This window comes from Grampus griseus (assembly GCF_964374135.1).
Source record: "Grampus griseus genome assembly, chromosome: 3".
Lineage (NCBI taxonomy): Eukaryota > Metazoa > Chordata > Mammalia > Artiodactyla > Delphinidae > Grampus > Grampus griseus.
Genome location: NC_139019.1, coordinates 63260405 through 63402126, shown reverse-complemented (window position 1 = coordinate 63402126; position 141722 = coordinate 63260405). Strand labels below are relative to the sequence as shown.

Genomic DNA, 141722 nt, shown 5'->3' with positions numbered 1-141722 from the left:
TTAGAGGAAAACATAGGCAGAACACTCTATAACTTAAATCACAGCAAGATCCTTTTTGACCCACCTCCTAGAGAAATGGAAATAAAACCAAAAATAAACAAATGGTATGTAATGAAACTTAAAATCTTTTGCACAGCAAAGGAAACCATAAACAAAACGAAAAGACAACTCTCAGAATCAGAGAAAATATTTGCAAACGAAGCAACTGACAAAGGATTAATCTCCAAAATATACAAGCAGCCTATGCAGCTCAATATCAAAAAAACAAACAACCCAATCCAAAAATGGGCAGAAGACCTAAATAGACATTTCTCCAAAGAAGATATACAGATTGCCAACAAACACATGAAAGGATGCTCAACATCACTAATCATTAGAGAAATGCAAATCAAAACTACAGTGAGGTATCACCTCACACCAGTCAGAATGGCCATCATCAAAAAATCTACAAACAGGGCTTCCCTGGTGGCACAGTGGTTGAGAGTCCGCCTGAGAGATGCAGGGGACGCAGGCTCGTGTCCCGGTCCGGGACGATCCCACATGCCGCGGAGCGGCTGGGCCTGTGAGCCATGGCCGCTGAGCCTGTGCGTCCGGAGCCTGTGCTCCGCAATGGGAGAGGCCACAGCAGTGAGAGGCCCGCGAACCGCAAAAAAAAAAAAAAAAAAAAAAATCTACAAACAATAAATGCTGGAGAGGGTGTGGAGAAAAGGGAACCCTCTTGCACTGTTGGTGGGAATGTAAATTGATACAGCCACTGTGGAGAACTGTACAGAGGTTTCTTAAAAATCTAAAAATAGAACTACCATATGACCCAGCAATCTCACTGCTGGGTATATTATACCCTGAGAAAACCATAATTCAAAAAGAGACATGTACCACAATGTTCACTGCAGCACTATTTACAATAGCCAGGACACAGAAGCAACCTAAGTGTCCATCGACAAATGAATGGATAAAGAAGATGTGGCACATATATACAATGGAATATTAGCCGTAAAAATAAACGAAATTGAACTATTTGTAGTGAGATGGATGGACCTAGAGTCTGTCATACAGAGTGAGGTAAATCAAAAAGAGAAAAACAAATACTGTATGCTAACACATATATATGAAATCTGAGGAAAAAAAAAGGTTCTGATGAACCTAGGGACAGGACAGGAATAAATATGCAGACGTAGAGAATGGACTTGAAAACATGGAGAGGGGTAAGCGTAAGCTGGGACGAAGTGAGAGTGTAGCACTGGCATATATACACTACCAAATGTAAGATAGCTAGTGGGAAGCAGCTGCATAGCACAGGGAGATCATCTCGGTGCTTTGTGACCACCTAGAGGAGTGGGATAGGGAGGGTGGGAGGGAGGCGCAAGAAGGAGGAGATATGGGGATATATGTATACATATAGCTGATTCACTTTGTTATACAGCAGAAACTAACACACCATTGTAAAGCAATTATACTCCAACAAAGATGTTAAAAGAAAAACAAAAAACAATTCTTGGAAGTCTATCAGTTAGAAAGAAATACAATTTCCTGAACTGGCTTTCTCTCCTAATTACCTCTGTAATTGCCCTTTCCTATTATTTTGTACCCTTGTAATACTATATCCTCTTAACTGGTGTGTCTACCTTTTGTGTCTGCCTTCCCTTGTCTTTATTCCACATAGCAAATAAAAAATTATATTTGTGAAGCACACACAAAAAAATTGCATGGTAGTAATGCCTGAGAAAGCAGTTTTATTTTAATTACCAATTTTCAAGCCTGAATGAGACAAATTCTGTCCTTTGAAGTGATCTATTATTTCTTTTTTTTTTTTTTTTTGGCGGGGGGAGCATATAACTAGTATCTGCCCAACATGTAAGGCAAATACCTCAAACTGAAGGAATAATTCTCCCTAATGGCCAGATAGTGTCACCGACTGGTGACAAGTCCAATTGCAGTGAAATTCTACTAGGCATTTCAACATCATGACCAAAAGAAGGGACCAAAGTTCCAGAAGTGCAGCTGGATTCATGAGAGTTTTAGAAAGCTGACAAGTTCCCACAGGGCTGAAAAAAAAGTGTTTAAACACTTAGGCTCCTTGTCCACACATGTTTGGGACAAGAGGAAAAATTCAGGTATTACCCTGGCTCTGAGCCTACCCTGTTTTAGCCAACCCTGCATTCCAGCAGCAACTGAACACCTACTCAACTTTTCTCTTTGGCAATTCCCTGACCTTGTGACCTGATTCTGTGACTTCCCTGGCCTCGTAACCAAACACACACTTTTAGATCTCAGTTCTGCAAACTGGATACCTTTCTTTGCCTCTCCCTTCCCCACCCGCCCCATCTTTCCTCCAGGAGTGGTATCTGATTATAACCCCTGCTCTTTCACGGAGTGGCTATACAATTTGGGTAAATCATCTAGCCAGCCTGAATCTCAGTTTTCTTATTTGCAAAATGAGCGGTTTGGATGAGAGTTTCAAAGATCCTTTTGAATTCTAAAATACCACTGCCTTTCTGTCAGGCTCTTGGAGACTGTGGCCTGTCCCTGATTAGTCGTTTGTCTGTTAAAAGGGTGAGTAGCAATTAAATGCACTGAACAAACGTTAGAATGCAACATGTTTTGTAAAATACATGCTTTCCTGTCAGTTGGACCCTAAAAGTAACTGTAGTTTTTAAAATGAATTCTTCCTGATCTAGAATTGGACCAGGTACAGAATAATACCCTGTATCTTACTCTCACATAGAGTGTATATCAGCCAGTGTTTCTCCAAATAATAAAACCAACACAGGCTAACTTATACAGAAAAGAAATTTATTTGAAAGATACCTGATATTTCAAAGAATTTCATGAAGACTGGAGAATCAGCCCTGGAAACAGCAGCTCAGGGGTGTATGGCACAGTCAAGATTCCACCAGAGGTTCCGTAAGTGTAGGGTTCTGGCCCCGGCATCTCTGCCCTGGACGCTTGTCACCATCCACTGAAGTCTCAAGTCCATCCAGCCACTCTGAGTGACCTCTAGCTGTCTCTAGCCTTGTTATCACTCCCTGAAGACTCAGTCTCAGCAAAGAGCCTCTGATTGGCTGAACCTTGCTCAAATGTCCACACACAGGTCTAAGGAGTCCAAAGGGGAATTATCTGCTCGGGTCCATGTTCCAGAGTGGGAAGTCAGATCCTGGCCTCCACTCATCTTGGATTTGCCAAAATAGAAAAGGTGTTTGGATGCTGGACGATGCAAAATGACACATAGTTTTCTCACTTATGATTATAAACTTAACACATCTTGAAGGCAGATCTAAGAGGTTAATCATGTTATCGAGAGGTTTACATCGGATCAATTATTCCAGCATTACTTCATCTCTTCATTGATTTACATGAATCAGTAGTTGGTCCAGTAAATGAAAACATATTCATCAGTATGCTGACTACTTTATTGAACTGGCTTTTCATATTTAGATGTCATGTCATCTGCATGACAAAATGAGTATTTGGAATGAATAATGAATCATCGGAAGAAAAAACACATCTTCCTTCTGAACACAGGTTGTCACTGAGTTTTAAAGTAAAAATAATACTATTTGGTATTTCGTTCTGGTCTAAAGTTCTTCACAGAGCTGATGTTAGTTTCCTTACGTCGTTGCACTGTCCTGGTTTTATAGATCAGTTGGGATTTCTGAGGTATCTGGAGTTTAGGTGACAGATGTCAGAAGAGACACTAGAGCTAAGTTTCTCAGCCTCTTCTAGAACAAATCCTCTAAGCCTAAGAAACAGTTCTTCCACCCTGAGAACAGAAGGCAGGAAGGTTCCCACCGGATTGCTGCCGTTAAGTGGGACCCCTCCCAAGGCCAATGTAATAGAAGAGAGTTTTGTCAACAAGCTTAAGGACTGAGACAGTCTTCCAGAATATGCAGTAAGCTCAGAGAACTTGTCTGAGGAACTGCAGGGGTATCAGTGAGTAAGAGGCCTTTGGTTTTTCTTATGTTTTTAAGATATTCAGGGGACAACCAAAGAAAACCTCCCTAAAGAGAAGCGGCTAGCAACCCAGAGTCCTTTATCCTGGCACACAAAGTGCCTCCCTGCACTGGTCCACCCTTTGTTCTGGTACAAAGAATATATTCATCATGAAATAGATATGGATGAATGTAACAGAGATCCTCCAATGACAATGGCTTAAATCGATGAGAAGTTCGTTTCTCTCCATGTAAAAGCCCCTCTACTCTTCACTGATATACCTACTTGTCCTTCAGGTCTCACTGGAAATGTTACCTCATTTGAGAAGCCTTCCCTGATGCTACCTAGACAAGTTAAAGTATTTTTTTAAATAAATTTATTTATTTATTCATTTATTTATGTTTGGCCGTGTTGGGTCTTCATTGCTGCACACGGGCTTTCTTTAGTTGCGGTGAGCCGGGGCTGCTCTTTGTTGCAGTGCGTGGGCTTCAGTAGTTGTGGCTCGCGGGCTCTAGAGCACAGGCTCATTAGTTGTGGCGCACGGGCTTCATTGCTCCGTGGTATGTGGGATCCTCTTGGACCAGGGCTCGAACCCGTGTCCCCTGCATTGGCAGGTGGATTCTTAACCACTGTGCCACCAGGGAAGCCCCTCCTCTCTGTCTTGAGATCAGAATTAAATAGATAGTAAATGAATTCTAGTATAACCACAATTTTTAAGAGAGCTGGAGTGGTTCCATCAGTAAACCAAAGTGTTCAACTTATTTCTGGAAGGCAGAAAGTAGATGGAGGGATTTCAGATCAAGATGCTTATCAAACACATGCATCAACTTTTACTTGTTCCTAAAAGCCCACCAAAACACATATTGTTAATGGTATAAAACCATGAGGACAGCATGTTTCATATTCCAGATCATCCCACTTTATCACCCACAAAGTAGGATGTGTTTAATTGGGTTTGCACACCTTGGGTCAGTCCTGCCTCTCAGCTCCCGTCACCTTGCGTCTCAGTGAATCTCACACAGTAGGGAGTGGAGCAGCGCCAAGGACAACAGGAAGAGCTACAAGTCTCATTCTGTTCTTGGTTCCATTCCTGAGGCTCCTCGAGTAAATCAGATGGCCTCTTGGAGCCCTGCTGGTCTCATAGGTAAAGCAGAGATAATAACATCTGTCCTGTTTCTTTCAAGGTGTGTTTGCTGGACTAAAATGAGACCAGAAGTAGGTAGACACAATATGTCCTCATCCTCAAGCCCTGACCGTTAAAGTCATCTTCCTTCAACGTTCAAGTTACGATGCAGGCAGGGCACGCCTGCCTAGATTAACAGGCTCTTCCATCCCACCTCATCCTCACCTCACCTCACCTATGTGGGAAGTCAGTCCCCACAGTTCCACCATCAGCCCCGAAACAGGTCAGTCCCCAGGGCCTGGAGGATGGATAGGGACATGACATGGGCTGGGGGTACTGTCCACTGAGAGGACCTTGCCCACAGTGCAAAATCTGATCTGTTCTCCATTGTTTTCTTGTTGTTCCCAATTCCCACAAAGGAGAGTCTGCCTTCCCGAATGTTTCACTCAGCGAGGTGCCCAGGCCCAAACTGACCTGCTCTCTCATTCCCTATATGAAAGCCTCTTGCCTCAGATGCGTTGGTGGTGCCAGGATTGTGATGTTCCAGCATCAGCCTCCCTCTCCTGCCTATGAGCCCTGTCACAGCACCCAAGTCAACAGCACTAATCCTCCAGGTGAACTGTATCCCAGGGCTTCATTGTCCTTTTTGTCCCCAGTCCAGCCTCTCTCCATCCATCCAACATGTTCCAATACCCCGATGACAGGTGTAGTAGGCTGAATAATGCCCTCCCCAAAGAGGTTCACATTCTAATCCCTGGAATCTATGGATATGTTACAAAAGGAACTTTGCAAGATGTGATTAAACTAAGGATCTTGACATAGGAGATTATTCTGGATTATCTGAGTGGGCCCAGTATAATCACAAAGGTCCTTATGAGAGTGAAGCAAGAGGATAGAAGGCAGCAGAGAGACACAAAGACATGTGACAACAGAAGCAGAGTTGAGAGAGAGAGACCCTGAGATATGAAGGGAATAAGGGGCTACCAGCCAAGGAATGGAGGCAGCCTCTAGAAACTGCAAAAGGCAATGAAATGGATTATCCTTCAGAACCTCCAGAAGGAACTCAGCCCTACCAACACTTTTAGTCATGTAAAACCCAGTTTAGATATGACCTCCAGAACTGTAAGAGAATAAACTTGTGTTGTTTTAAGCTAAGGTTGTGGTAATTTGTTACAAGCAGCAATAAGAAACTAATTAAATAGGAGTGAAAATTAGATCATTTACTTTGAAAAACTGTTTGGCGATATCTGCAGAAGCTGAACATGTGCCTGCTTCATGACTCACAATTCCACTCCTAGGTACGTACCCAACAGAAATGTGTGTACATGTTCACCAAAGACATCTGCTATAATGTTCCTAGCAGCATTATTTGTAACGTCCCAAACCTGAGAATTACCCCAATGCATATCAGTAATAAAATGAGTAAATCCAGGTACATTCACACAGTGGAATACTATACAGCGAAAAGAATGAACAAGCGAAATCCATAGACAGCACGCACCTCTTCAACATAATGTTGAGTGAAAGAAGCCAGAAACAGAGTATATTCTGTATGATTCAATTGCTATAAAGTGCAAATACAAGCCAAAGTAATCTAGGCTAGTTGAAGCCACTACTCTGCCCCCTGGAAGGAAGAAATATGAGACAGTCTTCTGGAGAGCTGGTAATATTCTGTCTCTTGATCTTAACGATGCTTCAGTTTGAGCAAAATCGTTGAAATTGTGAAATGTGCACCTATTAAACATCTACTACACATTATTAAAAACTTTCTTAATGGGGGAAAGGAGACGGGTGCCTTCATGCAAATTTGCCCAATCCCCTCCTGTGAATCTCCGACCTTCCCAAACAAACAGATGTGGGCAATGGTCAACCCAGACCTAATATTCCAGCTCTGTAGAGACCAACTCTGGGTTAAAATGACCTGTGAACTTGCTTAACATATACTTACTAAAGGGCCAAATTTAGCAGATTATTTTCCTAAGTAAAGGAAGCCTGCTTAGAGATAAGTGTACTTTCCCCCTTTGAGAAGTCAAAACTACAAATTATTTTAAATTGACATCATCTGAACAACAACAACAAAAGGTCATAGTCTTTTCTCCACCAGATGATCCCTTATAAATGAGTTAAAATCATTGCTGCTTCTTAATTTCATCTCTCTTTAATTCCACAGTAGAGTTTAATACATAAAATATACGTTGTGGAATTTTAATATGTATTAATGCTTTAATAATAGTATAATAAAGTTATAAACTCATCAAAACAAAAGAAGAACGGCTGCTCCCACGAATGCCTCAACCTGAAGTGAGGCTCTGGCTTTACCAAAAGAGGGTACAGGGACGGGGAGGGGGAAGAGAGACCGTAGGGGACAGACACACGGACCAGCCGGGTGGATATGAACTGCGGGGGAGGGATGCAAATGTAGACGGGCTGGGGGACCAAGGGCCGTTATAGAGGGGTGGCCGACGCCCTGCTGTAGGAAAGACGCTGCCGCCCTTGCTCTGGGCCAAGTCGCTCAGGCCAAAGCGCGGTGGCCTGTGGCGTGTGGGAATGGGGGGAGGGCGAATACTCGTGGGGACAGAAGGCGGGGCTTCAGAGGCCACACTTTGGCCCCCGGGGCCGCCGCCCACACCTGCAGCACAGCCGCGAACCGGCGCGTCACTCCCAACGGAAACGCCGTGAAGCCCGGGCGCCTGGCGAGGTGCGCGCCTCCTGGCCCCCGCTAGGACGCTTCGCCGCTCGGGCTCAGACGCCCGCATCTCTCCGCCGAGTGGGGGTTGGGGATAGGGCGGCACCTACCGGGATCTGCGACTCGAGCCGCCGAGGAGCCGCCGAAGACCACATCCCCGCCCGGACGGCGCCCCGGGGCCACAGGCACGGAGGGTCCAAGCGAAACCGGGGAGGCGGGAGGCGCACCGCCGACTCGACAGCGCGTCCCAGGTCAGTGTGAGGCCCTGGCTGTGCGAGCCCTACTTAGGGAAACTTTGGTTTGCGTGTTGGCTGCTGAGAGGAGGGCGCAGCCCGTGCCCAGCGGCCTCCGTGCGCCCCGCCCGGTAAGCTCAGGCCCTGGGAGCCGGCACCTCCCGCGCACCCTGACTCTGCAGAGACCTGGCGCCCACTGAAGGCCTTCGGGGTGCAGGGCCCTGTCCAGAGACTCTGCCCCACCATTCCGGGCGCGCTCCACGGAACCCATTCTCGCGCCTCCCGCAATCCCCGCCGGTTCTTGGCTCGGGCTTTGCGGTGGCGCGGTCTTGGACCCCGCCGGCATGCGGGTTTCGCTTTCTCCTCGGCCTTGCAGCGCTGGGGACGTGATGAGGGTAGCCGGCGGCCGCGGGATGTCTGAGAGGATCCGGGGCAGGGGCCTCGCGGGCGCGGGTCCGCGCCGCAGCGCGCGCGCTCGGCCGCAAGAGCGCGCGGGTCGGAGGGGCGGACTTGGACGTGTCTCCGCAGGTGTCTCCGGCCGCCTGGCGGCGGCAGGTGCAACCTGAGCGCGGGGGGCGGGCCAGAGGGGGCTACGGAGCCGTTTGCAGCCACTGTCTCCACAAATGCGAGCCACACAGGTGCGGGCAGCCGGGTCCCCGGAGCTGTTGGGGGCGCAGAGCTTTGGCACCAGGACCTCAGTACTCTTGTCGGAGAACTGGGTTCCAGAGGCGCGCCTGCCCCAGCATGGGGGCAATGGCTGCTCCCATCGGGCGTGCTATTTCCCAAAGGAGGGCCGTGTCCTCCGGGCGGGAGGTGTGGGGACCGCTCCGCAGCGGTTCTGGGCAGAACCCCTTCTCGTGGATGGCGATCGCCTCAGCCCTCCAGCTGTGCCTTGGCTCCGAGACGAGGCGACGAAACGCGCACCCCGCCCCCATCGGTGTCCCGATGTTGTCGCCCCAGTCACCTTCCTTTGCCCTTCTCCGACAGCGCCTCGGGCTCGCTCCCTCCCCGCTCTCAGGAAAAGCTGAGCCAGCGAGGACTGTGAAGACGCTGCCAGAATCCTCAGCAGGCTAGAAATCCCATCACCTTGGTTCCCTGAGACTTGGAGGTATAGGTTGGCGTGTCTTTATGTGTGTGCGCTGGGAAGGGGGTGTGTGTCTCAGAGACATGTGGGAGTGCAGCTCCCCCAGGGCCCAGCCCCAGGGCCCTGGGGGACAGCTAAAGTAACTAGAAGTAACCAGCCCTTTTGTGTACGTGTGGGAAAGACAGCAAACCTCACCAGCTACTCCTCCCTCTTGGGCAGTTTCTAAATATTTCTTTCAAGCTGGTGCCAGAGAACACTTTTCCTGGCAAGTCACTATGTTTCCCGGGACAGTCTCAGCTGCATCTTTTGTTCTGGCTCTGACCCTTTCCTTGCATGGGGAGAAGACATCTATTTTGCTTGTGGCGGGCAGGCTTGCCTCGTTCCAGGTGCAGCTGGCCTCCGCATCCTGGCCTGGGCTGCCCACTACAACTCTGGACTTTTCTCAGACCTGTCTGGGAAGGGTAGGACAGCAGACCTCCAGTACCTGACCTGTTCTAACTCAAGACTGTACTCTTCTCTGAGCCTGTGGGCTCCCTTTGCCCCTCTCTAGGCGTGGCAGGCATCTCTGCCCTTCACTCGCGTGCGGGAGAGTTGAGCATCAGGTGGCCTGGAGGTGATGACAGAGACAGCTTGGTGGGAGCCTGAGGCAGGGATTGATAGCTAATAGGTGGTGGGACTGGGATGAAGAATGAAGAGTTTGTCACAGATTCTTTCCGAGCGTGCACGGGAAGCACCCCCTATTGGGAGTGGAGCCTGGAATCTTATTAACAAACTCACCATGTGATCTTATGCCCACAGAAGGTGGAGAACCTGTTGGTATAGGCACATTAGCCCCCATTCTCAGACCCCATCAGCCCAGAGCATTCACGTTTAGTGATAATATGTTTAGAACCTGACATTGTTGAATTCCTAGCTGGCAAATATATTAGGATCTTCTAAAATCCTCACAGTCATCTTCAGTAAAGTAGGTATTATCCCCACTTTAAGAATGAGGAAACAGAAGCTCAAAGGAACAGCTTCTCAAGAGCTGGTAACTTGGGAGGAGACAGAGCCCCAGGCTTTGATACACAGTCTGCTGCCTCCTCTGGTCCCCTTGTGGGCAGCACAAAGACAGGGCATCCTGGGGCAAAGGTGAGGGGCTGAACTTTGAACTTGAAACCCATTTGTTGATTTCCACCCCCTTGCTGCCCTGCCCCACCATGGCCAGATAAGTAACTTTTTGGGAGGGAGCATACATCCTATCTGGAGGTGGAGTAAGAGGCTCAGAGGAAAATAAAATTTCTTTCTGAATGACAGGAATACTGGGGGTGGCTTGGGGAGAAAAAGTCACGGGAAACACCAAGCCTATCATCTCCAAGATAGCTTTGAAAGCACCTCGGGCCACGTGGCACTGCCATGTTAGAGACCACACAAATTAGGTACTCAAAACAGAACCCTACTTTGTAAGAAGCAAGGAGACATAAGAGAAGGGACACAGGAACATCTAGTTAAGTCCTGGCAAGCAGGTGAGTAAGAGAAAGGGTACCTTTCCCTCCTCAGCCACCTCATCTGCACAGAATGGGGCAGACCAGGTGAGTGCTGCAGCCTTTCCAGCCGCAGCAGTCCTTGCAGGGTAGACTGCTTCCTGCACACACACACACACACACACACACACACACACACACACACACACACACACACACACACACACACACACACACACCCCACTGGATTGCCGTGCACAGAATCCACTCCAGACACTTTGCAGAGTCATAATCAGTGAAATATGATTAACTGCACAAACACTGTGGGGATGTCTTTCTTAACAAGGAATTAAAAAACTAGACTCCAAATGGGAGAGATGTGTGGAACAAATTATAGGTATTTATGTAGCTCTGAATAGCTTTGATTTCCTTTAGTAGGAACTGACAGCTGGCTGACAGAAAACTCATCCAGGGAGAGAAAAGACATGTGAAGTATGAAATTTTGAATAATGTTTTCAGGTAACTTTCTATTTCCATGTGGAGTGGGTGTCTGGAGGGGTGAATGTAGTTATGGCTTGAATTGCTTCATTTATCGACAGATATTTTTAATAGGGCTCATAATTCTAAGATCCAGTGCTTTTTACTCCTTTTTCCTGCCTTCCAGTCCCGTGGTAGCTGGGAATTTCACCAGTCAGCCTGTAGACTCACTTTCTCTTGTTTTCAGCACACGGCTTCCAAGGTTGGAGCCTACCTGATCAATCTGTTCAGAGAATGAATCTTTGTTTTCTTGCCTAAGAGAGTGGTTGTCTACTTGGGGTGAGGTAAAGTTCTGGGGGTCCGGTTGTTCTATCCAACCATCCTGTCATGTTCAGCCCCGTGCCTCATTGCCACTTTCAGTGTCATTTGGAACCTCCATGTCCTAAGCTTCCGGAGTCCTGTGGGTAAGCTGGCTTCCTTCTCGTGGGGGCCACCTCCCGGGGGCTTTATGTTGTAGCCTCTGCTATGCTAAGGCAGTTTACCACGCCACCACCCGCCTCTGTCTCCACAGCTTGTTTGAAATTGATCATCTGATATCTCTCTTCCAGTTTTCTATGTTCTTCAGAATAGATATCTTTTTAAAAAAATAACTAAACTGTAATTTTAGTGGGGCCTTGGGAGATGGAGAGAGGCACTAAAAGAGTAGAGCAATATGCCATGATGAATTACAAGCAAAGTTAAAGACATTCTAATTTTAAAATCAAAAGCAATTTATCCAGCTGTTTAATAATTAACATCTTATAATAATGAAGAAATTATTGTATTTGGAAATTATAAGGAAAATGCACTTAAAGGATATATTTTTCCATAGTTCACTTATTAGGTTCCATTTATATTTACAAACCATTATTTACAGATTCTAAAAAAACAACATTTTAAATATTTTATGTTATTTAAATAGTCTGTGGATTAGAGACATGATAAAAATAAAAGATGGCTAAATTCTGAGATAAAAATGTTAAAAAGAAGGGCTTCCCTGGTGGCGCAGTGGCTGAGAGTCCGCCTGCCGATGCTGGGGACACGGGTTCGTGCTCCGGTCTGGGAAGATCCCACATGCCGCGGAGCGGCTGGGCCTGTGAGCCATGGCTGCTGGGCCTGCGCGTCCGGAGCCTGTGCTCCGCAGCGGGAGAGGCCACAACAGTGAGAGGCCCGCGTACCGCAAAAATAAAAAAAAATTTAAAAAGAAGAACACCGTGAGTATGAAGGCACAACAGGAAAGTCTTTTTCTAGATGTTGTCTGATTTCATTACCAGCCCCCAGGGGACGAACGTTTCATGATTGTCTTCCACAGATGGGGAACTCAAGACTCGGAGAGGCTGAGAGATTTGACCAGGCATACAGCTAGTAATTAGGAGAGTCAGGATGGAAATCTGGGTCTACCTGACTTTCAAACTTTCTCCAATTGAACTGCTCTCTGTTTGGAAGGTGTAACGGAAGTGGGGAATCATTTATAAGCTAGATTATAAAAGTCTGACTGAATGTTAATACAGTATTAGCACTAGGTGCCCAGTAAGGATGTTTCACAGGAGGACACAGAAGGCGGGCACATTTCTGAACTAGGATCATTGTAGGCTAGAGAGGTGGTTTTCATCCCAGGTGGGGCTCACCTCTATGAAGAGTAAATAAATCAACTTCAATATGGGCATTTTTGACGTGCGAATGGATGAGGTGAGATAAGAGAATGGACTGAAAGAGGGTGAAGGCATGAAGACAAGGGGATTATTCCAATAAAGTACTGATTACAAAATGAGACACCAGGAAACCTAACATGTATACACATGGAAGATAAAGTACCTGATAACTTTTTTTTCTGAAAAATTTAATGCTTAAACAATTCAAAATTGCTCTATTAAATGTGAACAGTTTAAAAAGTGAGCCATCCAGTGGGCCTTAGAAGTCTTTATAATGAGCAAAGCGTAAGCCTTTGTTGTTTGTGCTTGACAGCCCTGCAGTACTAAGGGGCGAGGTCTGCCAAAGGCCTCATGGTAGATATATTCGCTAGTTGCCACTGGCTAGTGGTGTCACTGCCCAGCTTCCCTGAGGCCCTGGAGACCATAGCACCCTCCCTTTCCACAGGACCAGGGCGGGGCCACTGCCCCCCTCAGGCATCGCAGCCAGCCCCCCTTTTTCTCCCAGAACCTCCCGATGCCGAGTGTGGGAGGGAAAGTTATGGCAGGAAGTGGCTGGGTTTAGCACTGTGGAGAAAGATCTTTACGTGAGGATAAGTGAAAAGGTTTGAATGTCTTTCCAAAAGATTCTTTTAAGACTTTTTTTAAAACAACATTGGCCCGCATACTAGAAGCTATATGAAAGTTTAATATTGAAATCTGGTATCTGGCAACTGGTTCTCATTTGAGTATCTGTTTATCAAATGCTACTTTTGGTCAAAGCTGCTTTTACATGATTGATACTGTTATCTCTTCTTGAATGGCAGTTCTATATTTTATATTATGTTCCAGTTCATTTCTATAAGTCTCTTTGCTTTATTAAACCTATTTGTATATGAAAAATGCTAAAAGAAGGTTTCTTTTGTGATCACTGTCTCATGTGAGCTCTTTGCAGATGTTTCGCATTCAGAATAAACCTCAGTTGGGACCCAATCTGTCAACCAACCCTAAATTCCTAGGTTGCTGAGTTGCAGGTATGTCTGGCTCTGGAATAGCTTTTTTAGAGTGTTGCACGGGGGACAAAAATCATATATTTCATGTGTTAACTTTTATTATATTTATGGATGTATATATCTAGTGGTTGTTCTTTGCTTAACATCATGAATGAAACTAAAGTGGAAACGAATAAGAATATTCTTTTGAATATTGCTTATCAGGAGCTGACTAGCTGAAATTCCTTGAAAGTCTAGGCGTAAATACTATTGATAACACCACAAAAAGTGATTTATGTTGTGAAAACTAAGACTTACTATGGCTCTTTATAAATTTTAATTATGAAACATTCTTACATAAATGCTATGTTCTTTTTTGTGTACATGTCCCATTTTACAAAAGAGAATAGTAATATCATACAAGCGAGTACATGAAATATATACTGTTTGAAGAATAATAATAAAACGGACACCTATATACACACCTGAAACAGAACAGAACATTACCTGAACCTTAAAAGCCTCTGTGTGTCCCTCCCAAATTGCATTGTTCTCCTTAACCCTCACCAAGAGGTAACTTAGTCTTGACTATTGTGTAAATCGTTCCTTTGCTTTTTTGTTTTCTGAGTTTCCCACTTGCATGTGATCCTTAAGTAAATTAATTGTTTATTTTTGGAAAACTGGGTAGAAAGCACAAAATTAGATGAATAAAGGAAGATCAATATTAACAATATATGGCAAAAGTTCTCAGGAGAACATAAGTTGAACAGTCTCTGGATCTGAGTACAGCTCAGCATTCCTGAGCATTTACAAGAGCCACTCTGGGCAAGGTCATGAGTGAGTCCTGGGAAACATGGGGCTTACCACGATAGGGCTTCTGGCGGGCTGCAGTGTAGAGCAGATAGTGGATATGCAAAAGCAATGGGTTTTGAGTCTCTCTCCTCCTAAGCTCACCATGACTTATCCCCAGATCTCAGAGCAGGTCAAAGTAGAACATTTGAGTAGGGCTGAAACGAGTGCCAGTGGCTGCCCCAGAAAGCAGGGTATGGAGGGGAGAGCAGAGATGTGGTCAGGACAAAGCAAGTCATTTAAAGAACTGAGATCAGGCTTACCTGGGCATTTGGTCCTCAGTTAACAAGATGGTAAAATGGCAGTATGATCTCAGAGAGGATGTCTGTGCACATCCATTATCCTGGCATCTCCTCTCACCATCTTCTTGGGGATTTTCCGTGCCTTTCCTCTATGATGATCTCCAGATCTCGTTTCTTCTTTCTTGTTCCACCATTTCATCTTGATAGAATATATTCTTCAGTAGATTCTTGAGAGTGTATCCCAATTCTTGACTGATGGTTTGGCTAGCTAGAGAATTCTAAGCTGGGAATCATTTTTCCTTCAGATTTTAAAAAATATTCCTCCGTTGCCTAAATCTTCTCTGTTCTCAGTGTTCTGGAAATACAACCATGTGCCATGGTCAGGGTCTGTCTTCATCCATTGTGCTATGGTCTCTTTGGGCCCTTTCAATTTGGGAACTCATGTCCCTCATGTCTAAAAAATTTTCTTGATCTTATTCATCATTTCCTTTCCTGCTCACCCCTTTCTCTACCCCCACTATTGTCTCTTGTAAGAACTTCTATTAGTTGGATCTTGGATTTCCTGATCTAGTCCCCTAATTTTCTTGTTTTTTTCTCTCTATCCTTTTTGCTTGACTGTGTTAGAGATTTTTATCAATGTTATTATTCAACCCTTCTATTGAGTTTTGCAATTTGTATCATGTTTTTATCTTTTGAGAGATTTTTATGATCTCTGAATATTCTTTTTAATAGACTCTTATCCCTGTTTCATGGTTACAACATCTTCTTATCCCTTTGAGGATAATGAGTTTTTGAAGGTTTCATTTTTTGGACTAATATCTGTCTTCTCCAAGTTGATTTTTCTATTCTGCTCTCTGTCTTTAATGTAAGAGGCTTTTTTGTTTTCATGCTCATGATTAAAGGGCTTGGATTAAAAACCTAATGTGAAGCTTTTTCACGAGTGACCTTTTTTTTAAATTTTGTTTATTTTTGGCTGTGTTGGGTCTTCATTTCTGTGCGAGGGCTTTCTCTAGTTGCAGCAAGTGGGGGCCACTCTTCATCGCGGTGCATGGGCCTCTTACTGTCGCGGCCTCTCTTGTTGCGGAGCACAGGCTCCAGACGCGCAGGCTCAGTAGTTGTGGCTCACGGGCCTAGTTGTTCCGCAGCATGTGGGATCTTCCAGACCAGGGCTTGAACCCGTGTCCCCTGCATTGGCAGGCAGACTCTCAACCACTGCACCACCAGGGAAGCCCCATGAGTGACCTTTAAGCCACACTGTGCGATGATCTGGGTGGCATGTTGGGGAATCTCTGTGATCAGTACTCTTAAGTATTTTCTCCTTGGTAGGTCATATTCTTGAGAGACGAGTATAGCAGTTTTCTTCTAAAGGATAAAATATGGCTGCCATCATTCTTGGAGCTGAGTTGGGGTAGAAGGCTGTGAGTCCCTTCACTCAGTGGTCAGTAAACATGCCATCACTTATTCTCCTATTTTCCTGTCCTCAAACATGCCTAGTGTCTCTCAGTCCAGAGACTCTCTGTTTCGCCATTTCTGGAGAATAAACCACTGGACATCTTTTGAGGTGGGAGAGGGGCAGTCTTGTATCTCCTAGTGGCTTGGAGTGGAGGAGCACTTCTCAAACTTCAATGTGCATGCAAATCACCTGGGGATCTAGTTGAACTGTAGGCTCTGACTCAGTACATCTGGGATGGAGCCTGAGATTTTGCATATTTAACAAGTTTCAGGTAATGCTGCTTCTGCTGGTCCAAGGTAGGACCACGGCACTTCCGCAGCAAGACGTAGAGATCCAACTGCCTCTCTAACAGCTTTTCTCCTAGCCCTCCTTATTTAGCTGTACTCTCCACCCCCTAGTTATAGAGCCTCCTACTGCCCCCTCTTTCGAGGATTCTGTAGTGTACACGGGCTTAGTGCTCAACTCTGCCGCCAATGACTCGAGGCACAGCCTTTTCAGGTTGGCTCAGTCAGTTACCACTGGCCCATCTGCTTTCCGGCTTCCAAAATGTTGTTTGTCATCTTCTCTCCTTTTCCTGCTATCTTTGTGAGTTTATGTTTAAAAAAAAAAAATCTTTACTTTTAGGGGGTTTTAGGAAGGGACAAAATTAGATGTACGTGTTCTGCCACATCACCGTCAGTATAATCATCTGCTAAAATATTTTCCTGAAGTTTGGTTGTAGTATGGTGTAGAGCCTGGTTTATGATAAATAACTGTGCTATTTTAAGCCTCTAGGTCTTTGCACAAGGAGTGTTCGCTACTTTTCCTTTCCTCCTTTTTCTGCCTGCCAAACTCTTTCGCAGTCTTCAAGGTTTAGCTCAAATGGCTGGCCTCTGTGAAGCCCTTCCGTCCTCAAACCATTAAAGTCTGTGTGTAAAGTCATAACCAGCTGCTTATACAGTAACTCTTCCAAACAACTATGTAACCTCTTCAGGGCTAAGGCCTATACCTTTGTAGCTCAGTGCCCAGCACATACTAGGAGCTTATAGCTGTTTAACAATTGAATTACTTTCTATGTGCATGTCTGTCTTTCCCTTTTTTCTTCACTTTCTTTCTGCTCTCTTTATCTCTTCTTTCCTTTAAGAAGTCATTGTATTTATTATCTATTCCAGCGGTTCCCAACCTTTTTGGCACCAGGGACCAGTTTCATGGAAGACAATTTTTCCACGGACCCTGGTAGTTGGGGAACGGTTTCAGCATGATTCAAGCGCATTACATTTATTGTGCACTTTATTTCTATTATTATTACATTGTAATATATAATGAAATAATTATACAACTCACCATAATGCAGAATCACTGGGAGCCCTGAGCTTGTTTTCCTGCAACTACATGGTCCCATCCGGGGGGATGGGAGACAGTGACACCCGAGGTGTGTTGCTTATGTCCAGTCTACTCGGTCATCTCGTTTTGGTTGCTGTCACTGCAGAAAACCCTGCTTCACAAAGATAGGATGTTGGAAATGGAAGCAGGCTTTTCAGTGCTTTTGTGGCAATCTCAGGATATTCCTCCTTGACTTTAATCCAGAACGTATGGAGATTTGAAGTTGTTTCAAACATACTTTTAAGGCCACCGTCATTTGCGATCTCAAGCAGTAGATCCTCTTGTAGCTTGGACAAAGTCGATTCACCTGGCTTATTGACAAATGGGTCGTGGATCCATTCCTTCCCAGTTTGGGGGTCTTTTGTGGTTGGGAAGTAATGCTCAAACTCTTTTGAAAGCTGAGATAAGTGATCATGCACCAGCTGGGAGAAAGAAGGTCCTGGCTCAGTCTCTTTCAAAATCTCTGCTAATGTTTGAAACATGTCAAAAATCCTAATGTTCGCGTGTCACCCCCATAATTCCAGTTTGGCTTTGAATGTAGCTACTTTATCTGCCGACTTGAACACAGTTGTCGTTCTCCCCTGAAGTGACAGAATGAGTTCGTTGAGCGGGTTGAATACGTCACACAAGTAAGCAAGTTTTTTTTTTTTTAATAAATTTATTTATTTTATTTATTTTTTGGCCGTGTTGGGTCTTTGTTGCTGTGCGCGGGCTTTCTCTAGTCGCAGCGAGCGGGGGCTACTCTTCATTGCGGTGTGCGGGCTTCTCATCATGGTGGCTTCTCTTTGTTTTGGAGCACGGGCTCTAGGCACGCTGGCTTCAGTAGTTGTGGCACGCGGGCTCAATAGTCGTGGCTCATGGGCTCTAGAGCGCAGGTTCAGTAGTTGTGGCACACAGGCTTAGTTGCTCTGCAGCATGTGGGATCTTCCTGGACCAGGGCTCGAACCTGTGTCCCCTGCACTGGAAGGCAGATTCCCAACCACTGTGCCACTAGGGAAGCCCAAGTAACCAAGTTTTGCGACCCGTTCTGTGTCATTGAAATGTGCTGCCAGTGGTAACTGTTTTTCTAAAAGAAATCTCTGGAGCGGCTCTCAGAACTCAAAAACTCTGTCCAGTGATCTACCTTTAGATCTCACTTCTGTGTATAAGAAAAGACTTGTGTACTCTGCGTCCATCTCCTCATAGAGCTGTGCGAACAGACATGAGTTAAGGGCATGTACTTTAATGTGGTTGATAATTTTAATCACATCCTGTGAAATGTTGTTAAGTTCAGGTGACATTTTTCGGCTAGCCAGCATTTCTCTAGGGATGACACAGTGCATAGACTCACATTCAGAAGCAACCTCTTTGACCTGAGTAGTGAAACCAGAAAGCCGTCCAGTCATGGCAGCCGCTCTGTCTGTACATATGCCAACACAAAATGACCAATTCAGTTTTCCTGATATGCAATCATTCAAAGAGTTGAATAGTTCTGCAGCTGTGGTGTTGGTTGGCAAAAAAAAGTGCACATAACATATCATGCACATCCTCCTGAAAATATATCACACAAAAACAAGCATTGTTGCCTTGTTGTCAACATCAGTAGACTTGTCAACCTGGATTGCATACTACAGTGACTCATTAAGCCTAACAATTGTGCCTCAGTATCCTCTGCTATTTCATCAATTCATCTAGTTATGGTGCTGGCCGAAAGAGGAACACATGCCACCTTTTGAACTGCAGCCTCTCCTAAAAGTTCATGACAAATGTCCTTAGCAGCAGGCAGGATCAACTCTTCACCAATAGTAAAGGGCTTCTTAGCTTTAGCAATGCTGTTAACCACTAAGAATGATGCTTTCAGTGCAGACAAATTTGAAGAAGTGGTGGCCTTCAATAATTGCTTCTGTTTTTCGTGTTCACGTTTTTTCTTTTGAAAAAGTCCAAAGGCTTGTCTTTTAATGCAGGGTGCTTGGTCTCCATGTGGCGAAGCAGTTTTGAAGGTTTCATGGCTTCCTTGGATAGCCAGTCGCCACATATTATACAGAGAGGGCTTGAAGAATGTGAATCACCTGTTGCAGTGAACCTGTAATTTAAGTAGGACTCTTGGTATTTTCTTTTAAATGCAGCTTTCTTTTTGCTGGCAGTCTTAAGAGTCTTCTGCTGTCTCATCATTGTGTCTTTTCCCCTCTTCAAAGAAGCTCTCCAGCAACGTTTGTTTTTTACTCAATTTGGCTAGGATTAGCTTGCGGGCTTACCAAAACTGAGTGAGACAAGTGTGCGGTGCAGGAAAGAGGTGCAGACGGAAGTGGTAAATAAAATAATGGGTGGGCCACACATGGACTAAAATAAGTATCAGATTCTGACTTAAAGCCTGCCACCAGATGCAGCTGTACAATTGAAGTACATCAACTCACTTGCCACTATAAAGCCTGCCACCAGATGCAGCCTAATTGTCACTTGCCACTCACTGATGGGGTTTTGATATGAGTCTGCAAGCAACTGATTTATTATGGTCTCTGTGCAGTCAAACCTCTCTGTTAATGATAATCTGTATTTGCAGCCGCTCCCCAGTGCCAGCATCACTGCCTCAGTTCCACCTCAGATCATCAGGCATTAGATTCTCACAAGGAGCATGCAACCTAGATCCCTCGCATGCACAGTTCAGAGTAGGGTTCACACTCCTATGAGAATCTAAAGCCGCCGCTCATCTGACGGGAGGCGGAGCTCAGGCGGTAATGTGAGCGATGGGGAGCTGCAGTAAACAGATGAAGCTTCGTTTGCTTGCCTGCCGCGCACCTCCTGCTGTGCGACCTGCTTCCTAACAGGCCACAGCACAGACTGGTACTGGTCCGTGGCCCGGGGATTGGGGATCCCTTATCTATTCTACTATACAATAGAAATCCGTGTCCCATATTCTTATTTAAAAGTAAATGAGTAGAGTAAATAATACTTCTTGATTTCTCAAAGCTACACAATTCAATGAAATAGATCTAAATGTTATACAAACTTTTATTTGATTTTTCTCCCCAGCTCTAAGGACTGTTACAAGACTAACATTTCCTTGGCTCTCGATAAAGACATAATTCTTATCACCTAATGAAATTATCTGTTGAATAAGTTTAAATCTAAATTTTTATTTATGTATTTATTTATTTATTGGCCATGCCGCATGACTTGTGGGATATTAGTTCCCCGACCAGGGATTGAACCCAGGCCCTCAGCAGTGAGAGCACAGAACCCTAACCATTGGACTGCCAGGGAAATCCTGAATCTAAATTATTTAAATAAATTAAACATAAATAATTTTCAGTTTTAATGATAATAAAATGTTTTTAAAGTCTGTATGTCTTCACTTGTTTCTAGCCTAGAAAACTTTTTTGGAACAACTGTCAAAATTTAACTCAATAGTATGTTGCTAACCCCATAACCTAGTCAGTAGACAATTTAAGTAATGGAATCAAGAAAACTGCATAATCTCATGCTCACCATTCCTATCTCAGTGTGAATTCCAGACATTATATCAGTTATTTTAACATCTTGTAGTCCAAATATTTTTCATCCTTTAAAAGAAACATTGAAATGCCCCTCAAATTGAAAATTTAGATCTTAATTGCATTATTTAACTGAAAAGCATGTTTAAGTAATTAATACTAAGAAGTTTTTTGTATTAAGCTATCATAAACATGCTCTATTTTAGTTGATTCAGTTGCAGTTATACAGAATTTTGGCTTTTTTGCTTAAATTTGCATTTTAATATTATTTAAAAAATATGTTTCACAGGTGGAAACTAAGTGGATTATTGTTTAATTGATGTGGGATTTAGAGAAGTACTAGGCTAGTGTTATGTCATAAATATTCAATGAAGATTTTGGGAAAGTAAATTTTAGTTCAAGCTTCCCTAAAGGTTGTTACTCTTCTAAATTTTTCAAATTTTTCTCTGTATTAATAACACAATCTTATTTATGTCTTCTTTATACATATTTCAGACATTAATTGTGCATAACAACATGAATATAAATTGGGACATTGATTCAGGCTAATCTTTTGTTCTTCATCTTCTTTGCTAACCAGGTATTGATTCTGACTTTTGAAGATGGATGAAGGTATAGAAATTTCTAGTGATGGAAATTCCCTGATCAAAGCGGTCCATCAGAGCCGGCTTCGCCTTACAAGACTCTTGCTGGAAGGCGGCGCCTACATTAATGAGAGCAATGACAGAGGGGAAACACCTTTAATGATTGCTTGTAAGACCAAACATGTTGATCACCAGAGCGTCAGTAAAGCCAAAATGGTTAAATACCTATTAGAAAACAATGCTGATCCCAACATACAGGACAAATCCGGGAAAACTGCTTTGATGCATGCTTGCTTAGAAAAAGCTGGTCCTGAAGTTGTTTCTTTGCTCCTAGAGAGTGGGGCTGACCTCAGCTTGCAAGACCACTCTAGTTACTCGGCCCTTGTTTATGCTGTGAATTCAGAAGACAGAGAGACCCTGAAAGTCCTACTTAGTGCTTGCAAGGCAAAAGGGAAAGAGGTCATTATCATAATGACAGCAAAATCGCCCTGTGGCAGGCACACGACCAAACAGTACTTAAATATGCCTCCTGTGGATATGGATGAGTGTTATTCCCCAGCCACCTGTGCCACTCCTTCAGCAATAGACTTAAAAACAGCCTCATTGCCACTATCACACTCTTCTGAAACTGAAATGACACTTTTTGCCTTTAAAGATCTGGAACCCACAGGAAGCAGGGATGATATGGGGGACCCAAGCTCCCCCTTGAGGAAGCCTTGCGTGGCCCCTAACGGGCCGAAGCTACCTCAGGCTCCACACTGGATCAAGAGTGCCCCCTCATTAAAGCACCAGAACAGAGTGGCCTCCTTACAAGAGGAGCTCCAGGATATTACTCCAGAGGAAGAATTATCCTACAAAACCACTGGGCTGGCACTTTCCAAGCGATTCGTCACTAGGCACCAAAGTATTGATATAAAAGACACTGCACATTTGTTAAGAGCCTTTGACCAGGTCAGCTCAAGAAAGATGTCATCTGAGGAAATAAATTATCAGTCATTGTTTTCAGAAGGAAATCAGCAATGCGTTGGCATCCCAGTTGACCGGGACCCAGACTCTAACCAGACAATATTTACTTCCACCTTAAGAAGTATAGTTCAAAAAAGAAACTCAGGAGCAAATCACTATAGCTCTGATTCCCAGCTCTCAGCTGGTCTCATCCCTGCAACTTTAGATGATGGCAAAACACTTATAGGAAAGAAAAAGATCCTCTCACCATCTTCTTCTTTGTTGTCAGGATCCAAAGAATTGCTGGAGAATATCCCACCAGGTCCCCTGAGCAGGAGAAATCATGCCCTTTTAGAAAGGCGTGGCTCGGGAGCTTTCCCTTTAGATCACAGCATTACACAAACCAGACCAGGATTTCTGCCACCCTTAAATGTGAATCCTCACCCTCCCATCTCAGATATCAATGTCAGCAACAAGATTTCCAGCCTTCTTTCTTGTGGTCAAAAAATGCTTATGCCAACAGTTCCTATTTTCCCCAAAGAATTCAAAAGTAAAAAAATGTTGTTAAGGAGACAATCATTGCAAACAGAACAAATTAAGCAATTAGTAAATTTTTAAGAGACGGCTAGAAAATACATTTTGTTCACATGTCTATACCACAGAAATATGGAACTAGAGAAGAAAATTCAAACGTTCATCCTTTTAAATCTTTTAAGTGGTTAGTCCATAATAGTTAGGGGTATCAAAATGTACTGTGTATCATCATATTAGGCACTGTGGATATACAAATAATAGATAGCTTTTGCTAAGGGAATTCTCTCAAACAAAATTAAAACTATTTTTTTCAAAACCTTCAATATTTAACAACCTTCATGTGGTCCAAGTTTTTAATTTAAACAAAAATAAGCAAAGAAAGAAGGTCACATATGTTGGTGATAACTTAAAAAATTTCAGATTTGCCAAATATTTTATTAGGAAACATTGTGTTCAAATCAATTTTTAAAAAGCATTTCATGATTGTAATTTTCCATGATGCCAACAGCATAAAAGAAAACATAAACAGCTATAAAGTGTTCTATGATCAATAAGCCTAAGCTACAAAGAAAGAATGAACTAATTCTTGAAAAATGTTGACTGCAGGTAGGTGACAATCTAATTAACATTTTAAAAGGTCAACCATTATAGTAGATGAGGCAGCTATATGTGTTGTCAGCTTAATAAGTGTCAAAAATGGCAGATCCGAGTTTTATAAGCTAGTAATAATGTGTCAAGTGTTTCTGTGCTGTTTTTTGCTTTTCTTTGTTTTTTAATGTTATTTATGGAATTCTTCCTTCTCCATATCCTTTAATTCCTGTTATTGTTTTTTGAAGCTTATTCATAGGTTCCCAATAACAAGATAATACAAAATTTAAAAAGCATTTCTCATTTTCTTATTATCAAAGTGTTCTTGTCTTTTTAAAGACAACCAAAAAAAAAAGTTTGGGATTTATCATAAATAGAAACTAAATGCTTGCTTTGGTTGTAAAAATGAAAAACTGATTATTAGATTATCTTAGGTTAGCTAAAATTAAGAAAGCCAGTAGAAATTTAATTACAAAATGTATTAAATATTCGGTCAATATTAAACAATCTCTTTTTTTCTGATATATAATTATTAGACATTTATATATTAGAATAATTAGGATAATTTCCTTGTGTGACAGTCCAATCATCTAGTATTTAGGACCTGTGAATAACTTCTAACAAAGTAAATGAATACCATGCTAGAACCGTAAAATATTATAAAATGACTATATTATCTATATGATTTCAAAGCATAGTGTTTATAGAGAGACCTTATTTCAATCTAGCAGTTTTACAACAAAGAATAAATCAAACCATACAAAACCTGAGTGTATTAATTTGAGATCCTAGCAACTGGCATGATGCTTTTCTTCACAATTTGATATAAGCAAGTTGTTATGTACATAGTAATTATTTAATTTCTTGTGGCTTTTATTTGAAAAAGTAACTGTAAGTTTTCCATTTAATGTTTTGAAAAACATTAATATTAATTGCACTAGAAGTATTTTTTGATTCAGAACTTAGAATTGTACCTGATGTTTATAGGTAACCTTAACCCTTTTCGCAAGTTTTAATATTGAGAAAAGTTCTTGGCTTTACATTTTAAGGGTACAGTTTGGAAGAATATGTAGCTAGATTAGTTCATAAACAAAATGGTATCATTAAAGATTTAAATGCCATTTGGGGTATCAGTGATTTTTACTTACCTCAAATACTAATGATAAATATTTCAACATAATCTGAAGAGAAATTGTGCCACGTATATTACTTTGAGTAAATAGAAAACTAAGAAAGAATAACATTTGTTGCTATTCTCATCCCAACATGAAAAGAATATTTAATAGGATTAAAACTTTGTTGGCCATATTTGGAAGAATTTTTAGTCTTGTGTCAATCCTAGGAACATTTTAGGGGCTGTGGTTGTTTGAGCTTAGTTGTAAAGTCATCCTGTGGGACTCAATTGAGATTAGACAGCTGACTTTAAGTACTGAAAGGACTGATGACTGACTTAGTCTGAATCCTCCAGATTAAGAAAAACTAGAACCAGAAATTTGAAGTTACAGAAATATTTCAACTCTTTTACCTACTAGAGCTGTCCATCTATGGAAAAGTCTATCCTAGGAAGATAAGAACTACTTTTGGAAATAGGCTGAGGATAGATGTTGATCAGAGATTTAACCAAAGAGATTCTTTTTATTAAAGAATCTTTAAAGTCTTTTCAATTTTGAAGGTTGTTTGAGACAGGCTTTACTTATTAACAATTCTAGATTCATTGGGACAAGTTGAAAACTCATGATTGAAATTACATTTTTAAAAACATCTTTATTGGAGTGTCATTGCTTTACAATGTTGTGTTAGTTTCTGCTGTATAACAAAGTGAATCAGCTATACATACACATATATCCCCAAATCCCCCCCCTTGCACCTCCCTCCCACTATTCCGATCCCACCCCTCTAGGCGGTCACAAAGCACGGAGCTGATCTCCCTGTAATATGCAGCTGCTTCCCACTAGCTATCTGTTTTACATTTGGTAGTGTGTATATGTCAATGCTACTCTCTCACTTTGTCCCAGCTTACCCTTCTCCCTCCCTGTGTCCTCAAGTCCATTTTCTACGTCTGCATCTTTATTCGTATCCTGTCCCTAGGTTCATCAGAGCCAATTGTTTACTTTAGATTCCATATATATGTTAGCATACGGTATTTGTTTTTCTCTTTCTGACTTAACTTCACTCTATATGACAGACTCTAGGTCCATCCACCTCACTACAAATAGTTCAATTTCATTTCTTTTTATGGCTGAGTAATATTCCATTGTATATATGTGCCACATGTTCTTTATCCATTCATCAGTGGACACTTAGGTTGCTTCCATGTCCTGGCTATTGTAAATAGTGCTGCAGTGAACATTGTGGTACATGTCTCTTTTTGAATTATGGTTTTCTCAGGGTATATGCCCAGCAGTGGGATTGCTAGGTCATACGGTAGTTCTATTTTTCGATTTTTAAGGAACTTGCATACCGTTCTCCATAGTGGCTATATCAATTTACATTCCCACCAACAGTGCAAGAGGTTTCCCTTTTCTCCACACCCTCTCCAACATTTATTGTTTGCAGATTTTTTGATAATGGCCATTCTGACCGGTGTGAGATGATATCTCATTGTAGTTTTGATTTGCATTTCTCTAATGATTAGTGATGTTGAGCATCCTTTCATGTGTTTGTTGACGATCTGTATATCTTCTTTGGAGAAACGTCTATTCAGGTCTTCTGCCCATTTTTGGATTGGGTTGTTTTTTTGATATTGAGCTGCATGAGATGCTTGTATATTTTGGATATTAAACCTTTGTCTGTTGCTTCATTTGCAAATATTTTCTCCCATTCTGAGGGTTGTTTTTTTGTCTTGTTTATGGTTTCCTTTGCTGTGCAAAAGCTTTTAAGTTTCATTAGGTCCCATTTGTTTATTTTTGGTTTTATTTCCATCTTTCTAGGAGGTCAACAAGGATGTTGCTGTGATTTATGTCATAGAGTGTTCTGCCTATGTTTTCCTCTAAGAGTTTTATAGTGTCTGGCCTTACATTTAGGTCTTTAATCCAGTTTGAGTTTATTTTTGTGTATGGTGTTAGGGAGTGTTCTAATTTCATTCTTTTACATGTCACTGTCCAGTTTTCCCAGCACCACTTATTGAAAAGGCTGTATTTTCTCCATTGTATATTCTTGCCTCCTTTATCAAAGATAAGGTGACCATATGCGCGTCGGTTTATCTCTGGGCTTTCTATCCTGTTCCATTGATCTATATTTCTGTTTTTGTGCCAGCACCATACTGTATTGATTACTGTAGCTTTGTAGTATAGTCTGAAGTCCAGGAGCCTGATTCCTCCAGCTCCATTTTTCATTCTCAATATTGCTTTGGCTATTTGGGGTCTTTTGTGTTGCCATACAAATTGTGAAATTTTTTGTTCTAGTTCTGTGAAAAATGTCCTTGGTAGTTCAATAGGGATTGCACCAAATCTGTAGATTGTCTTGGGTAGTAGAGTCATTTTCACAACGTTGATTTTTCCAATCCAAGAACATGGTATATCTCTCCATCTGTTTGTATCATCATTAATTTCTTTAATCAGTGTCTTACAGGTCTTTTGTCTCCTTAGGTGGGTTTATTCCTAGGTATTTTATTCTTTTTGTTGCAGTGGTAAATGGGAGTGTTTCCTTAATTTCGCGTTCAGATTTTTCATCATTAGTGTATAGGAATGCAAGAGATTTCTGTACATTAATTTTGTATCCTGCTACTTTACCAGATTCATTGATTAGCTCTAGTAGTTTTCTGGTAGCATGGTTAGGATTCTGTATGTATAGTATCATGTCATCTGCAAACAGTGACAGTTTTACTTCTTCTTTTCTGATTTGGATTCCTTTTATTTCTTTTTCTTCTCTGATTGCTGTGGCTAAAAATTCCAAAACTATGTTGAATAATAGTGGTGAGAGTGGGCAGCCTTGTCTTGTTCCTGAGCTTATAGGAAATGGTTTCAGTTTTTCACCATTGAGAACAATGTTGGCTGTGGGTTTGTCATGTATGGCCTTTATTATTTTGAGGTAAGTTCCCTCAATGCCTACTTTCTGGAGGGTTTTTATTATAAACGGGTGTTGAATTTTGTCAAAAGCTTTTTCTGCACATATTGAGATTATCATATGGTTTTTATCCTTCAATTTGTTAATATGGTGTATCACATTGGAAATTACATTTTTGAATTTCAATCATCCACATGACTTCTTAGCTTTATTTTCACAATTATTAAGTGTTAGTTTTAGTGGCACAAATTTAAATTTTGATTGTCAGGCAACACATTTCAAAATGGATCTTCTCCATTTCCAAAAAAAAAAAAAAAAATTGCTATATTATCCCTGCAGCTGTGGGTCCTATAAATATGAAGAATCTGACATCCAAGGGAAGAACAGTTCCACCAAGGGATTCTATCACTGTCTTCTGAAATGGAAACTGTGATAACCATCTAGTCATCCCAGGCTCCTTCATAAGAGAAAAAGGGGTCATTACGTTCGTTGAAATAATTCTCAGTACCACAAATAGGAGCTAGAAGGAATATGGGTGGAATTTGAGCAATTCACTGGGGACTCCCTTGTATTATCATAGCCAGTGGTAAATATAGGTTATCACAATCCCACACAGGCAGAAGCATCAATGCCTCAGAATTCTCAAGAATGAAGAGATGGGGGTACACCACCAGGTACATTCTTGACATTTCTGCCCAAAGCTGTTGGAAGGGGCAGCCTAAGGTGTCATATGACCCCACTGGTTCCCTTCCTCCCCAACAGTAAAGTGGACCAAGGATGGACAAGTGACTGAAAGGAACAAACTGGGATGAACCAATGGGGCTTTCTCTCAGTAATCTAAATTTGTTCTGTGGAGCACTGAAGTCCATGACCTCCCACTGCTGAGGACCCTGTCTCAGTTCTTGCCTAGGACAGTGGTCTTAGTTCTTAGCCTTCCTGCAGTCTAGATGTTCAGCTTTTCCCTAAATTTTCTGGATATGTCTCCTTATGGTAACTTCCTCCCTAGCCTCAGTTATTGGAGTTAATTTGAGTAGGATTCTATTATTGCATCTGAAATGTCTCTGACCAAGACAGTACCTAAAGCAGTATCAATTGGATCAAAATGGAAAATATGGTCCAGAAATAAGATAATCATTATAAGAACAAGGACTGCATGGCTCACACAATGAAAGTTCCAACACATAGGGCAGCTTTGGCACCTAAGGATTCAGCTTTGAAGAGTATCAGGAGACAGTATCTTCATCAGTGACCATAGCATGTCACATAGGCTCTTTAGAACAACGCCTGGCATATAGTATGCACTCCAAATTTTTGTTGCTTCTTATCATCATAAATATGATAAAGAATTTTGAAAAACTAGAAAACTTTGATAAATTGGTGAGACAATGGTTATAATTATTCTCTTTCCCCTACAAAGTTACAAATAGGTCATTTATTTAATACATCCCTTTTAACTCAAAAACAACTTAAATATACTTTTGTACTGTTTGAATTTTTAAAAACCACCTGCATATATATTTTTTCAATTTAAAGACTAATAGAGAATTCCCTGGCAGCCCAGTGGTTAGGATGCTGAGCTTTCACTGCTGAGGGCCTGGGTTCGACCCCTGGTCAGGGAACTAAGATCCCACAAGCCGTGCAGTGCATCCAAGATGAAAAAATGTAAAAAAAAAAAAAAAGACTAATAAAACTTTTTCAACAACGGAATACATAGAGATGCAGAATATATTTAAATGTACTACACACATTTTATAGCTTAAACAATACTAGAATGATTAAAGCAGAAATGGCATTAACCTTTTATCCATATATGCTGAACACCTAAAACATTTTGAGACATTCACACTTTTTGGTCTTAGAACTCCTTACAGTCTTTGGGACTCCCTGGTGGTACAGTGGTTAAGACTCTGCGCTCCCAGTACAGGGGGCTCAAGTTCGATCTCTGGTAAGGGAACTAAAGATCCTGCATGCTGCAACTAAAGATCCCGCACGCTGCAATGAAGATCCCTGCAACAAAGATCCCGCGTGTGGCAACTAAGACCCGGCACAGCCAAAAAAAAAAAAAAAAGTCCTAACAGTCTTAAAAATCAGGACCTCAAGGGTTTTTGTTGTTGTTTTTTGCTTTTTTTAAAAATCTAGGTTATGGGTATCAATGTTTACTACATTAAAATTTAAAACTGAGAAATTTTTTAAATATTGTCTTAAAGTGACAAACCCATTACATGTTAGCATAAGTATTTTATGAAAAATAACTACATTTTCCAAAATATATTTAATGAGAAGAGTGGCAGTGTTTTGTTTTTGCAAATCTCTTTAATGTTTGGCTTAATAGAAAACAGCTGGATTCTCTTCTGTGTTTCTGCTTCAATCTGTTGTAATGTTCAGTTGAAGCATATGAAGAAAATATGGCTTCACACAGATATGCAGTTGAAAAAGGAAGAAATAATTTAATAGGTTTTTCAGATAATTGTAGATAGTCTTCCTTGATACTATACTCAAACTTGGTAAGTGGTAGTTTCTTAGAAGGTTAGTTGTAATGTAGAATCTGAAACCACACCAAGGAACTTCCATTTTCTGTTACACTAAATTTCACTGCCCTGTCTCACACTTTGAATGGATTCCTTACCCAAGCAAGACCTTATAATATTGTGCATGACTCATTTGGAAAATATTGATTCCTTGAGTTATGCAGACCTTCCAAGTGTTGACACATTTCACTATATACCATAAAAAATAGTATTCATTAATGTCACCACTGATATCAAAGTCTTTTAAGTATAGGGAATTGTCAAGCTCACAATGATGGGTTCAAGTTTAGTCAAATTCTAATTTTTCATGTAAAAACTCAGGTTTCATCATTGGCAGCAGATACTGTCACTTGTTTTCCTTCAAGCGACAAGTTTGCTTTGTTCATTTCTGAGAAAATATCTGCCAAATACCCAAGACTAAGTCACTGGTCTGTCAGTTGTTCTTTCAAGTATAAATATTTTCTCCATGAAAAAAAGGCTAGTTCAGTTTGCAACAAGGACTTTTCTTTAATACAACCACTGAACTTCAGTATACAGCAGAATTGTACTATGCTTAACTCACATTCTGTCACATGAAATATTAAAAAGATGTGTACTCTGGGTCAAGATTTACTAAAATTAATAATTTTTGCTGGATCATTGATATTCCTATGTCTTTTTTGTTTTGTTTCTAGTGTGTGGGGCAGTGAAGAATATGATTGATAGCTGATGCCATGAATTTGATTCATTCTAAGGCATCCACAATTTAACCTAACATTCTTTTTTCCATCATCACTGAAAATGTCAACACAGTGAAACAGGCAATTTCACAAGTGGCTTTGACCTCATCCATCTTCTGAAAGCATCTCAGGGGAACTGAGGGGTTTGTGGGCCACACTATAAGAACAACTGGCCTAAGAGAATTATTGAGGTTTTGTGTCATCCATCCTCCATCATTTGTTAAAGGCCTATTCTGACCAGGTATCATAAAAAAATGAGTAATTTCTTCCCCCCAAAACAGCACAGTTGAGGGCAAAATACAAACACGTAAAATAATTATAATCTAGCGGAGGATGTATATCAGGAGAAAGCCCTGGGGAAGTCTTGAAAGACTCTTTATAGTAACCTTGCCTTAGGGGCAGAGCTCAACAGGCTCTGTGAAGAGGTCATGCCCTTCAACTTTAATTCAGAATTTTTTGATTAGCTCTTGAATTCACAAAGTGGCAACAGACTCTCACAGCAAATATTTCAATTGAATTTTCTGAATTCTTACTACATTATGTGACCCCAAGAAAGGGATAAAGAAGAAAGGGACAATGACCAGCCTTCATGAAGACTCTTTAGCAACAACCAAACCTGGAACAACTCAGCTGCCAGATTTAGTCAGACTGGTCCCTTTCACAAGCAGAAGCATAGAAACAAAAGAGCCTCCCTAGAGGACAGGAGGTTGGGTGAGCCCCTTTCAAGGCCTGCCTGTTTTCTGTCTACTCTGATGGTTAGACTCGGGGAGTGGGGGTGGGGGTGGGTAGCCTTCATTGTTTAAAATTATGACATAATTAAAAATATGTAGTAAAGTAGCAATTACGGGGGAGGGGGGCTGTAGTTCTTTAAGAAACTGATAGAATTAAAGAGCATCCTTTCTGAAGTCAGAGTGGGAGGTGAGTTCAGAGGCAGGAAGATGGGGTTTTCATTTTTCTTCCCAAATTGGTATAAAGTAGCAATGTCAACAAATCACTGAGAAATATCGCTACACCTGGCCTCTGTTCTATCCTGTTTGGGTCAGTAGCACCACCTGACGCTCTGTTACCCAAGCCCAAAATATGTATATTAGACTCGTTCTTCTCCCCCATACTTCCCATTCAACTAGTTTACAAACTCTTACAAGCTCTTCCTTCTTAACCTTTCCTCTATTTCTTGAGCCTTCCCATCCCCTTTTGTTACCACCTTAATTCAGGGCGTCATCTCCTTTCACTTCAAGAATTCTAAGGCTCCTTCTCATGCCACTGGAATCACCTTTGTAACACTCAAAACTCGTAACGCTTCCCTGCTTAAAATGGTGGGATGATTCCCACAGCCTGAAAGAAAAGGAACAAACTCCTTAGCTTGGAAAGTGAATCTGGTCCCTGCCTAAATGTTCAGCTTCGAAATACAGTGCCTCCGGAAACTTTTTTGAACAAGTGAGATCAGGCTCTTTCCCACTTAAGAGTTCCTGTGCTCACGTGCCTCTGTCTGAAAGGCCCTTCGCTCTCTCTACCTGGTGAATCTTACTTAACACAACCTAAGTATTCTCTCCCAATTAGAAAATACTGCTGTCTCTCACCACAACCTGGTATATAGTTCCATCACAGGAGTTACAGCAAATATCCAACTTACTGTTAACAAGTCTCTCTCCCCCTACTAGATGGTAAGATCCTTGAGGTAGGAATCATTTCTGAATTATTTGCACAACCTCAGCTTATCAGACATTAATTAGATGTCCCCTTCCCTCCCCCCCAGAGTTCCTATTAAGCCCTGAAGTCCTGTTACATGTCTCCCTCATGAAAGACACAAGTGACTGGACAAATTAAGGTCCCTGGACCAAAGGATGGCAGTCCAAAGGTACGAAGGAGAGAGAGGAGCAATCACAGTGAAGAGTAAGAGTGACACTCATGGGGGACACTGGAACAAAGACCCTGAGTTCCTGCTGCTGGGGTGCCAAGAGCTGCTGGATCCCGCCCCTCTTCTTCCAAGAGCTGGTTATCAGCTCTTCTTGGTTTCACTAATTCATTATACTCCCATTTTCTAGATTAAAAAGTACTTCAGCGCTACTATTCTCATCTCTCTTTTTAACACACTATTTTCCTTGCATTGATTCATGAATTTATGATTGTAAGAAGATAGTAAGCTCATATTAGGAAGGCTCCCATCTTAAATTTCAAGATGAGGAATAGAGCATTTTTCTATATAGTCACTAGGTATTTAGGTTTTTTTTAATTTTATTTATTTGGTTGTTAGGTCTCCGTTGCTGTGCGCGGGCTCCCTCTAGCTGCGGCGAGCGGGGGCTACTCCTCGCTGTGGTGCGTGGGCCTCCCATTGCCGAGCACGGGCTCCAGGCACACAGGCTTCAGTAGCTGTGGCGCACGGGTTTCAGTAGTTGTGGCTCGCGGCCTCTAGAGCACAGGCTTAGTAGTTGAAGCCCAGTTTTTTTTTTTAATTACAAGGAAAAATCCAAGACCCTAGCTCCAACAAACAAGCAAATAAACAACCTGTTCTGAATAACTTGCAACAGTTTTCAACTGGATAAATGCGTATGTTAGCAATCACATCACTCTTACAGGGCCATAAGCTACTGCACCTTTAAAAGTTCTGATTTTTTGAAAAATTGGATGTTGTACAAAAGTATCTTCTAGGACTAGGATTGCTCTGCGGGCTTGGGAGACAGCATTTGGATGTTGTGGGATTTTAACAGCAATAGATTAGACCTAAGAACCTGGAGAGAAAAAAATAGGTGGTACTAAAACATTTACTTATTTTCTGTCTGTGAACTTCTTCCCAAGTATTTAATAATATCTTACAATTTTATATGTCAATTGTATCTCAATAAAACTGAAATTTAAAAAAGGAAAGAAATAATTGCCTACTCCAAGTCATGAAAACATTCTCCTTTATTCTCTTCTAAATGCTTTATAGTTTTAGAGCTTTCACTTTTAGGCCTAAGATTCAACTCTAATTATTTTTTGTATATGGTGTGAAGCAGGGATCAATGTTTTCCTTTTTCCATAGGGACCAAAATCCATTAAAATTTTACTTTTGGGGACTTCCCTGGTGGTCCAGTGGTTAAGAATCCGCCTTCCAATGCAGGGGACATGGGTTCGATCCCTGGTCAGGGAACTAAGATCCCACGTACCACGGGACAACTAAGCCCGTGCACTGCAACTACTGAGCCCACGTGCCACAACTAGAGAGCCTGTTTGCCACAACTACTGAGCCTGTGTTCTCTGGAGCCTGCACGCCACAACTAAAGAAGCTTGCGTGCTGCAACAAAGAGCCCACGCACCGTAACGAAAGATCCTGCGTGCTGCAATGAAGATTCTGCGTGCCGTAACTAAGACCCGACGCAGACAAATAAATATTTTTTTAAAAATTTACTTTCAACAGAATACATTTTATAATTCTTATGTAATTTTTATTCCTGAGAACACTTTAAAATATAGCTTTAAATCTTAATCTAAATGACACTTAGTTGATAAATTTCTCAATATAAAGGCATTTTGCCTTAAGACTAATACTTTAAAAAATATTATTAAGGATAAAGTAGTAAAGTTAATCTTCTGGACAAATGAATTTGATTTCAAACTTAATTAAAATGCAATTCATTTATAAATTCAGCTCTTTGTAAAAGCAAAGCATGGTCATTTTAGAACATTTATAATGTAAACATTACTTTTTACTATAATTTTAAGAGTTATTTGTTGCAATTATTAACATTTTATAATTATGAAATTGCATCTTTTGCTGTTGGCAAACAATCATAGAAAGTGAAGTTTTAGGTGTTGACAAATAGCACCACATTCAGTTGTAGCTAAAATTTAAAGTGGAAATATCATTTTCTTGAAGTATTTATATGTATACAATATTCATGTTATATGTCTTACTGCTATCTATCTACAATGGATATGATCACATGATACGTCTAAAAGAAGGGAACTATCTGTTGAGCACTTGCTATGTGATGAGCATTGAGCTACAAGCTTCCACTGCATGAATCTCGCTTAACCTTCACAACAACCCTACAAGAGAAGCTTCATCCTCTGCGCCCCTCCCCCATTTTATAGATGAAAAAATCAAGACTCAATGAGGTTAAATATTTCCCCAAATCTATGGCTATTAAGGGACAGAGGTGGTGCTGTAAGGGAAGTCTATCTGAATTCAAAACCCAAGCTCCTTTCTCTACATTGCACTACTTTATTCACTGGGAGAAAATGGTTGATAAAAGATAAATTACATATCTTAGGACATTCATTGGTAAATTACCTTTCAATAAATCAAAGAAGCAACATATTTTTCTGAATATCTTGCTCAGGACTACGCCAGGCACTGTAAATACAATTAAGAATGCTCTCTTACCATAAAGCACTTTATAATCTAGCTGAGGAGACATAACTACTACGTATGACACAACTAGTGAAAAATATTAGTTGAAATTAACTGTTAAAGTAAGATCTGGAGACTACAGATGGTGTAGCTGTTTTTGAAATGAAGGACTGTGTTGAGGACACTGAATTAACTTTTAGAATGGGACCACGTTAGGAAGGGTCTTGCAAGAATAAAATTCAATAAAGTTGAATTTAAGAATTCCCTAGAGATTTTTTTTTTTTTTTTTTTTTTTTTTTTGCGGTACGCGGGCCTCTCACTGTTGTGGCCTCTCCCGTTGCAAAGCACAGGCTCCGGACGCGCAGGCTCAGCGGCCATGGCTCACGGGCCCAGCCGCTCCGCGGCATGTGGGATCTTCCCGAACCGGGACACGAACCCGTGTCCCCTGCATCGGCAGGCAGATTCTCAACCACTGCGCCACCAGGGAAGCCCTCCCCTAGAGATTTTTGATTTGACATAAAGAAAGAGGTGTTTTTTAAAAGTTTTTTTTTTTTCAGCAGAAATATTCAGGGTATCTTTGAGTAGAGTATGAGGAATGAAGTAATGAGGAACCAGTTTTTGAAATTCTAGTAGTAGAACAAGGGCCTGAACCAAGGTGATGTTGGTGAGAAACTTGAAGATCAAATGATATATTACCAGGATTAAAATTCTGCTCTCCAATAGTATTTTGCTCACTCTAGATATTATGATCAAAACAAAGAATACAAAAAACATATACGGCTGTCGGCATACTCCCCCAAATATGGAAGGTCTAGATACATCTAATTTTAATCTGTATTGTTTTTGGTAAAGAGACTTGATCTTGTTATAAGAAAGCTGCTCATCCCTGTGAAAGTTAAAAACATTTTTAAAGCCCTCTTACTATTCTGTAGTCTCTGAATAACTAGTTCTCCAGGAAAAAGGAAAGAGGATGGCATATTTTTATGAAATCTCTATAATGCTAGTGCCAACAAAATGTGATTTAATAGCTGTATGACATGTGGATTCTTTCAATTATCTTCAGTATACCAAAATTTTTTTATAAAGAGTTTTAAAGATTCATTTTCCTAAAGTATTGTTATACTAGCCCAATGCAATCTCTTCTTTCCAAATCTTTTAGGTAAGTACAGTATTATAAGGACATAAGCCTAACAGAGTAAGCACTCAGTAAATGTTTTTTGACTCGATAAACTGGAACATAAATCAATCATCATAATTTATATGGTAACCAATTCAGACCAAAGCAAAGAAGGATTATGAAACCAAAACATGAAATAATTTAGCAGAATTTTCATCTTAGAGATTAATTTTGATTCCAATGGCTTGTTTAAATTCATGGTTTTGTGGTTCCAAGATGTCATAGAAAACTCTTTTTTTGTCAAAATGGCCTCTAATAAAAAGTAAATCTTCAGTGGAATAGCTATCGTTTTTTCCAGTCCAAACAGTCAGGCTGTACCTGCATTAAAATAAAACAGAATTATATAGTTAAAAGAGAAAGACAAGAAACAGTGATGAAGAATTCCAATAACCCTAAAAACAGTTACTCTCATTTGTCTCTAACCCAAATTCACACAGAAGAAAAAATTAATTAGCACTGGTGGAACTATATTTTCCTGTTTCATTCCTTCATCAACATCAAAGGGACTAGAGAGAATAAAATTCACACTGCTGTTGCCTAAATTAGGTCCCGCTGTATCTGAATTAATGTTAAATGGCTTTAGAAACCCAGACTGGTAGCACTGGAAATGGGCCCAATTTTGGACAAAAGAACTGAGGAGATTGTGTTGCTGATCAAGGCATCTGTTCCCTACACAAAAACCACAGCTCTAACCTGGTTTCTTCAGTAGCCAGGCCACAGTCGAAAGCACGACTGGAAGGGACAGTGAAGAGACACAAATGTCACTGACGTTCCCAACATTCATATTCACTTATAAGTGGCCCCGCTATCCCTTCCGGGGGTTTTCTGTATGAGATACAAGAATGCCAAGAGATGTCACTACGAATGCCAAACAGAATAAACCTAGATGTATTTCTGGAGTTAAAAAACAATAATAATATATGAAGATTTATTATGGATATAAGAATATGCTCAGAATTGTAATGTTAATTAAATCGTATATTTTCATTTCTCCTGTGACATTACTATTACATTACTCTTAGTAGAGTTTAGAGAAATGCGAAGCTGTTAAGTATTTTCATATTTATTTTCCTCATAAACTTGTCAGAATCCAGGGAAAATCTCCAAAGCAGTTCTTCTGCTAATGATAAGAAACAGTCTAAACAATGTATATATGTTATACTGACACATTACTGTCCTTAAGGATGATGACACCATTCTGGAAATGTAACAAAGGAAAATACTTTGGATTTTGTTCCATAGTAGTATTATGTGACAAACCAAAAAGACTTTTAAACTACAGTAGGGAACACAGAAAAAAAAAATGAGAATTACTTTAAAAACTTATATTTTTGCTAAAATGGCATTTTTATTACTTTATTGAGCACCATGGTATCAAACGTTATAAAAAGACAGATACGAATTTAGGTTAAAAGAAGTTATTCATTTTATTTCCAGTGTTATTTTGCCTCTTTTAATCCTCCCGCTACTGTATTTAAACTAAAAGTAGGAAAAATAAAATTGACTAAGGGTATTTTAAATGCATTCATTCAAATCAATTCTCAGGTTTCACTTTTAAAGCTCTTTTCATTGTGATGTAACATGTATAGGAAAAGATGCATAAAACATAAATGTTTTAACAAATTATTATAAAATGAACTCCAGTGTAACAAAACACAAATCAAGAAAAAACACTGCCAGCACCTCAGGAGACGCCTGTATATCACTGCCCCATCACAACCTCGCCTTTCCCCCAGAGTCCTCACAACCTTGTCTTTTGGGTTGCCATCTTCTTGCTTTATTTACCACCTGTATATCCATCCTAGACAATACAGTTTAACTTTTGCCTGTTAATGAATTTCATATAAATGGAATCATACAGGATATAATTTTTTTGGTCTTGCTTCTTTTGCTGAATATTGTTTGTGACATTTATCCAACTTAAAACAGGTAGCTAGTGTATGCATTTTCTTTGGGAAACAGTTTAGCAGTATCTACTAAAGCTGAAAGTATGAATACCCTATGACCTAGAAATTCTATTTCTAGAAATTCCTTTCTGATATAGCCTTTATAAATGCAGGCACATTTGCACCAGGATGTGTGTGTGTGTGTGTTCACATTTATATATATGAATGTTCACAGCAGCAATCTTTGCAATAGCCAAAACCATGAAATAATCCAAATGTCATTCAATAATAGAATAAACTCTGAATGATGTTGAATGTTTTGCCTGTGTTCTCTTCTAGGAGATTTATGGTGTTACGTTTTATATTTAAGCCTTTAAGCCATTTTGAGTTTATTTTTGTATATGGTGTGAGGGTGTATTCTAACTTCATTGGTTGCATGTGGCTGTCCAACTTTCCCAACACCGCTTGCTGAAGAGACTGTATTTTCCCTATTGTATATTCTTGCTTCCTTTGTCGAGGATTAACTGACTGTAGGTATGTGGGTTTATTTCTGGGCTCTCTATTCTGTCCCATTGATCTGTATGTCTGTTTTTGTGCTAATACCACACTATTTTGACTACTGTAGCTTTGTAGTATTGTCTGAAGCCTGGGAGTGTTATGCCTCCTGCTTTGTTCTTTTTTCTCAGGATTGCTTTGGCAATTCTGGGTCTTTTAATTGTTCTAGTTCTGTGAAAAATGCCATGGGTAATTTGATAGGAATTAAATCTGTAGATTGCTTTGGGTAGTATAGCCATTTTAATAATGTTAATCCTTCTAATCCAAGAGCATGGGATATCTTTCCATTTCTTTGAATCATCTTCAATTTCCTTTATTAATGGTAAACAACAAAGCTTTAATGTAATATATTACTAGAGAAATTTTCATAACATTGGGGATGGGAAAGAATTCTTAAACAAGACACAAAAATCACTAGCCATGAAGGATATGCTCGAGTAATTTGAACACATTAAAATTCAGAAATTCCTTCCATCAAAAGACACCATGAAGAACATGAACAGGTTAGGCACAGAGTTGTGGAAGATTTTTGTAAATCAAAAGGGCTCTAGTACAGAATTTATAATGAACTTACCTATGAAATAGAAACAGACTCACTGATATAGAGAACAGACTTGGCAGTTGCTAAGGGGGAGGGAGCCTGGAAGAGGGATGGATTGGGAGTTTGGGATTAGCAGATGCAAACTATTATATACACAATGGATAAACAACAAGGTCCTACTGTATAGCACAGGGAACTATATTCAATCTCCTGTGATAAACCATAATGGAAAAGAATATGAAAAAGAATGTATATACGTGTATATATATATATATATATATGTATAAATGAATCACTTTGCTGTACAGTAGAAATGAACACATTGTAAATCAACTAAACTTCAATAAAATTTTTTTTAAAAGCTTTGTTGTTTACCTTTCATATTTAATAAAAGACTCTGAAAGAGATGAAGTTAAGAGAAACCCAAAATTAGGGACAGAGTTCCAAAACAAATCAACAATAACAAAAACAGGACCCCCTCCCCAAAACAACAACAACAACAACAACAAACTAGACAGAGAAGTAGAAGAATCCACTTAGTGCAATGCCATGGAGCCAAAGGACAAGGGAGTTTCAAACTGAAAAGGGAGACCAGCAGTACTCAAATGTTGCAGAGGTTAAGAATTTGGCTTGAACAAAGTATGATCTTCAAATGAGAAATTTCAGGAGAGTAACTGACTACACAGAAGTGGAAGGTGAGGAAACTGAGGCAGTAAGTAATGAAAGAAATGGGATGGCAGGATCATCCTATTTGAACATGGCAGCCTAAAGTCAGCACTGCCTCCTTTTTCTCCTAGAATCACCTTAAAGTAACAAAAAGAACAAAAGAATGGAAATAGAAACCCCATCTTCAATGAGAGCTGAAAGTGCAAATTACAAAACAGGTGAGAAAGTTTCTAACAGCAACAGAAATTAAGGCCACATGTTAAGGAGGTGGAGAGAGTTTGCTCATGTATGCAGATTACAGAGAAGGCCTATAAGAGACTCTTCTGGATGAGAGGCATATCCCACCAAAACACTTGGCACAGTGGGAATGGTGTCCTTGAACTACGAGTGGGAGCTTTCCTGGATTAGATTTGGTCTCAAAAAGCAGTGGAGACAAAGAAATAGAACAGGAAAGCCATAGTTGTAGGAATCAGACTGTTCCTGTGAAAACCCAAAAGTTTAAATTTAAGAGACACGTGAAAGATCTTACCTAGAGACACAACAACGGCTTATCTCCATTGACTGGGGAGAAGTTAAAGGCTAAACAAGTCACACGTAAGACTCTCTGGGTCATAAAGAGCATAGTCCTGATCCCTCTCCACTATGAACTTTAGGCAAGTAGCTGGTCTAAAAAACACCTCACTTTCTTTAAAGCAGATAATCAAAATAAATTTGGCAGAGATTTTATACAAGAGAGTACAAGAAAATACATGAAAAAACACATGGCAGATGGAGAAATAAAAACCTCGTCATTAGAAAAAACTATCAGATAGCTGAAACAGATATAAAACTACTTAAAAAAAAGAAAGCCACAAAACAGATGAAAGCCATAACCCACACATTTTTAAAATGATGCAGTTGCCTTTTTGAAGAGCACAAAGCAGATATACAAATTCATGGAAGAAGTTTCAAGACAACAGAAAAGAGATGATAAAATATTAATTGGCAGATCTTAGGAAAGAAGTGGAAAATTAATACTATTACAGAAATATGGTGAAATCTGAAGGTATACTAGACTAGAGAGAACAGACATTGTTGAAAATATTGTAAGGGTCAGAGAAGACAAATTATAAAATACAGTAAAATAAAATGCAAACAAATAAAAAGGAAAGAAAGACTGAAGAGAAAACAATAGATACCAAAGACAGGCAAAGGAGATCTACATATTCATAACTGGAGTTTCTGAAAGAGAAAACATAGTGGTACAAAGGCAACAGAACAAGTATTTAAAAATACAATTCAGAGAAATATTACAGAAAAGAAGAGCATTTAAATCTATATATTGAAAAAAACTCCATATTGCTGAAAAAACTGGTATAGAATGGTCCATACTGAGACATATTCTAGTAAAATTACTAGGCCTCAAAGATAAAGAACACTTTCTACATTCAGTTTCCCCCATTTCCCCCCTCCAAAATCAAGTCGCTTATAAGGGCAAACAAATAATCAGGCTGGCTTCACACTTTGCCACATCAACACTCACATTAGAAAGCAGAAGAGGGGCTTCCCTGGTGGCGCAGTGGTTAAGAATCTGCCTGCCAATTCAGGGGACACGGGTTCAAGCCCTGGTCCGGGAAGATCCCACATGCCATGGAGCAACTAAGCCTGTGTGCCACAACTACTGAGCCTGAGCTCTAGAGCCTGCGAGCCACAACTACTGAGCCCACGTGCCACAACTACTGAAGCCTGCTGCCTAGAGCCCATGCTCTGCAACAAGACAAGCCACTGCAATGAGAAGCCCGTGCACTGCAATGAACAGTAGCCCCCACTCGCCACAACTAGAGAAAGCCTGCACACAGCAATGAAGACCCAATGCAGCCAAAAATAAATAAATAAATAAAAAGAAAGCAGAAGAGCAGGCTTCCTTGGTGGTGCAGTGGTTAAGAATCCACCTGCCAATGCAGGGGACATGGGTTTGAACCCTGGTCTGGGAAGATCCCACATGCTGTGGAGCAACTAAGCCAGTGTGCCACAACTACTGAGTCTGCACTCTAGAGTCCGCGAGCCACAACTACTGAGCTCGTGTGCCACAACTACTGAGCCTGCGTGCCACAACTACTGAAGCCTGCACACCTAGAGCCCGTGCTTCACAACAAGAGAAACCACCGCAATGAGAAGCCCAAGCACCGCAACGAAGAGTAGCCCCCGCTCACTGCAACTAGAGAAAGCCCACACACAGCCACGAAGACCCAATGTAGCCAAAAAAATAAATAAATTTATATTAAAAAAAAAAAGAAAGGAGAAGGGCAATGCCCTCAAAATTCAAAAGGCGTTGTGAGCCAAGAATTTTACAGCCAGCCAATCTATCATTCAATATGAAGTACAAAGCTGGACATTAAGAGAGTACAGTCAACTCAAATTAGGTGAGAGGGGGGTGAAGAAATACACTAATTTTATTATTGCTCATGGAAGTTAACGGGCACTTGTAAAGAAGTAAATTAAGCATATTTTATAAAGTAGCAGTAAGAAATTACCAATAGGAAAAAAAAACTAACTTACCAAATATTCAGAATTAAAAATACAAAAGAAAGAAAATAGCTACAGTGAAATGCTTTTTAAAGCTACAGAAATAGCAAATATGCTAGTTGTTCTTTTAAATGACAGAAACAAGACCAAACATATCTGTGTTATAAATAAATGTAAATAAGTTAAACTCTTCTTTTTAAAAGAAAGACTGTTAGATTAGATTAATGAGAGCTAGGTATCTAGGCATCTGATAAGGAATTTAACAACATGGAAAGAAAGAAGGCTAGATAGAACCCTCAGGGGTTGGGTTGAAATTGGAAATATCAGTATGAACTCATGGGTTGGTTAAACACACACACACACACACACACACACACACAGAAATGTTTATGTATGTAAGTCTATATAGGTGTGTTTTTATATACATACATATATACATACACAGACCATAACTACACATATACATACACATATATTTTCCAGCTCTGTCCATTAAGAAGTCCTGGAAGCACTGACACCCTAGGAGCAATGATTATACTAAAATCCCAGATTTTGCTTTCTAAATACCACCTGCTGCTATAATCAAGCAGGGATCCTTGAAGAAGTGACTGATTTGAGAACTGGGACAAGTACGTGATGAGCTTGCCAAGAATGCAAGACCTGAGGTCTGTCATGAGGAAATATTGAACTGATCGAGACTGTGGACATTTTTCATAATAAAAGGCCTGTAGTCTTGAAGACTGTCATGTGTACGAGAGGAAGGGAAAAACTGAGGAACAAACTATTTTGAAGGAGACTGATGCAAACTAAATGCAATGCATGTTCCTGGAGAGTTTCTTGGACCACAAGAAAATAAGAAGGATTGCTGGAATGGTTGATAATTTTGAATGAGGTCTGCAGACTGCATGGCAGTGTTGCCTCAATGCTGATTTCCTGGTTGGAAGGTTGCATACTAGTAATACAAGAGTGCATCTTTGTGTGGGGAAGTGTACACTGCAGTACTTAAGGATATGAGGCATCATGATAGAAAAAAAAACATAGAAAAAAAGAGAGAAAGAGAGGTGGGGGGAGAGAGAGGGATGGAGGGAGAGAGAATGGTTAAACAATTTGGGAATCTGGGTAAAGGAGATGTAGTAGTTTTATGCAGCTTCTCTGTATGTTTAAAATTATTTTTTTAATGACAATAAATCAGCCTTAAAACAGTCAATGAAAAATAAAACTTTATAAATTTATTTTTCAAAGAAAAGATAAAGCAAAGTTATTCAAGCCAAACAAAAGGACAATGTGAATTTAGGTAAAAAATATCATTAAACAAGACCAAGAAGGAGAACTTTTAATAATAAGGTATAATTCTTCATGAAGATAATAAAACCTATATGAATATGCCCCAAATAACATATCATGAGCATTTAATAAGCAAAAATTATAAAGACAGAAGAGGAAGTAGACAAAAACACTTTAATAGTTGGAGACTTTAACTCTCTTAGTCCATAAGAGAGCAAGTAGCCAAAAAATTAAAGATGCCAAATATTTGCACACATGCAAAATGGCACACTCATAAGGTTATTCATTATAGCATTGTTTGTAATACCAAAGATTAAAAACATCCTTTATGTACATCAATAGGGAGGCTGGTTAGATAAATTATAGTCCATACATAAATACAGTGCACCTAGAAAAGGAAAATGAGGAACCTTGAAAAAAGCTCCAAGATGTATTGCTAAGTTAAAAAAAAAAAAAGCAAAGAACAGAACATAAGCAAGGTATATAATATGATACCTTTTGTTTTAAAAAGGAGGGGAAAATAAGAATCTATACTTGTATTCACTTTTTTTTTAACATCTTTATTGGAGTATAATTGCTTTACAATGGTATGTTAGTTTCAGCTTCACAACAAAATGAATCAGTTATATATATACATATATTCCCATATCTCTTCCCGCTTGCGTCTCCCTCCCTCCCACCCTCCCTATCCCACCCCTCCAGGCGGTCACAAAGCACGGAGCTGATCTCCCTGTGCTATGCGGCTGCTTCCCACTAGCTATCTACCTTACGTTTGGTAGTGTATATATGTCCATGCCTCTTTATCGCTTTGTCACCGTTTACCCTTCCCCCTCCCCATAGCCTCAAGTCCATTCTCTAGTAAGTCTGTGTCTTTATTCCTGTTTCACCCCTAGGTTTTTCATGTCATTTTTTTTTTTAAATTCCATATATATGTGTTAGCATATGGTATTTGTCTTTCTCTTTCTGACTTACTTCACTCTGTATGACAGACTCTAGGTCTATCCACCTCATTACAAATAGCTCAATTTCGTCTCTTTTTATGGCTGAGTAATATTCCATTGTATATATGTGCCACATCTTCTTTATCCATTCATCCGATGATGGACACTTAGGTTGTTTCCATCTCTGGGCTATTGTAAATAGAGCTGCAATGAACATTTTGGTACATGACTCTTTTTGAATTATGGTTTTCTCAGGGTATATGCCCAGTAGTGGGATTGCTGGGTCATATGGTAGTTCTATTTGTAGCTTTTTAAGGAACCTCCATACTGTTCTCCACAGTGGCTGTATCAATTTACATTCCCACCAACAGTGTAAGAGGGTTCCCTTTTCTCCACACCCTCTCCAGCATTTATTGTTTCTAGATTTTTTGATGATGGACATTCTGACTGGTGTGAGATGATATCTCATTGTAGTTTTGATTTGCATTTCTCTAATGATTAGTGATGTTGAGCATTCTTTCATGTGTTTGTTGGCACTCTGTATATCTTCTTTGGAGAAATGTCTATTTAGGTCTTCTGCCCATTTTTGGATTGGGTTGTTTGTTTTTTTGTTATTAAGCTGCATGAGCTGCTTATAAATTTTGGAGATTAATCCTTTGTCAGTTGCTTCATTTGCAAATATTTTCTCCCATTCTGAGGGTCGTCTTTTGGTCTTCTTTATGGTTTCCTTTGCTGCGCAAAAGCTTTTAAGTTTCATTAGGTCCCATTTGTTTACTTTTGTTTTTATTTCCATTTCTCTAGGAGGTGGGTCAAAAAGGACCTTGCTGTGATTTATGTCATAGAGTGTTCTGCCTATGTTTTCCTCTAAGAGTTTGATAGTTTCTGGCCTTACATTTAGGTCTTTAATCCATTTTGAGCTTATTTTTGTGTATGGTGTTAGGGAGTGATCTAATCTCATACTTTTACATGTAGCTGTCCAGTTTTCCCAGCACCACTTATTGAAGAGGCTGTCCTTTCTCCACTGTACATTTCTGCCTCCTTTGTCAAAGATAAGGTGACCATATGTGCGTGGGTTTATCTCTGGGCTTTCTATCCTGTGTATTCACTTTTATATGCATAAAGAAACTACTAATGTGGTTGAACAAGAAACTGACAACTGTGCTTAGTAATGCTGGGCAGGACTGGGTGAATGGGAGAAAGGCTTTTCACAGTATAATTCTGTTCATTGGTTTTTAAACCTTGTGATTATATTATTTATTCAAAGAATTACATTAAAAATATTTTTAAAAGCAAAGAGTAAGACATGAAAGACTTAAATAACGTAACTAATAATGTATGTTATTAACCTGTCACAGTAGTTTTATTCTAATATACAGTCTCCTTTCTGTCTTTTAGCCATCCCCTAAATTCTAACTAGGCCAAAGACTGTACAGAATAATAGCTACATGTCCCAGCTTCCCCTGCAGCTAGGTATAGGCATACGACTAAGTTAAAGCCAATGAGTGTGTCCAGTGCCCTTGAAGAACAGGGACAGGCCCTGAGCCTCTCTTTCCCTCAATTCTACCAACTGAAACTCAGACATGGCAGTAATCAATCTGACCATATAGATGAGGTCAATATCCTAAGGAAAACAAGTACCAAGACAGAAAGATTTTGGGTCCCCGACACTGTGAAGGCATCAAATCTGCCCTGGCCTATTTATGCTTTTCCAGTTATATGAGACAGAAACAAACTTAAGTTTATGCTATTGTTAATTTAGGTTTCTGTTATAACAGCCAAACTATATCCTCATAAAATACATGAACTCATACAAATACCCATATATCAAACCATTAATAAAACCTTAATAAAGTCTACGAAGTAGAAATAATATAGACATTATCCGATTACTATACAATAAACATAGAAAACTATTAACCAATCCAAAATAAAATAATTCTACTATCTCAGTGCCTAAAAAATTTTCTCTTAAAACAACTTTTGAGACAAAGGAGAACAAAACCACAATTGCAGAATATTTATAAATTAACAGTGATGAAAACCTACACATAAGAAACAATAAGATACAGCTACAGCAGTGGTCAGAGAAAAAAGTATAGTCTTAAATATTTATGTTAATAAATATATTAATAAATATTAAAAATGAAAATAAGCATCTAACTCAAGAAATTAGAAGAAACTACACGAAAAGAATTTTAAAAGATAAAAAGCAGAAATTAGTAAATCATAAACCAGAAAAATACATAATCCAAGAGTTCATTTTCAAAAAAAAGAGAAATACATCATTTTCTAGTTTAATCAAGACACAAGGGAGAAAACTCTGATAAACAAAATAAGGAAATTATTTTAGAGACACAGAAGAAACCAAAAGAAAACTATTTTAATCATTTGTGTGTAAATAAATCTTAAAACTTGGGTGAGATAAACAATTTTTTAGGAAAATACAATATATCAAAATTGGCTACCATACAGAAAATCAACCATTTACCATGTAAGAAATAGAAAAGACTGTATAAGTTAAGCTTTCCCCAAAGCACCAGGTTTAAATGGTTTCAATGTTGAGTTTATGAAAACTCAGGTACAGGCCTCATTTGAATGTTACTTTTAACACCCCCAAAAATGTAAAAAGAAAGAAAGGTCCCTAGTTTTTTAATGAAATATCCATGATATTGATACCTAAAACTGAGAAAGAAATTGAAATATCCATGATATTGATACCTAAAACAGACCAATCTCACTTTCAAATGCTGAAATCCTAACTAAAATGTTAGCAATAAAATTCAGCAGTACATTAAAAGAATGATAAATTCTGATCAAGTGGGGTTTATTCTGTAAATGTGTGGATGGTTCAATATATAAGATATTAATAAAATTTATTTTATTAATAGATAAAGGGAGAAAATAGTTATTTTCATAGAAACTGAAAAAAGCATTTAGTAAAAACTCAATACCGACAGGAATGTGGATACTTCTTTAATGTTTGAGTATATGCTTCCTTACTCTCTACAATATAGTGAATTATCAAACAGGGTCTTTTTCTGGATGATTTGTGATCATTCTTTATTTGTTAGAATTCTTTACAACTATTTGACATATGTGTTGAGGATGGTTTTACCAGAACCTATTTTTATGTATTCAAATGTATCAAACTTTCCTTTTATAGCTTCTGGGTTTTGTGCCTTACTAAGAAGGGTCTTCTCCATTCTGAAACTATATAAAAAAAGAATCATCACTTGTGGTTTTTTTATGCATTTAATGTTTGTTGTTCAAGTCTTTAATTCATCTGGAATTTATTTTGGAGGAAGGATTAAGGAAAGATGTTAACTTTGTTTTTCCTACAATGTTGGCCTGTTGTCCCAACACAAGTTATTGAACTTTTGCTCCAATGATCTGAAATACCAGATTTTTCCTGTTCTAAGTTCCATGATAGAGTTGGGTTTACTTCTGGACATTCCCTGCTGTTCTACTGACTAGTCTACTGAAAAGACAGTATCAAAACTATTTCAATATCTGTAGCTTTATAATATTTAACATATGGTCCAACCAATTTTTATTACATATTAAAATAAGAAAATTTTGGGAATTCCCTGGAGGTCCAGTGGTAAGGGCTTGGTGCTTTCACTGCTGAGGGTCCAGGTTCAATTCCTGGTCAGGGAACTAAGATCCCACAAGCCACGTGGCCAAAAAAAAAATTAAAAAAAATAATAAATAAATAAAATTTTTATATGGGAAAGACTTCTGGAATTATGACAGAATTCAAAGGGAAATTATTTTACCCACTTATAACTTTTTGTGAATGTATAACATAATGAAAAAAATGACAAACATTTACTGAGCACCTACTATGTGCAAAAGCTTTTGTGAGGAACAGAGGTGAAAGACATGATGTTGCGGTTCACCAAGGATCGTCATTCCAGTGAGGAAGTCCGAGCACTTACAGAATCAGTGTTCATTCTCTGTCTCTTTCTCTCACACACGTTGTCTTTACATAATCAGTTTTCATCTTCTTTCTGTCTCTCATACACACTCACATGCACACACTATATTGTAAAACTTACACGTACCTGTTTGATTGCTTTAACAGCCAAAGTAACTGAGAACAAGACTGCCTGACTAATGCTGCTCTGACAGGAAATGTTACAAGCTGATTTAGTTCATTACATATATATTCCATCTCTTTCACCATTATCCAACTGTAACCTGAAATGAAAAGAAAGATATTTAACCTTTCTAACCAAAGTCCTACAAGTCAATTAAGTAAAAAACTCAATTACATATGAATAGGTAAATTCATAGGTAATTCATAAACATTTCCATTTGGATTCAGAGAAATTAAAATACCACTTAATGCAAGAAAAAATTTTGAGTGGAAAATGTAGATAAAAAATTAAATCTAGGTAATGTCACAAGTGACCTAGAGCAATAAACAAAAAATTAAAACATTAGAAAGGAATTTATTAATCTCTCAAGTAAAAAAAAGGAAATTCTGACATATTTACTTTAAAGATTCTAAGGCTCTGCATCATTAATATTCTCGATAAACTTATATCTTCTGCTTGTTGTTAAGTTTTCTTTTCCGAGAGAAAGAAAGAGTATTTACTAGCTGTTTAAGTAATAATTAACTTCAATTTTTGGGGGGGGGGGGGTCTAGTCCAAATTACTTACACATTTTATCTAAAATAGAAATAGTGTTAAAATTGACTTTTATATATGTGTTTTATGTTTTAAATCATGTTTAGACATTGTGGAAAACATATCTGCCTGTTTATAAACAGCTTCAGAAAAAAATCTATATTTTAAAAATAGCCCCTACACTCTATCAAAACTATCCATAGGTTGTAAAAAGTACTGGTCAGTAAAGGAACAATTTACAAAAAGCCTATGTGAATACATTAGTTTAGCAGCTAAATGCCTCATGAAAGAAGGGAAAGGTCTGCTTTCCTTTAAAATCTGGAAAATTATATCTTTTTAATTAGAAAAAGGGGTCGCTAACAGAAGCTATACTTACATTACTTAAAAACTTATAAACTCTCTTTTCTAAATTTTGTAGCAGAAGAAGTAAGGGAGGATAAAACACATGTTGGTAACGACCAGAGGCCAGTGGAGGAAAAGCAGCCTGGAAACATTCAACACAAACAAAAGACCCAGATATGGTTTAACTGGGCTCAAGCCTGAGATTAAAGCCAGAGTTAGACTAAACCGTGACTAAAAGATTAGAATCAGTATGGAGGCTATTAAATTGTTTCTAGTTTACCTTCTTTAAACACTCTGAATTATATGCTATATTCTTTACTGAAACTAATAAAAATTAAAATGATTAGAAAATTAAAATAGAACAAATTTAAAGCATATTATTTTTTTCTCAATCATATCAGTTGTTGGTCCAGAGGGTTATAAACTAAATGTCACTACTCACCAGTTACTCTAATCTCATGTTAGATTTTAAAACTTTACATCTAAAAACAATAGTAGCAAATAAGTAAAAAGAATGCCCTGAACACAAGATAAAGGCTAACATCTCCACTGGCTCTAAATAACTTCTTGGTTAATTATTTTTACCATGTGTTCAGGTGTCCCAGAGCATCTGTTTGCTTAATGGCTGTTTACTGGAAAATCACTATCTAGGAATGTATGAATAAATAGAAAGATGAATCCAAATAGCGTAATAAGTTTCAGCCAGGAGAAAGAAGCTGAATATCAGGTCCATCTGTAAGAGTACATAAAGGGAAAGAAGAAATCCAGCCTAGAGGAGAGTCTCATGGCCTCACATACCCCCTGTCTAGCCAAAGAGAGCTTAAGGGCACCAAGGTTCCAGCAGCCTACATTTGGAGCTCCTTCTAATGTCCAGGGAACAGAATTTGTGCTGTTCATCTGTACACCCACCGACTTCTGACCTCACATTACTTGAAAAGTTTTAATTACCACTTCTCTATCTTTCGTCTGACATAGGGAGTTTGCTCCAAAGTAAAAGGAAAGAAGAAAAGAGTATAGAATACAAGTTCAAAGAGACCAATTCAGGATTCGTTTGTGTATGTAAAGAGGCAGCTTTGGTTATTCTAGACTTTGCAAATAAACATTTTCCATGGAAGCTTGGTGACAGAATGTCACCTATGAATGAGTATCTATCTGAAATAACAGAAGGAAGAGTCATACACACACCTTTAGGGCCAGACCTTTTTCTCCATTAGGCTCTTAGATTTTGCAGAATGTGTTTTTGGTTTTGTGTTAAAGGTATTATTTTTATATTTGAGTATATTTTAATTTGACCAAAAAGGAATACATTTAGAAAATTATCACCTTCATTGACTTTCTCAGGATGCCATCCTGTTGTCCAACCTAGGGAAAATGTCACATCTGGAAAGAAGGATGTCACAGTGTCTATAAAAGGTTTTGCATCCACTACTCTGCTATTTCCATTTGGACCAGGAAGAATATCAGCATTAATCCATACTGGACGCTTCAGATGCCTCTTCACATTTTCCAAGAGCATCATGGATGGTTCTACAGCTGCCAGACTAAAAACAATTTGTTGTCAATGAGATATATTCCTAAAGTAAAAGTAAAAAGTTCTTTTAGACTGCTGGCTTTAATATTGTCAAATTCATAATAAAAGTATAATACCATAATGCCTGAATTAAACAAAATCACAGAGCAGATAGCACTAGAGGGGAAAGCTAACATGTGCCATATCTTAAAATGTTGATTTATACTTACTATTCATGAAGGTACCTAAAAGGGTCTATAAATGTATGAATAATGACACTACATGTAGACAGAGGTTTCAAAACTCTGTATTAGGATCACTCAGTATAAAAACAATTTATGAAAAGACACAAACATTCACTCATCAGAGAATGTATAAATAAGATTTAAAAATTAAATACACTCATAACCTGCAAATTCAAGTTTATGAAAATATCCAAAGTGCACTCAGGCCCCACGTCTCTAATACTGGCTCATGACCTTGCAGAAAAGGGCTTCTTTTCCTTCATGCATACTTGTGTGAGTCTGGACACATAAACACATTTCTAAAAATGATTGCCAAGTGTAAAATTATAACATTTCCTTAAAGCTTTTATAAACTTCATTTTTTCCTTTATTGTAAACACCTTTCCTGGAAACAAGAGACAACTATATTTTAGTTACTTTTAAACTAAAAAGCAGCTTCAGTCTTTTTACTTCCCTACATCTTTTCTAACGGACACATATATCTTGAAACAACAAGATCTTAATCAGCCTACATAATTTTTACTGATTAAAAATACACACACAAACTTTATTGGAAAGCTACGCTACTTATAATTCTGAATGTCTTCTGAACCTTTAAGGCCTATGTTCATTTCTAAGAAAATTAGCTTTTAGTGAATACAGCGATGGGAGGCTAAGAATCTGGGAGACGGATACTGGAAGCGAGAACATCCAGCACCTTTCCTCACCTTTCCATTTTTCTTCTTAATGGATTGGAGTCCTTCTGCCTATGCTTCTACCACTCTTCACCTCACTCCTTTTGGGCCTCCTACTTTAAGAGCAGAAACTGATAACTTCATTATTTATAGGGTCATATTTATTAGTGAGCAAGGATACTGTTCACTAAAACCAGAGGAAACCAGCCCCTCTTTCACTCTGCTCCCATGTAATAAACTGCTTTTTTTCTCACTCTTATGCCCCTGAAATGGAGGCCCTAGATTTTAGTGGATTGATAAACTCTAATGCTAGACCTTACAGACTCTAGTTTAGACGCTGTCATTTCTCTGTCTCAAATGCTTTCTGCCTTGAATGGTATCAATGCCGTGTTAAAAACCACAATTCTGAGATCTGGCCAGCTGTACTTCCTACAAAATTCCCCCATTTTTAGTAGCAAACAACTTGTATCTATTACTCTAAAGCTTGTTTGACTGCAAGTCCCACAGCAGCAGCCAAGTCCCTGCGGGGCTCTGCTCTTCATGGGTGGAGTGGGAGGTAACCTTGAACTAATCCACGCATGTCTCCTCTCCTTTTCCAGAAAGTATTCTTATTTCTTAAGAAATCTGGTGTCTGTGGAGGTTGGATTAAACACTAATTTCCAGTTTACGTTTAGGAGGAAGCTTCTTATGCTTTCTCAATTTAGTAAGCTGACATCAGGCTGTTTAACAATGGTTCGCCATCTGATAATATCTAGTCTCAGCATGTTCTCTCCCAAACTGAAATTCCACCAGCATGTATTAAGTGTCTACTACATGCAAAACACTGCACAGTTAGACATACAGAGCTAAGACACAGAACATAATGAAATAAGAATTTAATGTACATATTCTGTTTTATATGTAAATATTTTAATTGTCACTAATATACACTATAGTAATGTCATTTTCCCTTACCAGAAACTTAAATAAGAAAAACAAAACCTATATTAAGAAAACCACAAAACTTTACTAAGAAGAAATCAACTTTTTGTTGTAGTTTTAATTTTCTGGAGCTTTACAAAATAATTAATAAAATTCCTCTGGAAGAGTACATATGGAGGAAAAGCCATAACATTTTTGGAAAAAAAAAAAAAGACTGAGGATGAACTTTGCCCAAGAGCAAGATACAATGCTTACTACGAAGAATAACATACTATGTTCCTAGTCTGGAAGACTCAATATTATAAATATTGCAAAATTACACTTCGTTCCCAACTAATCTATAAATTCCATGTAATTCTAATTTAAAATATCCGTGGATATCATTCTCAATCCTTACATGTATTAGTATTAAGTTTCCCATAAAGAACTGATAAAAGGTTTGCCAAAATGATCATTTGAAGAGGAGGGTCCTGATCAGTATACTACCTAAAATTTCTTTTTGGTAGTACTTATTTAGGAAATTCCAGGGAAGATATAAACTTAGCTCTTATAGGATAGATTTTTTTTCTAAAAAGTTACTTGTTAAGTCAAACTTCTCAGTACCTATTTTCCTATTAACTTCGTTTAGAAATTGGGGCTAACAAAATAAAAATCATACTTAAAATGATAATAAACCATTTAAAATTACATTCTAAGGTAAAATTCCAGATAAAAATTTTAAATCATCGTGTATTACTTAGTTATTGTGTGTATACAAACAAAATAACTCAGAGGCACAAAACAAGAACTATTAAAATTTGACTATTAGGTCATTCAGCTACTCTTACAGACGTAGTGCAGAGTTCCGGTTCAGAATGTGAACTCTTCAGCCAGGCTGGCAGCTCTCCTACCAATTACGTGACCACAAGCAGGCTACTTACCCCTCTCTGCCTCTGTTCCTTCATCTGGAAAATGAGAATAGGAATAACCTACTTCTTAGGATTGTTATGAAGACTAAATGAATTTACACATTTAATGCTCTTAGAACAGTGTCTGACACACAGTAAGTGCTTATATAATTGTTAGTTAAATTCATTCCCCTTCAAATATGTTATGACCAAAACTCTTTTTTTAATGGCACAGCCTTTCAGTGGTAGCTGCTAGCATTTAGGAATGAAGGAGCTGGTCTGACTGGTGAGGAGCCAAAGAATATATTACAGGGGCTTCGCTGGTGGCACAGTGGTTGGGAATCCATCTGCCAATGCAGGGGACATGGGTTTGAGCCCTGGTCCAGGAAGATCCCACATGCCGCGGAGCAACTAAGCCCATGCACCACAACTATTGAGCCCACGTGCTGCAACTACTGAAGCCCGAGTACCTAGAGCCAATGCTCTGCAACAAAAGAAGCCACCGCAATGAGAAGCCCATGCACTGCAGGGAAGAGTGGCCCCTGCTCGCCACAACTAGAGAAAGTATGTGTGCAGCAACAAAGGCCCAACACAGTCAAAAATAAATAAAATAAATAAATTTTTTTAAAAAAAGAATATATTACAGAGAGCAAGTCTACGGGCAATAGTAAACATCAAAAAAAAAAAAAAAACTGAGCACATGGAAAGACAAGGAGCTCTAAAATTCAGCTCACCAAGCACTAATGATTAAATGCTTTATTTCACAGTACAGAGAACACTGGACTGGCTCCAGGAAACCTGGGATCTGGTCCTAGCTCAGCTCTCAAGCTTAGCTATTGTCACTTAACCTCTCTAGGACTAAGTTTCTTTGTCAAGAAAATGGAGTTGGACCGTTCACTCCTCTAAAAGCTTTAAGATCTTGAAACAGCTTTCATTCACCAACAGTGTAAAGAGGTTGACTGGTACACTCAGGCCCGCAACAACTGATTAGAGTAATCTTAAAAACCCTGTGAGTAAGAGCTCCAAATCCTTATTAATTTCTTGAGATAATTTAATTTAAAAATATTGTTCAAAGATAAGGCAGGATTACCACACATCCTAGATTTTCATAGCAGTTGCCTTCATGGGCCTTATGGTGAGCTTTTATGGTGTCACAATAAATTCCTGGCTTTCCCTCTAATTTTTATACTGCGAAAATACCACAGAAGTAAAATTTTCCGTGATAGCCACAGGGAAGGAAACAACACTTAATCTTGCTCTCTTCATTATCAATGTTTCCAAAATATTATTTTAAAGAAACTTTTCAATTATTAAAGAATTCTAGATAATTCCCCTTCCAAAAATATAATAACACAAATCAAGTAGGAAACGCACTAACTACCCCAACTACTGCCAAATCTCTCTCTCGAACTACTTTTTAATGAAAGTGGTATTTTAAATTTACCGTTCTACTATTACAATGGTCACTTAGGATAACTTCCTATATAAAAATTAACTTAATTTTAGCCTTAAAGGGTTCCCAAGAAACAATTTTAGCAAACAACTCAGTGTGTCTTTGGTCCATTCCTGAAACATATTAGCTTGCAATTCCATTTTCAGTTTAGATAAAGTATAAAGTTATTTAGTCAGGCACAGATATATGAAGTTACTGATTTTTTTTCCATATTGTTATTCTATAACAACTAGGAGACTGAACATGTTTGTACAAATACCTCTTAAAATCCAGTTTGATGCCTTTATTGCTTTTTATAACTTCAGCCAGCCATTCCTGTAAAGTATTATCACTGTTTGTTTCAGGAGGATGAGCCATGATTGGTTGGCCATGCTCTGATCCAGCACTTGGAAAAATGACATCAGCCTCTATCATATGAGCAGTACCTGTCCAGATAAAAGAACTTACATTAATGCTAATAAAATAGGGACTGTAAGAGATGGCATATTCAGTATCCTTTTATTTATTTATTTTTTTTTGCGGTACGCGGGCCTCTCACTGTCGTGGCCTCTCCCGTTGCGGAGCACAGGCCCCAGACGCGCAGGCTCAGTGGCCATGGCTCACAGGCCCAGCCGCTCCACGGCATGTGGGATCTTCCCGGACCGGGGCACGAACCCGTGTCCCCTGCATCGGCAGGTGGACTCTCAACCACTGCGCCACCAGGGAAGCCCTTCAGTATCCTTTTGAGGAAGATAAAAGAAAGGAAAGAAAATAAAATTTCCTGAGTAAAAGACTAAGTGCCAGGTACTATGTCAAGCCTTACATGTTGCACTTATTTGTTACACGTGAGCAAACAGGCAGTGAGGAGTGCAATACCTTTGCCTAGGTCACACTCAAGCTGTTGTCCTAATATTTAATTTCTTCCCAGTATATGGCAAAGTGAGAATACAAAGGGAGGCTTAATAAGTATTTGTTGACTCTTCTGAGAACAAAAATAGTACTTTTATCTTCTCACTCCTCAAATTAGAAACTACAGATGTTTATGTTTGAAATTGTATGTTATAGATTCAGTTCCTTGACCTAAAGCTTGGCTACTATTTAAAAGCACACATCCCTGGAATGGGTAAAGAGCTTTACCAGTCACTTAGTGTGAGTGTGCTTAGCAGGCTCTGATAGACTAACTCCAAAGATGGCTGACAACAATTCCTCCCATATGTATGTGCCTCTCTCCTCATCTCTTTCTCCTCCCCTTGAGTCTGGGCCGGTTTTGTGACTTGCTTTGACCAGTGGAAGGTAGTGGAAGTAAAACTCTCAGTTCTAAGCCAAGCCCTTAAAAGGCCTGGCAGCTTCTGCTTTCATCCTCTTGAAAGCCAGCTACCATGTAAAGAAGTTCAGGTAAGACTACTGAAGACTCAGAAACCACATGGAGAGAGAGAAGCCTCATGGAAGAAAACTAAGACCTCCTGCCCGACAGACAGCATGAAGGTCTCTGACATGTGAGTGAGGCCATTTTAGAATTTCTAGGCCCAGCTGAGCTCCCAGCCAAATGCAGCAACATGAGTGCTCCCAATCTATACCACATGGAACAGAAGAACCACTAGCTGACCCACAAAATCATGAAAAATGATAAATCACTGTCATTTTAAGCCACAAAGTTTTGGGGGTAGTTTATTACACAGTAACAGAAAACAAACAGAAATAGCTACCTGGAAGTGGGGCCCTGCCATAACAAAAACCTGAAACCTGTGACACTGGTTTTGGGATCCAGCAGATTCTAGAAAGGCACTGTTAAAGCAAGTTAGAAGAGCAGTGAGGAAATTCTTTTCACGTAGTGGTGAAACTTTTGATCACGTTGGCACTTGTAGCAACTGGTGGAAGATAGAGAGGGTGCCTAGTCAATTTGTGGATTTGGCTAAGGAGGTTTCCAGGCAGAATGTTGAAAATGCCAACGGAGTTTCTTTTAGCTCCTATGATAAAGAATGGGAAGAAAGAGCTGAGTTAAATAATTAACTATTTACATTTTAAGCAGCATAGAGAGGAAATATTTCCAACTCAGGACTTGTGCTGAGTTAGAAAATAAAACCATTCTTTCCAGCTGGCAGGAGATTCTCAAAGTAGGAGAAAGCCTCAGGTCAAAAGTCAAATCCAGGATGCTGTTAGTAAACCACGGCCTCGGGATCAAGACCAAACCAAGGATACAGCTACAAGACCCTTTATTAAGACTTCAGAAAGATGATGCCACATAGCTAGACAAAAGAACATTATAGAATCTTAAGGGTGTTATCCCATAGCACCCTAACTAGCAGACCAAGTAGAGAGAGGCCTACCCCAAAGAGATCCAGCAATAAGGTTTTTGATTAAAGGGATGGTTTATAATTTGATATATAGAAAGACTAGTACATTTTTAATAGAGCTGTATCCACTTGGACCTGAAAAAAAAAAAAAGAGAGAGACAGTTCAAAACGAAAAGAAGCCTATGAACTCTCAAATTTCTATTGGCAGGAAATAGGCTGAAAAAGCTACCCAGCTGCATATATAAGTCATTTTCCAATAAGCGTATGAAGAGATGCTCAACGTCATTAACCTTCAGGGAAATGCAAATCTAAACTACAATGAGATACCAATTCACAAGTACTAGGAAGACTATAATGAAAAAGACAATAACAAGTGTTGACAAGGACATGGGGAGATTAGAAACCTCATCCAGTCTGTTGGTGGGAATGTAAGAAGGTGCCGCTGCTTCAGAAAAGCTTGCAGTTTCTCAAAAAAAGTTAAACAGAGTTATATTTGAGATGCAATAGGTCAAGCTTCTGTCTAATTTCATAAAAATTAAGCAAACATGACTTCTCAATAAAGTGGTACTTAGCACAATATATGTAGGCATTCCATCTTCTCTATCAATGCAGTTGTAAAGGAGCATATAGGCCTTGGAATTCCTTAACAGTAATAGTCAGTGTCTCTATTTATTAACTCCATTCATTTCCCATGAATAGAAAAAAAAAATCACTAAATGGCAGTGACAAGGAGTCTCAGGTCCCATGTAAATTATGTTCCTGAAGGTCTCTTTTAAGAATAAGAATGGAAGCTAAGCAGTAGGGGTAAGAGATCATGGTGGCTTGAACTAGGATGATGACAACAGAGATGGACAGATGTGGACTAATTCAAAATATATTTTGGAATAGAATTATAATGTCTGGATAATAGAGCAGATGCAAGAAATAAAGAAAACATAGAATAGATGATTCCCAGATTTCTGGCTTAAGAATACACGGGGAATTCCCTGGCATTCCAGTGGTCAGGACTTGGCACTTTCACTGCCGTGGGCCCTGGCCAAGGAACTAAGATCCCACGAGATGCGTGGTGTGGCCAAAAACAAACAAACAAACAAACAAAAGAATCTATGTGGATTATGGTGCCATTTACTGAGATAGCAAAGATCATAGGAAGTACAGGTTAGTAGACATAATTAAGAATTTCATTTTGAATAATTTAAATTTGTGATGCATGAGAACTCTCTAAGTGAAAACACCAACTAAGCAGTTGGATAGACTAATACAGAAGAGAGGGAGGCCTGGCCTGGAGACATGTTTGTGAGCTGTCCAGCCTCTCTCCCTATTCTCCCACCCCTGGTCCTTGGGCAGAAGCCTTTTGAAGGTCAGGGAATGCTTCTCCTTTGGGAGACTGCCTGGTCACCATATTTCCCAACTCAGGGAGAGCCAGATGAGGAAGTCTGCACATCAAGATTATCACTCCAACCACAGGAGCCCCAGCTTGTGACAAGAGCCAGACAGTAGAAAACAGCTTTGTTTTTTCTGATTTTCTGCACAAGAAAATCCCAAATAGTTGCTACTCACACTCAAAACAAAACTCAAAGAAATATGTTTCTAGAAATGAAGTTAAACTTATCTATCTTGCCTATACTGTTTACATGCTCTAATGCAGCAATTTATTATATTTTTTAATACATTTAGTTGATGACTATAGTCACACTTTTCCTAAATATGTTACAAAGCCTTTTTTTAAAAACTACATTTTTTATTCTCAAAAAGACTTGATGATTTCAATTTTTTAACCAGCATTTCTTTTAATATATATTTTTTAAAAATCTACATGCAGCAATGTTATAACAAAAAAAATTACATTATATGTAATAACTTTTTTAAACAATTTTGACTATTCTGAGGTCGGATGTGTTGACAATGCAACACCAAATGACACTCTTACATTGTTCCTCCTGTACTTTGTTTTTTTAAAACATAGACATTGTTGAAAATCCAGTATCACATGTTAATCAAAATAGAAACAGCTTCATTAATAACAGTTGTACTAAATTTAAGTATTCTGGGAGAAATAAGATAAACCAATGAAATACATGTCTCCAGGAATCTGTTTTCTTTCCTTTGGACTAGAAAGAAATTGCAAGACTAGCCAGAGCTGAGAAAAGGGACTGGATGAAAAACATCCCCCAAACTATAAAACTTGGGGCTCTTGTTGCCTAAGAGAAGGTAAAGAGGTTATTATCTGAAAACTAAGTAACCTATAAAAAATTCCCAGATCAACACCAGACTTCCAGCAACTGGAGATGACTTGCCATAAGTCATTTTTAAAACTTGGCTAAAAGTAAATGATCCATAGTTAATTAAATTATTTCTAGGGATGAGGCTTCCGCATTTACTATTACAAATTGTAAATTTTTAAGATTTTTTCCAAATTTTTAGTTGTTATATAGAAATAAAATTTATTTTGTTCTGATTTTATACTGTCAAAAAAGACAGATTGTCTAAATTAACCTATGAATTATAATCATTTATCTGTAGAATCTTTTTGATTTACTATATATGCAACCATATTGTCTGTACATAACAGCTGTATTATTCCTATCTTTTATCCATTTAAAAAAATTTATATATAATTCACATACTATAACATCATCCTTTTAAAGTGTACCATTCAGGGCTTCCCTGGTGGCATAGTGGTTAAGAATCCGCCTGCCAATGCAGCGGACACGGGTTCGAGCCCTGGTCCGGGAAGACCCCACATGCCACGAAGCAACTATGCCCGTGCGCCACAACTACTGAGCCTGTGCTCTAGAGCCCGTGAGCCACAACTACTGAGGCCCACGTGCCTAGAGCCCGTGATCCGCAACAAGAGAAGCCACCATAATGAGAAAGTCTGCAACTAGAGAAAGCTCATGTGCAGCAATTAAGACCCAATGCAAACAAATAAATAAATAAATAAAATAAAGTGTACCATTCAATGGTTTGCAAAATATTCAGAAAGTTGTGCAACCATCACCACCACCAGCTAATTCCAGAAAAATTCTGTCACCCCAGAAAGAAACGCTGTACCCATTAGCATTTACTCTCTAGTCTCTATTCCTATCAGCTCCAGGCAGCCACTAATCAACATCTTCCTGAAGCATTGCTTTTGCTAAAATTTATTTATTAAATAATCACTGTTTGGTTACTATGTGGTAGGCACTGTTTTAGGTATTAGGGATATTAGAAGACAAGGTTCTTCCCTTTGAGGAACAAAGAAAAGCAATTTAAAAGAGTATCTTTACAATAAAAGAAATACATATTTAGATACATTACCCAGTACATAACTAAGATGCAAAAAATGTGTAAATTTTTACAATAAAACACAAGGTTACAAGGGATTCTTCCTGTTGGAACAGGGCACTTCAAGGGGTGCCCTATCCCTCTGGTGATTTGCTTTCATTCTCCTAAGCTGCTGCAGCCAACAGTTTAGTTAGCCTTTTCATAGCAAAAGGCTAACTAAACTGCTACAGTAATCATCTGATTACAGATGGAGCTAGTAAACCAAAAGGCTTGGTTTCTAGCCTAGGCATAAATATTGCCCAAGGCATTATAAATTAGTATTCAATGACTTCATCCAACAACTATTTATTGAGCTTCTCCTTAGTACACTGTGAAAGACACAAAAATATGTATGTACGACATACAACCTGACCTTAAAAATTTTACCTAAATCACTACAATATATAAGCAAATGTAATAACATATGAGAGTTTTAAATAAGGCATAGAAACGGTAAATCACTTCTGGAAAATGAGAAAATTCTTCCATTATGGAAACTTGTTCATTTTGTAAATAAAATGAGATCTTTTACAAAAATGTTTATGTTAGCCAAGAATTTACACTTGAATCATCTAAGTCTCTGGCACCTGCAAATATGACCAGATATTTTTTTTAAAAACAGTTGACTTCATCTATAATCTAATGTAAATACAAGTAACTAATGACTTACTTCTCAGTGCCTCATTCACTTGCACCTTGTGGTTAGCCGCATGATACCAGATGATCTGGGCGCCATCTTCTGTTGTGATCTGGTTATTTCTGAGAAAATATTCCAGTATGTTTTCACTCCAAGATCCTAAAATAACAGCATTTATATTAAAAAGAAGTTTTTATAGGGTAAATTTTTTTAATAAAAAAAGGGCACAGCATATATTGATAGAGAAAAATAAAGTAATAAAACTGGGAAAATATAAGATTTTAAAAAATTAAGAACAAGTATGAAGATGTGGCAAGTATAAAAATATATATTTATATATAAATAGGCTATTTATGATGTAAGTAATAATTAGTAAACATATAGGATAGTCTGAACCTCAGAACTGTGAGGAAATATGTAGGAAGAAAAAAAAAACTGGTAAGAAGCAGATATTTTAAAGCAGGAATTTTCACATGGTATCTTCTCCAATCCTGGCCCCATAAATAAGTAAAGTGTATATAAAGCCAGTTCTATGTTAAAAAAAGCTTCTAAATTTTGTAGAACTTAATTGTCTTCTCCACCTGAGGCTCCATTCTATATTTATATTAACCATTTAGAATCTTAAATTACACATTTAAGCATATTCACCTTCAAATTATAAATGTCAACAACACTTACATGAGTGACTAAGTAAATTCTGAGTTAGTATTTATAGATTTATCTAGCATGTACAAATATATGTAATTCCCATAACTATCGACTAGTTTTTGGCAGACCAGATTTTTTTCTTAATTAGGCATTAAAATGTGAGTTAACCAAGACTAAAATACTTGAATCAGTTCTACTCCATATTATGCCATATCGCAATATAAGAAGGATAAAAGACTGAAAAACAGTGAAAGAGGTATCTATAATCTTACCCCGCCAATTCTTGTTCACTGGTTTAAACATTTAAGTGGCTACCAAATGGCTGCAAATTCCCTATGCATGAGATTATATCTTCCATTTAATTATTTGTTTATTAATTCCACCTAACAACAGTTAAAAACCTAAAAATGGCCATCATAAACTGATGATAAGACATTGAGAGAAAGTAAAATTTGATAAGAGAATGGAGGGGCATATGAAAATAACTTCTAAGTAACATGCATGGAACTCAGTAACCACTCTGCATATTGGGCTACAGAATAAAGAAACTAAACAGTTAGCTGTAGCATCCACTATCCAAGCAGTCTCCTATACAAAACACATGCCCCTTTTCAGCATAAGCAAGAGAGTCACAGACCTTTCAGACTCAGATGAAAATACATGGCCATCATTTTTTACATGTTTAACTTAGGCATCTTAAAAAGGTACAGTAACTACTGGCTAAAACGGAAATGTCCAACAATGGGAAAAAGTAAATCACAGTATATCCTCATGATAAAATATGTAATTGATGTGGCTGTTAAACATGAAGTTTTTGAGATATGCCAAAAATCTCACAGAAATGGTAATCATGCATGTTACCATAAAAAAACTAAATGTTAGTTAATAGCACATGCTAGATGTATCCTTGACAACTTCCAACTAAACACACTGGATTCAAAATTTTTATAAGGGTAACTTGCAGATTAATAATAAAATACCACGATTCCAGAAATTAAAAATATTTGAAGCAAAAAGTTCTCCTTGCCCAGTTAATGGGTGAAACTGTACCTTACACTTAGCCACAACTGTATATATCTTTTCATATACACAGAATTTCAGACTCTAATTACCTATAATCTAGGGTATTATCACTATTTTAAGTAAACTGTTATTCTGAAAATAGGGCCAGGAGAAAGGCAAAATTACTTGTAATTTTTAAAAATTAAGACTTTTAGTGGGAGCAGTTTCAGGTTTATAGAAAAAACTGAGCAAAAACTAGAGAGTTCCTATATGTGACCTCCCCTAATTTTTACATCTTTCTGTGGTGATGAAATTGCTCTGAAATTGATAGTGGTGATGGTTACACAGCTCTGAATATACTAAAAACCAATGAATTCTATGCCTGAAATGAGTGAATTGTATGGTATACAAATTATATCTCGATAAAGATTTTTAAAAAGTTAAAAAAAAAGTAAAAAAAAAAAGAAAAATACATCCTCCCTTTGACCCAGAAATTCCACTTTCATAAACTTATCCCATTGACAGATATGTTTGTAATATGTAGGAAATGACACATTTGATATAAGGATATTTATTGCAGCATTGCTTGTAACAGCAAGAGTTAAAATAACCTAAATATTCAGCAACAATGAATTCACTAAATAAATTATGGTATATCCATGCGATGGAACACAATGCAGCCATTAGTAAGAATGAGGCAGATCCATATGTGTAATATAGAATAATCTCAAAGATATGTTAAGCGAGAAAAAAGCAAGGTGGAGAACAGTATGTATAGGTACTGCAGTAGGAAGAATAATGATCCCTCCCCCCACAACGATGTCTATATCCTAATCTGTGAACTGTGAATATGTTGTTACACAGCAAGGGCGAAATAAAGTTACATGTGCAATTAAAGTTGCTAATCAGTTGACGCTGATCTTGGATTATCCAGGTGAGCCTAATTTAATCACATTAAACATCTTATAAGATCCTTGTCAGTGAAAGGGAAGGCAGGAGAGTCAGTGTCCGTGTGATGCAATGTGAGAAAGACATGACCAGCAACTGCTGGCTTTGAAAATGGAGGATGAGACCATGAGCCAAGGAATTCAAGCAGTCTCTAGAGGATAGTAAAAGGCAAGGACACTGATTCTCCCCTAGAGCCTCTAGAAGGAATGCAGCCATGCTGACACTGATTTTTAGCTAGACCCATTTCAGACTTCGGGCCGCCTGAATTATAAGATAATAAATTTGTGTTGTTCTAAGCCACTAAAAACTAATGCTCTAAAAAACTAGTTTGTATGTTTAAAAACAAAGTGGGAGAAGAACAAAAATGAGAAGACAGTATATGGTAGCATGTATACTACAATCTTAACTATATGGTTTTTTTTTTTTTTTGGCCATGTCACACGGCTTATGGGATCTTAGTTCCCCCACCAGGGATCAAACCCAGGCTTCCTGCAGGGGAAGTGCAGAGTCCTAATCACTGGACCACCAGGGAATTCCCTATATTTTCTTAAAAGTCAGGATTGTCAGAAAATATACCAAAAAGTTAACTAATGGTACCTCTGAATATGGGCACTATGTATTGTTTTCCTATTTCAATATACTTTACTGTATAAATGTTCTATAATGAGCACGTATTATGTTTACAATCAGGAAAAAATTTAAACTGAAAAAAGAATGTATTACCAAAACTGTCTGATGTGACTACTTATGTTTATGTAAAAGATACTGTAACCTTCTGGAGTAGAACTGCCTGGCTTAAAACCCCTCTAACTGTTTTGCACAGCAAAGGAAACCATAACAAAAAAGTGAAAAGACAACCCACGGAATGGGAGAAAATATTTGCAAATGATGCGACTGACAAGGGCTTAATATCCAAAATATACAAAAAGCTCATACAACTCAACAACAAAACAATGAACAACCCAATCAAAAAATGGGCAGAAGACGTTAATAGACATTTCTCCAAAGAAGACATACAGATTGCCAGTACTTACATGAAAAGATGCTCAATGCTACTAATTATTAGAGAAATGCAAATCAAAACTACAATGAGGTACCACCTCACACCAGTCAGAATGGCCATCATTAAAAGTCTACAGATAAGAAGTGCTGGAGAGGGTATAGAGAAAAGGGAACCCTCTTACACTGTTGGTGGGAATATAAGTTGGTGCAGCAGTATGGAGGTTCCTCAGAAAACTAAGAACAGAATTACTACATGATCCAGCAATCCCACTCCTGGGCATATACCCAGACAAAACTATAACTCAAAAAGATACATGCACACCTATGTTCACAGCAGCACTATTCACAATAGCCAAGACATGGAAACAACCTAAATGTCCATTGACAGATGAATGGATAAAGATGTGGTACATGTATACAATGGAATACTACTCAGCCATAAAAAAGAACAAAATAGGGCTTCCCTGGTGGCGCAGTGGTTAAGAATCTGCCTGCCAATGCACAGGACATGGGTTCGAGCCCTGGTCCGGGAAGATCCCACATGCCGTGGAGCAGCTAAGCCCATGTGCCACAACTACTGAGCCTGTGCTCTAGAGCCTGCGAGCCACAACTACTGGGCCTTTGTACCACAACTACTGAAGCCCATGCGCCTGGAGCCCATGCTCCACAGCAGGAGAACCCACTGCACTGAGAAGCCCGTGCACTGCAACAAAGAGTGGCCCCTGCTGGTCGCAACTAGAGAAAGCCTGTGTGCAGCAGCAAAGACCAGAGCAGCCAAAAATAAAATAAAATTAAAAATAAATAAATTTATTTTTTAAAAAAAGAATGAAATAATGCCATTTGCAGCAACATGAATGCAACTAGAGATTACCACACTAAATGAAGTAAGTCAGAAAAAGAAAGACAAATACCATATGACATCATTTATACATGGAATCTAAAATATGGCACAAATGATCCTATCTACAAAACAGAAACAGACTCAGACATAGAGATCAGACTTGTGGTTGCCAAGGGGGAAGCGGGGAGGGAGAGGGATGGACTGGGAGTTTGGGGTTGGTAGATGCAAACTATTACATTTAGAATGGATAAACAACAAGGTCCTACTGCATAGCACAGGGAACTATATGCAGTCTCCTGGGATAAACCATAATGGAAAAGAATATAAAAAAAGAATGTATATATGTGTATAAATGAGTCACTTTGCCATGCAGCAAAGATTGGCACAACACCGTAATCAACTATACTTCAATTTTAAAAAAGTGAAAGAAAAAAACACCTCTAACTCTGGGGTCAAACAACAGAGACACACTAATTACCAGTTTCTAAAGGCTGCATAAAAAAAGCTGGAATAATGCTTGGCCACATCACTTTGTCTACATCTCCTATCCTCATCCTCACCCAATTGCCAAAGAGGAATAGGACTGCTCAAACTATTCCTTATTTCATCTGCTGAAATTATGGGTCAGGTAAATGTCACATTCCTTTCATTTCAACCAAGATCTCAAAAAGTAATACTCCTCCCTCCTCGCCACTCCTTTTCAACATTATACTGGAAGTACCAGCTAATGCACTAAGACAACAAAAAGAAATAAAAGGTGTACATACTGGGAAGAAGAAATGAACTGCTTTGTTCACAAAGATATGGTTGTCTATGCAGATAATCCAAAAGAATCAACACAAAAACTCCTGGAATTAACAAGTGATTATAGCAAGGTTGAAGGATTCAAGTTTAATACACAAGAGTCAATTGCTTTCCTATTTACCAGCAATGAACGTGAAATTTGAAATGAAAACACAATACCATTTACATTAAACCCACAAAACCAAAATACTTAGGTATAAACCTAACAAAATATGTACAAGATCAACATGAGGACAACTACTCTGATAAATGAAATCAAAGAACTAAATAAATGGAGAGATAGTCCATGTTCATGGATAGGAAGACTCAATATTGTCAAGATGTTAGTTCTTCCCAACTTGATCTATAGATTCAAGCAATCCCAATCAAAATCCCACCAAGTTATTTTGCGGATATCAACTAACTGATTCTAAAGTGTATGTGGAGGGGAAAAACCCAGAATAGTCAACATAATATTGAAGAAGAATGAAGTGATGACTCTACCCAACATCAAAACTTACTATAAAGCTACAGTAATTAAGATAGTGTGGTTTTGGTGAAAAGAATAGACAAATAGATCAATGGAACAGAACAGAGAGTCCCAAAATAGATCCACATAAATAGAGTTAACTGATCTTTGATGAAGGAACAAAGGCAATACTGTGGAACAAAGACAGCTTTTTCAACAAATGGTGCTGGAACAACTGGACGTTCACATGCAGAAAAGGAATCTAGACACAGACGTCATACTTTCACAAAAATTAACTCAATATGGATCATAGACCTAAGTGTAAAATACAAAACGATAAAACTCCTAGAAGATAATATAGGAGAAAATCTACATGACCTTTGTAGATTTTGGTATCTACGGTCACGTCACAGCAATGACCTTTTAGATACACACCAAAGGCACCATCCATGAAAGAAATAATGGATAAGCTAGGCTTCATTCAAATGAAAAACTTCTGCTCTGCAAAAGGTAACATCAAGAGAATGAAAAGACAAGCCACAGACTGGGAGAAAATATTTGCAAAAGACACATATGATAAAGGACTATTATCCTAAATATATAAAGAACTCTTAAAACTCAACAATAAGAAAACAACCCCATTAAAAAATGGACGAAAGACCTTAACAGACACTTTACCAAAGAAGATAGACGGATGGCAAGTATATGAAAAGGTGCTCCACATCCATGTCATCAGAAAAACACACATTAAAACAACAGGGTATAACTACACACCTATTAAAATGGCCAAAATCCGGAACACTGATATATCAAATGCTGGTGAGGATGTGGACTAACAGGAATTCTCATTCATTGTGGGTGGGAATGCAAAATGCTACAGCCACTTTTTTTTTTTTTTTTGCGGTACACAGGCCTCTCACTGTTGTGGCCTCTCCCGTTGCAGAGCACAGGCTCCGGACGCACAGGCTCAGCGGCCTTGGCTCACGGGCCCAGCCGCTCCGCGGCACGTGGGCTCCTCCCGGACCGGGGCACGAAGCCGTGTCCCCTGCATTGGCGGGCGGACTTTCAACCACTGCGCCACCAGGGAAGCCTAATGGTACAGCCACTTTAAAAGAGAGCTTGGCAGTTCCTTACAAAATTAAACATACTCCTACCATACAATCCGCCAATCATACACCTTGATATTTACTCAAAGGAGTTGAAAACTTATGTCCATACAAAAACCTGCACACTTATGTTTATAGCAGCTTTATTTATAATTGTTGAAACTTGTAAGCAACCAAGATATCCTTCAGTAGGTAAATGGATAAACCTTGGTACACCAAGACAACAGAATATTATTGCTCTCTAAAACGGAATGAGCTCTCAAGCCAGGAAAAGACACGAGGAAAGCTTAAACGCATATTACTAAGTGAAAAAGAGCCAATATGAAAAGGCTACATACTGTTTAATTCCAACAACATGACATTCTGCAAAAGACAAAACTATGGAGACAGTAAAAAGATCAGTGGTTTGTCAGGGGTTGGGGGGAGAAGGATAAGTCGGTGGAGCACAAAGGATTTTTAGGATGGTGAAACTGTTTTGTATGATACCCTACCATGGAACGTGTCATTCATTATACATTTGTCTAAACCCACAGACCGTACACCACCAAGAGTGAACCCTAATGTAAAGTATGGACTTTGGGTAATTACGATGCATCAGTGTAGGCTCACAATTGTAACAAAAGTACCACTCTGGTGGGGAAGGCTGACATGGGGAAGTTATGCGTATGTCAGGTATGGGTATATGGAGAATCACCGTGTCTTCCGCTCAATATTCCCAGGAACCTAAAACTGCTCTTAAAACAAACAAACAAACAAACAAAAAAACTCCTTTACAAAATGTCAGAATATTCTTGCCATTCTTTGCCACACCAAAAGCTTTTCTTTACCGCCCACGCCGGGAACCAAGGCGCTAGGCCGCTTGATTCTGGGAGAACATAGAGAACGCGGATCACGAGATCCAGACAAGGAAGGAGTGCCGCCAGAGGAGTCTCTCAAAGGGCCCCCAACTACCGGCAGCGGGCCGGAGAAAACGTCCACTGCAAGCCCACTGTGTGGAGCACAGTCCCAGACCCGAAGCCTGGGGAGCACCGCTTACCAGGGGCCCCGGCGGTCGCTGTCATGGTGACCGTGGTCCTCAGTCTGCGCAGGCGCTGAGCGGTGGGTGCCGCCGAAGACCCGTAACAGATGGTGAGAAAACCCGACTCTACAGGGAATAGACCTTGCCGTGGCCTCCGACGGCCGCCTAGGAGGAGCTTCCGAGGCGGAGGCGGAAGGGGCCGAGGAGCGGTGCGCACGCGCAGAGGCGGCGGCTCGAGTTTCGCCAGCGCGCCGTCTTCCCGGATGGTTTTCGCGTCTTAGTGTCGCGCGCGTCGCTCCTTTGAAAGGTAGTCAGGAAATGGGTAGTAATGAAGAACGCGGCGTCAGGGAAAACAGAAGCTGGGTTGAGACGCCAAATTGCTGCTGTGGGGTACGAATTTCCAAATTGGATATATTTTCTCTTTTTAATTTTAGTAGCATCCTAAAAAATGACATGAAATCCTATCTCCATAAAAATGAGCGTTTCTGCATAAGGAGACTGAAGTGATAAGTTGGAAGTTTTCTGTTCCCCTCTTGACTTCTCTACCGGTTTTCACTCAGAAACACTCCTAGCAGCTGGATTCTCCCACCCACTGCTTTCTTTGCCCTCCTTAACTCCTTTCCACAGCCAAGCTGGGACTGGAAAAAGCGCCAGTGGAGTCAGACTGACGTGAATTAGCAGTGCAGCACTGCCATATTCTGGTTCTGTAACTCTACCACTCAATCCGTCAGTTGTAAAATTAGGATAACAATACATCACCTCACACACAGCACAAATGGCAGCCCTTCTCGCCCAGCTCTTCATATTTTAATATACGTAAGGCTTTCCAGACGAGTTGTAATTATTTCAATATGTCTTCAATAAGGCTTCCGTATTCTCTGGATTTTCTCAAGCTCAATCGAAATGATTTCTTGAGTTTCAGAAAGCACTAAATTTTAATAACTTCATTGACCTTAAAAAAAAATCTTTCTTGAGATATACAATTGATTGGCTTGAATTTGATCTGCATTTCCTAATGATACAAAATGTTATGCATTTAAAGGGTACAATTCAGTGTAGTCACAGAATTGTGCAACCAGCACACCATCAATTTTAGAACATTTTCATCATCCAAAGCAGTCACTCCCCTTTCTCCCCAACCTTAAGGAACCACTAATCCACTTTCTGTCTCTATGGATTTGCCCATTCTGCACATTTCATTTAAATGGGATCATAGAGTATACAGTGTTTTGTGACTGGCTTCTTTCACTTAGCATAATGTTTGCGAGGTTCATGTTGTAGCATGTATCAGTACTTTATTAAATTTTTTTGTGGCCAAATTTCCATTATTTGCATATACCACATTTATTTGTCTATTCATCAATGGATGGACTGTTGCATTGTTTCCATTTTTGGCAACTAATGAATTTTGGCTGCTATAAACATTCTTGTACAAATTCTGTGTGGAATTATGCAGATGTATTTCTCTTGGGTATATACGTAAGAGTGGAATTGCTGGTTCATATGGTAACTCTATGTTTAACTTTTTGAGGAAGTGTCAAACAGTTTTGCAAAGCAGCTACATACAACATTTTACATTCCCACCAGCAATGTATGAGGGTTCCAATTTCTCCACATCCTCACCAATACTTGTTATTATCTGTTTATTTGTTTAATTATAGCCATCCAAATAGATATGAAGCAACATCTCATTGTGGTCATTATTTGTATATCGCTAGTGACTAATAATGTTGAACATATTTTCAAGTGCTTATTGGCTTTTTATATATTTTCTTTGGAGAAGTGTCTATTCAAATTATTTGCACATTTTTAAAAGTAGGTTATTTGTGGAGGTTTTGTTGAATTGTAAAAATTCTTTATAAAGTCTGACTACAAGTCCCTTAACAGATATATGATTTACAAATATTTTCTTCCATTTTGCAGGCTGTCTTTTCACGTTCTAGATCGTATCAGTTGCAGTACAAAAGTTTCTATGGCCTATTGATAACCGTATTAGGTCAATATTTTCATAGATTTTACAGTAACTGGCTCAATTAAAATTACTCTTCACTGTCCATGTTTTAGAACTACATAGTGGAATATGTGGCATGAGATAATGATGTCTAAGATTTGCTTGAAAATACTCCAGCAAAGAAATCAAGAGATAGATGAAGCAAAAGTGGAAAATCTTGGTAATTGTTGAATCTGAGGAGTGTTTAGGTTGGGTATGTAGAGTTTCATCATACCATTTTCTCTACTTTTGAGTGTTTGGAAAATTTTATAGCAAATATGTGTCTAATTACTTTTAATCTTTTTGCACAAAGGAAGGGTTGCATGTGTTAAGGGTATATGGTACACTGAAGAAAGATGTACAGAGCCTTATGAAGATCAGAATGTGAAAAATGGGCATTGACCTGATAGTTTGGAGCTGCTTTTGATGACATATTTAAAGAGGAATTAATGGTATAATATTAGCTCTGATTAACCCAATCTGGGTAGAGGTGGTGAGATTATGTGTATTAGAGGAGTGGAATAAGATGAGGTCATCTGTGGGTGACCTTTGATTCAGTACATACAATTCACTCTTGAATAAGAGTGTAGCTAGCCTTAGAATTTACTTTCCACTTAGCACTTAAATATATATATTAAATGCATATATTTTATAGTTTTCTGGCTTCTGTTTTGTTATTGACAAATTTTCTGCTAGCCCAGTTGCAAATTCCCGTAACTATAAAGCAGTCAGTTTTTACTCTCTGGTTGCCTCAAATTTCTTTTTAAATATGCCTACATTGATAGCTTCCACTTACTTTGATTCCTGTCCTGGATTTATTCTGCAGTTCAGCAGACAAAAGATGTTTAAATGTCTTCTGCCAAATTGGGAGTCTGCACTGGATTCCTACTTCCACATAAGTTAATGCTAAAACGGGATCCTACTAACTCCCTAAATTGTGATTAAAAACAAACAAAAGGCCTTCCCTGGTGGCGCTGTGGTTGAGAGTCCGCCTGCCGATGCAGGGGATATGGGTTCGTGCCCCGGTACGGGAAGATCCCACATGCCGCGGAGCGGCTGGGCCCGTGAGCCGTGGCCGCTGGGCCTGCGCGTCCGGAGCCTGTGCCCCGCAACGGGAGAAGCCACAGCAGTGAGAGGCCCGCGTACCGCAAAACAAAAAAACAAAAAGAACAAAAAAAGCAAACAAAAAACTAATTTAATTCAATGAATTTTAAATGGCCCTCAGGCTTGAAGTTAAAGGGTTTTTGAGAATTGAGAATTTAATTACTTTATATCTTGGTTCCTTTAGCTGCTTAAATATTTTCTTTTTTAAGTTAACAAATCTGTCAGGCATTATTGCCACTCATCCAATTAGCTGTGTTTACTTACAGGGTTGAGTGAATCTTGAAAACCCAGACTCACGGGATTTTGGAAGTTTTCAGCTAGCTTCTATGACACAAATATTAGACTTTTTGATATTGTCCTATATGTCCTCAAAGCTCTTCATTTTTTTCCACTTTTTTTTCTCATTGTTATTCAGACTGGATAGTTTCTACTCATGTATCTTCAAATTTACTGACTCTTCCATCCATCATCTCCAGTAATTTTTTTTACTGTATTCTTCAGTTCTAAAATTTCCATTTGGTTCTTTTTATAGCTTTGATTTCTTTGGTGAAGACTTCTATCTTTCCATTGATTTCAATAATGTTTAGCTTTGCTTTGTAGAACCTGATTAAATTAATTCTTTTTGTCTTCTTCTGATAATTCCAACATTTGGGTTACCTCAGAATTGGTTTTTGTTCATTGTCTTTTCCCTTGAGAGTTACTTAAGATTTCCCTAGTGTTTTGCATCTTGAATAATTTTTGATTATTTCCTGGATATTTTGAATATTATGAAATTCTCAGTCCTGTTTAAATCTTCAGAAGAGTGTTTTTGTTTTGTCTTGTTTTAGCTGGCAGTCAATCCAGTTAGTTCACACCACACATCCTGGCCTGCTTTCTGTGGGCTATTGTTCCAAAAATTTAGTTCTCAGTGACTTTGCACTACCATTCTAATCTGCCCAAATTGTGCACTGCCCAGTGGCTAGTCTGAAACCTGGATAGTGAGCTATACTGTAGATCAGTTTTCAAAACCTTTGGCTGCTTCTGGTCAATTTCACACATGCACAGTGTGGAGGTGATCTCAGGATTTTATATACAAATTTAGAGGTTTCCTTTCTTCAATTCCCTCCTATCAATGATCTTCCCCACACTCTCTGGTTCTAAGATCACCCCTTCTTGGTGTTCTGGCTAGAAGGCAGAGCTTTAGCTTCCCCACAACATTGCTAGTGTTCTGCCCTGCACTGACTGCCACCATTGCACAGTGGGTAGAGAGGGGGGTGCTGCCTTTTTGCTGTCTCTAGATTAGGTAGGGCAGGGAAAGTCCACATTGCCCCATAGGGTTTACATATGGTAGGGAGGGAGGGGTGCTGCTGTTTTTCTGCAGCTCTCCTGGAATAAGGTAAGTAAATTCAAAAGGATTCTGTCTCATAGTCCCCCAAGCCCCTTCTCTGTCCTCTGACTAGAGAGAGCAGACTGTTCCTTGGACTCTGTGCCAGCTGGCAGTTCCTATTTTAAAGTGCCTATGTGTAGATCCCTTTTTATTTATTCTGTTTGGAATTTCTTTAACTTCTTGAATCTGTAGTCATGTATTTCATCAATTTTTAAAAGCCTACATTATATCTAAAAGTATTTGTTCTGTTCTACCCTCCCCTCTCCTTCTGCAGCTAATTAAGCAGATGTTGGGAATTCTCACTGTATCCTCTATATGTTTCCTGATTTTTCCATGTTTCCATTTCTCCATGCTGCATTCTGGATAATTTCTCCTGATCTATATTCTAGTTTATAAATCCTTCCAATTGGTTATATTCTGTTCTGCCTTTAAACCTATTTACTGAGTTTTAAAGTTCAGTTTTTATATATTCTTGCAACATTTGTATTTAGTTACTTCCCAAATTAGTTCCATCACTTTTTAGTTTCCAATTCTCTACAGGTATTTGACACTTGACTTTATTTCTTTAAACACAGAAAGCATAAATGTAATACCTAAGACTATATGAATTTAACTGTTCTACTAATTCTTGCCTCTGGAATCTAGTTTCCTTATGTGCCTGTTTTTTTGGTTTGTTTTGGTTTGTGTGTTGGGGGGGGACCACCTTAAAGCAAGTCAAATGCTTAAGAGTCTTTGGGTGATGTAGGCAATTCTAAACTTGGCTACAATTTTACATAATTTATATTTCTGATTCATCCTCATCTAAAGGCCGAAACCCTTTGAGGGAGTCTCAGCCTACTGTGGGGAAGTTCTTCTGTTAGATTCACAATTCCTGTTAGATTCACCATCTTGTGTGGGCCTTGAACTTTGATATCTGTCCCCCTTACCCCATTAGGCTGTCATATTAGGGCCCCATGCTCACTTCTCTTTTTCTCTTTACTTTTGGACTGGGTGTTCCATACTGTCTTAAAAATCTCTTTGATGTTTTAAGATGCCTTTTTGTATTTTAATCAGCTTTGGTTGTTTTTATCAATGGCATAGCTCTAAATATCCTAACATGCAATTTCCAGAAACAGGAAGTTTCCCGCAATTGCATCTTTGTCCCTACATGGCCAAACCCTACTCTTTCTCTTGGTATTCTCTGTACTTAACACATACTACTTGTGGAATGGAATCCATAAATGTTGATAAGAACTATGCTTAATTTTTTCAGAGCAATTAATCTTTTTATTATTTTTTTAGAAATTTGTACTTATAGCTGCTCTAAGATATAGGTATCTTGTTTTAGTTAGCTAATATTAGTTGCTTCATGTAATAAACCACCAGAAAATTTAGCAGCTTAAAACAACAGACATTTACATCTGAGATTCAGAAATCTGAGAAAGGCTTAGTTGGGTGATTCTCATGAGGCTACAGTCAAACTGTGGCTGGGGCTGCAGTCTGAAGGCTTGACTGGGTTGGAGGATCCCCTTCCACTTGCCTGGCAGCTGGCTTCCCCAAGAATGAGTGACTCAATAGAAAGAGAAGGAGAAAGAGAAGGAGACAGGCAGACAGGGAGGGGGAGAGGTGGGGAGACAGGGATGAAATGAAGAGAGTGAGTGGGGAGAAATACACCAAAGATGGCAACCATAGAACCTTTTATAACATAATATTGGAAATGACATCCCATCCCTTCTTCCATATTCTGTTGGTCACAAAGACCAACAGTGGTACAGTGTGGGAGGTGACTACACAAGGGTGTGAATAACCAAGAGGCAGGGATCACTGTGGGCTATCTTGGAAGCTGACGAGCACCTTATTTTACCAAAAGAACAAAAAAAGAAAGAAAAAAAAAACTTTACTATATTCGGAGGTTCATAATAAAGCTCTTGAATTAGAACTATTTCTTCATTTGTAAAAAGCATGAAAATATAGCTGTAATTTTTATCAATGCAAATTCAGAAAATGTTTCCCAAAAGGTGTTAAATATTAAATTGTGTATCATTCCAAGCTAAATCTAAAACACAGAATATAAAGAGAAGATTTAAAACTACTAAAAATCTGATGTAAAACAAAACAAAAAGAACACCAATGTCAAGTGGTAAAAGATAAATTTAGATGGTGAGGCTTAGTGTTGGGTAGGAAAAAAAATAAAGGTTTTAAATATAGCTCAAATAAAAAATAACATTCCAAGTATTTTCATAAAAAATTGTTATGAGAAAAACAATCCTCCTATGGAAACATATGGTCATAATTCCAGTAATGGATTTTCTTCTTGCTTTTCTGCCATTAAGATTGCTTTTATCAATTACACAGTGGTTGGAGAAGCAGTGAAAACTTTAAGATTCTAAATAGAAGCCACATAAATCAAAGTAATTGAGGAGATGACACTGTGTTCTTCAGTGTAAACAGCACACTATATTTTGTATAAAAAATGAGGGGAGATAATAAAAATATATTTGCTGCTACTGCACCTAAACCTTGGAAAGATACACAATAATAAAAATCACTTCTTATTGAGATTGGAGAGTGAGAAGAACAAGGTAGATGCATACAAGGTGGGCAGTAAGACATATTAAGTTTTTAACATTTCTTTCTGATTTTTGAATGTTTATATATTACACATATGAAGCATTTTTCTTTAATCACAAAGAAAAAAATTAAAACCTAGGACTGTTTAGAGGTTTCTGGTTTATTTCAAGATATTTTCTCTTTAAAATTTGAGTCAAGTTATCAAAGTTATATTACTATTAAAAAAAGAAGAGTTGTATTCTTTACTTATAAAACAATATTTAAATCTAGGCTGTTATAAACTTAGGCAATTGAGACACCATAGTCAGGCTACTACTTTTATGATTAAATTATGATTTTTATGATTATGACTTTTATGATTAAATAAGGTAAGATATTCACACAACACAGAAGACTCTTTAAAGTAAATTGCCTTAAAAGGGAAAGTTGAATGTTTTGACATATTACTGACTCTTCAGATTTTCAGCTCTTGCCTAGACAAGTTTAACGCCCACACCTTCTCATTATTAGTATGGCTATCCTCCTGAATTGTTTTCCAACCAGCTACTTAGAAGTCATATCTCTATTTTAGCAATTACTTTTACTTTGTTAATTATCTGCTTCACACATTCATCTCCAAGAGGGAAAGAACTATTTTATTCATCTTTCAATCAATGAAGACTACTAAAGTGCTCTGCATATAGCAAGCATATATGCATATACTAAGTCTGCTGGATTGCTGCAAAAGCAAATGGGCTAAATTTTACTTAATATTTCAAAATTCTGGAAAGACAGTATTCTTAAAAGGCATAGACCAAAAATAGATCATTGCAGACTGAGTACAAAGAACCATTCTATTTCTTCACCTTTAAAAAAATTAAAATTTTAAATTATCAATGGGAAGAACATGACCAAATGCATTCAGAAACATATTGTACATCTACAAAGAATACTTTAGAATGTGCCTCCAAAGGCACAGTAACTCCAATTTTCATTAAATTTAGAGACTTTAGGGAAACAAATCCAAAGCTATCCCATCATGGGAAAAGTCCTCTACCTTCTGGTTATTTTAAAGTAACTTCAGTATTCATAGATTGTGCCCTTAACTTATACTGCAAAATAAACAAAAATATAAAGAAAACAAATTGAGTTAGATATGCAATCGCTTATGATGTCAACAAATTTCACAAGTTATTACATCATGTTGCTTAATTTTATTTAATGTCTGCAACATTTTACATTGTTTATGAAGTAGTTACTTCCAAAAGACTGATATTTTCCTCCATGCTGTGTCTTTGGCTAGTACGACAGATGTGATTCAGTAGGAATCATATGACCAAACTGATTCAAATTCTCAGTTTTTTCCTAGACTGAGACCTAAGAACCTGAGTTATAACCCTGACTTCATCTTCAGGTTGAGATGCTTCATAAATACTTTCTTAAAACAGGGCTATTTAGTGTAGTTTCTTTTTCTTGAGACACAGGAGTGTTTTTGATACAAAAACATATATATTCCACATTAGAATAAAAAAAGCATTAAAATAATGATTATTATTTTAAATAACTTAAATGACAGGATTAACTAAAATATGACCATTACTTTTTTAACACAACGTACTTTAAAAATTTTTTTCTATTTGAAGTAAAGAAGAAAGTTCTGTAACAGTTTCAAATACATAGAATTTAACTTATGTTAATATCCTGTTATAAAAAATAACTACCATATAAAGAATTTAAAATATGCAAAAGTAAGTAGTTCATTAAAATTTATACTTAATACATTGGTGTCAATGAAAATATGTAGACTTGCCAAGAAACTTTCAAGGTTTAAAGGAGAAGTTAAAAAAACACCTGTTTCAGGCTTCATTTATTGCTACATAATGACTACTTCAAGGGTCATCTGGCCTGTCGTCAATCACTCTTAGAAGTGGTATATACAGTGGTATACTTTGGAAGGAAAGGAGGAAAAATAATGTACTGCAATACAAAAATATTACCTATTTATAAATTATTAAAGATTTATAAAACACATACCAAATCACATGTTCTTGCTATAAAAACAATATACTTAATTATAGAAGCACAAAATCCTGAAGCACCCACAGTTACTTTAAGAATACCCATTTAATAAAGAGAAAACCATATATGTATATATAAAATAATAATTTGAAAAGAAAAAAGGCAAAATTCTGATTTTAATGCAAACAATCAGTTTATCTAATCATGGAGGTAGGTCTCCACTCCAATTATACAAATAAGTTATCTGCCTTATTCAAAGAATTACCATATTAAGTCTAAGATCTGGAAACTGGTCTGTGCCATTGAAATACATTTTTAACAGACTTTAGAAACCAGTAATTTAACTGGCATATAAACAAAAAAAGGTAGTTCCTTCACAAGCTTACATCTGAAAAGAGCCTTCATTAAAATCATTCTTGGCATAAAGAGGTATACCTAAGTGCAGGTACTTTGGCTTAGCATTTAAATAACACAGTTAAATGCTACAAATTTTTTAAAGACAGAAGAAATCCTTGTCTTTTTCAGTACTTGTAAAGTGTAAAGCTTCAAAAACTGTGGATCTCTTAAATTTTTGGAGATTTAAATATTGTGCTAATGATTTTTAAAAGATCATTCCTGCCTAAAAAGCAAAGCTTACATGTTTCAAACATCAAACATATTTACTTTTAGTGTCTGTGGCATTTCAGCTTTAGTGCTGGAGTTAGTTTTAACAAATCAGTTTGCAATATATAATACAACTCACGTCCTTTCACTAAAAAAGATTTTCAATAATAAAAAATACTAATTCTATTTCTAATGGTAAACTAGTAGAGTTGGAGGTCCCACCGTGGATCACAGGGATTAGAGCACTATCAAGATCATTTAGATAATGCTGAGGAAGAAGTTGGCCTTCGGATCCTGCCTGAAATTCAACCTGGAAAAAAAAAATCTTGATGAGTCAACCCTAGAAAGTGAGCAATCTTGTTTTGTTCAGCAGATGAATATAAAACTATTTAAGAATATCATTCAATTTAAGCATGTTAAGAAAATACTTGATATTTTGTTCATAAAATAATGTTTTACATTTTCCTTTATTTCTTCTACTACATAAATTATAATTGTCCCTTCCACAGATACTATGAAAATAAAATTGCCACTACTTCATACTTCAGGTTTCTTCTCAATGAACATGTAAACACATTGGCAGACCAAGGGTTTGAATAATTGTCAACATGATTTAAATAAAGACCCCATGGTATTTAAAAAAAGATCTACTTAAAAATATTTTGAATTTATCATAAAATAATATTTGAATTTAATTTTGCTGGTGAAAATTACATTTTAATACATATGACTAAAATAATTAACAATGCTTACTCAAGTAATTATCAGGTGCTTCCTTGAAAAAGGAAATTTTAATAGTGAGATAAAAATGTAAGTTCTTTTTTCCAATAAGAACTGTAACACATCCTGCCTGAAGAAGAGCAAACCTTCAACATATGAAATTGTTCATGTTAAGATTAACCATTCTGGGACTTCCCCGGTGGTCCAGAGGTTAAGACTCCGCGCTTCCATTGCAGGGGGCGTGAGTTCGATCCCTGGTCGGGGAACTAAGATCCCACATGCAGCGTGGCGCCGCCAAAAAAAAAAAAAATAAAGATTGACCATTCTAATGAACAACCTGGACTGAAATCTATTATATTGGATGTGAGAAACAGTTAAAAAGGCACATTAAAATACTACTGGATTGGAACTTCCCTGGTGGTGCAGTGGTTAACACTCCATGCTCCCAAGGCAGGGGGCCCAGGTTTGATCCCTGGTCAGGGAACTAGATCCCACATGCCGCAACTGAGTTCACATGCCACAACTAAGGCGCCCACGTGCCACAACTAAGGAGCGTGCCTGCCGCAATTAAGGAGCTCATGGGCTGCAACTAAGACCTGGCACAACCAAATAAATAAATATTTTAAAAAAATACTAGTGGAGTACCACTTTTCACCTATCAAATTGGCAAAGTTCAAAAGTTTGATTATATACTGCTTTGATAAGGATGTGAGAGAAAGAACACTCTCATAAATTGTGGTAGAAATATAAATTGTCATAACCTCTATTTGAGACAATATGGTAATATCTATTGAGTACATACTTGGACCCGGCAATTCTACTTCTAGGAATATTTCTTATATACTCACACTTATGCAAAAGCAAAATATTGTGGATACCTTAAATATCAACCAGGACATACCAAACATGCATAAGCACTAAATAAATTATGGTACATTTATATAATCAACTACTACTGTGCAACTTTAAAAAGAATACGTAGTTAAATGAAATATCTCTAAGATATATTAAGTTAAAGAAGCACTGTTAAAAAAAAAGTGAGAAGAGAACAAAAAGAACGTACAAACTTAATTGTTCATACATGCAAAAAATTACAAAGAATACATAGAAATGGATAACATTTGACTGCCTGACCAAGAAGGGAGGATGAGGGGGAGTATGGAAGTGGACTGAAGGGTTAGGAGTCAAGGGTAGGAAGGCGATCTTTCCAGGGCTATTACCTGATGCAACTCTACTGGGAACCATTTACATTGTAGCCTGGAGTTAATATCTCCAGAGGTCACCAATTAAATAGAGTACTGTGTGAATGTTGCTCTCTAGCATGTTTAATGAGGTGGTCCCGGTATATATATATTTGTGAGATAACAGAAAATATATATTGGTCTCTGACCCCAGTTCCTGGCATAAAGCTCCTAAAACCCTTGTTTTAAGTGATAAGAATACCAGTAACATCTCTTATTCTAATATTTATCTTTGATCCCATCCCTGACACAGGGCTCCTAAAAAAGTTGTGAATTCCTGAGTGATAAGAGACGAAGGAGCATCTTTTGTTCTTTTGAGTCAACTCTGGATGGGCTCCTAGATAGGGGCTGGTCACCAGAAAGACCAAGCCCATGATTAGAAGTTTTAAATTTCCAGCCCTACCCCTCATTCTCCAGAGAGGGGAGCGGGGCTAAAAACTCAGTTAATAATTGATCATGCCTACATGAGGAAACCTCCATAAAATCTCAGTAGAAGTGGGTTGAGAGAGCTTTCAGGCTGGTGAATACATCCACACTGGGAGGGTGACGCACCCAACTCCGTGGAGACAGAAACTCCTGCTCAGGACTCTACCAGACCTTGCCCCATGTATCTCTTCATCTGGCTGTTCATCTGTATAGCCTTTAATGAACTGACAGACATACGCAAATGTTCCCCTGAGTTCTGTGAGCCGCTCAAGCAAGTTAATTGAACCCAAGGAGGAGGGGGTCATTGGAAGCTCTGATCCATAACTGGTTGGTCAGAAGCACAGGTGATAACTGACTGATATATGAAGTGGGGGAGGAGGCAGTCTTGTAAGAGCTGTAGGATCTGATGCTATCTCCAGGTAGATCAAGTCAGAATTAAGTTGAATTCTTAGACACCCTGCTTGTGTCTGAGAATTGCTTGCTGGGGTGGGGGAAAGCCTCCACACATCTGGTGAGCAGAAGTGTTTTCAGTGAGTAGTGAAAGAGACACACAGGAAAGACATAGAAGGGAAGAAATAGGTTTTTCCCTACATGGGAGGAAAAAACTGAAAATTTCCCTTTTTTAACATTTTTAGACTTTTGTAATTTTAAGTCACATGAATATAGAATTTAGTCAGCATAATTAAAAACCCTACTTATCAAGCAGGAATGTTGTGGAGCAGGGGTCAGCAAACTATGGCCTGTGGGCCAATGTGGCCCACCAACTGTTTTTGTAAACAAAGTTTCACTGGAACACAGCTAAGCTGTTTAGTTTACATACTGTCTACAGCTGCTTTCACACTATAATGGCACAGTTAAGTAGTTGTGAAAGAAATCTGACAGACCGCAATGCCTAAATTATTTACTGTCTGACCAAAAAGAGTTTGCTGGCCCCTGCTGTGGACAGTAAAGGAGATAATGTACAGGAAGTGTGTACCGAACATTAACGTTCAACAAACTTTAGTTCTCTTCAGTGATCTCAAAGTAAAAGGTTAAAGAAAAACTTTGGATTATTTTAATATAAGATATATTCATTTCAAAAAGACATCACAAAAACATGCCTCACCATATCAGTGTCAATGGAAACTCTGAGGCCAATTTTATTTATCCCATTACTCTTTAGAGTTTTCAGGTGAGGGCACAGTGCAGCACTACAAGCCATGGCTATTTCTTTTGCAAACTGATAACGAGTTGCTGAAATAGATAAATCCTGGTCCTTTAGAAAGTAGAACACCTGAAATGTATTTAATTAGGAAACAAGTCATGATTAAGATTAGAAGTAGCTTTAAAAATGCAAAAATTGCTACCTTCAATTCAACTTTATGAATAAAATTCCAATGTTAGTGCCATGAAATTCACTAGTTAGGAATATTATATAGTGTGTGTCTATATATATATATATATATATATATATATATATATATATATATATATACACATACATACATATATATATATACACACTATATAGCCTGATCTATAGTATAAGTAAAAACTTAAAACCAAAGATTAGGGAATATGGGAATGACTTAGCTATTTTTGCCTAAAGTTAACTTGTAGCAACAAAAGCTTTGTTAACTCGGTTTAAAGAAGGGTACTAATGAGCCCACCCTATAAGATCACCATCCCATAAGGACATCTTAATGAAGTTAAGATCAAACAAAGAAATAATGTTCTATAATTTCTATACCCTCTATAGTTTCTATCTTCTACATGTGTAGAATCACAAAGAATACCTAAGAAATCAGTAACATTGATTGTCTGACCCAGGAGGTAGAGTGAGGGGGAGAATGGAGGTAGACTAAGGGGCTGTGAGGCTACAGTTTCATATTCTCTTATTTTTAAAAAACTGGAACATGCAAAACTAACTTTCATATGTGAGTGCTGATTATAAACTGATATCTATAAAATATTTTATTTTTTGTAAAATAAGAGAAAAATGAAAACACCATGGTCAAATAACATGTTATTGTACAAACAAAGATGGCAATGCCGTGAAAACTTAACTGTGAGCTGACAGGCAGTACCACCATACAATAACCTGAAATGATCCTATGGAAATGCAAATCTGGTGTATATAAGGCAGTCTGGGGTGGAGATATGTGTGTCTCAAGGTGTAATGAAAGTGTAATACGCTGCACTTAAACATTCAGAGGTTAAGTACTGCGAAATCTCCAAATTAACAAAAACATATCCAAACACAGCATGTAAATGGAAGGAAACGTCTTTCTAAGTTACCTCAGTACACTTTACAGTCTTCTCATCAGTTTCAAAATCTGCTTCCAGTTTTATTTTTTCACTTGGAAATCCTTGTAATGATATTCCATCCACTGAACTAATAACACTGCAGAATAAAATATAATAGAACAGATTTATTTAATACCAAAGTACTTTCTATGAAGTAAATTATTAGACTTGAACAAATGGAATGAGGATAAAAATTATGAAAGCTATAAATTTAAAGCAGCAGTAAGACATCTCAATTATACAAAAAATAATTAAAACTTAGCTCATATTCGTTTACCAAGATTTCTTGATTGTGTAGCAAATTATATCTACTTTTTCATATGCCCAATTCAGACCTGAGGTTTAAAATACCTTAGTCTCCTAACAGAAAAGCTGTCTCATGAATTGCAAAACTCTATTTTGGAATCCTTCAGCATTAGCCCTTCTCTTCCTTTTTTGCTCCAGATCTCTTAGCCAGTCTCCAAAAAAGAAAGAAAATGGGTAACTAAAGAGAGGAGGGAATAGCAGTAATATTCTGTAAGGCCTCTAATGTACATATTATTGAATTCAGTTGTTTGCATTTACAGTGGATCAATATAAAACAGAATAAACACCCAAAGGGAATCCATTACTTATTTGATAAAAATAATCCTAAGATAATTCCATGAAAATACATATCTGGTATATAAAAGGCAGTCTGGGGGGGGAAATATGTGTGTGCCTCAATGTACCATATAAGACAAAGTATCTTGTCTTTCTCAGACCTGGCATCAAGCCTACACTGCTACACAATGTGTATCATTTGCCCCCTCCCAAACTGTCCACCCTTTAATAGTTTACAGCATCCTGGCTAAGAAAACACACATGATGCTGGTTAGGTACATTTTTGAAAAACCCAGACTGCATTTATTAATTAGAGTATATGCATTTAAATTAATGGTATAATTCTATATTTATTTATAAAATATTTAATTTTGTTAACAGGATGTTTTTATCCTTTCTCCTCCATCAAATCAATTACATTTTGGTAACAAAAAATTCCTACCCTTTGTTTCCTTTTTCTTCAGAATCTACCCAGCAGATGTCCACATATTCTCTCATGTCTACAGCATCAACTTTCCCACATGTAATTTTAAAGTCTTTTTGTTCTCGTAGAGCTAGCCGTAAGCCATCCATGGTCTCTGGAGTTATTTGTACCATTAAGCCATCTAAAAATGAGAGTTATGTTTCACATTTCTTTTACTGAATATAAATTTATATGTCTAAGCCATAAATTTTGCTATCAAAATATGTTCCATGCAAGTTTTAGACCATCTATTAAATCATCTTGATGGTTGTTTTCGGTTAGGGAATATGAAAAATATTTCACAATGTTAAGGATTCTTTTTTTTTTTTAATGGTTAAACAAATAAAGGTGAGAACTTCCACTTCTGGCTATGATGAAATAATGATGCCAAACTGCCCTTTCATTATGGTAACCAACCATAAAACTAGACAAAATGTATGAGGCAATTGTTTTCAGGTTCTGGACAACAGGAAGTACAATACCATGGTCCCTACAGGAAAACTCAGTAGGTGAGCCCATAACTGCCCAGGCTCTCTGCTTGGGGACAATTTCTGCATGGTGACCAGTAAGCCTACAATTGCTCTACTGGGCTGAGAAGTCAGAGATAAGACTTTAGGGAAACCTGAAATCTGTGGTCAAGACACTAAAAAGGGGAGCATCAGGAGACTGTGTTCAAGGACTTTTTGAGTCCTTGGACCAGAACTGAGAACACATTAATAGAGTGACCCTAGATGTTATGCCCTAGAGGCATAACAGAAAATGGCTATTATATGGTTGGGAACAGAACAGAGATAATAGAAGTCAAGCAATGTTAGGGGATATTGGTAGTCTAGACCAACCAAAATACACATTAGCACCTCATTAACCTGAACTGTGCAATGCCAAATCAAAGCTCTTACAAAATCTACAGGCAAAACAGATTTGGAGAATGAGTCCTGCCAGACTGTAAACACCTTAGGATATCCATAGATCCATCTGTTAAAAAAAATAAAAAATAAAGACTACACAAGCTCAGGGTAAGCAGACATAAAATGCCTGCTTAAACATAAATAAGCCTTCTTCAGCAAAAAAATCCCTTTAAAAAAAGCTAAAAGAATCTAAAGTCTCTAAAGCATATCAATAATGACAGTACAAAATAAAAAATTACCAAAGACAGGAAAATGTGAGCCCCTATAAAACTGAAACTAACCATGAGATGGCCAAGACACTGGAATAAACACAAAAACACTTTAAAATATCTATTCTAAAATATACTCAAGGACCTAAAGGAAAACACATTTAAAGAATGAAAAGCAAATACTGGTTAAATGTATAAACAGATTTTTAAAAATCTGAACAGAGAAATAAAACTGGAAAGCCCCCCCCCCCAAATTCTATAACTGAAAAAGTATAATCCAACTAAAATAGAAACCTTAATGGATAGGCTTAATAGTAGATTGAAGATGGCAAAAGAATCAGAGAACATAAAGAAAGGTCAACAAAAGTGATCAAATCTGAAGAACCCAGAGAAAAATGAAGAAATATAAAAAGAGCATCAAAGACCCTTGGGATGGTATAAAACAGTCTAATACAGATATGGATTACATATACATAGATAGACTATCTCCCAGAAGGAGAAGAAAGATCAGGACATTTTAAAAAATGGTAAGAAATTCCCCAAATTTGATGAAAAATATTGACACACACATCCAAGGAGTTCAATAAATGCCAAATAGGATAAATACAAAGAAAACCACATTGAGGCACACCACTGTAAAACTGGTGAAAACCAAAGATAAAGAGGCTATCTTGAAAACAGACTGAGGAAAAGGGCACATTAAATACAAGGAAACAAATATAAAAACTATTACTGACTCTTCACTAGAAATAATGAGGGCCAAAAGACAATGAAATGACATCTTTAAAGAAAATAAAGACTTTCAAAGCAGAATTTTATATCTAGCAAAAATACCCATAAATAATGAGAATGAAATAAAGACAGCTTCAGAAAAATGAAAAGCAAGACAACATTAGATAAATGAAAGCCAGCCAACTTGTATTAAAAAAAATACTAATGACTTCTTGGTGTCTGCTCCATGTAAAGAGCTTGGAACTTGTCACTTCCATCCTCACAACAAGAAAAAAGCTGAACAATAAAATACCTAGGAATAAACCTAACTTCTATTCAACATAATACTGGAAGTCCTAGCCACAGCAATCGTACAAGGAAAAGAAGAAAAGGTATTGAAATTGGAAGGAAAGAGGTAAAATTGTCATTATATGCAGATGACATGATACTCTATATAGAAAACTCTAAAGACTACACACAAAAACTATGAGAACTGATAAACGAATTCAGCAAGGTAGCAGGCTACAATATTTACGGAAATATTTTGCATTACTTTAAACAAACAAATATCAGAAAGTAAAAAAAAAAAAAAAAAAACTTTAAAAATCGTATAAGGAAAATACCTAGGAATAAACCTGACCAAGGAGGTGAAAGACTTACATGCTGAGAACCATAAAACATTGATAAAGGAAACTGAAGATGATTCAAAGAAATGGAAAGATATCCCATGCTCTTGGATTGGAAGAATTAATATTGTTAAAATGGTCATAGTATCCAAGGCAATCTACAGATTTAATGTGATCCCTATCAAATTACCCATCACATTTTTCACAGAACTAGAACAAATAATCCTAAAATTTATATAGAACCACAAAAGACCCAGAATTGCCAAAGCAATCCTCACAAAAGAACAAAGCTGGAGACGTAAGCCTCCCAGACTTAAGATAATACTACAAAGCTACAATAATCAAAACAGCATGGTATTGGCACAGAAACAGACATATGGATCAATGGAACAAAAGACAGAACCCAGAAATAAACCCACACACCAACAGTCAATTAATCTTTGACAAAGGAGGCAAGAACGTACAATGGAGAAAAGACAGTCTCTTCAACAAGTGGTGTTGGGAAAGCTGGACAATCTCATGTAAATCAATGAAATTAGAACACTTCCTCACACCATATAAAAAGATAAGCTCAAAGTGGTTTGAAGATCTAAATATAAGACATGACACCATAAAACTCCTAGGAGAGAACATAGGCAAAACATTCTTGGATATAAATCATAGCAATATTTTCTTAGGTCAGTCTGCCAAGGCAAAAGAAACAAAAGCAAAAATTAACAAATGGGACCTAATCAAACTCAAAAGCTTTTGCACAGCAGGGAAGCCATAAACAAAATGAAAAGACAACCTACAGAATGGGTGAAAATATTTGCAAATGATGCAATGAAGAGTTAATTTCAGAAATATCCAAACAGTTCATACACCTCACTTTCAAACAAACAACACAATCAAAAAATGGGCAGAAGACATAAATAGACATTTTTCCAAAGAAGACATACAGATGGCCAACAGTCACATGAAAAGATGCTCAGTATCACTAATTATTAGAGAAATGCAAATCAAAACTACAATGAGATCACCTCACACAAGTCAGAATGGTTATCATCAAAAAGTTTACAAATAATAAATGCTGGAGAGGGTATGAAGAAAAGGGAACCCTCCTAAACTGTTGGTAGGCATGTAAATTGGTACAGCCGCTATGGAAAACAGTCTGGAGGTTCCTTAAAAAACTAAAAGTAGAGCTACCATATGATCCAGCAATCCCACTCCTAGGCATATATCCAGAAAAGATGAAAACTCTAATTCAAAAAGATATATGTACCCCAATGTCCATAGCAGCAGTTTATAATAGCCAAGACATGGAAGCAATCTAAGTATCCATCAGATGAATGGGTAAAGAAGATGTGGGGTGTGTGTGTGTGTGTGTGTGTGTGTGTGTGTGTGTATACACACACACACAATGGAATATTACTCAGCCATAAAAAGAATGCAATATTGCCATTTGCAGCAACATGGATGGACCTAGAGATTATCATACTAAGTGAAGTCAGACAGAGACAAATATATGATATCACTTATATGTAGAATCTAAAAAATAATACAAATGAATTTATTTACAAAACAGAAACAGACTCACAGACATAGAAAATAAACTTATGGTTACCGAAAGGGAAAGGGAGGAGAGGGATAAATTAGGAGTATGGGATTAACAGATACACACTAATATAAATAAAATAGATAAAATAACATGGATTTACTATATAACACAGGGAAATATATTCAATATCATTTAATAACCTATAATGAAAAAGAATCTGTAAAAAAATATATATATACATATGAAAAACTGAATCACTTTGCTGTACACCTGAAACTAATACATTATTGTAAATCAACTATAATTCAGTAAAATTTTTAAAAATAAATTTAAAAAAATAAAAAGCTGAACAAACATAAAATGAACAACTCTTAGATCTATCAAAGAATTGATGTCCCAGGGCAAACTGCCGCCCTGAAAAAAGGAGCAAAATCAAAACCTACCACAACAACCCAACAAAAATAAAACATATTTCTCCTTACTTCTTATCACATATAATGTGATATAAGAAATATAATTGAGTATATCACATTCCATCATCAGAAGACATATGGCACACAAAATGGAATCATAAACCTCACTTACTTTTAAAAGTTATTACTGAAAAACATGGATCTAGACAAGAACATTTACAATCACTGCTTCCACTGGAAGTACTAGCCAATAAACAAGAAAAATAAATTAAAAAGCCATAATGGCTGTAAAGAAAGAAGCAAAACTATCATTATTAATAAACTATCATTATTTATAGTTATAAAAAAACTCTAAAAGAGTCTATAGATAAATTATTTTAAATAATGTAAGCTTAGCAATATAGCTGGTTATAAGATAAAAACAGAGAAATCAATTAATTTCTATTTTCCAGCAACAAAAGATAAAATTTTTAATTTAAAAAGATATCCAAGAATACATTAAAAGGATCAGGTACCATGACTAAGGGGGATTTGTCCCAGGGATGCAAGGATTTTTCGGTATCTGCAAATCAATCAATGAAACACACAACATTAACAAACTGAAGAATAAAAACCATATGATCATCTCAATAGAGGCACAAAAAGCTTCTCACAAAATTCAAGATCCATCTATGATAAAAACTCTTCAGAATGTGGGCATAGAGGAAACATACCTCAACATAATAAAGATGCCACCAGAAAACTACTAGAGCTCATGAATGAATCTGATAAAGTTGCAGGATACAAAATTAATGTACAAAAATCTCTTGCATTTCTAGGCACTAACAACAAACTATCAGAAAGAGAAATTAAGGAAATAATCCCATTTACAATGCATCAGAAAGAATAAAATACCTAGGAATAAACCTACCTAAGAAAGTAAAAGACCTGTACTTGGAAAACTGTAAGACACTGATAAAAGAAATTGAAGATAACACAAACAGATGGAACACAGATATACTGTGTTCATGGACTGGAAGAATTAATATTGTTAAAATGAACATACAACCCAAAGCAATCTACAGATTCAATGTAATCCCTATCAAAATACCAAGGGCATTTTTCACATAACTAGAACAAATAATTTTTTAATTTGTATGGAAACACAAAAGACCCCAAAGAGCCAAAACTATTTTGAGAAAGAAAAACAGAACTGGATGAATCATGTTCCCTGACTTCAGACTATATTACAAACCTACAGTAATCAAAACAGTATGGTTCTGGCACAAAAACAAAACCATAGATCAATGGAATAGAATACAGCTCAGAAATAAACCCATGCACTTATGATCAATTAATCTACAACAAAAGAGGCAAGAATATTCGGTGGAGCAAAGACACTCTCTTCAATAAGTGGTGCTAGGAAAGAATGAAATTAGAACATTCTCTCACACCATGTACAAAAAAATAAAAAACTCGAAATGGATTAATGACCTAAATGTAAGATCAGAAACCATAAAACTCCTAGAAGAAAACACAGGCTGAACACTCTTTGACATAAACTGCAGCAATATTTTTTTGGATCTGTCTCCTAAAGCAAAGGAAATACAAGCAAAAATAAACAAACGGGAACTAATTAAACTTAAAAGCTCTGCATAGTAAAGAAAACCATTAGCACAACAAAAAGACAACTTACCAAATGGGAGAAAACATTTGCAAATGATATGACCAATAATGAGGTAATATCCAAATATATAAATAGCTCATACAACTCAACATCAAAAAAAAAAAAAAACCTGATTAAACAACAGGGAGAACGGCTTCCCTGGTGGCGCAGTGGTTGAGAATCTGCCTGCTAATACAGGGGACACGGGTTTGAGCCCTGGTCTGGGAGGATCCCACATGCCGCGGAGCAACTAGGCCCGTGAGCCACAACTACTGAGCCTGCGCGTCTGGAGCCTGTGCTCCCCAACAAGAGAGGCCGTGATAGTGAGAGGCCCGCGCACCACAATGAAGAGTGGCCCCCACTTGCCACAACTAGAGAAAGCCCTCGCACAGAAACGAAGACCCAACACAGCAAAAATAAATTAATTACTTAATAAACTCCTACCCACAACATCTTCTTTAAAAAAAAAAAAAAAAAGGGCAGAAGACCTGAATAGATGTTTTTCCAAAGAAGACACAGGATGGCCAATAGGCATGTGAAAAGATGCTCAACACTGTTAATCAGAGCAATGGAAATTAAATCCACATTGAGATATCACCTCACACCTGTCAGAATGGCTATCATTGAAAAGAACAGAAATAACAAATGCTGGAAAGGATGTGGAGAAAAGGGAACCTCCTACAATGTTGGTGGGAATGTAAATAGGTGCAGCCACTATGGAAAACAAAATGGGGATTTCTCAAAAAACTAAAAACAGAACTACTATATGACGTAGCAATTTCACTCCTGCGTATTTATCCAAAAAAAAACCAAAACCACTAATTCAAAAAGATACATGCACCCCAATGTTCATAGCAGCATTATTTACAGTTGCCAAGCAACCTAAGTATCCAACAACAGACGAATGGATAAAGAAAATGTGGTGTATATATATATATATATATATATATATATATATATATATATATATATACACACACACACAATGGAATACTACTTAGCCATAAAAAAGAATGATTTTGCGATTTACAACAACATGAATGGACTTGGAGGGTATCATGCCAAGTGAAATAAGTCAGACAGAAAGACAAATACTGTATCATATCACTTATATGTGGAATCTAAGAAATAAAACTAGTGAATATAACAAAAACTAAACTGACTCACAGATATAGAGAACAAACTAGGGGTTACCAGTGGGGAGAGGTAAGCAGGGAGGGGCGATATAGGGGTAGGGGATTAAAAAGTACAAACTAGTATGTAAAATGTGAATAAGATACAAGGATATAGTGTACAGCACAGGGAATATAGCCAATATTTTATAATAACTATAAATGAATATAACCTTTAAAACTTGTGAATCACTTTGTTGTACACCTGAAGTTTACATAATATTTTATATCAACTATACCTCAATAAAAAATAAATTTAAAAAATTATAATGGCATTTACATTACACTAAAATTGTAATAAGTAAATAAATATATACCATTTACACCAGCAATAAAATCTATGAGGTACAGGAATAAATAAGAAATGATATTCAAAACCTATACAAAAACTATAAAATTTTATTGGAAATGAATATAAAATATTATGTAAATAAATTGAAGGTAGCCAATGTACATGGATAGAAACAATGAAAATAGAAAATATGCCAATTTTCTCAAAATTAAACTAGCAATATAATGCAATTCCAATAAAAAGTCCAATGGACCTTTTAGAATCTGACAAGTTGATCCTAAAATTAACATGATAAAACAAAGGGCTTAGACTGGCCAGAGCACTACTAAAATGAGGAATAAGGCATGTGTGTGGCATCAGAGATGGGAGGACTTCCTATAAAGCTATGTAACTGAGATAGTATGGAGGATGATATTAGTGAAAATGCAGACTAAGAACTTCCGAAAATACTCTACTCCATAAAAACAACAAGGAAACCGATAAAATGTCAGAAGAAACTTTTTCGAAACTCTGGAAATTAACCAAAGACCTGCAGCAATCTGGGGAGTATTTATAAAAAAAAAAACAGCAGGAGAGAAGCAAGGAGAATTACAATACTGCAGTCTGTGGAACAAAAACCACATTCACAGAAACACAGACAAGATGAAAAGGGAGAGGGCTATGTACCAGATGAAGGAACAAGATAAAACCCCAGAAAAACAACTAAATGAAGTGGAGATAGGAAACCTTGCAGAAAAAGAATTCAGAATAATGAAGATGATCCAGGACCTCGGAAAAAGAATGGAGGCAAAGATAGAGAAGATGCAAGAAATGTTTAACAAAGACCTAGAAGAATTAAATAACAAACACCTAGAGGAATTAAAGAACAAATAAACAGAGATGAACAATACAATAACTGAAATGAATAATACACTAGAAGGAATCAATAGCAGAATAACTGAAGCAGAAGAATGGATAAGTGACCTGAAGACAGAATAGTGGAATTCACTACCGCGGAACAGAATAAAGAAAAAAGGAATGAAAAGAAATGAAGACAGCCTAAGAGACCTCTGGGACAACATTAAATGCAACAACATTAGCATTATAGGGGTCCCAGAAGGAAGAGAGAGAGAGAAAGGACCCAAGAAAATATTTGAAGAGATTATAGTCAAAAACTTCCCTAACATGGGAAAGGAAATAGCCACCCAAGTCCAGGAAGTGCAGAGAGTCCCAGGCAGGATAAACCCAAGGAGAAACATGCCGAGACACATAGTAATCAAACTGACAAAAATTAAAGACAAAGAAAAATTATTGAAAGCAACAAGGGAAAAATGACAACATACAAGGGAACTCCCATAAGGTTAACAGCTGATTTCTCAGCAGAAACTCTACAAGCCAGAAGGGAGTGGCATGATATATTTAAAGTGATGAAAGGGAAGAACCTACAACTGAGAGTACTCTACCCAGAGTCTCATTCAAAGAGGATCTCATTCAGATTCGATGGATCTCATTCAGATTCGATGGAGAAATTAAAACCTCTACAGACAAGCAAAAGCTAAGAGAATTCAGCACCACCAAACCAGCTCTACAGCAAATGCTAAAGGAACTTCTCTAAGTGGGAAACACAAGAGAAGAAAAGGACCTACAAAAACAAACCCAAAACAATTAAGAAAATGGTCACAGGAACATACATTATCGATAATTACCTTAAATGTGAACGGATTAAATGCTCCAACCAAAAGACACAGGCTCGCTGAATGGATACAAAAACAAGACCCATATATATGCTGTCTACAAGAGACCCACTTCAGACCTAGGGACACATACAGACTGAAAGTGAGGGGATGGAAAAAGATATTCCATGCAAATGGAAATCAAAAGAAAGCTGGAGCAGCAATACTCATATCAGATAAAATAGACTTTAAAATAAAGAATGTTACAGGAGACAAGGAAGGGCACTACATAATGATCAGGGGATCAATCCAGAAAGAAGATATAACAATTATAAATATATATGCACCCAACATAGGAGCACCTCAATACATAAGGCAACTGCTAACAGCTATAAAAGAGGAAATCAACAGTAACACAATAATAGTGGAGGACTTTAACACCTCACTTACACCAATGGACAGATCATCCAAACAGAAGATTAATAAGGAAACACAAGCTTTATATGACATAACAGACCAGATAGATTTAATTGATATTTATAGGACATTCCATCCAAAAACAGCAGATTACACTTGCTTCTCAAGTGCACATGGAACATTCTACAGGACAGATCACATCTTGGGTCACAAATCAAGCCTCAGTAAATTTAAGAAAATTGAAATCATATCAAGCATCTTTTCTGACCACAATGCTATGAGATTAGAAATCAATTACAGGGAAAAAAGGTAGAAAACACAAACACATGGAGGGTAAACAATATGTTATTAAATAACCAAGAGATCACTGAAGAAATCAAAGAGGAAATCAAAAAATACCTAGAGACAAATTACAACGAAAACATGACTATCCAAAACCTATGGGATGCAGCAAAAGCACTTCTAAGAGGGAAGTTTATAGCAATACAAGCCTACCTCAAGAAACAAGAAAAATCTCAAATAAACAATCTAACCTTACACTTAAAGGAACTAGAGAAAGAAGAACAAACAAAACCCAAAGTTAGCAGAAGGAAAGAAATCATAAAGACCAGAGCAGAAGTAAATGAAATAGAAACAAAGAAAACAACAGCAAAGTTCAATAAAACTAAAAGCTGGTTCTTTTAAAAAAAACAAAAAAAAAATGGCAGGAACTTGATTAAAAACAGCAAGTTTTGTGTCATTTTAACTTTCCTATTCCCATCCCCTCCTCTCCAGCATAGCAGAAGCCTAAAAACCAACAGCCTGCAATCATAGTAAAAACCATCAGCTTGGTATCCACTGGAGAAGGCAAATGGGGCTGGAACTCCTTCAAAACCTCATTACTGGAGAACTGTCATTTTTTGACTTGTCAGGTGGTTCCTGGGAAGACTCCACGTACAATGTCTTTATTTGACCAGACTCTAAGCTTACCCAGTGAAAAAAGTCTTTTCTCAGGGAGCATTTGTGAAAAACAATTAGAGGCCAGTGATCAACATCATAGCTGCCTGTGGCAGCAGATACTAGTAGAGACAAAGGATAGGCCAACCAAACACTTAAAGGAAAATCTGGGGAATAAGATGTCCATAAGGGCTTTGAAAGGCACTAACATATATCTGGGAATTTAGAAGGCCCCATGCATGTGCAATAATGTGTGCATGCTTGGGATGTGTGCATGCTAAGGAAAGACCTGAGAAGACCCTAAGCTCTTACCTCAGACTAACCTTTAGGCTATGCACAAGCAGGAAATGCAGGCTAAGGCAGAGTTGTCAAGCTTGAGGTAGGCCCAAATGTTAGTCATGTTCTAGTTCTTGGCTGAGTGATGATTTCACATAAGTTTGTTGTACTATGCTTTGTAACTTACATATATTCTTTCGTTAAGTATCAAATACATTTTTAAAAGGAGATGAAAAACATCTTTACATTAAACAAATCTTAAAGATGAAACTCATACCTTCAACTATGCTGGACTTAGCAAGAAATCCTGAAGATGCTTTTAGAGCTCCATTGAATACCACAAAACTTGCACCTGTCACTAATTAAAAAATACAATAATTATGTTTTAAACTGCTCTTTGTATGCTATATGATATTTGTTAAATGCATAATGTGGAGCATAGCATATTTTAAGTACCTGATAAACGCCATGCCCATACCACTTATATTAGAGCAAAAAATACCAAACAAAATAAAGTTACGATAAAATATTTCATAAAGGTTATTTAATGTTTGTATCTAATAATTGATGGCTGTTGTACTATTTACAGTGTTTTTATCAAGTGAGGGTGTGGAAAATCAAACATCCACTACTGTTGAGAGCATAAGTCAGAACAATCTCTATGGAGGACAACTTGATAAATTGCTATTAAAATTACAAACACATTTATACTTTGACATACAAATTCCATTTCTAGGAATTAATGTTGGCACATATACAAGGTTATTCATAGAGCATTTTTATAAACAGCCAAGGATTGGTAGCAACAGTCCATTAATAAGGGACAATTAAATGATGTTCACATATAAAGTAGAAAGTTATGTGCAATGTGAAAGTTCTTTATTAACAAAGAATAATCTCCAAAAGAAAAAACAAGGTGCAGAATGGAACAAATGTTATGACTTGTTTAAAAAAGTGGAAGAAAGGTGTATGTGTGTGTATGTGTGTGGTGGGGTGGTGTTTGCTTACATATACAAACAAGCAAGAAATCCCTGAAAGGATATACCAGAAACTGATATCACTGGTTTGGTTGCCTGTGGGGAGGGGAAGAGGGTAGTTTGAGGGTCTAGGGAGGAAAGGAGATTTTACAGTGTGAATATTTATACCTTTTGAATTTTATACTACGTAAATATTCATCAAATAAATATTAAATAGCTGTAAAATTTTAATGACAAAAATGTCAATAGCATGTTAAGTTAAAAAAGCACAATATAAAAGTAAATATCCAGTATAAAATCATCTATTTAACATATATATCAATATAAGAAGGAAATATATTAAAATGTCAACAAAGGCCATATTTTGGCACTTTTTTCCTTTTACTACTTCTTCAAACATATTTTCCAAGCTTATTACAAATGAGTATACATAGTTTTATAATCAGAGAAAAAATTTTTATTAGCAGCCAGAATGTCTGACTATTTTAAATGTGTTATTTTACAATAATGTATTAAGTTTTTGGAATATTTACTTAACTTTCAATTTGTTAGGCTCTCTAATGCAAGGATTTGGTAATCACAGCAGTCACTGAGGCCATTCAGCCGAGTAATGTCATTCACATCACCATCTTTATCATTTTTATATTCCCAGCCACTTAACAGTTTTATAAATCATTCTTCATCCTATCTACCCTGTGCTCCCCGCTAAGAGGAGTTGGAGCAGAGAGCAAACAAAGGCAAAAAATACCTCACTCCAGAGACACCCACCATGTGGGACACACTAAGCCTGAAGACATCAAAATAAATACTGTATTCCAAGTTTTTAAACCTAATGTTGCCCAAGATAAACACAAATATTAGAAGCAATTTTTTTGTTTGTATAGCTAAAAATTTAAAGCATACTGTTTCATCGCCATCAATTCAGCAAATAAGTAAGGTATCTACATATAGGTATATTCCTCTTTGAAAGGAATTCTACTTTTTGAGATGGTTTTATGGATTGACACTAGGAACCAATACTCACCTTTTCTAGGATGGCCAGTAGCACTGTTGGCCTGTGTTTGATAAACTCCATCATTCTGTATACAGACTAGATGAGAATCTGCTTCTGTACTAAAACTAGCTCCAATGCTAATGACATGCTCATTAGAAGAATTTATTACTTTCATTACCTGGGAAAAAACAATACGCATTTAGAAACATTTTTAACATTTTGTGCCTTTATTAGTTATAATAATTCAAAGAGTCACATTATCAAGCTTTAATCTGGACAACTCCCTGAGAATGTGATAGAAACAAATGATTTAAAATAAAATCACCTCAATTAAAAGACAGATAAAAGAGTAAGAAAAAATGAAAAAATAGGATTAAACAAATCCTCTATTAGGAAACAAATCTAAAATTTCAAAAATAAGTGTTTTTTTGTGGTACGCGGGCCTCTCACTGTTGTGGCCTCTCGGGTTGCGGAGCACAGGCTCCAGACGCGCAGGCTCAGCGGCTACGGCTCACGGGCCTAGCCGCTCCGCGGCATGTGGGATCCTCCCGGACTGGGGCACGAACCCGTGTCCCCTGCATCGGCAGGTGGACTCTCAACCACTGCGCCACCAGGGAAGCCCAAAAATAAGTTTTTTTGTCATTATGTATTAGTCCAATTCAAAACAAATTTAACACACTTCTAAAGAAATCTAATGTTCAAAAATTATCTCAAGACTTGAATAAAGCAATTATACTTACATCATTGTATTTTTTCCGAGGTATTTTTATGCAGCTTTTCCCCATTTCCATATGAATCAGTAGCTGATCTATATTATGCAAGGTATACTGGTAATTTCGAAGGTCCTACATAAAATAATGATAGTTCCATAAACCTTAAACTACTATCCATGAACATTTACCCATTCATTCAATCCTTTTTTAAGAGTATCCATCATTTTAAAACTTGTGATACATAACTATCAAAACACCATCCAGAAAGCAATAGCAACTTCAAAAACCAGCCAATTCTTCCAGCTACTCCACAATAATAATAAAGATTATCATTCTCAGGAAGAATTCTGTAGTATTTGAGGGTGATCTCTTTCTAGTTACAGATCTTCCAAAACAATAGATTTTCAAACCGAACATGGATAAATAAAAGCAAATTGGGCTTCCCTGGTGGCGCAGTGGTTGAGAATCTGCCTACCAATAGAGGGGACACAGATTCGAGCCCTGGTCTGGGAAGATCCCACATGCCGCGGAGCAACTAAGCCCATGCGCCACAACTACTGAGCCTGCTCTCTAGAGCCTGTGAGCCACAACTACTGAGCCCACGTGCTGCAACTACTGAAGCCTGCATGCCTAGAGCCCGTGCTCCGCAACAGGAGAAGCCACCGCAATGAGAAGCCCGCGCACCGCAACGAAGAGGAGCCCCCGCTCGCCGCAACTAGAGAAAGCCCATGTGCAGCAACGAAGACTCAATGCAGCCAAAAATAAAATTAATTAATTAAAAGAAAAAAAAGCAAGTCCACTGAAATACACTTATATAATAAGAGGTAAACACAAAATTACAGAAATTAGAGGTGGAAGGGAACCTGAGATCATCTAATCCAATACTTCCTATTAAAAATGAGGTGACTTGGGCCACAGTTTGCTCAAAATCATCAAATCGATTGACTTTACTAACTCTTTTACTAAGGCTTCAACAACTGTGTGGATCTCACATTACCTAAATGTGTAAGCACTGCAGCAGAATGAATCAAAAGGCAATTTGAATCAGGTATACATAAATTAGGACATGTTCTAAAAAGCACTGCATCAAAAACACAGGCCATTTATGTTAAATGAATTAGGATTTATTATAAATGAACTTTCATTATACCAAATATGTCAAATTAAAATAGAAAAATATAAGTATGTAAAATTTGCTTAATGAATTGTTAAAGTAACAATATAAGAACACTTAATAAAACAGTTCAATTACTCACAACAAGTAAGTTCATAATAGTGTGTCCTATTTCTCCAAAAAGAGGTTTTCGGCCTCTGATACTTGTTAAAGGAGCAGGATATGCTATACACAAGAATAGAAAACTGGTTACCATCAACAAAAAACAAAAAAATCTTAAATTTATTACCTTTAATTTTCATTTGTCAAACATTACGGATAAATACCACTCAATCAGTTCTCTGGAGAAAGTAAGAAATGACATTAACCCATACCATGTATCTACCAGATGCTACATTGAACTGGGACCTTTACATACATTATCCTAATTAAACCCTATAACAACCCAATGAGGCAAGTATGTCTATCCTTACTTTACAAATGGGGAAGTAGAGACACAGATTAATAACCCTGCCTATGGTTTCTACGTTAATAACTGGTGAAACAGATATGAAACTAGGCTTGGCCTGATTCCAAAGCATTTAATCTTTCATCATACATGTTGTTTCCAAACATTATGATGGCTAGAAAATTACCATAACTGGCTAGACCTACATAAAGTTCTCATAATTTAAAAAGAAATATTCTGATAATTTAAAGCAAAATATGAAGAATTCAAGATTTTTAAGGCATTTGTAATTAATGTTCAATTGTGTGAATTTATGGGTGATAGTAAACTTTTATAGTTCTTGGGTCAGCATGATAAAAGGAACACATAGAATCAGAAAAGTCAATGCAGAGAAGAAGTGATATGGACTCTGTCACCTAACTACTTTTCTGTTTCTTTAGGACACTATAAATATTGCGCACCAAAAAGGAAAAGTACCTTGGTGGCAATGCAGCAGGAATTCTAGAAGAAAAGGAAAGTGAAAAAAGGAAGGTAAGACTATTTCTATGATGATAAAAATCAGACACATTTTTAACCCAAGAATTAACCTGAGAATTTCAGTTCTCAGCTTAGGTTAAGCAAAGAAACCTCTCTAATACATATTATACAAACATACCTCCTTAAAAGTCTAAGAAAACACACATGACATTATCTATTTAAAAAAAATAAGTCAGGGCAACTCACATCTTTGCTATTACAAGCATATATTTTAGTTTTAAAAGGACAACTAAGTTATTTGGATGACAGAGTACAGAAAGAAACATAAATTAGTGGTAAAACATATTAAAATGATAAACAATATGATTAAGGTAAATGCTGACTTTTTACTTCATCTTTTATGAATAAGAGAGCATCCTTTGCAACTTGATAGAGGTAATTTTATCTAAAACAGTAATTTTCAAGAGGTTATGGCTTAGAATGACATTCTGTCAGAGTTACAAACGGACCTCATAAATCATCTAATCCAACATGTAATGGTGTTGCAAATAGTCTCAACATAAAAGCGTAGGTAATCCTCATTTGATTAAGATTAGCTAAGTATTTTGATCTAACCTTCCATAAAAATAGCATTCAAATATTAGTATCAGAGACAAAACGTTAGGCTGAATGGATGAAACACTTGGCTCAGAATGAAGTCTCTTAAGCTCTTTGGTTCACACAGTACAAAACCTGAGATGAAAGTTAATTTTTACTTCTTGCACCACAATTTAATAGTATCCCATATTTAAATCTTAAATGGTAAGGACCAACCCCTCAGAACAGAGAGTTTAATAAATTTGCCAAATAGATTTAAATGAGTATCTCTTTCACTGAATTTGTCCATTTTGAAATAGTAATGGTAACTTTTATAACTTCTCTACATTTAATTTTCCTCCAAGCAAATAACTATTAAATTATACGAGAATCAAATGCCTAAATTTTCCTTAGATGTGATGTACTTCACATGCAACAAATAAATTACTCTTTAAAAAAGTGAGGGATAAAGAAAGGTATGAATTCAAAGACAGTTGAACACAGAAATGATTTCAACTCAGAAATAACCATACACGTAAGACTGGACCACTATTTCACAACCATTTATGTTTGGCTTTATGGTGTACACAAATGGGGTGGGGGGGCATTTACCTTCTTAATATGTAGGCAACATAACAAAATGAACTCCCTATAGCAAATACTTTTAAGAAAACTTTTCAAGGTTTTCTATGTTTTTTTCTGAAATTCAAAAAAAATTTTAAGGTAAGTTAATTATAATAATTATGAATATCTAGAAACTCAGGACATAGCAAGTTTGTCTAGACTAATTTGGTAGTAGAGGAGGGCTGTTTTAGAATTTTAAAAGTACATCAAAACAAAAGTAGTCCCATTAATCCATTAAAAATTTATTTTAATGATATCTGAAGTTCTTATTTACATTCAGTATATTTGAACCTATGTAATTTAGCTTATTATTCTAAAACTTACCTTTATATTCTGCACCCAATCTCAACATTAAACGCATAGGAAAAACCTTTGCCCAGGGAATCTCTAGCTTCTGGATAAGAATTCCACAAAGAAAAGGATTGCTTGGTAAAAGGAGATCATCAAGTTTCTGAAAAGTAGGTGTAATAAATAGAAATCCTCCATGATCCTTGCTGCTGAGAAAACTCTCAGTAAAGGTAATACTGTCCAAGTTTTCTATGTATTTTCCTAGAAATAAAATCATTTATAAAAAGATTTTAAGTTGTTTTGAAGCAGCATTATGAGTTTGAATGTCCCAGTATAAACTTAAATAAAAGCAATGTAAAATATTTTTTATTTATTTCCACTCTTGAAGAAGCACTGAATACCTTGTGTGCACAAAGTTCAGTTATTCCTGAAGATTGGGAATTGTGAACAAAAATTTGAGAATGTTTCTAACCGTTAAGTGTTTTAAAATTTTTCTCCTTACTTCACGGTCAAGTGAAAAGTCATCATCATGTCCCCCAAATCTTATACAGACAGAAAAGTATACGGTGGTCCCCCCTTATCCACAGTTTTGCTTTCCATGGTTTTAGTTACCCCTGGTCAACTGTAGTTCAAAAATATTAAATGGAAAATTCAATAAACAGCAAATTTTAAATCTCTCGCTATCCTGCTCTGCCCCATTGGGATGTGAGCCACACCGTGAATCACTTGTCCAGCATATCCACGCTGTATATGCTACCATCCATTAGTAACTCAGTAGCTGTCTCAGTTATGATCGACTGTTGCAGTTATCACTGTGCTTGTGTTCATGTAACCCTTATTTTTCTTAATAATGGCCCCAAGGTGCAAGAGAAGTGTTGTTGGCAATTCGGATGTTCTCGTACTGTGCCTAATTTATAAATTAAGCTTTATCACAGGTATGTATGTATAGAAAAAACAGTGTACATAGGGTTCAGTACCATTCGTGGTTTCAGGCAGCTAGTGGGGTCTTCAAACTTATCCCCCGCAGATAAGGGGGGATTATTGTGTAGACACGTAAACAGACAAAGAAGGTAAATATATTTTCACTTTTAAAATTAAAAAACTATAAAGACACTAATTACATAAAATGCTAAATTTAAGGAGACTGAAAATGATGACAGAGCTCTTTTAAGTAATCAGCAATCTCTTCACAAAATATTTCTTTAGTACAGTTAGCATAGCCAAAAGCAAAAATGCCCTTAATTTATCCATCCCCTGGTCTGAACAGTTCAAAATAAAATGGTATACCTTTCAGAGCATCCTTATAAATGGTGATAAAGAGTCTGAAGATGTCCTTAGGAATAGTATCTTCACTTGGCAAACATAACAATAGAATAATAATTTCTGCCTGTCCCAAGCCGTGCAGTCCATTGGTTGAGAAGTACCAATATTTGTCTGAGGAATCTTAAGTGACAAAAGTGTACAACTATAAATGTCAACTTCTATTAAACAAAAAAATTAAATATAATTGTCCTTTGCATGAAGCACAACTTTTTAAACTCCTTAGTTTCCCAACATTCCCCTCACAAAAACTTTAAATTGAATTGTATGAGATTAATATAAAAAAGAGAAAGGATGAAAAATTATCTGATGGAGTCAATTAATAAACAACAATAGGGCTTCCCTGGTGTCACAGTGGTTGAGAGGCCGCCTGCCGATGCAGGGGACACGGGTTCACGCCCCGGTCCGGGAAGATCCCACATGCCGCGGAGCGGCTGGGCCCGTGAGCCATGGCCGCTGAGCCTGCGCATCCGGAGCCTGTGCTCCGCAACGGGAGAGGCCACAACAGTGAGAGGCCCGCATACCGCAAAAAATAAAATAAAAAATAAATAAACAACAATAAAATAAAAGATGCACTAACAAGCTGAAATGTAGTGGGTAAGAATCAGGTTAGTTTCAAAGAGAATGAAAAGCTAAGAGATGCATTATTGAGTATTGAGGACTATTTATTACTGAGAAATATTTACTTCCTTACTTTTAATTAAGTCTAGTGTCATCTACTTTAAAACTGTCTTTATTGTTACTAAATCAGGATTCTTGCTTATCTCAATTAGCAAATTTCAATTTACCTAAAAGCTATATGAAATATAGTCAGCTGGAGAGACTGGGATTGACATATATATACTAATATGTATAAAATGGATAACTAATAAGAACCTGCTGTATAAAAAAATAAATTAAATAAAATTCCAAAATTCAAAAAATATATATATATGGTCAGCTGTATCATGAGCATCAAAATACAGCTTGTTATAAGCCCATGGCCTTAACCTAGGACTGAATGAAGGACACTAGTAAAAATCTTTAAGCTATTACTTCAAGTCCCACTGCATATAAAACTGCAAAATTTATTTATATTAATATTTGGCTACAAAAACCAATATCCAATACTGCTTATTTTTCACCATTGCCAGTCTAAATTTAACCAGACAATGGGATTAATTATTCAGAAATCCTGCTTACCAATTAGGCAAAGAAAGATGGATCATTACTTACAAAATGCTAACTTGACATTCACAAGTAGATTAGCATTTAGGACAAACGTAACAGGACAAAAACCTTCGCCTTCAAGAAGCAAAATGATCTGCTCGTGAGATGGGTGTTCTTCTATTACAGGCACTAAAACATGAAAATAATATATTAATTAGAATAAACATGTCTTCCTGTTAAATATGCCTATAATGAAAAAAACAGATTTATAAATCCACCAATGGCTTAATCACATTTAAAAGCAAAAAAAACCACATTTTATAAAATCAATCAACACCTGGACAACTGTTATATTCTAATTTTTACTTTTCAATTTATGTAAAGATATTAATATTATAATACATATAAATCCTGATCAATTATATTATATATAGTCTATGCACAAATATGTTGATTAAACAGCATATTGATACAATTTTAGTACCTTTAAAGTTTTAAAACAAATGTTTTTGTAAAGTGGACTCCTATCTGCCAGCCACTCCAATTATAAATTCTGAAATTTACAGCTGTGAAAGTAGTCTAGACCCAAGTTATACATGCTTGTACATATGGCTTGCCGCCATATGCCTTATGTCAGTGACAAGTGGTGAAAAAAGAACTTGACAACCAACAGGAAAATATACATGGCATGCAAAGAACAGGGCTTAAGATATTTTTGCCACTATCAATAGGATCATGAAATGGCTCCTACTTTCAGAACGGAGATCCTAGGCTTCATTCCCCGACATTATCATGCACAGAACATAATCACTTCATGTAAGATTCAGCATAATGCCTGGGGTAACAAGGATATATCCCTAGGGAACTACTCCAAGGTGGGAGATAGCCACAGAATCTCCAGATTAGGAAGGACCTTAAAGACCACCTAAGTTCTCTTCTTTTACAAAGGAAACTGAGGCCCAAGAGATTAAATTGCATGCTTCAAATCATACGTGTATTAAGTAGCAGATGAGGAACTAAAATTCCTAGCTTTGTCATCCAATCCAATATTCTTTTCTTTAGGCACTATGTTCCTTAAAAAAAAAAAATGATATGGAGTCAAAACTAATACAGGACTAAAAGTCTATGAATTTCCCTGTTGTACTGGACTTTTGCCTTATTTTAAATTAGGGACCCAGATGAGATAAGTGAATCACATTCAAATCAACTCAAAAGGTCAGATCTTTTTAGAATTTGTTTTTATACAGTAAGACTTTTTGTAAACTAGAGTTCCATGCCATCGTACATATTTCAACCACACTGTCTAAATTTTAAAAAATACATTTTATATATCACAGACAAAATTCATCAATATATTCTTCTTTAAAAAAAAAAAAAAAAAACTCCTTTTTAAATTTAAATAACTGCTATCCTACCTGATCCCTTTTCTCCAGATGCAACCAGAAGAGGAGGCAAGCTGTCCTCATCATCAGGTAGAAGACTAATCTTATTGCAAACATTATTGTCAATACCACACAATAACCTATAATCTGAAATACTAGCAACAGGTAAATTACTGTTAACCAAGACACCAGTAGGACTTGATAGGTCCTCAATTTCTGCAAAAACATCATCATCTAGTGTAAAAGTGCCAGAAGTAGGCAACTCCTCAGTCCCTGTGTTTGTAGGCAGTTTTTCCACAGATGGAACCTGAGAAATAGGACTTCGAATTATCTCATTTTTTATATCGCCTGCCTCACTGTTTGGTTTTTCCACTGTAGTAGAATGGGCATGATCCACTGTGTTTATCATCTGTAAAATATGGAAAACAAAAACCCAAATCAGTTCATAGTTTCTTTCTTCAGAAGCCAAATTTCCCAAGAAATAGTACCATTTTGGTTCTTTAAATTCAAGAGCACAGGTTGAGCTTTACTCTATGCTCAGGTAGGTATTTATGACTAATTTTATAGACTGGAAAAAGGAGGCAAGGAGAACTTCAGGATCCTATACCATACCACAAAGTGAGCACACTTAGTTCAACTCAAGGCACTCCTCCTAATAGACAAAAAAGCCTGGCTGGGGGGTGGCAAGGGAGAGGAAAAAGGGAGAAGGCAGGGAGGGGAGTGGTTAGGAAGCAAAATGGTAGACATACTCCACAACAGTAACCACCTAGAATAAACTACACCTCAAGTCTGCTTCAAGTAAGCCCCTTTCTTTTTGGACAGGCCAAACCTAAGTCAATAGAGAATTGTTTATGAACTCAAGTAATACTAGCCTCTATAGAAATTCCATTTTGTTAAAATATTGATTGAGGGTAGGTGCTAGCTAAGAAACATACTTCTGGTAATTAGAGCTACTTGTAAAACCTAGCTCATGAACTCTTACTGACAAACAACATAAGTATATGATACGTGAACTTGAAGAGAGCAGGATACATATCCATCTTGTCTGATGTATCTTTACCCAAGATAAACCAGGAAACTGGCTCAGAGGAGATGCTCAATACATATTTGTTTAATGAATAAAAAAGCATTCCTACTTCATGTGTTAATACTTGCTTTTATGAGTATTTTGCTACTTTACAATGAGAGTTATTAGTGGGCTGGGATTCTATATTATGTATCTTCTATTTAACACCGAGCACATTTGTATAAACATAAATACTACCATCAGGTACTTTACTGAATATTTGAAAATCATTAAACAAATTAGTCTAAATTAACTTACTAAATCTCAGTTCTATTTCCCCATACCAGTGGTTCTCAAAATGTGGTCCAGGGATCTCTGGGGTCCCCAAGACCCTTTCAGGAAGTCAGTGAGGTCCTAGGATTTTCTTCATATAATTTAACTAAAACATATCACAACAGACTGACTTTAGAAGTAGATGTGAGAATCTATCTTCTATTAAGCCAGACGTTAAAGAAATTCACAAAAATGTAAAACAATGTTATTCCTCTCACTAAACTTTTGTTTCAAAAACTTTTCATTAAAAATATTATTTCTATTAATTTAATGAGTTTATTTTTAATTAATTTTTTAAATGTTTGTCAATTTTATATCAGTAATTATCAATAAACATAACCCACATAACCTATACTTCTTTGGGGTTCTCAATAACTTTTAAGAGCATAAAGGGTCCTTAGATCAAAAAGTTTAAGAATCACTGCCTTAAACTGACGTTAAAAAAAGGTAAAATCTAAAATATATTCATACATCATATGTTTCTCATTTTATGAAGCTCAAAGCATTTTAAAAAAAAAGTACTCTAAAAAATCACACAAGGAATTACTTACAAAATAAAATTTTATTAAATTAACAAGTCATTCTTTAGATTCCTTACCAGTGGCACATCAGGTAAGAGAGGACTAAAGTCTTCAGAACATCTTTTACTTCCAGATGATAATTTTGTTGTATCTGCAACTTCGCCATTGGGCAATATACCATCTGCAAACCATACTCTCTTCTGTTCTTTGGAGCATAATCCTAGAATCAGTTTAAAAAGTAAAGCATTTTAATCTGATAATATTGCAATGATTTAATACTAAATGGGTCAGGAAACATTTTCAAAAGCTTTTTGCTAACCATTGGCAAGCCCTGCATTCTCAGGGTTTCAAGGCCTAGAGAAATGGCCTTTTGCGATTCATCTACCCAGAGTAGAAGTTTTTTTCTAATTCATACAAAGGCAGGGCTGGCCCTAGGAATCCCGTACTCAGAAAAAGAGTGGACAGGAGAGGTTATACCTTAAAGACATTGAAAGCAGATTTAAAGCCTATATTATTAAGGCTAACTTTGTGAGTGTGGAATAAAATTTAGGGACTAAGGCACAGGGAGGGAAAATGGAACAGAACAGAGCATGGTAGACAAGCAAAGGGAAAAAAGTATGAAGAACAAGAGAAAGAAGCATAAAAAGTCTAAAGAAAGAAACAGAATCACTTGTGCATCAGAGGTTGTTTCCTACTTTTAACTTACTTAACAAGAGAAGCATAACATGCTTTGTTCTTATAATGTTGATATTGAAATTTATTAATATTTTCCTTTCAAATTTGGAGGAAATAACTAGATGTCAGCATAAATATTTGTTCTCTTTTATTAAAAAGCATCCACGGAGGAAGGTTATGAAAATTCCTGCCAGATGATTTTAGAACATATAAACATCAAAAGGACCAACATCTACCTTCCATATCATAATACAGATAACACTGAAAAAATTGGAATCATATATGTATAATTTTTGCAACATGGGTGGACATATTAAATAAGGTTATCTTTCTTGTATTTGCAATACTTTATAATTTAATGACTTAAAAAGTCAATATAAGAGAATAAATATTTTTAAAAGCAGATTCATTCATCTTTAGAGGTATAATATATAATCATATATGCTGAAACTCATTATTTAAGTCATAATGAGAAACAGAAAATAGCTATTAAGTGAGAAATAATTGAGATCAAAAATAGTTGACAGAAATACTTGAATTTGTCTCTAACTGACAATTACAGTTATTTTCTAGCATGTTACAGACTAATAGTTTATTTTTAAGAGTGTACACAGGCTTACTGAATAGCACAGGGAACTATCCTCAATATCTTGTAATAACCTATATGGGAAAAGAATCTGAAAAAGAATATATATATATATGTATATGTATAACTGAATCACTGAGCTGTACACCTGAAACTAACATAACATTGTAAATCAACTATACTTCAATTTTAAACATTAAAAAGAAAAATAAAAAGTCTACACAGGCTTTACTCAAGATCCTAAACTACAATAGGCTGTAAAAAAACAGAGAGCCCAAAGATTTTTTAAATCTTTAGAAGTTTGTTAAAAGATTTAAGAAACATTTTTTATTGTGGTAAAATATACATTTAAAAATAGATTTTTAAGGAAAGGGAGACATGCCAGTTATTTACCTATTGTCTCTCAAACCCAAGCCCACCCTTCCACATGGTGCTCTTTGATGCCAGGCTGGAAGTCTGGAAAGTGCAACTCCCAGACCCCCTTGCTAGTTGGTTCTGGTCATGTTCCAGCAATGACAGGCTCTGGTTGGAGACTGGAAGGTGGGAACAGAAGGAAATCTTTCTGTTTCTAGTTCCTGCCAGGACTTACGCAGCAGCGGCACCACATGTCCTGTGATCTTCAGTACTCCTTACATCAAGCCTGGGACACTCCTTCTGTTATCTGAACACCAACCCTGTTAGGCTCCTTGATGCTCCCAGCACTTGCCACTTGGTGTTCCTCTAGAAGTCACAGTACCAGTCATGTGACATGGTACCCTAATCCCTGAATACTAGGTCTGAGAACCAAGCATGTCTTGGTGTTCCTGCACGGGGTTCTAGTAATACTGCCTCTCCCTTTGCATTCTCCCAACCCTAGGGATGGTGGTTGCTTCCTGTACTTACTAATCTCTGAGTCACTTGAGCATGCCCTTTTTGTTCTTCTACCCTTCTAACGTACATGTATAACCAGTTCCCTGTATTAAATTCCTTCTAGTAGCTAGTCTGGTTTCTCTTTTCTCACTAGATCCTGTCAATACTAGAAAACTTCTACTTTGATCATTTATCTTTAATATTAGACACAACATTTTCTTCAAGTTACCTTCAACACTTGGCTGTTTAAGTGCTGAGATTGGTAAAGTTGTAGGTGAAGATATACTGGATGTTTGAGTCTCCTGAAGAGGCTGGATGGTGGCACAGTCATCAGAATGATTAGATTTAAGATTAGAACCAGTTGGACTCATCATCCTTTCAAATGCCTGAGCTATAAAGGGAAAAAAAGCTTGATCTCAGGTGTTTTTGACCTTCAAAGTAAATCATGATAAATATTCTATTTTTCAAATTGTAAGGAGAAAGAAATTAATGGCTAACTAAGAAGTGGCACTTGGCAAAGATAATATCCTTACTTTTAGTTGGCAGTACTCCACTTCAGTATAAGCTACCAATTAGTTATTTCAATATAATTTTGGCATATGTTTGATATCTACTAAAGAAAATCATTGTTATTTAATATGACCATCTGATTTTGCCCTTGTACTCCTATAGTCTATTTCCAATATAGTTCCTAGTGATTCTTCTAAGACATAAATCATATCACATCATTCTTCTGTTTAAAATCTTTTAATGGCTTCCGAAGTAGAATGAAAATTTAAGTAGTTACAATGGCCCACAAGACCCTATATAGTCTGCATTTCTACCTCCTCTGCTTTCCCAGTTAGCTGTCTGACATCATTTCTCACTAAAATCCTATTTGCTCATTAGAATCCAGCCATTGAGCCCTCCTTGTTCTTCAACAAGGGAAGCAAGCACTGTTCTAGCTTCAGGTCTTTGCTCTTACTATTCTTTCTGCCTGGAAAGTTCTTCCACGTGGCTTTATTCTCTCACTTCCTTCAGGTCTCTGCTTACGCATCATACTATCATAAACCCTTATTCTGACCACCATTTAAAATTTCTACCTCTTGCCACCAGTCTGTTACTATCTGTCCCTCTTATACTCTTTTATTTTCATTTAGAATATTATCACCATCTGATATTCTCTTTGCTTTCTGTCCACATCTCCTCACATTCATAAGGTCCATGAGATCAAAAGCGCCATAAGAACAGGGAATATATTTTGTTCTCAGCTGGAGCTGCAAAGCACAGAACACTGCCTGAATACTGCTGAATGATTTTTTCATCCAAATAACACGGAACAGCACTGGTACCTCTCCCTTCAGCACTTCTCCAAACTGATCTGCTATAAATGCTGCCACTATTACAGTAACTTTCCTCAAGTGCCAATGAATTAGCACCCTCATGCAATGGCTTCCGCTAACCAAGTAAAATCCAAACACAGTACTTTGAGTTTCAAAGTAATTTCCAACTTCCTCTAAGTTTATGTAATGGCACTCACATGCATGCTTCTTTAAAACTTATACAGTCTCAGCACAACTTCCTCATTATCCACAATCTCTGATGAAACTATCTTTTCTTCTTTGTGGAATTTGTCTTATAACCCTTGAGCCATCTTTCTCCTCTTATTAGTAACATTATTTTAAATGATCATGTCTACTGTTTTCAACCCTAAAGTTGGAGTTAAAATAACTTTTATTTACGTTTTCCTGTGGTGTATAAATTAATGATAAACAGAGCCATAAATGAAATTACATGCTATAAGATATCAAAACAGAATAAATAAAACAGATAACTAAATAAATCCATTCCAAATATTTTCTTTGATAAACCAATGCTTGATCTCACTATCCTACTAAGTCTCTTCAGTGACTAAATCTTCTCCTCTCCTGGATCCTTATGGTCAATATGTTTTAATGTTCACCTAAAAATCTGACCTGTCAACTCAAATAATGTTTCAAATCTTCATGGCTGTTTTATTTTTTAAATGGGGAGAGATAATTATGTGGGAGCTTGCTCTAAGATTTCTTAACTCTAGCAGGTTGCTTGGCTAACGGCACCAGCAGTAGTCTTAAAGGCTACTGAAACAGCATAAGCAAAAAACAAAACAACTACAAGCACTTAAATTCTTCATAAACACTGGTGGCAATATGGAAATACAAGAAGATTTACACTCTATTATCTTCCAGAGCAGAGGTCAACAGCAGGGAGTAAAGCAGCTTACCTCAGGCTAACAGACTCACATCAGAGCTTTTTGAAGAATTGCTGAAAAAATTTATCTTCATTCAAAAGAGAAAAACAAATTATTATCAGGTATTTATTCTCCTGGCTAACAGGAAGCAGCACCTGGGCTAGTGCACAGGCCTGGTCTTAAAAGTCCCAAGTAATATTTGCTGGGAATTAAACTGTCAACAAATCTTTGAAAATGCCAAGAAGTACTCAAAAGAACAAACGTGTATTTGAAGAAAAACACACACACACACACAAAACTGTGAGAAGTCAAGTAAGATTATTGCTGATAACAGTAAGCTAGCTAGGGAGCCAGAGAAACAATGGGAAACACAAACAAAATTCTAAAACTGAGAAGGGAAAAAAATATATAAAAGACAAAAATGTGCAAATAGTGTGACAGTCCTATGAATTTATATAAAAATTATAAATATTATACTTTATCTTTTATTCCCACTTTAGGTTGTAATTTTCTATAAGGTGGGAACTATTATCTTGCCTTATGCTATTAATATGTAAGACTGTATACTATTTATTGGTAGATATTCTATAAATGTTTAGATTAAGATGATGAGGATGACAATGATGGTGACAAAAACAAATAGGCAGATGAAATGCAGCATTTAGGGACTTGGTACCTGTTAAAAGTTAATGAACTGCCACTCCAGAAACTGAACGCTTCCTTTCCACACTGGTAGTAATAATTGTGAGAGTAGAACAAAAAGAAGAGAAACCAAGCCTTGGGATGTCCCACCTAAGCCAGATAAGTCAACACTAGGTCCCTGCCTTAAGAAAATAAAGAAGTTTATCTTTGTCACAATCCAGTTGTTTTTAAGATATATTCAATTACTGGAAGAAGATATGTCAGGGTAATACTCACCTTTACTAATAGTCTCATAGCAGACTACACATACTCTTGCTTCCTTTTCTAGATACTGCAATTTACACTTCCTATTACAACAGACACCGCAAAATACCTACAAAGGACAAAATATCAAATTTGATTTTGTTTCAAGCATGTTTATACCAACTGGAGGCAGGGGGAGGAGAGACCCGAACTCTAACCAAAAACCATTTTTCTGATTACATAAACAAGTTTTCTAATCACCATAATCATAGGTAATTATTAAATGATTCTTTTTATTTTTATTATTTTACTTAAATGAGGTTTCTGTAATTTAAAATTGTATCTCTGATGAGAATTCCTTTAAATCAATTATGTTAATTGGAAGGGAATAAAAACTTTCTTAATGAATAAGTTCATAACTTAAAAAGCTTTCTGTGGTCCTTTACAACTTTTTTTTTTTTTTTTTTTTAACTTTTTGGCCACACTACGCTGCATGCGGGATCTTATTAGTTCCCCGACCAGGGATCGAACCTGTGCCCCCTGCAGTGGAAGCACAAAGTCTTAACCACTGGACCACCAGGGAAGTCCCCCTCCTTTACAACTTTTAAAAGGAGAATGTTATTCAAAGGGGAAACAGACTCACAGATATAGAGAACAAACTAGTGGTTACCATCGGGAGGAGGAAAGTGGGGAAGGGCAAGATAGGGGTAGAGGATTAAAAGGTACAAACTACTAAATATAAAATAAATAAGCTACAAGGATACATTCTACAGCACAGGGAATATAGCCAGTATTTTATAAGAACTACAAATGGAGTATAATCTTTAAAAAGTGTGAACCACTATGTTCGATACCTGAAACTTTCATAATATTGTAAATCAACTATACTCAATTAAAAAAAAAAGAAAAACAAGTAGAATGTTATTTTTCTAAAAGAGAGTAGGGTTGATCTGAGACTAACATATTACTGGAAAATGCTGAAAAAAATGCAATGTTATTTCTAGAGGCAACTCTTGAGTCCGTAGACTATTAAGATAGTCAGAACACAAATGAGGTCACAGCTTCAGCGTTCTGAACCTTGTGCAAGCCAATCTGCTTTTTTTCTCAGTGTTCATCTCAAGTATCGAGCATAACACTAGCTGCAGAGTAGTCTTGAAATTAAGTATTCAAGGATAAACTGGAAGCTGACTGAATTCCGTGCATCTGACGTGTTCATGTTAGAGAGAGAATGAAACGTATTCTTAGATTTCACAAAAATTAGTGTTCCTCATTTCCCAGTATGTAATACCCATGACAATGTGACATTTATTCAAACCTCAAGCAATCTGTAAAATGACAGTGCTTTATACACTTCCACGTAGGTGAAAAACGATGATTTTAAACTAACTGAATCTTGTAATCATCTCTTTATCAGCTTTTTTGTCACATTAAATTTCATTTAAAATGTCCCAAAAGAATAAAAGACAAAGATTTTTATAGCTTACTTTTCCACATGCTCTGCAGTGATGTCGCCGTTTCGTAAAAGTAAATTTGACTTGGCAGTTCATACAATTTGGAGCTTCTGAATCAGGAACCCAAGTAGGTTGTTTCTGGCCCAAAACAAGGCCTTCTTTGCAAGTGTTTGCAGGCAGAGATTCTTCATTTGCAGTTACAAAACTGGATCCACCTTCAAAATTACTTTCTATATCAATGTAATTAGAATTGAAGCTAACCTGAGGATCAGTCACAGAATCTGTAGCACAGGTGGTTGGAACAATGGTATTTGCTATTCTGGGTTCACTTTCAGGCATATTTGGAACATCCAGCTTATTTGGTTCCTTTGAACTCCTTGTTCTTGATGGAACACTAAACAGTTGCTTAGGTCTGGCGCCTCCGACATGAACAGATTGACTGTTACTATCAGAGACTGATAATTCATTTGTAATCTCAGACTTACTGCTAGATAACACTTGTTCAACTGGAATTGCACTTTTTTCCCCTAAAGAAAGGCTACCATTTTCTGTTGTATTCTGTTTATCAACCGTTTCGCAAATCATATTAATACCAGGACTTTCCCCAGTAGCTCCTGCTTCAGCATTGAAATATATATTGTCGACATTTCCATCATCTGGGCCTTTCATATCTATCTGATTCATCTGAGATTTTGAGTCAGTTACATTTTCTTCAAATGGTTTTATGTTACTAGGCTGAAGATACTGTTCAGTTAGAAAGGCATCAAGTTCAGCATCACTAACTGGTGCACCACTTTTCATGCCTTCATCAATATTAAAGTAATCCAAATCTTGTCCACTGATATCATTGCTTGAAAAAGTGAAACCTTCACAACAATCAGGAGATTCTGGGGCATTAGCACCAGAAAGCTCTATTTGAGATTCTGCAGCTGTAGAAGAACTGGTGTTATCAGGGTAATCCAAAGACTCAACTCTAACTACCATCTGGTTAGAATCTGCCTTTCTATCTCCCATCTTTTCAATTAATGGCTGATGAGGTATGTTTTTACATTTTTCCTGTTTCAAAAGATCATTCTCCTTCAAAGGTTCCCCACCTGAAGTCATATTCTTCTGTATTTCTTCATGCACAGTCACTGCATCTTTTATATTATCTTTATATTCATGCTGGGGTAAACAATCACCATGAGCTTTATCTTCAATTAATGATCCACACAAAGACCCAGGTACTGGAAGACAGGACAATGAGGAATATGTATTTTCACTTGAAACATGTAAAGTTGAAGCAGAATCTTGGATTTCACCCTTATTATCTTTAAGACCTAAATTTCTTGAGTCTTCTTTTGCAGATTGTTTTATAAATATAGCAGTCCTATCTTCCTGAAAGGAAAAGTCAGGTAACTTGAAATTTTCATCTCTTAAATTTGAATCATTTAAGCATAAACCTCCATTTTTTGGAAGACTGCAAGACAAAGCACTTGTGCTGCCTCCTTCTTTTAAACATTCTGGGGCAGCTATGACTGGCACATCTACCTCCTCTTTTACCAAACAGCCATCAGCTTTTACTAATTCACATGGCTGGTTCTTGTCCTGTAGGTGGTCTTTGGCATCAAACATTTTGGAACTTTGTTGAGTCAAAGCAGATGGCATGTTGAAATCAACAACTGGTTCTAACTGATTGGAGATCTTTTTATCCTCTAAATTTTCTTTTCCGCTGTAATTACACGAATCTGAAAGTGTCGTATCTACTTTTATACCAAATTCTTTAGTTCCACTGATTTCTCTGTTTTGTAATTCAGAACTGACATCATTCTGTTCCTCTCTGACTGTATTATTACCATGGTCTGTTGAAGAAATACAGAAAGTTTCTGACACTGAAGATAAATCCAATCCAATCAAGGAATCTGCACTAGACTTAAAATCATCTGGCAATAATTTTTTAATATCTTCTTCACTATTAGTTACATGAACTAAGTTACCCATGTCACTTATCAGATCACAGACAGGTTTACTACATCGTCCCATATATAGAGGCTGGATTTCATCTGAAGTGCCACCATCCACAGAAGAAAGGAGATCAAGTCCTGTTACATTTTTTTCATTTTGTATAGAAGTTTGTCCCTCAAGTGTTTTTTCATTCAGGGCAATTTGATTTGTTTCATAGCCTGTTTCTGATGAGGCACAACAATTAATGCATTGTTGATCCTTTGGTAGCAGTGAAGTTAGCTGTGAGGAAGCCAACTCTGAAGAGACTGAATAGTGGTTAGACTCATATGAATTTTGTGCATCTTGGAGATAATCTTGTTCATCTAATTAAAATAGAAATATAATGTTAGTCAGGAGACCCAAATCAAAATTATTACAAAGACGTTATGGTTTCTACGACTTCTAAACTTTTTTTTAGACCAGAAATATATTACTCTCCTGCAAAATAGTAATAACCTCCAAAATTATTTTCACTTGGATTTAAACTACTTGGGGTTTTTACTTTTTAATGTAGATGTCATAATATGATAGAAATTCTACTCAAAATAACTCAGTTGCACTATAAAAACCAGACGAAGGAAGAGCTGAAAAACAATCTAACTTCTTTGTTCTGCCCTCCAGTTTCCTAGTCTTCATCCTAAGATGAGGAAAATACTATCTTTCATAGTAATGAAATACCAATTAATATAGAACTTTCAGGTTGCTTTCAGCTGGTTCGTATGTTGTTTTTAAAGGTCTTTCTTTTACCTAAACGTGTATCTGGAGAGAAACTTCTACCTTTCTTACTTCTATTTCTGGCTATTGGTTCTATTCAGTATAAGAATACACTAATTCGTTATAATAAGTGAATGTTTTACAGAAGATAACCATGTGACCAAAATTGAAACCAAGTTTTGCTAAGAGTACTAATTACGGACATTTTAAAATTACATTAATGGTAAAAATGAAAAACTGACAAACCTGGATTCTGTTCAAAATCATCGAGGAGTTTATCCAAGTCACTGACTGCTGCTTTAAAATAACTGTCCATCCTACTTGTAGACTTACTCAGAATTTAATTCTTGTGTGCCTAGAAAATACGAAGTATGATAGTTCATTTAATTCTCTGACATCTAAATATTATACCATGTACTGCATGCCAAGAAACAGAGCCAGGGAATAGACACAAATAAAATTTAAGAGTACTGCTTTGAAGAATCTGTAATTTAGTTGGGGAAATTCCTCTATATATACAAAAATGACATGAAAACAAACTCTAACAACATAACATGCATACATAAACTATTTAAAATTTAAAACACTTATCTAAATAACTCATGGGTCAAAGAATGCATAGTTGAAAGCTATAAATAGTTGTAAGTACCACGTATCAAATAATATAAAATATACTACACACAAATAAAAATACTGCATGTAAAAACTTGCGAGATTCAGCAAAAGTGAATACTTAAAGACAGATACCTAGAGACTTAAATGCTTATACTAGAAAAAAAAGAATGAAAACAAATAAGCTAACAGCAGAAATTAAAGAAATAGAAAACAAGCATATGAGAGAGGTACAAGAAAACTAAAACAAGAAAACTAGTTTTATGAATAAAGTAGAAGAACCTCTGATCTGTGGCAGGAGCTCCATCAAATAAGCCTGAGACACCTTGAAGGAATCTATCAATGACTAATGGGACAATATAAAAAGGACACAGGAGCTAAGTATCACTGGCTTAAATGGGACAAATGAACCTCAAATAAATGAAGACTACAAAGGACTGACCACAAATCAAATGGATTAAAAAAGACAAACAAACCAAGAGATCATAATGATACTAAAAACAAAACCAAAAACCACCACTCATTAGAGAGTTGCTAGGGCAGTAACCCTTTACTCTGAAAATTGATATACTAAGAGAAAAGAACTATGAATTTATCCTGCCCTTTATTTACAAAATGTACTTTAGGATAAGAAAACAGTTGCTGAGGAAGAATTCTTTAGATAAGAATTCCAGTTGATAAATGCAGAAAGATATTAAAATTTTTTAAATCATTTCTTCATAGTCCCTAAAACAATAAATGGACTACGCAATGGCTATCAATGGATGTTAAAACTGTTAGATGAAAGGTTGAGGGGAACTTTATAATGGTGGGATCAGGCCAACACATCTAAATCCAGTGACCAATTTCACCATCAATTAATGTGGAAGACATAGAATCACATACAAAATATTCCTGCCCAAAAAAACAAACAAAAAACCCCACAAAAAACCCAAAAAAACCTGAATCCAAATCTAATCAAGTTTTTAGCACTAACTGCATATTTACAGGAAATTCAAGGATAGAGGGACAAGTTAAATGATATCAAAAGAAAGCAATTGGCTAAATCCAGAAGGGGGAACACTTTTCAGCAATGTTCCTCAAACAGTTGATAGTGAATGACTTTTTTTTTTAAACTTCCAGTCTGTTACAAACTGTTACTTTTGTAAAACACAATAAAACAATACAAATTTTGCAATAATATACAAACAAAAAGATATAGATTATTAAACACATTTGAATGGTGCCCTGAGTAAGGAATAGGAGTGGGAAATGAAGGATAAAAGACAATAAACTACAGAAAGGGCTTTACTAGAGCCACTTATGATGGTCACCATGAACTGAGGACACATGAGGCTCAGAAAAAATGAGAGATACTTTAAAGATGGGTTAAAAAAGATTATATAGAGCTTAAGAGAATTGAACAAACAGGAAGACCTATCTGAAGAAATAACCTAAAATGTAGCCCAGAGAGATGAGGAAGAAGAAAATATGAAAAAAGAAGTTAAAAAACATGGATGACAGAATGAGAATGGAGCCCCGTAAGGAGAACAGAGCATGGAACAAGTATGCTTGAAAAGATAATGCCAGGAATTCCAGAACTGATGAAAAACACAACAGATACAGGTGACCCATTACCAAGCAATATAAATACAGTTGACCCTTGAACTACATGGCTGTGAACTGCACAGCTCACTTATCTGCAGATTTTTTTCAATAGTAAATACTGCAATACTCCACAGAGTTGGTTGAATCATGGATATGGAGGAACCATGGATACGGAGGGCTGACTATAGGTTATATGTGAATTTTTGACTTGCAGAGAATCGGCACCCCAACCCTCACATGGTTCAATGGTCGACTGTAAAGAGAAGTCCACAGTTAGATACTCTACAGTGAAACTTTTGAACTCCAAGATAGAATAGCCAGAGAGAAAATGTCATCTTCAAAGAAACAATAATTACGCAAGCACAAGGTAAACTTCGGAACAATTCTCATTAACAATGGTATGCCATCCTATTCATTAAAGCATATTATTCTTTTATTTCCATTTTTAAATTTTATTTATACCATACATACACAAAAGTACATGAAAACACACAGGCACCAAAACAAATAAAAGGAACTTGCAGGAAGAGACAATATAGGAAGAAGAAAACTTCAAAGAAACTAATATTCTCAGAAAAAAAAACCAATGCGACTATGAAACAGCAACAGGAAGCCATACATAAAGAATATGTGAAGAAAAAAGATCATGAAAATTGACAACACAAATCTTAAAATTCAAGTGAGGCTTACAGAATGTAGTAAAAGCAGTGCTTAAAGGGGCACTTATAGCATTAAGTGCATATATTAAAAAAGAAAGATCTAAGAATCCATAATCTAAGCTTCTACCTTGGGAAATTAGAAAAAGAACAACTTAAGCCCAAAGTAGGTAGAAGGAAAGGTAACAAAGATCAGAGCAGAAATCAATGAAATTAAAAACAGGAAAATAGAGAAATGGAGAAAAACCACTGAAACCAAAAACTCTTTCTTTGAAAAAAGTAAAATTGATAAACTAGGCTAATTAAAAAAAAAGAGAGATACAAATAACCAATATCAGAAGTGAAAGAGGGGTCATAACTATTGATACCATGGACACTTAAAGGAAAATAAAGCAATATTATGAACAATTCTATGCCCCCAAACTTGATCATTTTGATGAAATGGACTAATTCCTTGAAAAACACAAACTACCAAAATCCACACAAGGAAAAACAGACAACCTGAACAGTCCTATATATATTAACAAAACTGAATCAATAATTAATAACCCTCCACAAAAAAAGTCATCAGGTCTAGATAGCTTCACTGGTGAATTTTACCAAATATTTAATGAAGAAATGATCCAAATCTTCCACAGTCTCCTCCAGAAAAAAAGAAGCACAGGGAACACTTCCTAACTCATTCTATAAGACCAGCATTACTCTAATACCAAAATCAGATAAACACATTACAAGAAAGAAAAACTACAGACCAATGTAACTTATGAACACAGAAGTAAAAACCCTCAACAAAATATTAGCAAATCGAATCCAGTGATGTATAAACAAAATTATACACAACAACCAAGTGGGATTTATTCAGGTATGCAAGGCGGGTTCAACATTTGAAGATTAATCAATGTAATATACCACATCAACAGACTAAAGAAAAATTATCACATAATCATATGAACTGATGCAAAAGAAAAAGCATTTGACAAGACCCAATACTTACTCATGATAAAAGCTCTCAGCAAATTGAGTAGAGGAGAACTTCTTCAGTTTGATGAAGAATATCCACAAAATACCTACAGCTACCATTACACAATATATTTAGTGATGAGAAACTAGATGCCCTACCCCCGAAGACTGGGATCAAGGAAAGGATGTCTTCTCTCACCACTCCTATTGCACATAGTACAGAAACCCTCACTAGTGTAATAAGAAAAGGAAATAAAAGGTACACTGTTTGGAAAGGAAGAAATAAAAATGTCTTTATTTGTGATGACATGATTTTCAATGTAGAAAATCTCCCCAAACTGACCCCCCAATATGGAAAAGTGAGTGTAATAGCAAGGATGCAGGATACAAGGTTAGTATACAAAAGTCAAATGCTTCCTATATGAGCAAGGAACAGCTGGAATTTGAAATTTTAAAAAACAGCTTTTACAATATACCTCAAAAATTAAATGCCTAGATATAAGTATAAAATATATACAGGACCTATATGTGGAAAACTACAAAATGCTGACAAAAAATCAAAGAAGATCTAAATAAATGGAGATATAGTCCATGTTCATGGACAAGGAGACAATACTGTTAAGATGTTAGTTCTTCCAACCTGATCTGTAGCTTCAGTGCAATCCCAATCAAAATCCCAGAAAACTATTTTGTAGAACTCAGGAAACTGATTCTAAAGTGTATATGGAAAGGCAAAGGACCTATAACAGTCAACACAATACAGGATACCTTGAAGATATTGTAGATTTGGTTCCAGACCAGTGAATATCACAATAAAGTGAGTTGCACAAATTTCTTGGTTTCCCAGTGCACATAAAAGTTATATGGCATTTGTCCAAATGATTTAAAGATTTACACTATACTGTAGTTTATTATGTGCAATACTATTATGTATAAGAAAACGAATGTACACACCTCAATTAAAAAATTCTTTATGCTAAAAATGCTAATCATCATCTAGGCCCTCAGCAAGTTATAGTAGTAACATCAAAGATCAATGATCCCAGATCACCATAACAAATATAATAATAATGAAAAGTATGAAATACTGCAAGAATTACACCTTACATAAGAATGTATTTTAAATGGATAATAGAGGGGGAGTGGCTAAGACAGAGGAATAGGAAGACCCTGAGCTCACCTCCTCCCGTGGGCACACCAAAATTACTACTTAAAGAGCAACTATTGATGAGAACTAGCAGAAATGATCTTCTACAACTTAATATAAAGAAGGAACCCCAACAAGATGGGTAGGAGAGGTGGAAACATGGTACAGTCAAGACACATACCCTTGGGTGGGTGATCCATAAGCAGCAGGATAATTACAACTGCAGAGGTTCTCCCCAAGGAACAAGGGGCCTGAGCTCCATGTCAGGTTCCCCAGCCTGGGGGTCCTACACCGGGAGAATGAGCCTCCTAAAACATTAGGCTTTGGGCTTACATTCAGGATAGACAGAGGGCTGGGGAAAATAGAGCCTTCACTCTTAAAAGTGTGCACACCAAATCACACATGCTCTGAGATCAAGGGCAGAAGCAGTAATTTGAAAGGAGATTTGGTCAGACCCACTTGCTGATCTTAGAGAGACTCCTGGAGCGGCAGGAGGCAACTGGAACTTACCCTGGGGACATAGATGCTGGCAGCAGTCATTTTGGGGAGCTCATTCTACCATAAGGACACTGGTGACGAGAAGCGCCATTTTGGAATCCTCCCTCTGGCTTATCAGCCATGGGATCTGGACCTAACCAACAGCAGGCCAGCATCAGCTCCAAGACATCCCAGACCTCACAGCCAACCATGTCAGGAACCAGCCCTGCCCGCCAACAGGCCAACACCAGCCTCAGGACCGAGCTCCGCCCACTAATGGCCAGCACTAGTCCTGGCCCAAGCACCTCATGACCCAGCCCTGCCCACCAGCAATCTAGCATCAGGACTGGGACACCACAGGCCATGCAGCCAGCCACGTCAGGACCTGGCCCTGCTCAGGGCATGGCAACCAAACCAGACAAGGGGTCAGCCACACCCACCAGGAGGCCCACAGCAGTCACCCCAACAAAACAGAAGGGCCCATGCAGTCCACCTAGAGGGCACTCCCTAGAGCAGATAGGCCTGGGGATGAGAGGGGAGTATGCTGCTGGGCATCATAGGACGTCTTCTACATAAGGTCATTTCTCCAAGATCAGGAAGCATACCCAACCTACCAAATACACAGAAATAAAGACAGAGAATTAGGCAAATGAGGCAACAGTGGAATATGTTCCAAATGAAGGAACGAGATAAAACCCCAGAAGAAGAACTAAGTGGCGATAAGTAATCCACTTGATAAAGAGTTCAAGGTAATGATAATAAAAATGCTCAAAGAACTCAGGAAAAGAATGGATGAGCACAGTGAGAAGTTGGAAGTTTCCAACAAAGAATTAGAAAATATAAAGAACCAAACGGAGTTGAAGAATACAATAACTGAAAGAAAAAAAATACTCCAGAAGGAATCAGCAGTAGACTAGATGATACAGAGGACCAGATCAGCGAACTAGAAGACAGAGTAGTAGAAATCATTCAAGCTGAACAGGAGAAGAAAAAACGAATTAAAAAAAATAAAGAGGACAGCTTAAGAGACCTCTAAGACAACATCAAGTGTACTAACTTTGCATTATAGGAGTTCCAGAAGGAGAAGAGAGAGAGAAAGGGGCAGAGAACATATTTGAAGACATAATAGCTGAAAACTTCCTTAACCTGGGAAAGTAAACAGACATTCAGAACCCACAGAATCAAGGAATCACAGAGAGTCCCAAACAAGATCAACCCAAAGAGAACAAAGACACATAGAAATAAAATGGCAAAACTGCCATCTGTAACAACATGGATGGAACTAGAGGGTATTATGCTAAGTGAAATAAGTCAAACAGAGAAAGACAATTACTATATGATTTCACTTATATGTACAATCTAAAAAACAAATGAACAAACACAACAAAAGAGAAAGAGTCATATATATAAAGAACAAATCCCCCTTGCCAGAGGGAAGGGTGATGGGGGGAGGAGAGAACTAGATGAGGGAGACTAAGAGGTACAAACTTGCAGTTACACAATAAATAAGTCATAGGTATGAAATGTACAGGGTGGGGAATACAGTTAATAATTATTTAATATCTTTGTATGGTGAAAGATGGTAACTAGAGTTATTGTGGTGATCATTTTGAAATGTATAGAAATATCAAATCACTATGTTATGTACCAGCAACTAACATAGTATTGTAGATCATTTATACTTCAAAAGCAAACAAACAAACTCAGAAAAAAAGATCAGATTTGTGGTTACCAGAGGCAGGGGGTGGAGGGAGGGGGAACTGGATGAAGGTAGCAAAAAGGTACAAACATCAGTTATAAGATAAATAAGTACTAGGGATGTAATGTACAGCATGATAAATATAATTAACATTGCTGTATGTTATATATGAAAGTTGCTGACAGTAAACCCTGAGAGTTCTCATAACAAGGAAAAAAATTTTTTTCTATTTCTTTAATTTTGTATCTATATGAGATAAAGGATGTTCACAAAACTTACTCTGGTAATCATTTCATGATGTATGTAAGTCAAATCATTATGCTGTACATCTTAAACTTATATAGTGCTGTATGTCAGTTTTATCTCAATGAAACAGGAAGAAGAAATAAATTAAAAATAAAATGGATGAGACTAAATGTAAAATGCAATATTCTAAAAACTTCTTGAAAAAGCATAAGAGGAAATCTATATAACCTTGGGTTGGTGATGATTTTTTTTTTTTTTTTGGCGGTACGCGGGCCTCTCACTGCTGTGGCCTCTCCCGTTATGGAGCACAGGCTCTGGACACGCAGGCTCACCGGCCATGGCTCACGGGTCCAGCTGCGCTGCGGCATGTGGGATCCTCCCGGACCGGGGCACGAACCCGTGTCCCCTGCATCGGCAGGCGGACTCTCAACCACTGCGCCACCAGGGAAGCCCCGGTGATGAATTTTTAAATATAACACCAATGGCATGAGACATGAAAGAAAAAAATTGATAAGTTGGACATTATTGAAGTTAAAAAAAAATCTGCTCTGAAAAAGACACTGTTAAGAAAATGAGAAGACAAGCCACAGAGTGGGAGATAATATTTGCAAAACACATAACTGATAAAGGACTTGTGTCCGAAGTCCTCAAAAAACTCTTAAAATTCAATAATTAGATAACAAACAATCCAATTAAACAATGGGCAAAAGTTCTGAACAGATACCTCTCCAAAGAAGATATAAAGTTTGCCCAACAAGGACCTACTGTATAGCATAGGGAACTCTGCTCAATACTCTATAATAACCTAAATGGGAAAAGAATTTTAAAAAGAATGGATACATGTATATGTATAACTGAATCACTCTGCTGTACACCTGAAACTAACACAAGATTGGTAATCAACTATACTCTAAAATAAAAATTTAAAAAGATATAAAATTTGCAAATAAGCATATGATAAAATGCTCAATATCATTTATCTTTAGAGAACTACAGATTTAAATAATGAGATACCACTTCATATCTATTACAATGGTTGAAATCCAAAAAACTGACAATACCAAATGCCCCAAGGATGCCAAACAGCAGGAACTCTCATTTATTGCTGATAGGAATGCAACATGGTACAGCCACTTTGGAAAACACCTTGGCAGTCTCTCACAAAACTAAACATAGTCTTACCATATGAACCAGCAATCATAATACTGGGTATTTACCCAACTGATTTAAAGATTTATGTCCACATAAGAACTGAGATGTGAATGTTTATAGCAGCTTTATTCATAACTGCCAAAATGTGGAAGCATCCAAGATGTCCTTCAGTAAGTGAACGGCTAAATAAACTCTGGTACATCCATGCAATGGAACATTATTCAGTGATATAAGGAAATGTACCATCAAGCCACAAAAAGATGGATGAATCTTAAATGGGTATTGCTAAGTGAAAGAAAGCAGTCTAAAACATCTCTATACTATACAATTCTAATTTTACGACATTCTGGAATGGGTAAAACTAGAGTGACAGTACACACATCAGTGATTGCCAGTGCTCTGGAGTAGGGGAGGACTGAACAGCTAAAGCAAAGTGGATCTTTTAGGGTGGTGAAACTATTCTGCATAATACTATAATGGTGAATACAAGACATTAAGCATTTGTCAGTACCCATACAACTTCATAACACAAAGAATAACCTCAATGTATGCAAATTTTAAAAAATGTTTAGAAGGTTGGGGGACTCAGATGGAATGCAGAATGTGAAAAAAAAAGTCTAAATGCATTACGAATGTATAAAACAACCATGCTGAAGGGGGTAGAGAAATAAAGTTCTACCTTTGGAAATAAGTGGAGTCTAAAGGCAACACAAGCATTGTACTCTAGTTGATAAAGTTGTTTCTCCTGGGGGTATGGGTTAATTCTGAAACCATCATACACATATGCTGGAAATGAAATTAAATAAATGGGTGGCTGATGGTGGGAGTGAGGTTTCCACTTTTGGAGGGGAGGGTTACATATAAGCAAGGGGAGGAAGCTAGAATGATCCATGTGGTAATGAATTTGAGTTGGAGACATCAGTATAAATTCATGTTTAGCTTAATATGGACACAGATGGTTACACATTTGTAATAATTTTTTGTTTGAAATATTTATAGATATTAGCATAAACCATATCTCTTGCTCCATCAGCTGAAAGGGCCTAAAAGCAAGACGTCTTAGTGGCAATAAGCACACTGGTGCCCAGATCTTGGTTTCTCCAACAAAAGGAACCAAGGCTCCTTGGAGAAATCGCTGATTGTTAAGACTGGGACAGGAAATATACAAGATGAGCATGGAGTATCTTATAATGCTGGAAAGTAAGGAAATGCATGTGCACATACATGCACACACATAATGAAGGAGGTATGTCAAAATTTGCCTCCCATTCAGTCTTTCTCAGGAAACTACTAGAAGATGTACTTTGCCAACATGAAGGCGACACCAAGAAAGAAAAAAGACCTGACATCGTGGAAACAGGTTATCCCACAGAGGGCAGAGAAAAATGAAATTCACAGATGAGCATAAAAGGACACTTCAGGAAGATAGCTGTACAACAGGCCTAGAGAGCAACCCATCAAGATGGAGGCAGGGTGACAGACAATTACAGGAAAGATATTGCAAAATAAACAAACAGATTATCTGATGTGTGTGAATCTACCAACAGGAGATTTACACATCTTGCCTGAAAGGTTGTTAATACATTAAATAAAAGATATGAAAAGATATATTAAAAAACCAAGATGATTATTAACTCTAGGAAAAACACAGAATTATATAAGAAAGGAAGTATCATCACAATATACTACCTGGCTCAGCTGTACACAATATTTACATAAATGATGCAAACACTAAATAATAATTTAACTAAAAATTAACATATAACTAATTTGCAAATATAAAGGAGGGGAGAGGTGCAGTATTTAAACGTGGAGGCTGGTGTAACGAACATAAATTCCCGGGCTTCCCTGGTGCTGCAGTGGTTGAGAGTCCGCCTGCCGATGCAGGGGACACGGGTTCGTGCCCTGTTCCGGGAAGATCCTACATGCCGCGGAGCGGCTGGGCCCGTGAGCCACGGCCGCTAAGCCTGCGCGTCCGGAGCCTGTACTCCGGAACGGGAGAGGCCGCAACGGTGAGAGGTCCGCGTACCGCAAAACAAAAACAAAAACAAAAACAAAAACATAAATTTCCATCTTCTATAATAGGAAGTTGGTAAATCACGTCTAAAACTATGGTAGGATGGGGGTAGGGAGGAGAAATAGCTGTATATGAGAGCAGGTTATTTAAAAACCTAGAGGTGAAAGAGTTAAATAGTCGCTGACTGTGGGGCAGCCTTTCTCAGTAAGGGTTCTGTGAGAGAATTAAGCCTTGATGCCCCTAAGGCATCCACTTTACGTAATGAATTAACATCTCTCCTGTGCATCTGAAGTGTTACTGCAGCTGACCCTTGAACAATGGGGTTTGGGTGCTGACACTTCTCGAAGTCCTATATAACTTACAGTCAGCCCTCTGTATCCACAGTTCCTCAGTAAGTGAGATTCCTGTCTGTATCCATGGATTCAACCAAGCAGGATGGTGTAGTACTGTAGTATTTATTTACTACTGGAAAAAATCCGCATATAAGTGGGCCTGCACTTCAAACTCGTGTTGTACAAGGGTCTACTGTAGTTATAAATCACCCTTGGGAGAACTGAGAAAATAGTTACTCATGTTATTTTCTGTGTTTGTGATTCCAAAGAGGAACAATTAGAAAAGCTGCTTCTGTAGAGTGGGATTCAGGGAGAGAAGGATGAGGGCAGAGGGCTATTGTTTTTCACTGTAAGTCTTGTAGGATTATTTGACTCTTTAAATTATGTACAGGTATCCCTTTGATAAACATAAATATTACCTTAAAATAAATATAATAGCAAAAAGCAATAAAGGAACTGTGAATACAAAATGTATTTTTAAAAAAATAAAGCACAGAACTCAAAGGTGTAGAAACAGTTCTCATTAGAAAAAGCCCAATAATTTTTCTTAAAAATTACAGAATTTATTACATAATATCTACTTAAAAAGTATTTCTATCTAAATAGCACTGTACTACTAATTATTATGTTCTTTGAGTCACCTAAAAGATACAAAACAAGGTAGGATAATTAAATAATAATATAATCTAACAATATGTAAAAGGTATGACATTGAAATCTTTTGACATGAAATCTTATTAAACTGCACATACTTCCCATTTCAATCAAGATTTACTTATTGTGCCAGTAATCTACCCTTGTACAGAAGACACAAAAGAAATATAAGATATATTCCCTATTCTAAGGAAGTTTATTTATGTGTGCATATGATAACTTGTTTTAGGTAGTATCTTTACTCACTTGGCCATTTATGTATTCATAATTTTATAAACAAATATTTACAATATTTACTCTGCAAAAATGATTTTTAAAAATCTCTTCATGAGTAAAACCAAATTGGCAACAACATGGAAGATTTGTCAGAAAACAACAAAACCAATAGTAAGGAGACTCCTAAAATGGTTAAGGTGAGAGATGATGAGGGCCTGAACTGAGACAGGGCAGATGGAAAGGAAACATATAAAAGCGGCTGTTCCCATAGGGAACAGAACAAGGTGGAGGTGTCTGAGGAGTTTAACTAACATGATGAAGATATAAATTAGAAAATCAATGGTCAGGTAAACCTATTTCTGAGCTGGGGCCCATTCTGTTGTGACTTCTACTCCACACGAACACTTTCTATCTTAGTAGACACCTTCTCTTGTATATCAGCGTAAAGTGCAGGAAATAAAAACTACTCTAGGTATTTTCAACAAGAAGGTGTTTAATGCAGTGAATCGGGTGCTTAAAAAAAATCATTGGAAGCAACTGACATGTCCTTCAGTAGGTAAATGAATAAATAAACTGTGGTACATCCATACAATCGACTATTATTCAGCACTAAAAAGTAATGGCTGGGCTTCCCTGGTGGCGCAGTGGTTGAGGGTCCGCCTGCCGAGGCAGGGGACGAGGGTTCGTGCCCCGGTCCGGGAAGATCCCACATGCTGCGGAGCGGCTGGGCCCGTGAGCCATGGCCGCTGAGCCTGCGCGTCCGGAGCCTGTGCTCCGCAACGGGAGGGGCCACAGCAGTGAGAGGCCCGCGTACCGCAAAAAAAAAAAAAAAAAAAAAAAAGCGGCTAAAGAATGGGAACTTTTGGGGAGTGAAAGCAAGGGAGAAAGCTAGGATTACTGACAGGTTGCCATCGCTAGTGACTGGGTAGACAGAGGTAGCACTGACCATAACAGGCAATACAAAGAGGAGCAGGACTGAGGGAAAACACGAGTTCACGTTTGGACTGGTGTTTGAAGTACCTTGAGAACATTCTGGGGGAGATGTCCGATAGGCTGTTGAATATAAGGATCTGGAATGCAGGAGAGAAGTCTGAGATAGATAAAGATTTGGGAATTGGCAGCACATAGCTGTTAATAGATGAAATCACCTAGGAAGAGAATATAGAAGAGGATAGGAGCCTGACATCAGATAACTAAAGGTCACAATTGGTGTTCTTAAAGCCACTCTGAAAAAACTTTGCCCATAGTTCTATGTACTTCCATGAAAAAATATCCAATATATAATGCTAAAAGACAAAAAAATCAAATTGTAAAACTTCATGCATAGTACAAATCCATTTTTACAAATAAGTTGTAAAAAAAATTATAGTATTAGCAAAGTCACAAGAAAAAAAAATACAGAGGAGAAAACACCAAACTTTTCACAATGGTGTCTGAGATTATGTAAGCATAACATCTATATTACATGTTCTTATAGTATTTTTTTAACAAAAATATACTACTTCTATAAACAGGAAAAAAGATAATTTTGTTCCTTTCCTTCAAAAAAAATGATAGCATGTATCCTTATAATGTAAAAAGATAATACAAATCTGTTAGAAAAACACTTGGACACTGGACCATAAATGGGCAAACAATATGAATAGATAACTAGTAAGATTATGAAAAAACATTCAATGTACAACCTGCATTACCAAAGTAACACAAATCAGAATACATACCATTCACTGCCTACTAGATCAGAATATGATCTTTTTAATAATAAAAGTACTCAATGTTGGTAAGTGTTTGATAAAAAGAGCATCTCAGACATGGCTGATAGGAAATAAACTGGTATACTCACTCAGGGGAACAATGTGATAATATGCATCAATCGATTCAAAAAGATTCCTAACATTTGATCTAACGATTCTCATTTCATAAATTCAAGAAAATAATCCAAAACAACTGAAAATATGCAAAGATATTTTGCAAAATCATTAATTGAAACAATCTAAACACCGATATTAGGACACAGAAAATTATGTAGGCATCATATGTGATGTTTATGTCTATCAAAACTTTTTTTTTTAAGTATATACTCTATGGCCTAGCAATTCCACTTCTAGAGAAACACTAGTACTTAGGCTCAAGAACACATTATAAAGAACTTTCAATGTTGCAATGTTTGTAATAGTGAAAATTGCAAAGAACCTAACAGCTCATCAATACAAGAATGATTAAATCAGCTTTTTAAAACTGTGGTCTGAGGAACCCTAAAGACCCCAAGAGCTTTCGGCGGGTGAGGGCCTTTCTGTTCCAAATACCGATCTGTGCAAGAATGGATTTTCTTAGTATGCTTCAGTTTAAACAAGGTAGCGCACCAGACTGAAGGGCAAAGCAAATATGAGAATCTAGCCGTCTCCTATAAAGCCAGACATTAAAGTGACCTACTAAAAATGTAAAACAATGCCATCTTTCTCACTAAATTTTTTTTTAAAATATAGTTACTTTAAACAATATAATTTAATTCAATATATAATGGGTTACTGTTATTTTTAAATGAATAAGTAAAAATTTTTTAATTTTCTGAGTTTTAATTTCTAAAATGGTATATATATACTGCATTAGAAAACAAAAACTCTTCTAGTCCTCGATAATTTTTAAGTGTATAAAGGGCTCCTGAGACCCACTGGATTAAATAAACTGTGATACCATCATATTATGTAATATTATAACTGGGGATGATAATTAAAAGGGAATTTATATTTATCTGTAATGTAACTGTTTCAAAAGACACTTTGCTCATGTATCAGTTGTGTAATCAAAAATCATAAAGTCATGTCTGTGAAGCTTTTTAAAAATATGGGGAAATGCTTAAAATATAATTTTAAGCAAGAAAAGCAGGCAATCCAACTGTATATAAAATCTCATTATTTCAATTAAGAAAATGCCACGGGAAAAAAAAGACTCAGGTGAAAACTCAAAATTAACTATTGCTGATTACCTTTAAATGTGGAATTAAAGTTGATTATTTTTCCTTATTCTTTATTATATTTAATTTTTTTACACTAAACATGCGGTTTAATATCCAGAGGAGAAAAAAGGGAAATTAGGTGAAAAATTGTATATAGTTCTACTAGATCAAACCACTGAACTTGTGCCAGTTCAAAAGACAAGCTCAAAATAATAAATTAAGGAACCTAATTCGATCAACAAACTGCCTATTTTATTAAAGGAAAAATATTAAGTTATCAAATGTATGGGCTGGTTTCCACACGAGTCAAACTAACAAGAACTCCCTTAGTCTGGAATATAGTATCATGCAGTCACGGTAGTACAAATAAGTTTATAGTTTAAAAGTTAGATCATCTTTTACCATTTTTCAAAGGTACTAAAGAAAAGGTAGACGAAGGGACACTAGCGCGTCCTTCTGGTCTAAAACGATGAGAAAATGCGTCGGTGCGAGAATGGGCTTTGCTAGAGCACGGGCGGCGGTGACAGATTCCTCTGCGGGGGCAGAGTCATTTCAGCGCAGAGGCTACCACTCACTCCTCGGGAGCGACAGCCCCTCCTGCAGGCTCAGCCCCTTCCCTGGAGGGACAGGCGGCCCTGGGGGCTCTTCTCCCTTCATCCGCTGCAGCCTGGGGGTTGTTCCCCCGGCAGCGCCCAGCACTCCTGGAGGCCCGGGTGGGTGGGACCCGGCAAACAGCGGCCGTGATTGCCATCCTGGCCTGGTCCGGCCCAACAGGCTTTACCGAGGAGCCGCGAGGTTTGAGAGTCCTTATTTCCCAGCCAGCTCAGGGGGGCTCGGAAAAGGAATGGGTCGGGGGCTCAAGGCTCGGCCCCTGGAGGAACAGGAGGGCCAGACCCAGCGCCTAGGGCAGCGCGACCAGCGGTCACCCCGCCCCCTCCCCGAGGGCAGCAGGGGTGAGGAGAGGCCAAGACGCCTGTTCCAGGGGGCTCTTACCTCCCCACACCCCTGCGGAGCTCTGTGAGGCTTGACGAGACGCCGCGTTAAGGAGTGAAGAGCGACCCCGGCCGGGAATCCAGGGTGTGCGCGATGTCGGCTCAAGGTTTGTTGCCCCCCTACCCCCCCGACCTAGGGAGAGCAGACAGCGCAGGCGCAGAGAAGGCTTTCTGTGCCTCACACGCCCCCTCCTGCGTCCGCGGCCTCCCTGCTCACGAGGCGCCTGCGCGCTGCCATGCCGGTTCTAAGCCCAGGGCGCCGCGCTTCTTACCGGAAAGGCCTGAGGAGGTTATGGGGTGACTGGGGTGACTGGGGCTCCTTTAGATCGGCCGTAGGTCGGGACTCGGTTTCCCACTAGAAGCCTTGGAGCCGGGATCGGGAGACGACTGCGTCCGTGTCCGGCTTCCTCTGCCCTTCGCTGACCTAGACGCAGCTTCCCCCGCCCCCAGCCTCCTGCGTCCTGCGGCCTGTACTGGACACACCCGCCTGCTGGGCAGCCAACGCGGTCTGCTCCCCCCAGCGCTGCTGTCTTCCTGGAAAAAACCTCACTTTTTTTGCTTCGGGCTGGTTTTGCAACCACGCGCAGCCCCCTTCCCCCTCACACCCTGGCAGCAACCAAAATGCTCCTACCCCGCTGCCAAGCCTTAAGCCCTCCAGACGACTGGCCATTCCCAAGGGCTCTGCCTTTGCCTCTCCTTGCTTTAGTTCTGCTTTTCTGACAGTGGCCGCGAGAACAGCTGCCTCCCCGGTCTGAAAACAAAAGCTAACTCATCCGGAAAGTAAATGGCAATCATGTGATGTATATTTGTGCTTGTTTGAGCTTTACTGTGTTCACCACAAGTTTCCTATAAACTTAAATAAGGGAAGAAGAGACATCTGTGTGAGGTCAGGGTATTACAGACTGGGGAAAAGAATCCGTCGGTTGCCAAAAGGTTTTACCGGTTCAGAATTCATACTGCTCTTTCAAAAATTTCAAGAGTTTTAGTATCTCAGGAATATGTAAGTCTGATGTAATTTGCGGTGAAAGATTTGAGAATCTGCGTTCAAATCCCAAATATGCAAATTGGACAAGCATGGTTACTGATCTTTCAAACATACTTCGTCTTGATTTTCCCAAATTCTGAAATGAAATGGTGTGGCTTTAGTTCAACGATGAAACTTGTATTGATTGCTTAAAATAATTTATTGAGCATCTGCTATGTGACAGACACTGTGTTAAATGCTTTGCTTAGGTCATCTCATTTAATCCTAAGAATAATCCTGCGAAGAACAGCATGCATTTTCTCTACTATGTGTCCGGTGTTGCTCACAGATAAATAAAATGGGGTCACTACCCTTATAGAAACACAGTCTTACAGCAAAGATGCATGTATACAAGTACATATTTGAGATAGAAGTATTTATATTGCACAGTGTGAGGACAAAGACTAGAAATAGGAAACACTAAGACCTTAAACAGGTAAATGGGAAAAATATATACATGAACAGTCAATTCACAAAATAAGGAATTTAAATGCCTACTGCATATTTTACTAATGTTCAAACTCATTAATAATGAAAAGAAGACAAAAGAGGTATTATTTCCCATGGGTCTAATTAGTTTGTTTACATTGTGAATAGACTCCATTGGTGAGGGTACAATGAAATGAGCACTCATACCCTGTTGGGTATGAATTAAGTTGGGGATATAAATTAAGACAAAGATTTTGGAAAGTTACTTGTCAAATCATATCAAGAAATGTTCACATGACCTAATTCAGTACCTTCTGTTTTGGAAATTATAAGGAGATATTTCAGAATACAAAGATTTAGATGAGTAACAGTAAGGAAAGTAAACAAGGTACCAAAACCGAATTACCTTTCACATATAAATTGTACTTTGTATCACATTTATTTTTTATGGGTGTTTCCTCTATACAGTGCATTATGCTAGGAGTTGTAAGGACTGTAACGATGGATAATTTATGATTTTTGCCCTGAAGAAGTTCACAATCCACTGTGTCATTTATTTATTAACGTAAATAGCTGAGAGATTGCTGCAGTATAGTAAAATTACAAGAGCTTTGTATAGATTCTTGGTCAAATTTTCTGTGATTTCCTTTGTTGGTTGAAATAAAGAAGAAAGCTACACATCAAATGCAATGTCAGATAAAATATTAAGGAAAAAGAGTCCTTGGCAAAAGTTGAGTAATATTACTGACATATTCAATGTATCATCTTCTACCTAAAGATTCTATTTATAACTAAATGTTTTCTGGACTTGGGGAAAGTCATCATCCTAGTTATAACATACTTGGTCAATTTATTCCTTAGACTAACTAGTCATCACTTGGATCATCAGCAGTTTTTATTATTTTGAAAGGTAACCAGGATCCTGATGATTTTAAGAGGCTTAAATTCCATTGTAATATGAACTTCCAAAGCTGTTCCCTTTTCATAAGTAAACTGGGTGGAGAAAATACCAGAAGCAAATGAAAATAACTATTACAATTATTCATTTGTTTCATGGCTGGTCTGAGACTAACAAGCAGTTTTAGAACAAAGGATTCATTGCTCCAAAATACAGAATGTGACATGCAACTGTTAGTTACCCATCTGCATTTAAGTGATATATAACCACACTAAAACACCCATGTTACAAGGAAAAGAGCTGAAACAGCTTTTTTAAAAATTGTCTGCTGGTCTAGGGCCAATAGGATCAGCTATTTGGAACAAAGTCACCAATGAAGAAATGGTTATAGTTTTGGTGACCGTGCGAACTAGTGTTTAAAAATGCATAGAAAAAGTTTGGAAGGAATTCCACTAAAATATTAACTCTATTTTTGGAAGGTGAAATTATGAGTGATTTCTCCCTCTTCTTTCGAGTTTTCCATATTTTCCAGGTTTTTTTGTAATGAGAACATATTACTTTAATAATCCAAGAGGAAAACTGGAATGATTCCTTTTTAAAAGTATTGCTGAATTCATAATTGAGCCAACCAATTACCTTATATTCATTATGCAATCTCTGCATACAATATATTGCATGACTGTGAGTCATCAGAGGGAAATATACCCGAAAGGATTGATGAGCACTTGTGTCTGGATACTGTCTTAGAGGTGGTGCAAGGTACAGTGATTCCCAGGACAGATGTTTTGTTTTGTTTTGTTTTTAACACATTTATTTATGTATTTTTGGCTGCGTTGGATCTTCATTGCTGCTCGGGCTTTCTCTAGTTGTGGCGAACGGGGGCTACTCTTCGTTGCGGTGTGCGGGCTTCTCATTGCGGTGGCTTCTCTTGCAGCGGAACATGGGCTCTAGGTGCACGGGCTTCAGTAGTTGTGGCGCACTGGCTCAGTAGTTGTAGCGCACGGGCTTAGTTGCTCCGCAGCATGTGGGATCTTCCCGGACCAGGGCTCGAACCCTTGTCCCCTGCGTTGGCAGGTGGATTCTTAACCACTACGCCACCAGGGAAGTCCCCGGGGCTCAGGTTTGATACAGGTTCAACATCATGACATGGGTTCTCTTGTTGAGGGGGGTCAGATTTCTTTGCCAAATATTTCTAGTTCTCTCTTCTGGACACGTGATGGCGGGGTATCTTCTGGCCCCCTTGTGGTTGAATAGGGCCAAGTGACTGATTGAGGCAAATGAACTGTGAGAAGTGACATGTGTCTTTCTAGACTGGATATTTTACTTACCAATGTGAGGCTCTCCAGAGCCTCCTTTCCCTCTGGGACAGCAATAGACCAGACTTGATACTGTGGCCACTCCATTAGTGTGAGTACTTGAGGGATTCCAGAGCACTTCTAGAACAAGAAATAAACCTTGTTGTTATATGCCACTGAGATTTGGGGTAATTTGTTACTGCAACATAGCTTACTTAGCCTGTCACGGCAGATAAACTTTGTTTTATGTCTCTGAGATTTGGGCGTGGCTATTCTGAACCATATACCAGGGTGGTGTCTCAATGACGCTATTTACGGCAGCATCGTTTCCCAATGTGTTTTGCCTTCACAAATAAATTATTCTATACTTACAATTATTATGATTTACCAGGTAAATACATTTTGTTGTAAACACATGCTTAACCTCTACTACTACTAAGAATGATAGTGAATATTTTTTACTTTTTTTAAAATGAAAAACATCAATCACATAAAAGTACAGAGACTAGTGCAATAGAACTCTCAGATTCAAAATCAACTTATGGTCACAGATCTTATTTTACCTATAAACTCACCCACTCTATCCCTCACCCCACAACTGAATTATTTTGAGGAGAATCTCATTTATCTTTTCTTTTTGTGGTACGTGGACCTCTCACTGTTGTGGCCTCTCCTGTTGCGGAGCACAGGCTCTGGACGCGCAGGCTCAGCGGCCATGGCTCACGGGCCCAGCCACTCCGCGGCATGTGGGATCTTCCCAGACCGGGGCACGAACCCGTGTCCCCTGCATCGGCAGGCGGACTCTCAACCACTGTGCCACCAGGGAAGCCCTCTTTTTTTTTTTTAACATCTTTATTAGAGTATAATTGCTTTACAATGGTGTGTTAGTTTCTGCTGTATAACAAAGTGAATCAGCTATACATATACATATATCCCCATACCTCCTCCCTCTTGTGTCTCCCTCCCATCTTCCCTATCCCACCCTTCTAGGTGGTCACAAAGCACCGAGCTGATCTCACGTGCTATGCGTCTGCTTCCCACTAGCTATCTATTTTACATTTGGTAGTGTATATAAGTCCAGGCCACTCTCTCACTTCGTCCCAGCTTACACTTCCCCTTCCCTGTGTCCTCAAGTCCATTCTCTACGTCTGTGTCTTTATTCCTGTCCTGCCCCTAGGTTCTTCAGCACCTTTTTTTTTTTTTTTTTTAGATTCCATATATATGTGTTAGCATACGGTATTTGTTTTTCTCTTTCTGACTTACTTCACTCTGTATGACAGTCTCTAGTTCCATCCACCTCACTACAAATAACTCAATTTCCTTTCTTTTTATGGCTGAGTAATATTCCATTGTATATATGTGCCACATCTTCTTTATCCATTCATCTGTGGATGGACACTTAGGTTGCTTCCATGTCCTGGCTATTGTAAATAGAGCTGCAATGAACATTGTGGTACATGACTCCTTTTCAATTATGGTTTTCTCAGGGTATATGCCCAGTAGTGGGATTGCTAGGTCGTATGGTAGTTCTATTTTTAGTTTTTTAAGGAACCTCCATACTGTTCTCCATAGTGGCTGTATCAATTTACATTCCCACCAACAGTGCAAGCGGGTTGCCTTTTTTCCACACCCTCTCCAGCATTTATTGTTTCTAGATTTTTTGATGATGGACATTCTGACCAGTGTGAGGTGATAACGTCATTGTAGTTTTGATTTGCATATCTCTAATGATTCGTGATGTTGAGCATTCTTTCATGTGTTTGTTGACAATCTGTATATCTTCTTTGGAGAAATGTCTATTTAGGTCTTCTGCCCATTTTTTGGATTGGGTCATTTGTTTTTTTGATATTGAGCTGCATGAGCTACTTGTAAATTTTGGAGATTAATCCTTTGTCAGTTGCTTCAATTGCAAATATTTTCTCCCGTTCTGAGGGTTGTCTTTTCGTCTTGTTTAGGTTTCCTTTGCTGTGTAAAATATTTTAAGTTTCATTACATCCCATTTGTTTATTTTTGGTTTTATTTCTCTTTTCTAGGAGGTGGGTCAAAAAGGATCTTGCTGTGATTTATGTCATAGAGTGTTCTGCCTGTGTTTTCCTCTAAGAGTTTTATAGTGTCTGGCCTTACATTTAGGTCTTTAATCCATTTAGGAAGTGCTCTAATTTCATTCTTTTACATGTGGCTATCCAGCTTTCCCAGCACCACTTATTGAAGAGGCTGTCTTTTCTCCATTGTATGTTCTTGCCTCCTTTATCAAAAATAAGGTGACCATATGTGCGTGGGTTTATCTCTGGGCTTTTTATCCTGTTCCATTGATCTATATTTCTGTCTTTGTGCCAGTACCATACTGTCTTGATTACTGTAGCTTTGTAGTATAGTCTGAAGTCCCAGAGCCTGATTCCTCCAGCTCCGTTTTTCTTTCTCAAGATTGCTTTGGCTATTTGGGGTCTTTTGTGTTGCCATACAAATTGTGAAATTTTTTGTTCTAGTTCTGTGAAAAATGCCATGGGTAATTTGATAGGGATTGCACTGAATCTGTAGATTGCTTTGCGTAGTAGAGTCATTTTCACAATGTTGATTCTTCCAATGCAAGAACATGGTATATCTCTCCATCTGTTTGTATTGTCTTTAATTTCTTTCATCAGTGTCTTATAGTTTTCTGAATACAAGTCTTTTGTCTCCTTAGGTGGGTTTATTCTTAGGTGTTTTATTCTTTTTGTTGCAATGGTAAATGCGAGTGCTTCCTTAATTTCTTTCAGATTTTTCGTCATTAGTGTATAGGAATGCCAGAGATTGCTGTGCATTAATTTTGTATCCCGCTACTTTACCAAATTCATTGATTAGCTCTAATAGTTTTCTGGTAGCATCTTTAGGATTCTCCACATATAGTATCATGTCATCTGCAAATAAAGTAAAACTGAAGTGACAATTTTACTTCTTCTTTTCTGATTTGGATTCCTTTTATTTCTTTTTCTTCTGTGATTGCCATGGCTAAAAATTCCAAAACTATATTGAATAATAGCGGTGAGAGTGGGCAGCCTTGTCGTGTTCCTGAGCTTAGAGGAAATGGTTTCAGTTTTTCACCATTGAGAACGATGTTGGCTGTGGGTTTGTCATGTATGGGCTTTATTATGAGGTAGGTTGAGGTAGCTTGCCTCCATGCTGACTTTCTGGAGAGTTTTTATCATAAATGGGTGTTGAACTTTGTTGAAAGCTTTTTCTGCATCTCTCAGATGATCATATGGTTTTTCTCCTTCAATTTGTTAATCAGGTTTATCACATCGATTGATTTGTGTATACTGAAGCATCTTTGCATTCCTGGGATAAACCCCACTTGATCATGGTGTATGATCCTTTTAATGTGCTGTTGGACTCTGTTTGCTAGTATTTTGTTGAGGATTTTTGCATCTATGTTCATCAGTTATATTGGCCTGTAGTTTTCTTTTTTTGTGACATCTTTGTCTGGTTTTGGTTTCAGGGTGATGGTGGCCTCATAGAATGTGTTTGGGAGTGTTCCTCCGTCTGCTATATTTATCATATCTTTACATCTCTAAATTTTTTCAACACGTATATTTAAAAGATAAGCACTTTACAAAGTAGAAATAATAATGCAGTGAAATCCTTTTCTATCCAATATTAGTATCTTACTTCAATATGACTTTGTTTTATCTATAGCCTTACCCAACCTTTATTTGAAGAAAACCTCACATCATATAATTTTGTTCATAAATATTGCAGTATGTATTTCTAAAATAAAATAGCTCTTCACAAAAATATATTAATAATACCATTATTACACCTGAAAAATTTAACAGTAATTCTTCAATAATGTCAAATATTTAAGCATTGCTGTCTATATTTCCAGTTGTTTCATAAATGTCATCATTTTTAAATAGCTTGTGTGAATCAAAATCCAAATAAGGTCAACAAATTGAGATTGGTTGATGTCTAATAAAGTTCCCTCTTTCTTTTTTGTTCCTGGCAATTTGTTTTTTTAAAAAGCCATGTCTTTTATCCTATAAAATTTTCAGTATCTGGACTTTTCTGCACCTCCCTCTGCATAGTATCTTTTAACACGTGTCTCTTGCCTGTGTGTTTCCTGTAAACTTGTAGCTAGATCTAGAGGCTTGGTTTGATACAGTTCAGTTTCTTTGGCAAGGCTACTTCATAGATGGTGTGTACTTCCATCAGGAGACACATAACACCTTGTTGACTCTCTTTCAGTAATGTTAGCAACCATTGATAATCACTACTTGGATTTATCCTTTGATTTGGAGTTTGCAAAATGGTGACATTCTAATCTATCATTTCTTTTTTTTTTTTTTTTTGCAGTATGCAGGCCCCTCACTGTTGTGGCCTCTCCCGTTGTGGAGCACAGGCTCCGGACGTGCAGGCTCAGCAGCCACGGCTCACGCGCCCAGCCGCTCCGCGGCATGTGGGATCCTCCCGGACCGGGGCAGGAGCCCGTGTCCCCTGCATCGGCAGGCGGACTCTCAGCCACTGCGCCACCAGGGAAGCCCCAATGACTTTTTTAAAAATAAATTTATTTATTTACTTATTTATTTTTGGCTATGTTGGGTCTTTGTGCTGTTCGCAATCTTTCTTTAGTAGTGGCAAGTGGGGCTACTCCTCATTGTGGTGCACCGGCTTCTCATTGCGGTGGCTTCTTTTGTTGTGGAGCATGGGCTCTAGGTGCATGGGCTTCAGTAGTTTTGGTACGCGGGCTTCACTAGTTGTGGCACGCGGGCTTAGTTGCTCTGCAGCATGTGGGATCTTCCCGGACCAGGGCTCAAACCTGTGTCCCCTGCACTGGCAGGCAGATTCTTAACCACTGTACCACCAAGGAAGTTCCTCTTCAATGACTTTTAATCTGTTTTCATTTCAATGATGACTTGTCAATTTTATTACAGTCTGCACTTTTCTTGCTGTTCTTCTATATATTAGTTAGATTTAGATTTGACTAAGGGTATTAGTAGCCTCCAAAATATCTGAGGCTTAAACTAGATGCTTATTTTCCTTTTGCCTTAACATCCAGATACAGATGGTCTAGGGCTTCCATAGAACTCTGTTCTATGAAGTCAACACATACTTAGGATTCTTCTAGGTTTTTACTCTATCAACTGTGGCCTCTATTCTCGCCTCATGGTCCAAGATGGCTCTTCAGCTCCATCTATCATGTCCATATTTCAACTAGCTAGGAAGAGGAAGGTGACATAATGGGTCAAAGGGTTCATGTAAGCTGTTCCTTAAGGAGGGTTCTCTGAAGCTGCTGCAGGATACTCTTGCATATCTGCATTGTTTAGGACTTATTCCCCTGGCCATATATAATTACAAGGAAGACTGGGGAATTATTTTATTTTGGGAGGCCCTGTATGTCTTTATTTTGGAGGGCCCTGTGCCTTGCTGAAAATTCTAATGGGAGAATGGATATTGGGAAGAAATAGCAATTTCTGCCATACT

At 37.5% G+C, this 141722-nt stretch overlaps 3 protein-coding genes across 10 annotated transcripts; 1 reads left to right on the top strand and 2 right to left on the bottom strand.

Moving 5' to 3' along the window:
* Positions 1-21633: 21633 nt before the first annotated feature.
* Positions 21634-23178, top strand: ANKRD34B (ankyrin repeat domain 34B; the record flags this gene model as incomplete). Its single annotated transcript, XM_082652226.1, has 1 exon — positions 21634-23178. One exon carries the CDS (start codon positions 21634-21636, stop codon positions 23176-23178), a length of 1545 nt encoding a protein of 514 aa, XP_082508352.1.
* An 11411-nt stretch (positions 23179-34589) lies between these two features.
* On the bottom strand, positions 34590-69682 carry FAM151B (family with sequence similarity 151 member B). 2 transcript variants are annotated; one of them, XR_014296568.1, is made up of 7 exons: positions 69538-69682; positions 61736-61861; positions 55746-55911; positions 51120-51337; positions 48887-49022; positions 37138-37269; positions 36628-36762 (listed from the first exon to the last, which is right to left on the bottom strand). XR_014296568.1 is itself a non-coding variant. In XM_082652168.1 (6 exons), the coding sequence occupies exons 1-6, from the start codon at positions 69560-69562 to the stop codon at positions 36603-36605; spliced, it is 831 nt and encodes a 276-aa protein (XP_082508294.1). In that variant the 5' UTR covers positions 69563-69682; the 3' UTR covers positions 34590-36602. The 2 variants fall into 2 exon arrangements, 1 of the variants encoding a protein (XP_082508294.1); XM_082652168.1 differs by lacking the exon at positions 37138-37269 and having other exon boundaries at positions 34590-36762.
* A 7119-nt stretch (positions 69683-76801) lies between these two features.
* Positions 76802-133310, bottom strand: ZFYVE16 (zinc finger FYVE-type containing 16). Of its 7 annotated transcripts, XM_082652591.1 has the most exons (19): positions 132621-132759; positions 129692-129819; positions 117163-117271; positions 114253-116525; positions 112802-112898; positions 109904-110065; positions 107642-107784; positions 105738-106113; positions 104389-104511; positions 103141-103296; positions 101890-102114; positions 99583-99665; positions 98354-98458; positions 97644-97791; positions 95920-96000; positions 84828-84990; positions 83795-83900; positions 82623-82790; positions 76802-79440 (listed from the first exon to the last, which is right to left on the bottom strand). In XM_082652591.1, the coding sequence occupies exons 3-19, from the start codon at positions 117230-117232 to the stop codon at positions 79279-79281; spliced, it is 4641 nt and encodes a 1546-aa protein (XP_082508717.1). In that variant the 5' UTR covers positions 117233-117271; positions 129692-129819; positions 132621-132759; the 3' UTR covers positions 76802-79278. The 7 variants fall into 7 exon arrangements, 5 of the variants coding, with proteins under 5 accessions (XP_082508717.1, XP_082508718.1, XP_082508716.1 ...); XM_082652592.1 differs by lacking the exons at positions 129692-129819; positions 132621-132759 and adding an exon at positions 132892-133310; XM_082652590.1 differs by lacking the exon at positions 129692-129819.
* Between the last annotated feature and the right edge of the window lie 8412 nt (positions 133311-141722).

Coding starts and splice junctions, on each gene's coding strand:
- FAM151B (XM_082652168.1), bottom strand. CDS start 69,562: ATGACAGCGACCGCCGGGGCCCCTG. Junction 61,862..69,537: donor AGCGACCGCCGGGGCCCCTG/GTAAGCGGTGCT, acceptor CTGTTATTTTAG/GATCTTGGAGTGAAAACATA. Junction 55,912..61,735: donor AGTGAATGAGGCACTGAGAA/GTAAGTCATTAG, acceptor TTATCTGGACAG/GTACTGCTCATATGATAGAG.
- ZFYVE16 (XM_082652592.1), bottom strand. CDS start 117,232: ATGGACAGTTATTTTAAAGCAGCAGTCAGTGACTTGGATAAACTCCTC. Junction 106,114..107,641: donor TCTTACCTGATGTGCCACTG/GTAAGGAATCTA, acceptor CATATTTTACAG/ATGATAAACACAGTGGATCA. Junction 79,441..82,622: donor TTTCCATTGACACTGATATG/GTGAGGCATGTT, acceptor TTTTTTTTCCAG/GTTGAATTTCAGGCAGGATC.